Source organism: Rhinoraja longicauda, chromosome 7 (assembly GCF_053455715.1).
Source record: "Rhinoraja longicauda isolate Sanriku21f chromosome 7, sRhiLon1.1, whole genome shotgun sequence".
Lineage (NCBI taxonomy): Eukaryota > Metazoa > Chordata > Chondrichthyes > Rajiformes > Arhynchobatidae > Rhinoraja > Rhinoraja longicauda.
This window is the reverse complement of record NC_135959.1, coordinates 76,330,014-76,474,192: the sequence shown is the minus strand read 5'-3', so window position 1 is coordinate 76,474,192 and position 144,179 is coordinate 76,330,014.

Below are 144,179 nucleotides of genomic sequence, written 5' to 3'. Positions count from 1 at the left end.
GGCCTACAGCGCGTCCCCCCCCCGGGTCTAATATGGGACAAGGGCGGTCCCGAAAGGAACAAACCAATTTAGCCCAAAATATGGGATGTCCCGGCTAATTTTTTTTTTAGAGATACAGCGCGGAAACAGGCCCTTCGGCCCACTGGGTCCGCACCGCCCAACGATCCCCGCACATTAACACTATCCTACACCCACTAGAGACAATTTTTTTAAATTTTACATTTGCCCAGCCAATTAACCTACATACCTGTACATCTTTGGAGTGTGGGAGGAAACCGAAGATCTCGGAGAAAACCCACGCAGGTCACGGGGAGAACGTATAAACTCCGTACAGATGGCGCCCGTAGTCAGGATTGAACCTGAGTCTCCGGCGCTGCATTCGCTGTAAGGCGGCAACTCTACCGCTGCACCACTAATATGGGACAGTTGGCAACCCTAACCTCATTCCACTTCATTTGACATCTACAGCTCACACGAGCACGTCATAACACCAAAATTCTCACGAAACAGAAATAAATAAAAAAAGTCACACCATCAGTTTATATAGTTAACTTTTTCTCCCTGATTTCTTAGACCTATGGGGCTTTTCCTCCTTTCTTTAAATAACCTACAAATTTCTCAGACATATGATGTCACAAAATACCTTCGAGTCAATGATGATTTTTTGAAATGCTGTTGCCATAATGAAGTGTTTCTTTGTGTATGCTCATGGAAAGATAGCATTTAATGCACTTCAAATACTGTCGTTTTAACTGATTGTTAATATTCACCTGAGAGGAGACAGAGAATCCTGATTTAATGGGTATATCTATATGGAAGTAAGAATTTCATTGTTCTATCTGGGACATATGACTATATATATATATACACACAAACACACACACACACACACACACACACACACACACACACACACACACACACACACACACACACACACACACACACACACACACACACACACACACACACACACACACACACATATATATATATATATATATATATAAATATATATATATGTATATATACATACACACACACACACACACACATATATATATATTGTCATATGTCCTCGATAGAACTGAAATTCTTACTTGCAGCAGCACAACACAAAATGTAAACATAGTACAGTGTAAACAATATAATAAACGAGAGAAAAAAAGTTCAGTGTCATATACACATACTCACATATACATATATATAAGTATATGTGGGTAGGAAAAAAACTGCAGATGCTGGTAAAAATCGAAGGTAGATACAAAATGCTGGAGTATCTCAGCGGGTCAGGCAGCATCTCTGGAGAGAAGGTCAAGACTCTTCTTCAGACTGTATGTGTGTATATATACACACACTGAACTGTTTTTTCTTGTGATATTGTTTACAGTGTACTATGTTAACATGTTCTGTTGTGCTTCTGTAAGTAAAAATGTCATTGTTCTATCTGGGACCTATGACAATAAAGCACTCTTGACTCTTGACTCTTGCACTATTTTCTTCAGGTAGGTCAGTAAATTCTTACTGATGTAATGGAACCCACCTCCTTGGATGCTCAAATCATTGTCAGCATGCTTGAATTAATACCTGATTGAGAGTTGACAGTCCTTCAAATGAGGCAATCCAGGCAATTAAAAATACAACAATGCATCCTCCAGATCATCATAGATCACAAATGCAAATAAATACTATAGAGGCATCAGACAGAGTCACGGAGTCATAGAGTGATACAGTGTGGAGACAGGCCCTTTGGCCCAACGCCCACACCGGCCAACAATGTCCCAGCTACACTGGTCCCACTTGCCTGCACTTGGTCCATATCCCTCCAAACCTGTCCTATCCATGTACCTGTCTAACTGTTTCTTAAACGTTGGGATAGTCCCAGCCTCAACTACCTCCTCTGGCAGCTTGTTCCATGCACCCACCACCCTTTGTGTGAAAGAGTTACCCCTCAGATTCCTATTAAATCTTTTCCCCTTCACCTTGAACCTATGTCCTCTGATCCTCGATTCCCCTACTCTGGGCAAGAGGCTCTGTGCATCTACCCGATCTATTCCTCTCATGATCTTATACACCTCTATAAGATCACCCCTCATCCTCCTGCGCTCCATGTTGTAGAGACCCAGCCTGCTCAACCTCTCCCTTTAGCTCACACCCTCTAGTCCTGGCAACATCCTCGTAAAAAAAGGATGTTGGCAGATGAAGTAGGTGGTTCCATTGCATGCAGTAAAAGACTGAGAGACGAGGACTAGTGATTACTGGCATGTAATAATGCTGCAGCTAACAGAATGTAGGGGGGAGAGGGGGGAGGGAGGGGGGGTGTGGTGCTGCATGGGTGCAGGTCAAATATACTTTAGACTTTACACTTGAGAGTTACAGCGTGGAAACTGGCTCATCGACCACTTAAGGCCGCACCAACTAGCAATCATCTCGACATTAACACTATCCTACACACGAGTAACACATTTTTTACAAGTTACCAAAACCAATCAACCTACGTCTTTCAAGTGTCGGATCAAACCTGGTGAAAACCCACATGAACACGGGGAGAATGTACAAACTCCGTACAGGCAGCAGCTGTAGTCAGGATTCAACCTGGGTCGCTGGAGCTTCAAGCAAGCCACTCTACCACTGCACCACTCTACCACTATGTATCTAGATACATAGATAACATGGAAAATAGGTGCAGGAGGAGGCCATTTGGCCCTTCGAGCCAGCACCGCCATTCAATGTGATCATGACTGATCATCCACAATCAGTAACCCGTGCCTGCCTTCTCCCCATACCCCTTGATTCCACTGGCCTCGAGAGCTCCTACTAACTCTCATTTTAAATTCATCCAGTGAATTGGCCTCCACTGCCCTCTGTGGCAGAGAATTCCATAAATTCACAACTCTCTGGGTGAAAAAGTTTTTTCTCACCTCAGTTTTAAATGGACTCCCCTTTATTCTAAGACTGTGTCCCCTGGTTCTGGACTCCCCCAACATTGGGAACATTTTTCCTGCATCTAGCTTGTCCAGTCCTTTTTAAATTTTATATGTCTCTATGAGGCCCCCTCTCATCCTTCTAAACTCCAGAGAATATAAACCCAATCTTTCCAATCTTTCCTCATATGGCAGTCCCGCCATCCTGGGAATTAACCTCGTGAACCTACGCTGCACTGCCTCAATAGCAATGATGTCCTTCCTCAAATCAGGAGACCAAAACTGCTCACAATACTCCAGATGTGGTCTCACCAGGGCCCTGTACAACTGCAGAAGGACCTCTTTACTCCTATACTCAACTCCTCTCGTTATGAAGGCTCCTGAACTCAGGAACTCTGGAACTCTGCTCCTGAATGAACCAGTAATGTATATAATATTTCTGTATTTTAATTGATTGCTAGATTGCTATTCATGTTTGAAACTGCTATTAATGAAATATAGTCTAATATGTTCTCTTCCATTTTTTAGTCAATCATTTGATGCAATCTGGAAGCTTTGCAACTACCACTGCTTACCCCCTTACCAATATAAGTGCATATTTAGATATGATAATCATCGTATTGACAACCCTAACCATCGTATTGCCCATGATCTGCAATGTTTGTACGCTGCCTGTCGTGGACACGGACTGAATGCATATGTCTATAGACAATAGACAATAGATAATCGAGCCAGCACCGCCATTCAATGTGATCATGGCTGATCATTCTCAATCAGTACCCCGTTCCTGCCTTCTCCCCATACCCCCTGACTCCGCTATCCTTAAGAGTTCTACCTAGCTCTCTCTTGAATGCATTCAGAGAATTGGCCTCCACTGCCTTCTGAAGCAGAGAATTCCACAGATTTACAACTCATTGAGTGAAAACGTTTTTCCTCATCTCCGTTCTAAATGGCCCACCCCTTATTCTTAAACTGTGGCCCCTTGTTCTGGACTCCCCCAACATTGGGAACATGTTTCCTGCCTCTAACGTGTCCAACCCTTTAATAATCTTATATGTTTTGATAAGATCCCCTCTCATCCTTCTAAATTCCAAAGTATACAAGCCTAGTTGCTCCAGTCTTTCAACATACGACAGTCCTGCCATTCCGGGAATTAACCTAGTAAACCTACGCTGCACGCCCTCAATAGCATGAATATCCTTCCTCAAATTTGTAGACCAAAACTGCACACAGTACTCCAGGTGCGGTCTCACTATGGCCCTGTACAACTGCAGTACAACGGTAGTCCATAGAGCTCAGAGGACCATCGGAACACAGCTACCAGCCTTGGAGGGCATCTACAACACACGATGCCCCAGAAAAGCCACCAGCATCCACAAAGACTCCACACACCCCTGCAACAGTCTGTTCGAACTTCTACCATCGGGCAGACGATACAAAGCCTTCTACGACCGCACCTCCAGAATCAGCAACAGCTTCATCCCCAGGGCCATAGCTGCTATGAACCGGTCCTGCTGAGCCAGATGGTCACATCGCACAGTGATCCGGCACAGATCTACTTGCACTTTATTCTGTTTTAAAATTCGGTTTTAAAACTGTTCTAATCTGTTTCATTGGGTTGTTTAAATTAATACTGACTAGCTAATTAATTTATTGCATCGTATGGGAGGTGCATTCCCAATCTTGTTGTACCCCTGTACAATGACAATAAAGATATATTGTATTGTATTGTAGAAGGACCTCTTTGCTCCTATACTCAACTCCTCTTGTTATGAAGGCCAACATTCCATTGGCTTTCTTCACTGCCTGCTGTACCTGCATGCTTCCTTTCAGTGACTGATGCACTAAGATACCCAGATCTCGTTGTACATCCCCTTTTCCTAACTTGACACCATTCAGATAATAATCTGCCTTCCTATCCTTACCACCAAAGTGGATAACCTCACACTTATCCACATTAAACTGCATCTGCCATGCATCCGCCCACTCACACAACCTGTCCAAGTCACCCTGCAACCTCATAGCATCTTCCTCACAGTTCACACTACCACACAGCTTTGTATCATCTGCAAATTTGCTAATGGTACTTTTAATCCCTTCATCCAAGTCATTAACGTATATTGTGTAAATAGCTGTGGTCCCAGCACCGAGCCTTGCGGTACCCCACTAGTTACTGCCTGCAATTCTGAAAGGGACCCATTTATCCCCACTCTTTGCTTTCTGTCTGTCAACCAATTTTCTATCCATGTCAGTACCCTACCCCCAATACCATGTGCTCTAATTTTTTCCACTAATCTCCTATGTGGGACCTTGTCGAAGGCTTTCTGAAAGTCGAGGCACACCACATCCACCGGCTCTCCCCTGTCAATTTTCCAAGTTACATCCTCAAAATATTCCAGAAGATTAGTCAAGCATGATTTCCCCTTCGTAAATCCATGCTGACTCGGAATGATCCTGTTACTGCTATCCAAATGCTCCGCAATTTCGTCTTTTATAATTGACTCCAGCATCTTCCCCATCACTGATGTCAGACTAACTGGTCTATAATTTCCTGTTTTCTCTCTCCCTCCTTTCTTAAAAAGTGGGATAACATTAGCTACCCTCCAATCCACAGGAACTGATCCTGAATCTATAGAACATTGGAATATGATCACCAATGCGTCCACAATTTCTAGAGCCACCTCCTTAAGTACCCTGGGATGCAGACCATCAGGCCCTGGGGATTTATCAGCCTTCAGTTCAATCAGTCAACACCATTTCCTGCCTAATGTGGATTTCCTTCAGTTCCTCCGTCATCCTAGGATCTCTGGCCACTAAAACATCTGGGAGATTGTTTGTATCTTCCTTAGTGAAGACAGATCCAAAGTACCGGTTCAACTCGTCTGCCATTTCCTAGTACCCCAGAATAAATTCCCCCGCTTCTGTTTTCAAGGGACCCACATTTGCCTTGACTATTTTTTTCCTCTTTACATACCTAAAAAAGCTTTTACTATCCTCCTTTATATTATTGGCTAGCTTACCCTCTCACCTAATCTTTTCTCCCTGTATTGCCTTTTTAGTCATCTTCTGTTGCTCTTTAAAAGAGTCCCAATCCTCTGGCTTCCCACTCTTCTTTGCTATGTTGTACCTCTTCTCTTTTATTTTTATGATGTCCTTGACTTCCTTTGTCAGCCACGGGTGCCTCTTACTCCCCTTGGAATCTTTCCTCCTCTTTGGGATAAATTGATCCTGCAACTTCTGCATTATTCCCAGGAATACCTGCCATTGCTGTTCCACCGTTTTCCCTGCTAGTGTACTATGTGTCTGCCACCTACTGTAAAAAATAAAATGAAAATGACGAACAAGATAAATAAAGCATGTTTTATTGTGTGTACATGGGTGAGCCACATTGAGAAATAGTCGTTTGAGAAAAATCGTCTTACATTTATTGAGAGGTCAAAAAAATAAATAGAGAACTGCTTCTGAGTTGACATTGACTCTGAGCTCCTATCTTGTCCACTGAGATTTTCTGCCTTCACCTTCGAATCTTTGCTGGTTTCAAACCAGAGTTACCCTATCTGTTGCTGTGACCCTAATTCATGCCTTGGTAACCTCAAGAACTCACTTTATATTCTCCTGGTGAGAGAGTCAAGAATGTTTTATTGTCATATGTTCCAGATAGAACGATGAATTTCTTACTTGCAGCAGCACAGGACTAGGGCGGCACGGTGGGGCAGCGGTAGAGTTGCTGCCTTACAGCGATTGCAGCACTGGAGACTCGGGTTCCATCCCGACTGTCTGTACGGAGTTTGTACGTTCTCCCCGTGACCTGCGTGGGTTTTCTCCGAGATCTTCGGTTTCCTCCCACACTCCAAAGACGTACAGATATGTAGGTTAATTGGCTGGGCAAATGTAAAAATTGTCCCGAGTGGGTGTAGGATTGTGTTAATGTGCGGGGATCGCTGGTCGGCGCGGACCCGGTGGGCCGAAGGGCCTGTTTCCGCGCTGTATCTCTAAACTAAAAGTAAATAGTACAATGTGAACAATATAATAAACGAGAGAGAAAAAATGGTCAGTGTGTATATATATATATATATACACACACGCACAAATACATACACACAGAAACAAACAATAATACTGCAATAATAACAATAATAATCTATTGTAGTTCACAGCCTATTTGAGGTTGTGGTGTTTAACAGCCTGATGGCTGTAGGGAAGAAGTTGTTCCTGAACCTGGACGTTACAGTTTTCAGACTCCTGTACCTTCTTCCCGATGGCAGGGGTGAGGTGAGTGTGTGGCCAGGGTGGTGTGGGTCAGTGAGAGTGTGGCCAGGGTGGTGTGGGTCAGTGAGAGTGTGGCCAGGGTGGTGTGGGTCAGTGAGAGTGTGGCCAGGGTGGTGTGGGTCAGTGAGAGTGTGGCCAGGGTGGTGTGGGTCAGTGAGTGTGTGGCCAGGGTGGTGTGGGTCAGTGAGAGTGTGGCCAGGGTGGTGTGGGTCAGTGAGAGTGTGGCCAGGGTGGTGTGGGTCAGTGAGAGTGTGGCCAGGGTGGTGTGGGTCAGTGAGAGTGTGGCCAGGGTGGTGTGGGTCAGTGAGAGTGTGGCCAGGGTGGTGTGGGTCAGTGAGTGTGTGGCCAGGGTGGTGTGGGTCAGTGAGAGTGTGGCCAGGGTGGTGTGGGTCAGTGAGAGTGTGGCCCAGGGTGGTGTGGGTCAGTGAGTGTGTGGCCAGGGTGGTGTGGGTCAGTGAGTGTGTGGCCAGGGTGGTGTGGGTCAGTGAGAGTGTGGCCAGGGTGGTGTGGGTCAGTGAGTGTGTGGCCAGGGTGGTGTGGGTCAGTGAGAGTGTGGCCAGGGTGGTGTGGGTCAGTGAGAGTGTGGCCAGGGTGGTGTGGGTCAGTGAGTGTGTGGCCAGGGTGGTGTGGGTCAGTGAGAGTGTGGCCAGGGTGGTGTGGGTCAGTGAGTGTGTGGGTCAGTGAGACTGTGGCCAGGGTGGTGTGGGTCAGTGAGTGTGTGGCCAGGGTGGTGTGGGTCAGTGAGTGTGTGGCCAGGGTGGTGTGGGTCAGTGAGAGTGTGGCCAGGGTGGTGTGGGTCAGTGAGAGTGTGGCCAGGGTGGTGTGGGTCAGTGAGTGTGTGGGTCAGTGAGAGTGTGGCCAGGGTGGTGTGGGTCAGTGAGAGTGTGGCCAGGGTGGTGTGGGTCAGTGAGTGTGTGGGTCAGTGAGAGTGTGGCCAGGGTGGTGTGGGTCAGTGAGTGTGTGGGTCAGTGAGAGTGTGGCCAGGGTGGTGTGGGTCAGTGAGTGTGTGACCAGGGTGGTGTGGGTCTCTGATGATGCCGGCTGCCTTTTTGAGGCAGTGATTCCGGTAAATCCCTTCGATGGTGGGGAGGTCACTGCCGGTGATGGATCAACCTCCCACCTTGCAGCCTGCTGGAACTTATAGGTGCTTATAATGTGACGGTCCATATCACTGCAAGCATCACACCACATCATCCAATACTTCCTTGATTATTCACTTGGACTCGTTTCCAGTCTCTAAGAGCCAGGTTAAAACTGCTCATGTTTGTGTTTAATTACTTCCTTAACCTCCTCCAGTGCTACAATCCTCTGTTTACTCTAACAACAGGCCCTTACCCATTATCAGCCATACGTTTAGCTCCTTTGGGGCATCACTGTAGAATTAACTTGTCCACCTTTGTATCTTCTGCTCCCTCCTTCATAAGTTCATAAGGTCATAACTGTTAGGAGCAGAATTAGGCCATTCGGCCCATCAAGTCTACTCCGCCATTCAATCATGGCTGATCTATCTCTCCCTCCTAACCCCATTCTCCTGCCTTCTCCCCATAACCTCTGACACCCGCACTAATCAAGGATCTATCCATCTCTGCCTTAAAAATATCCACTGACTTGGCCTCCACAGCCTTCTGTGACAAAGAATACCACAGATTCACCACCCTCTGACTAAAGAAATTCCTCCTCATCTCCTTCCTAAAGGAACATCCTTTAATTCTGAGGCTATGACCTCTGGTCCTAGACTCTCCCACTAGTGGAAACATCCGCTCCACATCCACTCTATCCAGGCCCTAATGTGCTTCCTTAAGACTCAGCTTTTATCAAGTCTTCAGTCACGTGCACAGACACTACCTTATTTGGCTCATGATCAATTTATTCTGATTATGCCTCTGCAAAGTAATGTGGGATGTGTCACTTTCTTAAGGTTGTCAAATGATGTTGATCATCATTGTTGGAAGGCATGAACAAGTGGTGAATGCAGTGCCATAACTTACTGAAGCTTTGCTATTCAACAACATTGTGGCATGGTGGTCTAGCGATATAGCTACTGCCTTACAGTGCCGGAGATCCGGGTTCGATCCTGACTACGGGTGCTGTCTGTACGGAGTTTGTACGTTCTCCCCGTGACCTGCGTGGGTTTTCTCTGAGATCTTCGGTTTCCTCCCACACTCCAAAGACGTACAGGTTTGTAGGTAAATTGGCTTGTTATAAATGTAAATTGTCCCTAGTGCGTGTAGATTTAGAGATACAGCATGGAAACAGGCCCTTCAGCTCACTGAGTCAATGCCGACCAGCGATCCCCGCACACTAACACTATCCTACACCCACTAGGGACAATTTTTACATTTACCAAGCCAATTAACCAACAAACCTGTACGTCTTTGGAATCTGGGAGGAAACTGAAGATCTCGAAGAAAACCAATGCAGGTCACGGGGAGAATGTACAAACTCCGTACAGACAGCAGCCGTAGTTGGGATGGAACCCGGGTCTCCGGCGCTGCATTCGCTGTAAGGCAGCAACTCTACCGCTGCGCCACCGTGCTGCCCTAAGTTAGTGTTAATGTGCGGGGATCACTGGTCGGTGTGGACTCGGTGGGCCGAAAGGCCTGTTTCAGTTGTGTATCTCTGAAACTAAAACTAAAAACTAAACATGTAGATACAGTGTTAAAACTGTAAGAACATATAAAGACATGAGGCATGAGACTTTTGGATTTGGTGCCAAATAAAGGCTTGTGTACCCTACACTCCAGTCAGGAGGAATAAATGTATTTTCGAAACTGCAACTGACAACTTACCAGTTTCCTTTCTGCTACCGCTGTTAAGTGCTGTGGCTGCCATAAGCACCAGAAAGTCTTTTGACAACATCCATCAAGAGAATCATTACGGACAGCATTCCATTAAGCATTAATGGCAGAGATTGTACTGATACAAACTGTGTAGAGCCAGCACAGTTCTTCCTAATCAAGTTTAGTTTAGTTTAGTTTAGTTTAGTTTAGTGATAACATGTGGAAATATGTCCTTTGGCCCACCGAGTGCACCGACCAGCGATCCCCACACACTAACGCTATTCTACACACACCAGGGACAATTTACACTCATACCAACCCAATTAACCTACAAACCTGCACGTCTTTGGAGTGTGGGAGGAAACCGAAAAGCTCGGAGAAAACCCACGCAGGTCACGGGGAGAACGTACAATCTCCATAAAGCCAGCACCCATAGTCGGGATGGAACCCGGGTCTCTGGCGCTGTAAGGCAGTAGGTCTACCGCCTCGCCACCATGCCGCACAAATGATGCAATTGGATCCTGCAATATATGTAGGATGTTCATTTGTATAACCTCCCACCTGAAAATTGCTTTAGATGGTCAAACAGGGAGAAAATTTCTTTTTTTTTTCATTTAGAGATACAGCGTGGAAACAGGCCCTTTCGGCCCACCGGGTCCGCACCGACCAGCGATCCCCGCACATTAACACTATCCTATACCCACTAGGGACAATTTTTACATTTACCAAGCCAATTAACCTACAAACATGTACGTCTTTGGAGTGTGGGAGGAAACCGAAGATCTCGGAGAAAACCCATGCAGGTCATGGGGAGAACGTACAAACTCCGTACAGACAGCACCCGTAGTCAGGATGGACCCCGGGTCTCCAGCGCTGTATTCGCTGTAAGGCAGCAACTCTACCGCTGCGCCACCGTGACCGCCCCTGCGTGCGTATTTCTCCACTATACATTCAGCGACCAGGCGTCCATTTCTCTTGTACGAAAGCAGTCCGGGGCAGTTGTACATCTCCTCTTAACCATACGATACCACACAATAGAACTTTATTCATCCTCGGATGGAAAGTTTATCAATTTAAATTTATTTTGTCGCACTAATACTGTATTCAGATGCACTTCCTTCTTCTCAATGCAGCATGAACCCTCTAATTTAATCACTGAATGAACTCAGCAGGCTTGAGGTCTACTGAGAGATGGATCCCACGGTGAAGGCTTTCTCATTTCCACACCTTGCTGGTTTTAATGATGGAGCGGATGTGTGTGCAGGTGATTGATATGATGGATGATAGCTTTAGCTATCTGAACAATTTGATATTTTCGTAACCAGGACCCATGTGCATTGCCCCGCAAAGGCTTAAACAGTCAACCAGTCTTGAGTTTCAGCAATTCTATCGCACCATCACCTGCAATCCAATACATGCCTTTGACATCACTGTCACTTCAGCTTCCAAAGTGCATCGTCCAGCACTTATTCTGTTGTTCTTACATTGCCAAATATGTTAGCAATGTATGCTTCATTGCATTCTCTCGGAATTCTTCAGTCATAGCCAAGCATCATGTTCGACTCGATACCAAATTAGTCAGAAAGCTGCATGCCAGCTCCTAACAGGGGCACTTTCAGAAGATAGGAATGCTTTCTACCGCACTGCTACGTTTTCACCCCTGAAAACGATTTTCCGCACACATCACATGTCATGCTGATTTTATGTTTCATTAAACGCTGAAAGTGGTCTGAATGACATTTCCTCTCCTCCACCTGAGTAACTGGCAGCTCACATTAGCTGATGTGCATCTGCTTACAAGCACACAACTCAAATCTAAGGCATGTGAAGCAAAGCTAAAGAAAACTATACCTGCTAGTACAGGGCGGCACGGTAGCGCAGCGGTAGAGTTGCTGCTTTACAGCGAATGCAGCGCCGGAGACTCAGGTTCGATCCTGACTACGGGTGCTGCACTGTAAGGAGTTTGTACGTCCTCCCCGTGACCTGCGTGGGTTTTCTCCGAGATCTTCGGTTTCCTCCCACACTCCAAAGACGTACAGGTATGTAGGTTAATTGGCTGGGTAAAATGTAAAAATTGTCCCTAGTGGGTGTAGGATAGTGTTAATGTACGGGGATCGCTGGGCGGCACGGACTTGGAGGGCCGAAAAGGCCTGTTTCCGGCTGTATATATATATATATATATATGATAGTTGACATTTTGCTCAGGCAGCTTACAACTCAACGGTATGAATATTGATTTCCCTAACTTCGAGTGACCCTTGCTTTCCCTCTCTCTCCGTCCCTCCCCCACCCTAGTTCTCCGACTAGTGTCACCATCCTCCTGACTGATTTTACTATTTGTTTGCTTCGTTGTCATCTTCCCCTCAGCCCACAATGAACCATTCTAAGACAGACACAAAATGCTGGAGTAACTCAGCAGCATCTCTGGAGAGAAGGAATGGGTGACGTTTCGGGTCATAGAAACATAGAAACATAGAAAATGCAGTAGGGACGCCAGCCCTTCGGCCCAACATGCCCATGCTAACCAAGGTCCCCCCCTGTGCTAGTCCCACCTGCCTGCGTTTGTCCCATGTCTTCCGAAGCCTTTCCCACACATATACCTGTCCAAATCTCTTTTCTACTTTCCTATCTACACCGTTCAGCCAAAACATTATGACCACTGACAGGCGAAGCGAATAACATTGATTATCTTGTTACAATGGCACCTGTCAAGGGGTGGGATATATTAGGCAGCAAGTGAACAGTCAGTTCTTGAAGTTGATGTGTTGGATGCAGGAGAAATGGGCAGGAGTAAAGACCTGAGCGACTTTGACAAGGGCCAAATTGTTATGGCCAGACGACTGGGTCAGAGCATCTCTGAAACGGCAAGGCTTGTGGGGTGCTCCCGGTCAGCAGTGGTGAGTACCTACCGACAGTGGTCCGAGGAGGGACAAACCACAAACCGGCGACAGGGTGTTGGGCACCCAAGGTTCATCGATGCGCGAGGGCAACGAAGGCTATCCCGTCTGGTCCGAACCGACAGAAGGTCGACTGTGGCACAAGTCACAGAAAATGTTAATGGTGTTCAAGGGAGGAATGTGTCACAATAATAATAATAATAATAATATATTTATTTTATATAGCACCTTAACACATGCACAAAGCGCTTTACAAATACAATTAACATAGAAACAAACAGACAAACAGACAAACTATCCTGACGGAAAAGCGGCGAATACACAACGCCAGCGTCCTCTCACGTCAGGGTCCAGCAGTAGACATTAAAGAACACAAGACACACAGATACAATTTTTTACACAAAACAGCCATCACAGTGATTGCTCTAGGCATACCCTCACTGTGATGGAAGGCAAAGTCTTATCTCCTCCTCGTTCTTCTCCCGTGGCGCCACGAGGCGATCGAGGCTCCCAACCCCTTGAAGCCCCCACCGGGCGATGGAAAGTCCCAGGGCCGAGCCGAGCAGGCCGATGAAAGTTCTGAGCCCCCACCGGGCGATGGAAAATGCCGCGGCCGAGCCAAGCAGGGCGATGAGAGTCCTGAGCCCCCACCGGGCGATGTAAAGTGCCGCGGCCAGGCCACGCAGGGTGATGAAGGGCCTGCGGGCGGGTTGATCGTGCCTCGTGCTTCGGGGCGGTCGAAGCTGCTGCGGCTGGAGCTCCCAAAAGCCGGTCGCCAGCCAGGGACCTGCGAACTCCCGATGTTGCGGTCTGCAGGGCCCACGGCCGAAGCCTCCGAGATGGTAAGTCCAGGCCCTGCGACCGGAGTCTTCGAGGTCGATCCCAGCTGGAGGCCGCCGACTCCACGATGTTAGGCCGTAGCGCGAACGGAGATACGACACGGTAAAGGTCGCATCTCCGTTGAGGAGGAGATTTAAAAAAAGGTTTCCCCCAACCCTCCCACCACCCCCCTACATACACAGAATTAAAAATAAAACAAAACGTACGTTTAACATCAACAATGACAAAAAAACACACAAAAAAAACGGAGAGACTGCCGGTGAGCCGCAGCTGCAGAACACAGCCACGCCCCACAGCCACGCCCCACAGCCACGCCCCACAGCCACAATACACAGTGCATCGCACCCTGCTGCGTATGGGGCTGCATACGGAGGACCAACAGCATATTAGGCAGTTGGGCATAATGTTTTGGCTCATCAGGTCATAATGTTTTGGCTGATCGGTGTATGTATCTAACCAAACGCCTTTTAATTGTTGTTGGAGTATCTACCTCAACTACCTCCTCTTAAACCATGTATCCTCAAACCTACAGCAAGTTGACAAAAATAGTGACAATCAGTTAGCGAAGCTTAAAGCAATCTCTTATATTTTTAAATGATTATTTTATACACACAATAAACAAATAACATTCGCCAGAAAGCATAACAGGATATAATTTCCATGGTCTATCATGCTATGTTTAGCAAAAGCTTGTCACCAACCATGTAGAACGAATCTAAATGGTGATAGAAATTGCAGGTGAAATTATAATGTACCAGGTGCCTATTATACAATTTGTATGTGCAGAATACATCTTTGGAAAAATATAGTGCGAAACAGTTGAAAATATGTTTAAGCCAGAATAGAACAACATTGTCAGGGGTCACAGGAATAACAGGGGTCACAGGAGATGGGTAGTTGAGAAATTTAACCCATGAAATTTTGGTGGGATTTACAGCTATTTGTTTGGGCAACTTTTATTTTGTCACTAAATTAACCTAAAATATCTCATCTTTAGTGCAACAGATAAACTCATTGATCATATAATATTCAACATGAATATTAATCTGAAACATTCTTATTTACCCAGAGAACTGTCTGTTTTTACCAAGCCTAGTTCCCTGAAGTAATGCTACTTAAAAGGTCAACAATCAAATTGCATTCTTTATTCTCAATAAGACCTGCGGCCTCCTGCAGTCTCAAACGTAGGCTGACAAATGTGCTTGGACTGCTTTGATCACGGAGGCCAGAGCATTAACCACTGTTAGCCTCCTGGCCCCAGGAACATTCCAGGCTGTTGCCACAGATCTATCTTGCAACTGGATAAGGAAGGAATGCAACCGAAGGTAGACACAGAAATCTGGAGTAACTCAGCGGGTCAGACAGCATGGAAACAGGCCCTTCAGCCCACTTAGTCCATGCCAACCAGCGATTCCCCAACACTAACACTATTCTACACACAACAGGGACAATTTACATTTATACTCGGCCAATTCACCTACAAACCTGTAGGAAAAAAACTGCAGATGCTGGTTTCAATCGAATGTAGTCACAAAATGCTGGAGTAACTCAGCGGGTCAGGCAGCATCTCGGGAGGGAAGGAATGGGTGACGTTTCGGGTCAAGATACTACTTCAGACTGATGTCAGGGGAGGGGGTGGGAAAAAGATAGGATGTAGTCGGAGACAGGAAGACTAGTGGGAGAACTGGGAAGGGGTGGGGATAGAGAGGGAAAGCAAGGACTATCTGAAGTTAGAGAAGTCAATGTTCATACCGCTGGGGTGTAAACCGGAGCACTCGGAGAAAACCCACGCAGGTCACGGGAAGAATGTACAAACTCCGTACAGACAGCACCCGTAGTCGGGATCGAACCCAGGTCTCCGGCATTGTAAGCCGGTTGCTCTAGCACCGCCCCTTATCACTTGGAAATCAGCCTTTGATCTCTGTGTCTCCGTGGATCTAGGATTAGTGAAGTGTTTGTTAGGTGTCAGGAGCAGCCTCTTCATTACTATCAGCAATCATTTGACAGAATGGGAAATCAAAATCGGAATATTTTAAAGTGCAGTTGGAACATGCGCATTACTGGAGTAACTCAGCGGGACAGGCAGCATCTCTGGAGAGAAGGAATGGGTGACGTTTCGGGTCGAGACCCTTCTTAGACAATAGACAATAGACAATAGGTGCAGGAGGAGGCCATTCGGCCCTTCGAGCCAGCACCACCATTCAATGTGATCATGGCTGATCATTCTCAATCAATACCCCGTTCCTGCCTTCTCCCCATACCCCCTGACTCTGCTATCCTTAAAAGCTCTATCTAGCTCTCTCTTGAATGCATTCAGAGAATTGGCCTCCACTGCCTTCTGAGGCAGAGAATTCCACAGATTCACAACTCTCTGACTGAAAAAGTTTTTCCTCATCTCAGTTCTAAATGGCCTACCCCTTATTCTTAAACTGCGGCCCCTTGTTCTGGAGTCCCCCAACATTGGGAACATGTTTCCTGCCTCTAACGTGTCCAACCCCTTAATAATCTTATACGTTTCGATAAGATCTCCTCTCATCCTTCTAAATTCCAGTGTATACAAGCCTAGTCGCTCCAGTCTTTCAACATATGATAGTCCCGCCATTCCGGGAAGATGATAGCCACTGTTATGGCTTCAAAACAAGTATCTCAACTTTTTTTTCTTTGCAAAATAATCTGTAGGTTGAAATGTCTGTGACCAATAGAGTTGCCAACCTTCTCACTCCCAAATAAGGGACAAAAGGTGACATCACCGCCCACACCCCACGTGACCTCACCCAGCCAGCGGCCACGTGCTCCTGCTCCACCAATGGTGGCCGCCCGGGCCTACAGTATCCGGGCCTACAGTGTCCGGGCCTACAGTGTCCGGGCCTTCAGTGTCCGGGCCTACAGTGTCCGGGCCTACAGTGTCCGGGCCTACAGTGTCCGGGCCTACAGTGTCCGGGCCTACAGTGTCCGGGCCTACAGTGTCCGGGCCTACAGTGTCCGGGCCTACAGTGTCCGGGCCTACAGTGTCCGGGCCTACAGTGTCCGGGCCTACAGTGTCCGGGCCTACAGTGTCCGAGCCTACAACGCCCCCCCAGGCCTAATATGGGACAAGAGCGGTCCTGTACGGGACTAACCAATTTAGCCCAATATACGGGGCAGTTGGCAACCCTAGTGGCCAATTTGCAGTCATGTGGACAATTAGGAAAGGCAATGACATCATTAGATCTCTGATTCTCTCACAGTAAGGTTTTTGTATACAAACTTGATAAAGTCTTCTCATCACATATCATTATAAAGAGGAAATACTTTCACTGTTTACATTTTTATTTTGCATAAAATAAGAAAGTCTATGAGTATATTCACATCAATTACAATCAGCTTAGTTTCAAGGAGTTTAATTATAAACTCATTTAGATTCAAATCATTTAACGCAAATGCAATCAAACATGAATTTGTGGAATTTAAGTCAATCAATTGTATTGTATACACTTGCGCGGAAACGGCTCATGTTTGAATTGATGAAAAGATTTTACATAATTGTATCTCATTGCTGATATTTTACATAAGCTATTTCTTGTTTGTCAGCGTGGTAGATTCAAGCTGACTGGAGCAGTGAAACAGTTAATGGTGACAAGAGTTTCAGACTCTGAGCAGCCTGTAAGTACCTCATTAAGGGTCTGAGCAACACAGTAGCAATCTGTAAATGCCTTGTTAAAAGGGAATGCAATTCATGGAGATTACAGCTGCCCTCAAAATGCCTCATTAAGGTCACGATACAAATACTATCGAGATTGAATTCACTCTCAGTTACTTGAAAGAGGACAAGTCAAGAGTGTTTATTGTCGTGTCCCAGACAGAACAATTAAAGTTTGCTTGCTGCAGCACAACAGAATATGTAAACATTGCGCACTGTAAACAAAATCATCATTGAGAAAATTCAGTTTACTTTGACTCACCTTGTTAAGAATGACTATTTGCCTATGATTTGTGTTTATGCACAGAAACATTCAGTTAGAGTAGTTATGCACAATTAACAGATGTTTAGGACATGTCCGAGATCTAGATCTAAGGCCCCCCTCGGTCATGGCTGACCATGGGTGCTGCATCCTAGTTGGCTGCTTGCTCCACACCTCAGCGAGAGCATCGTCGGGCGGGAGTGACAGTCTGTGGCAAAGGTCACATTTGTGTGTGGTCTCTGGTCTGTTGAAGTTGCTGCGCTCCTCTCTGCGTGCCCACTTGTCTGCCGCTGCGTTCATCAGTTTCTCTTCCCCTGTTTTGAGATGTTGGCTCAGGATACCTCTCCACCTCGTGTGGTCAGCTGCAAGGCTCTCCGAGGACTCCACATCGATGTCGAGCGCCTTCAAATCTCTCTTGCAGACATCCTTGTAACGTAGCTGGGGGGATAACTGGACCAATATTCACATCTATACTTCTCGTTTCCTTACGGTGACAGAAATACAAGCTCCATCTCCGGCAGCATGTCCATAAATTTATTGCACTCCTAACTATTGCCTTCTCCTTCATTATATGGTGGAAGTGACCTTTCTTAAAACTGCAACAAGGAAGGAATCTTGTGAATGAACAATTGCAACTGAATGTCTAAAAATGGCTTCATGAAATAATGTGGGAAATAAGGCTTGAAGTTACTCAGTTCATTAAGGAGCTGATCCCTGAGAAAAGCCTAGTGTCGCTCTGTTTCTGAAGAATCATAAAGGAAATTAGTAACTAGAGGCCTATTATCTTTCCATCTGTAACAGATAAAATGCCTGAGAGATTTTTAAATGAAAACGCATGCGGAAAAATCAAAACCAGAGACATCCAACTCCACTTTTGTAAAATATTTTGTCCAAAATCATTAATAGGTTAAAGTAACTTTGGAAGACATAGTTATTTTATATTCACAGAAAGCTTCACCGAAGGCACTGCTAAGAATTAGTAATCGGTATTTGTGATGCATTGTTGTGCCAGAAATTGATTGATACTTCAGTTAAATCCTTGTGGAGAATAATTCCTGATAATGTTTTGTATAAGTTGATGTGAAGACCTTGAGAACAAAGAATAGTGTAACAAAGGAACAGGCTCCTTGGTCCACGGCGTCCATGTTGAACATGATGCCAAATTAAACTAATGACTTCTGCCTGCATGTGATCTACCACCGATCAGCCAAATCATTATGACCACTGACAGGCGAAGTGAATAACATTGATTATCTTGTTACAATGGCACCTGTCAAGGGGTGGGATATATTAGGCAGCAAGTGAACAGTCAGTTCTTGATGTTGATGTGTTGGATGCAGGAGAAATGGGCAGGAGTAAAGACCTGAGCGACTTTGACAAGGGCCAAATTGTTATGGCCAGACGACTGGGTCAGAGCATCTCTGAAACGGCAAGGCTTGTGGGGTGCTCCCGGTCAGCAGTGGTGAGTACCTACCGACAGTGGAGGGACAAACCACAAACCGGCGACAGACAGGGTGTTGGGCGCCCAAGGCTCATCCATGCGCAAGGGCAACGAAGGCTATCCCATCTGGTCCGAACCGACAGAAGGTCGACTGTGGCACAAGTCACAGAAAATGTTAATGGTGGTCACGGGAGGAATGTCGTACAGAGCAGAAGGAACGTGCGGATGGAACGACCCGTGACGGGACGTGGGCACTGGCGCCAGCTTGCCACCGTCTGCCGGAGGCGTTGCAGGGCGGCCAAAGGCCCTGGGCCGGTGGGATGAACTCCCCGGGCACCGTTAACGGGGGCCCATACACCAACTCAGAGGAGGAGGAGGCCAAGTCCTCTCTTTGGGCGCGGTGTGGTTCCACAGCAAACCCACGGCAGGGCATCCACCCAGTCCTGGCCAGTGAGCCGTGCATCAGGGCTGCCTTGAGTTGGCGGTAGAAGCGCTCTACTAGGCCACTCGCCTGAGGATGACACGCCGTGGAGTGGTGTAGGTGCACTCCCAGGAGTCCTGCCATGGCCGACCACAGTTCCGACGTCAACTGAGGCCCCCGGTCGGATGTTATGTCCAGCGGCACCCCGAACCGGGCAATCCAGTGCGCTGCCGAATGGCCTGGTAGAACGCTTCCACTGCCACACTAGACGTATTTTAGTGGGCGGCACGGTGGCGCAGCGGTAGAGTTGCTGCCTTACAGCGAATACAGCGCCAGAGACTCAGGCTCGATCCCGACTACGGGCGCGGTCTGGACGGAGTTTTTACGTTCTCCCCGTGACCTGCGTGGGTTTTCTCCGAGATCTTCGGTTTCCTCCCACACTCCAAAGATGTGCACGTATGTAGGTTAATTGACTGGGTAAATGTAAAAATTGTCCCTAGTGTGTGTAGGATAGTGTTAATGTGCGGGGATCGCTGGGCGGCGCGGACTCGGTGGGCTGAAGGGCCTGATTCCGCGCTGTATCTCTAAATCTAAAAAAATCATTTTCCAAATGTCCACATTGTATGTTGTAAACCACTACAAACCAAACTGAACCATGTATAAGAACTTCATTTTGAATACAACCCAGTTTAGGCCACCTCAGGTAAGGCTTTGGAAAGTGCACAGCCTATCAAGAGTCTGAAGCAGGGTTTCGACCCGAAACATCACCCATTCCTTCTCTCTAGTGATGCTGCCTGTCCCAATAAGTTACTCCAGCATTTTATGATGCCTTCGATTTGTACCAGCAGCTGCAGTACTTTCCCAACACTAACAAGAGTACCTCCCTGTTAAGAACCCTTAATTACCCAGAAAGGTTCAGAAATCTGCTTCTCCATGCCTTAGAAGCATGATCCTTAATGTGATCAATGTCTCACAAATAATGAAAGCATTGTGTTTCTCTGGATTAATTATTTCAACTCAGCAGCCTGGAAAAGATCAACAAATGTGTTTATAAGCTATGTGTGGGAAGGAACTGCACATGCTGGTTTAGCAAATGCTGGTAGACACAAAATGCTGGGTAACTGCAGGACTGGCAACATCTCTGGAGAGAAGGAATGAGAGGCGTTTCGGGACGAGACCCTTCTTCTGAAGAAGGGTCTCGACCCAAAACGTCGGCCATTCCTTCACTCCTGAGAGGCTGCTTGTCCTGTTGAAAAGCAATGTTCCCTCAAATAAAATGTTAGATACCTCCTCTTTTCCAAAATGAGTCAGAAGGTCTCACCAAATGTTAGATACTTCCTCTTCACCAGAAGGTCCATGGAATGCTGACTCCTCATTCTTTCAAGCAAATACTAGACTTTTCCCAAGATGGGCCATAGCTTTTTTATAACTGGCAAGAAGTCACCAGCCTCTGTTTTCTCCAGAGATGTTGCCTAATCTACTGAATATTTTGTGCATTTTATGTTTGTGTATGTTATAAAAACCGATTCAGCATGTCGAAATGCTGGCCAAAGTGCTTGGTATCTTTTCACTAAGATACACCTGGCTCCATCAAAGAAAAGGTTTGGAGCCAAAATATCTTGTGTGAGCAGCATTAGTGAGATGCACAACATTATTTGAGCACTCCAGTTTTAGAGCAAATTAACCTCTCAGATCCCACCTGTATATTCCAATGGCTCTGCCATTATTTGTGCTGTTAGTTGTTGCTTAGTTTAGTTTAGTTTAGTTTAGAGATACAGCGCGGAAACAGGCCCTTTCGGCCCACCGGGTCCGCACCGACCAGCGATCCCCGCACATTAACACTATCCTACACCCACTAGGGACAATTTATACATTTTCCAAGCCAATTAACCTACAAACCTGCACGTCTTTGGAGTGTGGGAGGAAACCGAAGATCTCGGAGAAAACCCACGCGAGGTACACTGAAGATGCGGCAGACTGTGAGTGTGGACAGGGCCTCCAGACTGTGGAACATCTCCTGAGTTGTGACGTGCTGCATGACACACGCACTGTAAAGGACTTGCAGAGGCCAACAATGTGGCACTAAAATGTGCTCGCTGTTGGCAAACAGCTGTATGATGACACAAATAAATAAATCGAAAAGAAATTGGAGATAAAGAGGGTGACAAATGGAGAGAGAAAAAAAAGTATCTGCATTGTGGCAATGAACGTGTTTCTGAGTTTGGGTCTGAGACATGTTGTTGCATCTATCGATGTTGTGTATGACTTTTGGATGCCTGATGGCAATTGAGGTGGTCCTTGAGATGGAACTTGTTCTCTTCCATCCCTCTCACCTTTGTCAACTCCATGAACATAAATATTAATAAAGAAATCCCAGAGATCCAACAATGCTATGGGAACAATGCAGCATTTATTTGTCCATTCATTGCTTGCAAAATGCTTTTACTGCAACATCGTAATTCTTGTGCATCTGGTACATGCAGAGGTGATTGGACATGTGCAGTGACAGCAATAATCGTGGAATGCACAATAAATTCTCCTGTACAAATGATTACAGTAACTGGACTCAGACTGGAGTATGAGTCTTGTTAAGCTTCCGAAATATGAAATTATGACGTATAAAATTATGAAAGGACTGGACAAGCTAGAGGCAGGAAAAGTGTTCCCAATGTTGGGGGAGCCCAGAACCAGGGGCCACACAGTCTAAGAATAAAGGGGAGGCCATTTAAAACTGAGATGAGAAGAACCTTTTTCACCCAGAGAGTTGTGAATTTGTGGAATTCTCTGCCACAGAGGGCAGTGGAGACCAATTCACTGGATGAATTTAAAAGAGAGTTAGATAGAGCTCTAGGTGCTAGTGGAATCAGGGTGTATGGGGAGAAGGCAGGCACGGGTTATTGATTGTGGATGATCAGCCATGATCACAATGAATGGCGGTGCTAGCTCGAAGGGTCAAATGGCCTCCTCCTGCACCTATTTTCTATGTTTCTATGTTTCTATGAAGCAAAGATACTAGAGGAACAAGATGGACCACTCCGTCGAAATGGCCTATACTGAAGTGTAGTACGCAAAGGAGCGTAACGTCCGCCATTTTAGTAAGCAAAACCCACCGTTCGCTTTGCCTCTCGCAGTGTAATCAGTGTTTTGGGGGAACAGTATGTGTGATGATACCATTAAAATGCAGAATATATCTCATCTATCAATTCACAGATTTTTGTTATTTTTCTTTAAAAATGTTTCTGCAAGTTTTTGCCGACTAAAATGGTGCCGTGACATACTACGGTTTTTAGGGTCGAGTGGTCTATCTTGTTCCTCTAGTATCCTTGGTATGAAGCCCTGTTCTGGTGTTATTTGAGAATAATGCCTGACCCTTATCTGGATTGCTGCCAGGAAACCCAGTGCAGGAGTTTCAAGTGGGATGTGTTTTTCTCTCTCAAGCTCATGCTCTCTCAAGATCATCAGAGTCTTTGCACTTGATTGGCCCAACCCGTGACTGGACTCCACTTTTTTCTTAGATCCTCAAATATTTTCCACCCATCATCCATCTCCTTCCTTCCCTCTACTCCAGCAATCATGCCCCTGCTCCCCAACCATTGTGTCCTCTCCAGTGCCTCCAATCTTCTCCTCACCCTTAATGTCCTCCTTGATTCCCCCCGTGATGATTTCAGTCTCTTCCTGATCTCTACTTTACCTCCGTGATCATCTCTGCTTCACTGAATCCCTGCCTTGGATTCGCCTGTCTTCACAGTGTGCGCTGTGATTTGTTTCTGGACCACGCTGGTCCTCAACATACAAGCACACTTAAACGTGCACGCACCCACACACACACACACACACACACACACACACACACACACACACACACACACACACACACACACACACACACACACACACACACACACACACACACATACACGCATATAAACACCTATGTATGCATGAACATTCATGTTGCCTGTGTAATACCTTATAAATGGATCACCCTTTATATCTTAATTTTCTCCACCTAACATCTCAGTACGGTTTAGTTTAAAGATACAGCGTAGATTCAGGCCACTTTGGCCCACTGGGTCCGCACCGACCAGCGATCCCCGCACATTAACACTATCCTACACACACACACACACACTAGGAACAATTTTTTTTTACATTTACCAAACCAATTAACCTACAAACCTGCACGTCTTTGGAGTGTGGGAGGATACCGAAGATCTCGGAGAAAACCCACGCAGGTCACGGGGAGAACGTACAAACTCCGTACAGACGGCGCCCGTAGTCGGGATGGAACCCGGGTCTCCGGCGCTGCATTCGCTGTAAGGCAGCAACTCTACCGCTGCGCCACCGTGCCGCCTGCCGTGGTCTTCAACATACAAGCACATATAAGCATGCACGCACGTACGTACGTACATACACACACACACATATGCATGCACGCATATACACACGTATGTACACATGTTGTCCGTATAATACCCTATACATGGATCACCCTTTATATCTTCATTTTCTCCATCTCACATCTCAGTATGGTTGTAAAAGAAATGGAAGGAGCCGGATATCTTGAGTTAATTTCATTGTGCCGGGAAGCAAGGTTTTGGTGAGGAATGAAGAAAGACACAGATGAGACATAGGCCAGTCTCAAGAAGGGTCTCGACCCAAAACATCACCCATCCCTTCTCTCCAACAATGCTGCCTGTCCCGCTGAGTTACTCCAGCATTTTGTGTCTACCTTCAAGACAAAGATGACTGCTGACTTCTTTGTTTTGAAATCTTAGACAGCTCCACAATGATTCATTGTTGTGAAGTGCAATAATTCATAAAAATTATAATAATCCAAAGGTCGGCACAGTGGCACAGCGGTAGAGTTGCTGCCTCACAGCGCCAGACCCAGTTTTAATCCCGACTACGGGTGCTGTTTGTACGGAGTTTGTATGTTCTTCCCGTGACCAGCGTGGTTTTCCTCCGAGAACTTCGGTTTGTTCCCACATCCCAAAACGTACAGGTTTGTAGGCTAATTGGCTTTGGTAAAATTGTAAATTGTCCCTAGTGTGTGTAGGATAGTGTTAGTACGTGGGGATCGCTGGTCGGCACGGACTCGGTGGGCCGAAGGGCCTGTTTCTGAGCTGTATCTCTAAACTAAACTAAACGAAATCTTCTCTACCTTTGAATACTTCAGGTATGCTAAATCCCTGCCGCCTAATTTGATGTAAATTGAATGTTAATCAGATGGTTGTTATAACATTAGCGTCACGCAGAAAGGAGCGCAGCAACTTCAACAGACCAGAGACCACACACAAATGTGACCTTTGCCACAGAGACTGTCACTCCCACATTGGTCTCTTCAGCCACAAGCGACGCTGCTCTATCTGAGGTGTGGAGCAAGCAGCCAACTAGGATGCATCACCCATGGTCAGCCATGGCCGAGGGGGGCCTATGAAGCATCATCCAAGCTACACACAAGGACATAGCACAGCTCATCGACTTTTGAAGTCTCAAAATAGTTCCATTTTACGATGGCAATGGGAGATGAATATATAAATCAGAGCAGCGTTTTATATTCTTTAATACATATTTTCTTCTGCAATGCGCTCTGAGAGTGAAGTGTGTCATGTCAACGAGCTATTACTGTAAAGGTGACGCGTTACAAAGCACAGGCCAGTGGCGGTACTAGACTTGAAAGCAGCAACGCATTGTTAAACGTGATGTTTGTCGAAGCTAAAACTGCCCGGCCTTGAGCTCACAGAATATGATGTAGGTGTAAGTACAATTCACAACTGGGGGACTGTTCATGGGGAACGATATCTTCAGTCTCCATTTGCAAGTTTATTTCAGCTTGTTTAAATCAAGCTGTTCAACGTCAGCGAACCCTGGCAGTCTTTACACAATCGCATTTATTTCGAGTGTCACGGTGGCGCAGCGGTAGAGTTGCTGCCTTGCAGCGAATGCAGCGCCGGAGACCCGGGTTCCATCCCGACTACGGGCGCCGTCTGTACGGAGTTTGTACGTTCTCCCCGTCACCTGCGTGGGTTTTCTCCGAGATCTTTGGTTTCCCCCCACACTCCAAAGACGTACAGGTATGTAGGTTAATTGACTGGGTAAATGTAAAGGACTAGAATACCAAAAACAGGGATGTAATTCTGAGGTGCTGGCCAAGGCACATTTGGGGCATTATGAGCAATTTTGAGCCCCAAATCTGAGGAAGCATATGCTGGCTCTGGAGAAGGGTCTCGACCCTTAGTCTGAAGAAGGGTCTCGACCGGAAACGTCGCCCATTCCTTCTCTCCTGAGATGTTGCCTGACCTGCTGAGTTACTCCAGCATTTTGTGAATAAATACCTTCGATTTGTACCAGCATCTGCAGTTATTTTCATACACTATGCTGGCTCTGGAGAGGGTCCAGAGGAAGTTTACGAGAACGATCCCAGGAATGAGTGAGTTAACATACGATGAGCGTTTGTTGGCACTGGGCCTGTACTCGCTGGAGTTTAGAAGCATGAGGAGGGACCTCATTGAAACGTACAGAATAGTGAAAGGCTTGGATAGAGTAGATGTGGAGAGAATGTTTCCACTAGGTGGAGAGTCTAGGACCAGAGGTCACAGCCTCAGAATTAAAGGACATTCCTTTAGGATGAGGAGGAATTTCTTTAGTCAGAGGGTGGTAAATCTGTGGAATTCTTTGCCACAGAAGGCTGTGGTGGCCAAGTCAGTGAATATTTTTAAGGCACAGATAGATAGACAATAGACAATAGACAATAGGTGCAGGAGGAGGCCATTTGGCCCTTCGAGCCAGCACCGCCATTCAATGTGATCATGGCTGATCATTCTCAATCAGTACCCCGTTCCTGCCTTCTCCCCATACCCCCTGACTCCGCTATCCTTAAGAGCTCTATCCAGGTCTCTCTTGAATGCATTCAGAGAATTGGCCTCCACTGCCTTCTGAGGCAGAGAATTCCACAGATTCACAATTCTCTGACTGAAAAAGTTTTTCCTCATCTCAGTTCTAAATGGCCTACCCCTTATTCTTAAACTGTGGCCCCTTGTTCTGGACTCCCCCAACATTGGGAACATGTTTCCTGCCTCTAACGTGTCCAACCCCTTAATAATCTTATATGTTTCGATAAGATCTCCTCTCATCCTTCTAAATTCCAGTGTATACAAGCCTAGTCGCTCCAGTCTTTCAACATAGGACAGTCCCGCCATTCCGGGAATTAACATAGTAAAGCTACGCTGCACGCCCTCAATAGCAAGAATATCCTTCCTCAAATTTGGAGACCAAAACTGCACACAGTACTCCAGGTGCGGTCTCACTAGGGCCCTGTACAACTGCAGAAGGACCTCTTTGCTCCTATACTCAACTCCTCTTGTTATGAAGGCCAACATTCCATTGGCTTTCTACACTGCCTGCTGTACCTGCATGCTTCCTTTCAGTGACTAATGCACTAGGACACCCAGATCTCGTTGTCCGTCCCCTTTTCCTAACTTGACAGCATTCAGATAATAATCTGCCTTCCTATTCTTACCACCAAAGTGGATAACCTCACACTTATCCACATTAAACTGCATCTGCCATGCATCCGCCCACTCACACAACCTGTCCAAGTCACATTCTTGATTCGTACAGGTGTCAGGGATTATGGTGAGAAGGCAGGAGAATGGGGTTAGCAGGAGAATGGGGTTAGGAGGAAGAGGTGGATCAATTTGATTGGAGTAGACTTGATGGGCCGAATGGCTAATTATGGTCCCATCACATGACCTTATGACCTGCAGAGGCACCAAAATAGACCGCTGCAGGTAGCACCACAACATGGTGCCATCTAAAAATGCAACAGATCCTGAGTTCCAATAAACTAGCATGGATACAGAAAAGGCCCTCACAGAGTCAAAGAGTCATACAGTGTGGAAACAGGCCCTATGGCCCAACTCGCCCGCACCGGCCAACAATGTCCCAGCTACACTAGTCCCACTTGCCTGCGCTTGTTCCATATCCCTCCAAACCTGTCCTATCCATGTACCTGTCTAACTGTTTCTTAAATGATGGGATAGTCCCAGCCTCAACTACCTCCTCTGGCAGCTTGTTCCATGCACCCACCACCCTCTGTGTGAAAAAGTTACCCCTCAGATTCCTATTAAATCTTTTCCCCTTCACCTTGAACCTATGTCCTCTGGTCCTCGATTCCCCTACTCTGGGCAAGAGACACTGTGCATCTACCCGATCTATTCCTTTCATGATTTTATACACCTCTATAAGATCTCCCGTCATCCTCCTGCGCTCCATGGAATAGAGACACAGCCTACTCAACCACTCCCTGTAGCTCACACCCTCTAGTCCTGGCAACATCCTTCTATATACCTCGTTCACCTTTTTCACTAGTGTGAGCTTGCTAAAGGAAACAGGTATGTCCTGGGTTGGGGGGTGTACAGAGGTAGAAGGTGAGGTGAGGGGGCAGTTGTGGGGGAGGGGGCAGGTGTAGGGGGGCAGGTTTAGGGATGGGGGCAGGTGTAGGGGGAGGGGGCAGGTGTAGGGGGGAGGGGGCATGTGTAGGGGGGAGGGGGCAGGTGTGGGGGCAGGGGGCAGGTGTGGGGGGAGAGGACAAGTGTAGGGGGGGCAGGTTTAGGGAGGGGGCAGGTGTAGGGGAGGGGGCAGGTGTAGGGGGGAGGGGGCAGGTGTAGGGGAGGGGGCAGGTGTAGGGGGAGGGGGCAGGTGTAGGGGAGGGGGCAGGTGTAGGGGGAGGGGGCAGGTGTAGGGGAGGGGGCAGGTGTAGGGGGCAGATGTTGGGGAGGGGGCAGGTGTAGGGGGGAGGGGGCAGGTGTAGGGGAGGCGGGGGGCAGGTGTGGGGGCGGGGGGCAGGTGTGGGGGGAGAGGACAAGTGTAGGGGGGGCAGGTGTAGGGGAGGGGGCAGGTGTAGGGGGAATGGGGCAGGTGTAGGGGAGGGGGCAGGTGTGGGGGTGGGGGGCAGGTGTAGGGGGGAGGGGCAGGTGTAGGGGGGAGGGGGCAGGTGTAGGGGGAATGGGGCAGGTGCAGTGGAGGGGGCAGGTGTAGGGGAGAGGGCAGGTGTAGGGGAGGGGGGCTGGTGTAGTGGGGAGGGGGCAGGTGTAGGGGGGAGGGGGCAGGTGTAGGGGGAGGGGGCAGGTGTAGGGGGCAGATGTTGGGGGAGGGGGCAGGTGTAGGGGGGAGGGGGCAGGTGTAGTGGGCAGGGGGAGGTGGAGGGGGCAGGTGTGGGGGCGGGGGGCAGGTGTGGGGGGGAGAGGACAAGTGTAGGGGGGGCAGGTTTAGGGAGGGGGCAGGTGTAGGGGAGGGGGCAGGTGTGTGGGGGAGGGGGCAGGTGTGGGGGAGGGGGCAGGTGTAGGGAATAGGCAGATGTGGGGAGGGGGCAGGTGTAGGGGAGGGGGCAGGTGTAGGGGGGAGGGGGCAGGTGTAGGGGAGGGGGCAGGTGTAGGGAATAGGCAGCTGTGGGGGGAGGGGGCAGGTGTAGGGGGAGGGCAGGTGTAGGGGGAGGGGGCAGGTGTAGGGGGAGGGGGCAGGTGTAGGGGGAGGGGGCAGGTGTAGGGGGAGGGGGAAGGGGGGGGGCAGGTGTAGGGGAGGGCAGGTGTAGGGGGGAGGGGGCAGGTGGAGAGGGCAGGTGTGGGGGAGGGGGCAGGTGTGGGGGAGGATCAGGTGTAGGGAAGTGTGGAAATGATCTAAAGTGATGTTTGGGTGGTGGATGGTGATCAATGAGGCTTGTGAATGTAAGCTGGGTAGAGGGAGGAGGCTGGTGTATCAGTGTGTGGGTTGCCTGTGGTCTGGGAGTTAATCAAGTGCTCAGAAGATTGGATCTGGAATGGGTGGAGATTCCTTGATGCCTGGCAAGGATGAAGTGGACTATAGGACCTGTATATGTATTGATGATTTCATGACCTAAGAGACAATTTATGTTTTCTTTCCCTTTCTGGCCAGCGCTTCTGGCCCAACTTATTAGCTTTCCTTGTCTCTTTGTGCAAACCTCCGCCTCCACGCATAGCAATTGGCACACTTATATTACCCAGGATGGTGTTCTGCATGTTTCAGGCTTGGTGGTAAATGATGCCAGCAGCAGGTTCAGCAGGGCTGTCCAAGTTGACTTGTCCAAGTTAAAAATACTCAACAGTTGTGGGCTGCTTTGACGAATGCAGCCAAAACTAATGCACTAGTTGCTCTTGGCTAACTCAACACAGGTTTATTCAGAAGTAGACACAAAATGCTGGAGAAACTCAGCGGGTCAGGCAGCATCTCGGGAGAGAAGGAATCCTCCAGATTCAGGGACAGTTTCTTCCCAGCTGTTATCAGACAACTGAACCATCCTACCACAACCACAGAGCAGTGCTGAACTACTATCTACCTCTTTGATGACCCTCAGACTATCCCTGATCGGACTTTGCTGGCTTTGCCTTGCACTAAACGTTATTCCCTTTATCATGTATCTACACACTGTAAATGGCTCGATTATAATCATGACGTGTCTTTCCACTGACTGGATAGACAGTAACAAATGGAAATGGATGGAAACATTGCCATGCAAATGGATCACAATATCCAACAAAATGGATGTGTTTGAACAGTACAAATGGATCATTATTGTATCATTAAATCCATTATTTAGTTTAGAGATACAACGTGGAATCAGGCCCTTCGGCCCACCGAGTCCGCATCGACCAGCGATCCCCACACATTAGCACTACCCTACACACACTAGGGACAATTTACGCTTACACCAAACCAATTTACCATCGACCAGCGATCCCCACACATTAGCACTACCCTACACACACTAGGGACAATTTACGCTTACACCAAACCAATTTACCAACAGACCCGCATGTCTTTGGAGTGTGGGAGGAAACCGAAGATCTCAGAGAAAACCCTCGCAGGTCACGGGGAGAACGTACAAACTCCGTACGGACAGCACCCGTAGTCGGGATGGAACCCGGGTCTCTGGCGTTGCATTCGCTGTAAGGCAGCAACTCTACCGTTGTGCCCTATTATTTAGCTGTATCCACAGTCAAAACAACAATTGAAATATTCTGTTGGAGAAACCAAGCAGATTTATCGTACCACATTAACATGGATATTTAACACATCCATGCAGGTTGCTACAGTGGTTTTATTGAAAATCATTTCATCCAAAAATTAAAGTTTGATAATTCCATGTGAAGGTCAGTTTCATCAGTTTGCATAGCAGGTAAAATGTCCCCAGCTGTCTGTGCATAATGAATATTCTGGAGCATGGAGCATGTAATTTTCCAATGCATAAATATTACTTTGGGAATGATGCCCAAACTTCTGACATGTGCTGTGAGCTGGCAAGCCTCACAGATAGCAGTCCAGACTCAATAAAACCATCTCGCTGAGCTTCGCTTGACAGATAAGTTCTGTGACAACCCACCTACCTTTTAAGTCAGTGCACATCTTTTTTTGACAAAATGTAAACCCATGCAAAAAAGTACAGAAGGACATTTTTTTGATCAGATGATAAAGAATCAGTGACAATATGTCCCAAATCACATGGTGTATGAAATGAAGAGGACATTTTGAAGAGGTGTTCTTGTTCTTCCAACTGAAGGAGTGCGATGAAGTGTTCTTCAAGCAGTCTTGGTAAATACAAGCACTGTTGTTAAAACACAATGTGTTCACCTATTATGGAGAAGATAAATGTTTAATGTGACAGATGGTTGATCAAGTGCTTTCTTTGTGCTGATAGCACTGAACTCTTTCGAAAGGCAATTAGTCCCAGCCAGTCTTGAGGAGTGTAATTATGATCTCTCTCTCAATCTCTGTTAACTGCTAATTCCAGTTTAGTTTAGTTTAGTTCAGAGACGCAGTGAAGAAACAAGCCCCTTCGGCCCACCGGGTCCGCGCCGACCAGCGATCCCCGCACATTAACACTATCCGACACCCACTAGGGACAAATTTTACATTTATATCAAGCCAATTTACCTACAAACCTGGACATCTTTGGAGTGTGGGAGGAAACCAAAGATCTCGGAGAAAACCCACGCAGGTCACGGGGAGAACGTACAAACTCCGTACAGACAGCACCCGTAGTCAGGATGGAACCTGGGTCTCCGGCGCTGCATTCGCTGTAAGGCAGCAACTCTACCGCTGCGCCACCGCCCAGTTGGTTTCCTTTTATATGGGTTATTTATAAATGAAATATATGATGTGTAGTTACATATCTAGTTACAGGAGTGACTGTTAGGGGGGAAAAGAAACATTTTATTTAATGCTCACATTTCATCTTCCTGCTCCCAAAATGTATTACCTTTTTTGGCTTTGCACCTGCCATTTGTCTGCCATTCTCCTGCCCTTGAGTCTGAGCGGCACGGTGGCGCAGCGGTAGAGTTGCTGCCTTACAGCGAATGCAGCGCCGGAGACCCACGTTCCATCCCGACTACGGGTGCTGTCTGTATAGAGTTTGTACGTTCTCCCCGTGACCTCTGTGGGTTTCCTCTGAGATCTTCAGTTTCCTCCCACACTCCAAAGGCGTACAGGTTTGTAGGTTAATTGGCTTGGTAAATGTAAAAAAGAATTGTCCCTAGTGGGTGTAGGATAGTGTTAATGTGCGGGGATCGCTGGTCGGCGCGGACCCGGTGGGCCGAAGGGCCTTTTTCTGCGCTGTATCTCTAAACTATAATCTCCAGATCGATAGTCTGGAACTCTGTACCTGAATGGCAGAATAGAAATAAAAATAATTGGAGGAAGATCTACACACATAGTTCAAGAAAACAACTCTTCTGTCTTGTGTAGGAAGGAATTACAGATGCTGCTTTAAACTGAAGATAGACACAAAAAGCTGAAGTAACAGTGGGTCAGACAACACCTCTGGAGAAAAGGAATAAGCTGAAGATAGACACACAACGCTGGATTAGCTCAATAGGACGGGCAGCATCTCTGGGGAGAAGGAATGGGTGACGTTTTGGATCGAGACCCTTCTTCAGAACCTATGTCCTCCTTTCATTCCAGCAGCCATCCACTCTCTCCAAAACCCTGATCACCGCTAGTCATCTTCCTCAGATTTCCGTATCTCTGATATCAGCTACGCACATTCAACTGGTCGTATTTTATGTGTAGCAAGGAACTGCCGATGCTGGTTTACACAAAATGCTGGAGTAACTCAGCGGGACAGGCAGCATGTCTGGAGAGAAGGAATGGGTGACGTTTTGGGTCGAGATCCTTCTTCAGACTGAGAGTCAGGGCAGACATATGGAAGGGTAAGGTGTGAAAAAGACAGATTAAAGCAGACGATGCATTACAGCGAATGCAGCACCAGAGACCCAGGTTCCATCCCGACTATGAGCGCTGTCCGTACGGAGTTTGTACGTTCTCCCCGTGACCTGCGTGGGTTTTTCCCGAGATCTTCGGTTTCCTCGCACACTCAAAAGACGTACAGGTTTGTAGGTTAATTGGCTTGGTAAATGTAAAAATTGTTCCTAGTGAGTGTAGGATAGTGTTAATGTGCGGGGATCGCTGGTCGGCGCGGACCCAGTGGGCCGAAAGGCTTGTTTCCGCGCTGTATCTCTAAACTAAACTAAACTAAAGTAAAAAATATAATAGCATGGACAGTATCCTCAGAGGCCACATGCCTCTGCAAAGAATGAGGAGGAAGTCAAATGTGCGTACTTCTCTTACTAGTGAGGCCCACCGGAAATTGGAGGAACAGCACCTCATATTTCGCTTGGGCTGCTTGCAGCCCAGCGGTATGAACATTGACTTCTCCAACTTTAGATAGTTCCTCTGTCCCTCTCTTCCCCTCCTCCTTCCCAGTTCTCCCTCTATCTTCCTGTCCCCACCTATATCCTTCCTTTGTCCCGCCCCCCTGACATCAGTCTGAAGAAGGGTCTCGACCTGAAACGTCACCCATTCATTCTCTCCTGAGATGCTGCCCGACCCGCTGAGTTACTCCAGCATTTTGTGAATAAATACTTCTCTTACTGACTCTGCCCTTCAGGGCAGGCTCACCTCAATTGGTGATGATGCTACTGAGCCACCAAGCGATGGCCTGAACAGTCTCTGCCCTCGAGCTTTTACCTGTGCTTCTCTGTAGGAAGGAACAGCAGATGCTGGCTTACACTGAAGATTGACTCCAATTTTGGAGTTCAGCAGTTCTGTATAGACGGAATGGGTGATGTTTCAGGTCAGGATTCAGGATTCAGGATTCAGGATATCTTTATTTGTCCTCGAAGGTCGAGACCCTTCTGAATTTCTGAATGTCTTCAATGTCTGAAGAAGGGTCTCGACCCGAAACGTCACCCATTCCTTCTCTCCAGAGATGGACCTATCTAATCTCCTGGTTGCCAAACACTTTAATTCCCCTTCCCATTCCCACACTGACCTTTCTGTCCTGGGCCTCCTACATTGTCAGAGTGAGGCTAAATGCAAATTGGAGGAACAGCACCTCATATTTCACTTGGGCTGCTTACACCCCAGTGGTATGAATATTGAGTTGTCTAACTTCAAGGAACCCCTGCATCCCCTCTCTCTCCATCCCTCCCCCACCCAAGCCGTACCAGCTTCAAAGACGTCTTGCTGAGTCTCATTGTCTGTAACTCGTTCTCACCTAGACCACAGTTAACAATGTCCCGTCTCCTTTATCATCGTTATATTTTTGCATATCTTTCATTCATTTGTTCTATATCTTTCTACATCACCGTCAAAATCTCATGTTCCCCTTTCCCCCGACTCTCAGTCTGAACAAGGGTCTTGACCCAAAACGTCACCTATTCCTTTTCTCTAGAGATGCTGCCTGACCCGCTGAGTTACTCCAGCTTTCTGTCTGTCTTCTGTGCTTCTCATATGTGTTGGGCAACAACTGACTCATCAGGCAATGGAGGTTATATATTAGATTGTGCTTTATTTTGCTCATTCCTCATATTGCCCATGTCTAAATTCTCACAATTACATTTCTGTCATTTTACCAAATTGGAAGAAGCAGTCAATTCTGCCACTTTCATTCATTTTTATAACAAACATAAAAAGCTGTGTCGATGCACGGTAAAATCAGAAGTTTAAAATTCCTTAGGTTATCTTTAACTTACTGCTTGACTTCATATGTTTTTAACCTTGGTTTTCTGCTCATTCAAGTTCACCCAAACTAATAAACATTGAACGTTGAACATTGAATAAGTTTATTAGCCAAGTATGTGCACATACCAGGAATGTGCCTTGGTGCTCCGCTCACAAGTAACAACACGAACATACAGTAAACAATTAAGAATAAAGCATAAAACATTAAAATATTGAGAATACAACATTATAGTTTAAACTTGTGAGTGAAATAAACCAGAGCAAAACGAGACTACAGACTTTGGTTGTTGAGTAGAGCTACAGCTCGTGGAAAAAAAGCTGTTTTTATGTCTGGCTGTGGCTGCTTTGACAGTCCGGAGTCGCCTTCCAGAGGGAAGTGCTTCAAAGAGTTTGTGGCCAGGGTGAGAGGGGTCAGAGATGATTTTGCCCGCACGCTTCCTGGCCCTTGCAAAGGGATTGAGGTATCAGAAGACTGGGGAATAATTAATGGTGTGTCTTTATTTAAGAAGGGCTTCAAGGACAAGTTTTCAAGGAAGGACATCCTTGTAATAGGAAGGACATTTTTGTAAAAAGGAAGGACATCCTTGTAATTGAGCCAGTGCAGCGTAGGTTCACGAGATTGATCCCTGGGATGGTGGGACTGTCATATGAGGAACGATTGAAAAGACTAGACTTGTATTCACTGGAGTTTAGAAGGATAGGGGATCTTATATAAAATTATAAAAGGACTGGACAAGCTAGATACAGGAAACATTTTCCCAATGTTGGGCGAGTCCAGAACCAGGGGACACAGTCTAAGAATAAAGGGGAGGCCATTTAAAACTGAGGAGAGAAAAAATGTTTTCACCCAGAGAGTTGTGAATTTGTGGAATTCTCTGCCACAGAGGGCAGTGGAGGCCAATTCACTGGATGGATTTAAGAGAGTTAGATAGAGCTCGAGGGGCTAGCGGAATTAAAGGATATGGGGAGAAGCCAGGCATGGGTTATTAATTGGGGACGATCAGCCATGATCACAATGAATGGCGGTGCTGGCTCGAAGGGCCGAATGGCCTCCTCCTGCACCTATTTTCTATGTTTCTAAGTTAAGGAACTGTAGGCTGTTGAGCCTAATATCAGTGGTAGAAAATTGTTGGAAGTGATTCCAGGAAACAGGATCCACATAGTCAGAAGGCTGGGGTCTGATTAGGGATTAGTATGGTTGTCAGTGGTTATGGGGAGAAGGCAGGAGAACAAGGGTTAAGAGGAAAGATAGATCAGTCATGATTGAATGGTGGAGTAGACTTGATGAGCCGAATGGTCTAATTCTGTTCCTATTACTTCTAAACCTATGATAGTCAACTTAACATTGTGCATGGTAAATTGTGTCTGATAGAGGTTTATAAAATCTCGAGGGGCATTGATACGATGGATTGTCAGTCTTTTTTACAGGGTAAGAAAGCTTAAAACTGAAGGAAGATCAGAGGGAAAAGATTTAGAGGTGACTTGAGGACAAGTTGTACATGCTGAGATGGTGCATATATGGAATGGAAAGCTTTAGATTGACACACGCCAAATGCAGGCAAATAACTCAGGAAACCAATATATTCATTGATTTGAGAAAAAAACATTTTCACCCAGAGATTTGTGAATTTGTGGAATTCTCTGCCACAGAAGGCAGTGGGGGTCAATTCACTGGATGAATTTAAAAGAGAGAGTTAGATAGAGCTCTAGGGGATAGTGGAATCAAGGGAGAAGGCAGGAACGGGTTACTGATTGTGGATGATCAGCCATGATCACAATGTATGGCGGTGTTGGCTCGAAGGGCCAAATGGCCTTCTCCTGCACCTATTTTCTATGTTCAGCATGGCAAGTTGGACCGATAGATCTAAAGTCAGCTCCAAATTATTTATGGTTTCAGTTCCAGTGTAGAGAGAGAGAGTGATACAGCACGGAAACAAACCCTTCGGCCCAACTTGCCCACACCGGCAAACATGTCCCAGCTACACTACTCCCACCTGCCCGCATTTGGTCCTTTTCCTTCAAAACCTGTCCTATTCATTTATCTGTCTATCTGTTTCTTAAATGTTGGGATGTCCCAGCCTCAACTACCTCCTCTGGCAGCTTGTTCCATACACCCACCACCCTCTGTGTTAAAAAATTAACCCTTTGATTCCTATTAAATCTCTTCCCCTTCACCTTAAACCTATGTCCTCCGGTCAAGAGACTTATGTGCATTTGTGCATCTGTGTATTTTAAATAAAAATAGAAATAGAAATAGGGTGGTCACAGTGGCGCAGCGGTAGAGTTGCTGCCTTACAGCGAATGCAGCGCCGGAGACCCGGGTTCCATCCCGACTATGGGTGCCGTCTGTATGGAGTTTGTACGTTCTCCCCGTGACCTGCGTGGGTTTTCTCCGAGATCTTCGGTTTCCTCCGAGATCTTCGGTTTCCTCCCACACTCCAAAGACGTACAGGTTTGAAGGTTAATTGGCTTGGTAAATGTAAAAATTGTCCCTAGTGTGTGTAGGATAGTGTTAATGTGCAGGGATCGCTGGTCGGTGCGGACCCGGCGGGCCGAAGGGCCTGTTTTCGCGCTGTATCTCTAAACTAAACTAAACTCAAATTGAAAGTAACAAAGCTAACTGAAAGTTCCTGAGCGTTCAGGTGTCTTGTCTTCATTGGAATGCTGTTCACATATATATTTTCCGACATTTGCTTTGCAATGGGTGTGCACCTGTACTTTGTACAGCGGGAGGCTCAGTGATGTTGATAATTAGACCGAGTGCAAGTACATCAGATTTGACAGTGACAATCCCCAGGTGTTGGGTGTGAGCTGATTGTCAGATGTCACCATCTGACCAGTAGTTCCTTGATGGAGATAATACTGATCCTGCCATTGCAGACATGTTTACTTTAATGATAACGAGCTCTCAGTTGCATCCAAGGGTGTAGCAATCTGCAACGCATATCTGTCTAATGAGGGGGAAAAGTGAGGAGCTGGTGTTTGCTAGTGCCCAAAGGAGCATGTTTTCAGCTATTCAGATTCTTCTTCCCCTTTTTGAAATAACTGTGTCAATAGACAATAGGTGCAGGAGGAGGCCATTCGGCCCTTCGAGCCAGCACCACCATTCAATGTGATCATGGCTGATCATTCTCAATCAGTACCCCGTTCCTGCCTTCTCCCCATACCCCCTGACTCCGCTATCCTTAAGAGCTCTATCTAGCTCTCTCTTGAATGCATTCAGAGAATTGGCCTCCACTGCCTTCTGAGGCAGAGAATTCTACAGATTCACAACTCTCTGACTGAAAAAGTTTTTCCTCATCTCCGTTCTAAATGGCCTACCCCTTATTCTTAAACTGTGGCCCCTTGTTCTGGACTCCCCCAACATTGGGAACATGTTTCCTGCCTCTAACGTGTCCAACCCCTTAATAATCTTATACGTTTCGATATTTGTCCTTCTTCCATCTGAAAATAGACACAAAATGCTGGAGTAACTCAGCGGGACAGGCTCCATCTCTGGAGAGAAGGAATGGGTGACGTTTCGGGTCAAGACCCTTCTTCAGACTGAAGATACGGTTTGTAGTGATCAATCAATCTGCTTCCTCCAGGCTCATTCTCGGCTGTCATTTCTTCTTTTGTTCCTCCATTTGTTTAAAAAACAAATCAATGCCTTGCAGACGGAAATCTCCTTCATGTTTCAAGGACTTGTTTAAAAGTGTACCATGTAAAGTGGTGCTTTGGTTGATAAATTAATCATTGATTTGAGATTTTAAATGATAAAATATCTGTCTTTAAAATCAAGTACAGTACAGATTCAATCTGCACGGACGTCCTTGCTATTGAGGCAGTGCAGCGTAGGTTCACAAGGACTTAAGGTCACAGGGGACACAGTCTAAGAATAAAGGGGAGGCCATTTAAAACTGAGGTGAGGTAAAACTTTTTCACCCAGAGAGTTGTGTATTTGTGGAATTCTCTGCCACAGAGGGCAGTGGAGGCCAATTCACTGGATGGATTTAAAAGAAACATAGAAAACTTAGAAACATAGAAAATAGGTGCAGGAGGAGGCCATTCGGCCCTTCGAGCCAGCACCGCCATTCATTGTGATCATGGTTGATCATCTACAATCAGTACCCCGTGCCTGCCTTCTCCCCATATCCCTTGATTCCACTAGCCCCTAGAGCTCTATCTAACTCACTCTTAAATTCATTCAGTGATTTGGCCTCCACTGCCCTCTGTGGCAGAGAATTCCACACATTCACAACTCTCTGGGTGGAAAAGTTCCTTCTCACCTCAGTTTTAAATGGCCTCCCCTTTATTCTAAGACTGTGGCCCCTGGTTCTGGACTTCCCCAACGTTGGGAACATTTTTCCTGCATCTAGCTTGTCCAGTCCTTTTATAATTTTATATTTTTCTATAGATCCCCTCTCATCCTTCTAAACTCCAGTGAATACAAGCCTAGACTTTTCAATCTTTCCTCATATCACAGTCCCGCCATCCCAGGGATCAATCTCGTGAACCTACGCTGCACTGCCTTAATTACAAGGATGTCCTTCCTCAAATTAGGAGACCAAAACTGTACACAATACTCCAGATGTGGTCTCACCAGGGCCCTATACAATTGCAGAAGAACCTCTTTACTCATATACTGAAATCCTCTCGTTATGAAGGCCAACATTCCATTAGCTTTCCTCACTGCCTGCTGTACCTGCACGCCAACTTTCAGTGACTGGTGTACAAGAACACCCAGGTCACGCTGCACCTCCACCTTACCTAACCTAACTCCATTGAGATAATAATTTGCCTCCTTGTTTTTGCCGCCAAAGTGGATAACCTCACATTTATCTATATTATACTGCATCTGCCACGCATCTGCCCACTCACTCAACCTGTCCAGGTCACCCTGCAAGCTCCTGACTTCCTCTTCGCAGTTCACACTGCCACCCAGCTTTGTGGCATCTGCAAACTTGCTAGTGTTGCTTCTAATTCCCCCTTCCAAATCATTAATATATATGGTAAACAGTTGCGGCCCCAACACCGAGCCCTGCGGCACTCCACTCGCCACTGCCTGCCATTTTGAAAAGGACACGTTTACTCCTACTCTTTGCTTCCTGTCTGCCAACCAATTCTCTATTCATGTCAACACCCTACCCCCAATACCATGTGCTCTAATTTTTTTATTTTTTTAAACTTTATTTTTATTATTATTTTTTTTACATACATACAAACACAAACTAAACAAACATAGGAGATGCATATTGAATGTAAATACCCTTACTTTAAGTTCCCAAAAACGGAAGAGACTCGAGTCCCGGCATTGCCTGTATTAATAATGACCATCTTTTATCAAACATGTCTGTTGTCAACTGTAACCTTGCTGTGATTTTTTCCATTATATACACATTTTTTACCCTATCTCTCCATTGCATTATGCTTGGAGGCTGTGGTTTCAACCACGAAGTTGTTATCGTCTTCTTTGCTATCAGCAGCAGGATTGTCAGTAAATGTTTCGAACTCTTATCTGTCATACTGTCAGGAATTATACCCAAAATGTAAAGTGCTGGTTCCAGAGGGAAGTTTAGTCACCAATCTCCCATGTGGAACCTTATCAAAGGCTTTCTGAAAGTCTAGATACACTACATCCACTGGCTCCCCTTCATCCATTTTACTTGTCACATCCTCAAAGAATTCCAAAAGATTAGTCAAGCATGATTTCCCTTTCATAAATCCATGCTGACTTGGACTCATCCTTTTACCGCTATCCAAATGCACCGTTATTACCTCTTTAATAATTGACTCCAGCATCTTTCCCACCACCGAAGTCAGGCTAACTGGTCTGTAATTCCCCGTTTTCTCTCTCGCTCCTTTCTTGAAAAGTGGGATAACATTAGCTATCCTCCAATCCACAGGAACTGATCCTGAATCTATTGAACATTGAAAAATGATCACCAATGCGTCCACTATTTCTAGAGCCACCTCCCTGAGGACCTTGGGATGCAGACCATCAGGCCCAGGGGATTTATCATCCTTCAGTCCCATCAGTCTACCCAATGCTATTTCTTTCCTAATGCAAATTTCTTTCAGTTCCTCTATCCCGCTAGAGGTTAGATAGAGCTTAGATTTAGATTTAGAGATACAGCGCGGAAACAGGCCCTTCGGCCCACCGAGTCCGCGCCGCCCAGCAATCCCCGCACATTAACACTATCCTACACACACTAGGGACAATTTTTACATTTACCCAGTCAATTAATCTACACACCTGTACTTCTTTGGAGTGTGGGAGGAAACCGAAGATCTTGGAGAAAACCCACGCAGGTCACGGGGAGAAGGTACAAACTCCATACAGATGGCGCCCGTAGTCAGGATCGAACCTGAGATTCCAGCGCTGCATTCGCTGAAAGGCAGCAACTCTACCGCTGCGCCACCGTGCCACCCAGCTCTAGGGGCTAGTGGAATCAAGGGATATGGGGAGAAGGCAGGCACAGGTTACTGATTGTGGATGATCAGCCATGATCACAATCGAAGGGCCAAATGGCCTCCTCCTGCACCTATTTTCTATGTTTCTATGTTTCTATGAAATGCTGGCTCCAACAGGTTTATGGAAGCAAAGTTTTTACTTTTGTTTTGGCCTATGTCACAGGAAATGGTAAGTGCTTAAATGCATTAATTAGCCTCTTTTGCAAGACTCATTTACCTGACAGCGTTGGTTCCGGGGGGAATACTGCATGGATTTAATTTTAGAATAAACCCTTGCACCTGCGCCTAACAATTTAAAACCTAATCCTCGTGACATCAGCACACCACGGTCTCTCAGCAGCTCCAGCAGCTGGGATCTCAGGCCTGGCTTCTGTGGTGCTGCAAACTCCATTACCTGAAGGGAATTAGACTAGCCATTCAAGCTACAAATGTAAATAAACCTAAATGCCCTCTAACCATTTAACAATGGTCTGAAGAAGTGTCTCGACCCAAAACGTCACCAATTCCTTCTATCCAGAGATGCTGCCTGTCCCGCTGAGTTACTCCAGCACTCTGTGTCCATCTTCTGTGCTTCTCATACAGTAAGTGTTATGCAATATGGAGGAACACTGATTCATCAGGCAATGGAGGTTATACACTGATCAACCAAAACATTATGACCACTGACAGGTGAAGTGAATAACATTGATTATCTTGTTGCATTGGCACCTGTCAAGGGGTGGGATATATTAGGCAGCAAGTGAACAGTTAGTTCGTGAGGTTGACATGTTGGATGAAGGAGAAATGGGCAGGAGTAAAGACCTGAGCGACTTTGACAAGGGCCAAATTGTTATGGCCAGACGACTGGGTCAGAGCATCTCTGAAACGGCAAGGCTTGTGGGGTGCTCCCGGTCAGCAGTGGTGAGTACCTACCGACAGTGGTCCGAGGAGGGACAAACCACAAACCGGCGACAGACAGGGTGTTGGGCGCCCAAGGCTCATCGATGCGCGAGGGCAACGAAGGCTATCCTGTCTGGTCCGAACCGACAGAAGGTCGACTGTGGTACAAGTCACAGAAAATGTTAATGGTGGTCACAGGAGGAATGTGTCACAATACACAGTGCATCGCACCCTGCTGCGTATGGGGCTGCACACGGAGGACCAACAGCATATTAGGTAGGTAGGCATAATGTTTTGGCTGATCTGTGTATATTAGATTGTGCTATCTTCGGTTTAAACCAGCATCTGCAGTTCCTTCATACACATTTTGCCGCTCCACTGTGAAATCTCCTCAAGGTATGTCTAGGTTGAAGAAGTTGTCCTCCTCTCTCCGACGAGAGTTTGGCAACATCCTCTCTCGCTGCTCCCCCTCTGTGATTCCTCCGGCTCTCCAACTCTATGAACACGTTTGAACAAAATTGAGAGAGTCTGAAGAAGGGTCTAGACCTGAAACATCACCCATTCTTTCTCTCCAGAGATGCTGCCTGTCCCATTGAGTTACTCCAGCATTTTGTGTCTATCTTTGTTTTAAACCAGCATCTGCAGTTCCTTCCTACACATTGCCAGTTCCACTTCAGTGACTAAATATCCCTGGCCATTACACATTGCATATATGTTCCACTTCAGGGACACATCAGGTCATTGGTGAATACAATAGACAATAGACAATAGACAATAAGTGCAGGAGGAGGCCATTTGGCCCTTCGAGTCAGCACCGCCATTCAATGTATTGTCCGCAGTTCGGACAAAATGCTACCTACTTGTGATGTAGCTTCTGTGTTGAGTCTTGCTGGCATATCAATGATCTATATGAAGGGGAATGGCAGAGTTACTTGAATTCATTTTAAAATTGTGTCACCTAGAAAAGATAATAGTAAATGTGCAGGAAGGAACTGCAGATGCTGGTTTACAGCGTAGATAGACACAAAATGCTGGAGTAACTCAGCGGGTCAGGCAGCATCTCTGGAGAGAAGGAATGGGTGACGTTTCAGGCTGAAGAAGGGTCACGACCCAAAACGTCACCCATTCCTTCTCTCCAGAGATGCTGCCTGTCACACTGAGTTACTCCAGCATTTTATGTCTACGTTCAAGATACCAGTAAAGTGTTTTTATTGGGAGATACTAAAGGAATATTACCAAGATTAATTTTAGATAAATATCAGGAAAGATTTCTCAAAATAGCAATAGCAATAGCAAAATAATGTGTAGCGGTCACTTGGAAAGATCATAAGGAAACAAGAATTGAAAGATGGTATATAAAAATGCGTAGTTGTATCCCATTAGAAAAAGCTACTTATAATCTGAGAAATAGGTATGATTTCTTTTTGAAACTTTGGAACCCATTCACTTTAAAACTAGGATTAAGAATTGGAAATATTTAATTTCAGGATTGTTTTGATACCCTTAAAAAGAATTTAATAAGAAATCAGCCGGAAGTGTTTCCTTCTTGTCTCCAGGTTTCCTTCTTTCTTTCTTTCTTTCTTTTTTTTCTTTTTTTTCTTTTTTTCTTTCTTTCTTCTCCTTTTTCCTTTTTTTTCTAACTGGGGGGTGGGGGGGAGGGGGGTTGTGGGTGGGGAGATAATACAGAACAATACAGGTATAATCGAATTTATAATGTATAATCGAATTTATAATGTAGGTATCATTGGGTACGACAAGCTGTAACATGTATGTGTTTTGTTAAAATTTAAATAAAATTAATTTTTACAAAAAGATACCAGTAAAGTTTTTTCGCATGGATATTATGTTATTCCCAGCTCCAAGAAAACATGGAAATTTTGAATTTTTACTAGTACGATTTACATTAGTGTTCCCTTTCTTGATCAGACAGCATTGAAACCATTTGGTTTCCATGTCCAATAATATAATTACAAACTATGGAGAACCTGACTCAGTTCTGTATTAAAAACGGAAAATTTGAAAAAAATGTGACTATAGAAGGAAATAATTCTGACTGAATGATATCATGAAGTGTGAGATTACACATTGAGTGCAAGGTATTGGGAAAGATAATGTATACATTGTGATACAGCGGCAAAAACTGATAAAAAGCAGAGAGTAATGTAATTCAACTTTGTACAAGGTAGTAAAAATTTATCCAACATATACAGAATCATTTTATTTCTAACAAAGGTTTAATGATATTTAAATGTATCACGTATTGATCCAAGCTCGAAGCAAATAGAAATCCGGAAGACAGACACAAAATGCTGGAGTAACTCAGCGGGACAGGCAGCATCTCTGGATAGTTTAGATTTAGAGATACAGCACGGAAACAGGCCCTTCGGCCCACCGGTTCCGCGCCGACCAGCCATCCCCGCACATTAACACTATCCTACACCCACTAGGGACAAATTTTACATTTACCAAGCCGATCAACCTACAAACCTGTACATCTTTGGAGTGTGGGAGGAAACCGAAGATCTCGGAGAAAACCCACACAGGTCACGGGGAGAACGTACAAACTCCGTACAGACAGCACCTGTAGTCGGGATGGAACCCGGGTCTCTGGCGCTGCATTCGCTGTAAGGCAGCAACTCTACCGCTGTGCCACCGTGACCCATAGAGGGAATGGGTGACATTCCGGGTGGAGACCCTTCTTTAGGCCATCCCAGTTTCCTCTCATGGAGAGCATCGTTAGTGCCTGGAGCTAATTAAATTGTGTTCTCCACCTTTGTAGAATTTATGGATAATTTATGTATGCTTTTTATTTCACAAAATGCCAGAGTAACTCAGTGGGACAGGACAGGCAGCATCTCTGGATAAAAGGAATGGGTGATGTTTCGGGTCGAGCCCGCGGACCGGACTCACCATCTGCGGAGCTGGCTGCCTTCGGATGCTGCGGGAGCGGCTGCGACTCGTCTCCGGAGGCTTCGGCCGCGGGCCGCGTGGACGTCGGGAGCTCGCAGCCCCCTGGGTGGGAGCCGACATCGGGAGCTCCGGCAGCAGCGGCGTCTTCGCCCGCCCCGGATCGCGGTGCTTGGGTCGGCCCGCCGCGGACCTTTCACCGTCCGGCACGGCCTGGAACGTGGCAACTTCAACAGCCTGACTGCGGGAGAAGACGGCAGGGGAAGAGAAAAGACATTCTGACCTTCCATCACAGTGAGGAGGGGACTGGAGGAGACTCACTGTGATGGATGTTTCTTTTTGTTTTGTGTTGGTTTGTGATTGTGTGTGTTATTGCTTATTTTATTGCTCTTATTGTTGGACCGTGGGTGACGGAATCTCGTCCAAAAGACTTGTTTTTTTGGATGGCAATAAAGGCGATTCTGATTCTGATTCTGATTCTGATTCTTCGGATCCAGAGATGGGGTAAGAGTGAATGACCTTGTTATTAGGATAGCAGTTGACAGAGAGAAGCACCATGGATTCCTGGTGAATCTGAGTCAATGGACCATTCATTGTCTTGAATCATAACATATACAAAATCGATGGTCCCAGATTGGAGACCTGTCTCATAGAAACATAGAAACATAGAAAATAGGTGCAGGAGGAGGCCATTTGGCCCTTCGAGCCAGCACCACCATTCATTGTGATCCTGGCTGATCATCCACAATCAGTAACCCGTGCCTGCCTTCTCCCCATACCCCTTGATTCCACTAGCCCCTAGAGCTCTATCTAACTCTCTTTTAAACCCATCCAGTGAATTGGCCTCCACTGCCCTCTGTAGCAGAGAATTCCACAAATTCACAACTCTCTGGGTGAAAAAGTTACTTCTCACCTCAGTTTTAAATGGCCTCCCCTTTGTTCTTAGACTGTGGCCCCTGTTTCTGGACTCGCCCAACACTGGGAACATTTTTCCTGCATCTAGCTTGTCCAGTCCTTTTATAATTCTATAGGTTTCTATAAGATCCCCTCTCATCTTTCTAAACTCCAGCGAATACAAGCCCAGTCTTTCCAATCTTTCCTCATATGACAGTCTCCTTTGATTAATTTATCTTGTGCAAGATGGTGCCAGAGAGGAGGTGACATTTTGCAGGCATTAGGCAGGAGAGCACTTGTGTTCTCACGTTTTTATCTGTTAAAGCTGAAATCTGGAGCCAGTACTACAGCGTAGTTAATGGGGCTTAATCTATTTTAATGCATTAGTGATCTCATGATCGGCCGTCAGGCTCGGCAGACCCAACCCTTCTGGAATGCAACCACAGCACCTGGAAACTTCAGGGAGACCTGCATTATGCTGGAGAACATGAATGCCAGCAGGGTCTTCAGGTAAGACTTAAGCACCTGTGCATGTGTCTACTCCCATCCCCCCACCACCTCACCCAAGCACCCTTCTGACCCATATACACTTCTCATATTTCGCTTGGGCAGCTTACAGCCCAGTGGTGTGAATATTGATTTCCCTCGCTTCAGGTAGCCCTGGCATTCCCTCTCTCTCTATCCCACACCCACCCAAGTCACACCAGCTTCTCATTTTTACCCAACGATCAGCTAACAATGGCCTGTTCTCTTTATCATGCATATCTTTCATTCATTGTTCTTTATCTCTCTACATCATCATCTATATCCCTTGTTTTCCTTATCCCTAACCAGTCTGAAGAAGGATCTCGACCCGAAATGTCACCCATTCCTTTTCTCCAGGGATGCTGCCTGTCCCGCTGAATTACTCCAGCTTTTTGTGTCTATCTACAGTTTTAGTTTAGTTTAGTTTAGTTTAGTTTAGTGTAGTTTAGTTTAGTTTAGTTTAGTTTAGTGTCATGTGTTCCGAGGTACAGTGAAATGCCAAACTTCCTAAACCTTCTAAGGAGGTGAAGGCATTGTTGTACTTTCAATATGGGTGGTCCAGGAGAAGTTGTTGGTGATATCAAGTTGATGGAGAACAAGGGAGACGTCCTAAGAGATGACTGCTATATCAGAGAGACACAAGGTACTACTGAGTACTCCTTTTCACAGAAACACGACTCATCTCCAAGTTTCAAGACACAGGGCTGCAGCCCAAAGGTTTTTCCATCTGCCGTATGGACCGGATGGTGATGTCAGGAAAAGCATTTTATCGGGATGCATCACAGCTTGGTTTGGGGACAGCTCCATCCAAGACCGCAAGGAATTGCAGCGAATTGTGGACGCAGCCCAGACCATCACACAAACCAACCTCCCTCCATTTATACCTCACTCTGCCTCGGCAAGGCCAGCAGCATAATCAAGGATGAGTCGCTCCCTGGCCACTCCCTCTTCTCCCCTCTCCCATCGGGCAAAAGGTACAGCAGTGTGGAAACGCACACCTCCAGATTCAGGGACAGTTTCTTCCCAGCTGTTATCAGGCAACTGGACCATCCTACCACAACCAGAGAGCAGTGCTGAACTACTATCTACCTCACAGGTGACCCTCGGACTATCCTTGATTGGACTTTTTTGACTTTACCCTAACCCTAAACATTATTCCCTTATCATGTATCTGTACACTGTAATCGGCTCGATTGTAATCATGTATTGTCTTTCTGCTGGCTGGATAGCACGCACCAAAAGCTTATCACTGTACCTCGCTCGCTACATGTGACAATAAACTAAACTGAGCTGAACTGAACTGAATGGAAGAGATGGTGCTGTGTGCTTCATGATAAACTCGTCATTGTTCATGAACATGGCAATCTTGCTCCCCCGCCCTGGATCATCTGGCAGCTAAGTGTTGGCTATTCCAAGTACCAAGAGGGGACTCTGCCATCATCCTGACTGCAGTTTACAATACATCTCAGGCTGAGGTCCAGCTAGCAGTTGAAGAAACAAGTGCTGCGATCAACAAGCAGGAAACAGCGTATCCTGATTCCTTCCATACCATTGCAGGAGACTTAAACCAGGCTAGCTTGAATAAACATCTGCCAAACTATCATTAACATCCACCTTCAACATCAGAGGATGCAATGCACTCGACCACTGCTACACCACCATCAGGGACTTTTCCCTGCTGACACTCGTCAGAACATTGGGAACTCTCACCACCAGGCCCTGTTTCTACTTCTTACTTTAGAGATACAGATAAAGCGCGGGAACAGGCCCTTTTGGCCCACGGGGTCGGCGTCGACCAGCGATCCCTACATATTAACACTATCCTACACACACTAGGGACAATTTTTACATTTACCAGGCCAATTTACAAACCTGTACGTCTTTAGAGTGTGGGAGGAAACCGAAGATCTCGGAGAAAACCCACACAGGTCACTGGGAGAACGTACAAACTCCGTACAGACAGCACCCGTAGTCGGGATGGAACCCGGGTCTCCGGCGCTGCATTCGCTGTAAGGCAGCAACTCTACCATTGCGCCCTTGATTTAATGGAATATCACGCCCTCTATCACGTGGCGGCGCCTAACGGCAGCGGCTGACTAGCAGTCTGTCCGTTTTTTTTTTTCCTTTTTTTGTTGTGTGTCGGTGTTGGGATGGTTTTTATATATTTTTTTTTGGTTGTGTATGTGTGGGAGGGGGTGGTGGTGTGGGTGGGTGGGGGTGGGGGGGAACTTTTCTCTTCCTCACGGCGCAGGGTGCGGCTCGGCTGCGGGGCCTAACATCGCCCGCTGCGGCTCGGCCGCTGGACTTTACATCACCCGGTGCGGCTTGGCCGCTGGACTTAACAGTGCCCGGTGCAGCTCGGCTGCGGGGCTTAACATCGCCCGGTGCAGCTCGGCTGCGGGGCTTAACATCGCCCGGTGCAGCTCGGCTGCGGGACTTTTCACCGCTGGTGCGGCTCGGCTGCGGACTTGACATCGCCCGGTGCGGCTCGACCACGGGACTTAGCTGCGCAAGGCTTGGTCGCGGGCCTTTCATCGCCCGGTTCGGCCGCGAGACGTTTCAGCGCCCGGTGCGGGGACTGTGCGGGTCGGTCGGGGACGAGCTGTCTGTCCGTGGGCGTGGGGAAGAGAGTGGAAGTTTTGTTGCCTCCATCACAGTGAGGGGGTGTTTGGAGTCACTGTGATGGACGTTTGTGTTGGGGTCATGTGTCTTGTATTCTTTTTTTTTTTTTCTATGACTGCTATGTAGTTTCGTTTGGTACTTCGGTACCGAACGACAAATAAAGCTCTGTTATACCTGTTATACCTGTTATACCACTTATCTTCAAACTTAGCTTCCCTCTTTAAAAAAATCTTAAACGAGTCCTGCAAATGCATGGAAATCAGTCACATCAGTGATTTAGGTATTTAAGTCAGTTTTTCATTTGTGATGAGGAAATGTGCTTTGATAATCCATTCACTTCTACTTTCCACATATTAGTATTTAAGTAATTTAGACGTGCAGCTTTGTGGGTGATGTTGGAGGAGTGGTGATTATCACAGTGGGAAGAGGGGTGGAGGGGAAGTGGATGTTTGGGGGGTGGGTATGTACAGTTACAATTTGATGCATGTTTACACAACACATCTGATTTTGACATTTTCTTTTTCAAGACTGATTTTTGTTGATCTTATTATACAAAAACATGTAACCAATTAAGACTTAGGCCTGGGGCAAGTCACATGTTAATTATTTTAGAACCATCTTCAGATTAATTGAAATGTTACATTATCCATTGCATTTTATGTAAAGCTCAGGTTATCTCCCCAATTGCCAAAAGAGGATTCAGATAAGAGGGCATTGAAACCCATAAACTACAACCCAACCTGATAGAGTCATAAAGTCATAGAGTGATACAGCGTGGAAACAGGCCCTTCGGCCCAACTTGCCCACACCGCCCAACATGTCCCAGCTGCACTAGTCCCACTTGCCTGCTCTTGGTCCATATCCCTCCAAACCTGTCCTATCCATGTACCTGTCCTATCCATGTACTGTTTCTTAAATGTTGGGATAGTCCCAGCCTCAACTACCTCCTCTGGCAGCTTGTTCCATACACCCACCACCCTTCTGCATGAAAAAGATACCCCCCGGATTCCTATTAAATCTTTTTCCCTTCACCTTAAACCTATGTCCTCTGGTCCTCGATTCACATACTCTGGGAAAGAGACTCTGTGCATCAAATGAACTAAGCAAGCACAAACCAAACTGTTCTAATATTCTGCTTGACAAAATAGCAAACTCACCTCGATTAAAGTGGATGTGGAGAGGAAGTTTCCACCAGTGGGAGAGTTTAGGACCAGAGGTCATAGCCTCAGAATTAAAGGACGTGTTTAGGAAGATGAGGAGGAATTTCTTAAGTTAGAGGGTGGTGAATCTGTGGAATTCTTTGACACAAAATGCTGTGGAGGCCAAGTCAATGGATATATTTTTAAGGCAGAGATAGATAGATTCTTGATTAGTGCAGGTGTCAGGGGTTATGGGGAGAAGGCAGGAGAATGGGGTTGAGATAGGGAAAGATAGATCAACCATGATTGTTTAGTTTCGTTTAGTTTAGAGATACAGCACGAATACAGGCCCTTTCGGCCCACCGGGTCCGCGCCGACCAGCGATTCCCGCACATTAACACTATCCTACACCCACTAGGGACAATTTTTCCATTTACCAAGCCAATTAACCTACAAACCTGTACGTCTTCGGAGTGTGGGAGGAAACTGAAGATCTTGGAGAAAACCCACGCAGGTCACGGGGAGAACGTACAAACTCTGTACAGACAGCGCCCGTAGTCGGGATCGAACCCGGGTCTCCAGCGCTGCATTCGCTGTAAGGCAGCAACTCTACCGCTGCGCCACCGTGACCGCCCTATTGAATGGCGGAGTAGACTTGATGGGGCGAATGGCCTAATTCTGTTCCTATCACTTATGACCTTATGAACCAAACATTATGACCTTACAATGTACTCTATTTTGCAGATTGCAAAGAAGACATTCGGAAGATCTTTTCAAAAGATCTTTTCCACATCCTGGACCACATATAATCTTCTAATCAAGAATCTAAACAAGCATCAAAACTCATTTAGTCGCAATTTCAAACTTCTTTTATCATTCAAATTTAATTTAACTTAAATTTTATAAATATAGAGCAAAATGTTGCATGCCTTGCGAGCTTCAATCTATATGCGTTTGCATAAACAACAACAGTACAGCTTAGCTCAGAGTATTCAACAATGTTTAATGTAGATGAAGAACTCTACCTGCTAAATAAAACGGTAAACATAATTTGTGCAAAGTAACTGTGGAGGAATCAATCTGTTCTTTCGAGCACTTTTCTGTGAAGCTGCAGAAATATTAACCAAAGATTATAGAAGTTGGGAGGTCATGTTGCAGTTGTATAAGACGTTGGTGAGACCACATTTAGAGTTTTGTGTTCAGTTCTGGGCACCATGTGATAGGAAAGATGTTGTCAAGCTGGAAAGGCAGAGAAGTTTTACGAGGATGTTGCCAGGACTAGAGGGTGTGAGCTACAGGGAGAGGTTGAGCAGGCTGGGACTCTGTTCCTTGGAGCGCAGGAGGATGAGGGGTGATCTAATAGAGGTGTATAAAACCGAGGAATAGATCGGGTAGATGCACAGAGTCTCTTGCCCAGAGTAGAGGAATCGAGGACCAGAGGACATAGGTTCAAGGTGAAGGGGAAAAGATTTAATCGGAATCTGAGGGCTAACGTTTTCACACAAAGGGTGGTGGGTGTATGGAACAAGCTGCCAGAGGAGGTAGTTGAGGCTGGGACTATCCCAACATTTAAGAAACAGTTAGACAAGTACATGGATAGGACAGGTTTAGAGGGATATGGACCAAGCGCAGGCAGGTGGGACTAATGTAGCTGGGACATGTTGGCTGCTGTGGGCAAGTTGCATCAAAGAGCCTCTTTCCACACTGTATCACTCTATGACTATGACTCTATTACACATTTCTGAAGAATGGTATCGACCCGAAACATCACCTGTTCCCTTTCTCCAGAGATGCTGTCTGACCCGCCGAGTTGTGTCTGTGTCTATCTTCAGTTGAGACCAGCATCTGCAGTTCCTTCCCACACATTACACATTTCACGTCGTTTATTTATCAATAGAATAAAACTCTCGTTTGTTTGTTTGTTTGTTCCTGAACTACAGCCAAAACGGTGCACGATGGCCCACCTTACTCACCGTCGTCCCTTTGGTGCTAATGGAAGAAGTTTCATTGAAATCAGTGTTATATTTTTAAAGTTATTTACATTTCAAAATTTAAATCTATCTCCTAGGGAGGGAGGGGGAGGGAGGATAAGAGGGATTGAGGGGGATGGAGTGTGGGAGAGCAGAAGGGGGAGGGGAAGTGGAGGGAGAGGGGGGTGGTACGGGGGAGGGGGCAGAGGGAAAGGGGGAGGGAGTGGAGGGGGGAGGGAGGGGGAGGGAGAGTGGATGGGGGGAGGGAAGGGGAGGGAAGGGAGGGGGAGGGGGAGGGTGGAGGTGAGGGGGAGGGTGGAGGGTGGAGAGGGAGAGGGAGGGGGAGAGGGAGAGGGAGGGGGGAGGGGGAGGGTGAGAGGGGGAGGGGGAGGGAGGAGGGAGGAGGGGGGAGGGATGACTGGAGGTGGGAGTGGTGCGGAGAGCGGGGTGGGAGGAGGGGAGAGGAAGGAGAGGGGATGGGTTGGGGGAGGGTAGGGGGGAAGGAAGAGGGAAGGTGGGGATGGGGTAGGGGGGAGGGGGAAGAGGGGAGTGGGTAGAGGGTGCTGAACCAATGCAGGAGTGGTTTGGGCCTAACGGGTCCACTTGGTCTAGTAACAAATAAAATTGGTGCAACATAACTTTGGCATGGCTTGTGATTCTGACCAACAGTTTTCTATTTGGTTAAGGAGAAATGATAGCTGTGAAATTGTGTGATTTTCCTTTGTTGACATCTGTCTACATAACACCATGTGTCCTGTGCAATCTCACCAGCATGCTGCCATGTTTTATGTGATTCATTTCATCTGTCTCCAACTGCAGTATCATTCGATGAAATTTCACATCGCAGTTTGGTTTGACTGAAAAGGAAATTACTGATAAATTTAATTTAAAAACACTTAAACAATACTCAGTTTGAAAAAAACATCCCAAGTCATTTGGCCAAATGCAGCTCATGGTTTTAATATTCTGTCTGTTACTTCCTGACCACCCTTTGCTTCCTCAGCACTTGAAATCACACAGAAGTTTCCTCTCTCCTGTCCATCCCCTGGACTGCAGTGCATCGTCCAGAAGGCTCAAACTCTGGGAAGAGAGACGAGAGAAATCTCCGGAAGACACTCACATGGCAATCGATCCCTCTGAGAAACTCCCACCAGGTTCCGACCAACTGTAGATAACCTGGCACAGTCTCAACAGACTGTGGACAGGCGTGGGGAGGAGCAAATCGAACGTACTGAGGTGGGGATACACTGAAGATGCGGCAAACTGCGAGTGTGGACGGGACCTCCAGACCCGGTCCTGCCCCCTCCCCTCCCCTGCCATCAGTCTGAAGAAGGGTCTCGACCCAAAACGTCACCCATTCCCTCTCTCCTGAGATGCTGCCTGACCTGCTGAATTACTGTATTAATTCAGACACTGCAGGCCTGGACACTGCAGGCCCGGGCACTGTAGGCCTGAATTACCAGCATCTGCAGTTATTTTCTTACACTCCTGAGAACTTTCTCAGATCAACAACAAGTTGCTACCAAGCGACATTAATGCCTGAGATAACTTGGCAGTGAAATGTGCAAAGCACTGCAAAATCATCCAAGGAATCCAGGCCAGCAAAATCAGAGCTGTGAAATCTTTATAAGGACACCTGCAACTAACATGCACCATGGGGGTGAGACTGCAGGTGACTGAATTGATCAGCTGCAGCCTTAGTATTTGCAAGAGATCTGGTTTTGTACCTCTCCTGAATACCTTGCCCATCCAGCCTTTGCAGATCAGTTACCTAGGGTATCATTAGGGTTGCCAACTGTCCCGTATTAGCTGGGGCATCCCGTATTTTGGGCTAAATTGGTTTGTCCCATACGGGACCGCCCTTGTCCCGGACGGCGCTGTAGGCCCGGACACTAGGCCCGGACACTGTAGACCCGAATACTGTAGCCCCGGACACTGGAGGCCTGGACGCTGCAGGCCCAAACACTGTAGGCCCGGACGCTGCAGGCCCAGACACTGCAGGCCCCGACATTTCAGGCCCGGACACTGCAGGCCTGGACACTGCAGGCCTGGACACTGCAGCCCCAGACACTGTAGGCCCGGACACTGTAGGCCCGGACACTGCAGGCCCAGACACTGTAGACCTGGACACTGTAGCCCGGGGGCCACTGTAGGCCCGGACACTGTAGGCCCATAGGCCCGGGCGCCGCCGAACGGAGGTTGCATAGCAACCTGCATCCCGGCCCGGGTGGTCCTCAGCTCCCGAAAGGGTTCCGTTCCGAGAAACCCATTGGAAACCAAAAGTATCGTAAGTCAAAATGTATTGTAATGCGCGCAATCACGTGGCCGGTAGCGAGCGGCAGTTCGCAACGGGTCGCTGCCGTTTGCACCATTGCAAAGTCCTACTATCGCAGGTCAAACCATTGTAAGCTGGGGAGCACCTTTCCTGCGCTGAGTGTCGAACCTTACCCCAGCACCATTAATACAAGCACCAGCTTCCATTCCATGCGAATGCAGGGTCATCCAACAAGCTGATCTGACTTACACCGTCCTGTCCATCTGAACGTCTGTGCTTGCTGACCTACACTTAACTCCCGACTTAAGAGTCGCCTGCCAAAACAGCTTCTGTATGGAGAACTGTGTCAGGGCAAGCGCTCAGTAGGAGGACAGAAGAAATGGTTTAAGGACTGCCTCAAAGTGTCCCTCAAAGACTTGGACATCAACCTCAGCACTTGGGAGTCTCTTGCTCTGGACCGTCCAACCTGGCGTGGCAAGCTCACCACAGGAGCCCGTGCAGCAGAGAACAGACGCACTGCAGAGGCCCAGAGGAAACGCACTGCGCGCAAGGTCCGGGCTACCTCCACTTCCACTGCAGCACCCATCCACTTGTGTCCTACGTGTGGGCCTGCCTCCGGTCCCGGATTGGCCTCACCAGTCACTTCCGGACCCACAGTCACCAATCCTCCAACTGAAAGTGAAGCCATGGTCATTTTCCAACCTGAAGGAAGAACAACAACAACAACAACACTTAACTCCCAGTCAAGTACATTACACTGTTCCTCCTTGTATACAAATCCCGCCCCACTGTCTCTCCTCTCCCGTAATGTTGTCATTTCTTCGATGCTTGTGTGAAGGCATCTGCAATCCTCTTATTTAGAAACATAGAAAATAGGTGCAGGAGAAGGCCATTCGGCCCTTCGAGCCTGCACAGCCATTCATTCTTGAACAACACCAAATGCAATTGCTCCACCACGTTTGAATTTCCCTCTTCCACCTCCAAGTCACTTTGTAAAAAAAACTGGCTTTGACAAGATCTCTGTCTACTACCCTTTTAATGTAGTTTAGTGCCTTGGTCCGAACATCTATACACTAAAACTCTCGTCTTTTTGTTTGTTTGTTCCTGAACTACAGCCAAACAGTACACGATAGCACGACAATTGTAGGCCCACCTTACTCACCACCGTCTCTTTGGTGCTAATGGAAGACGTTTCATTGAAATCGGTGTTATATTTTTTGTTATTCATATTTTAAAGTTTAACTCTATCTCATAGTGAGGGAGGGGGATGGAGGGAGGGGGAGGGAGGGGGTGGAGGGAGTGGAGGGAGGGAGGGGGGGGAAGGGAGGGAGGGGGAGGATAAGGGGGTTGTGGGGGATGGAGTGGGGGGTGGAGAAGGGGGGAGGCAAAGGGGAGGGGAAGGGGAGGGGGAGGGGGAGAGGGGGAGGGGAGGGGGGGAGAAGAGGGGGCTGCACCAACGCAGGAGAGGTTTGGGCCCAACGGGTCCACTTGGTCTAGTTTCACCTGATAATGCCCAGTGAGATGTTAAGAAGGTTTTTGGCTGCATTAAGGATCTGCAAAGAAAGTTGTGGAGAAGTTTCTCTTACATAGAAACATAGAAAGTAGGTGCAGGAGGAGGCCATTTGGCCCTTTGAGCCAGCACCGGCATGCATTGTGATCATGGTGATCATCCACAATCAGTAACCCGTGCCTGCCTTCTCCCCATATCCCTTGATTCCGCTAGCCCCTAGACCTCTATCTAAATCTCTTTTATATTCATCCAGAGAATTGGCCTCCACTGCCTTCTGTGGCAGAGAATTCCACAAATTCACAACTCTCTGGGTGACAAAGTTGTTTTTAGTGCTCCATTGCCTGTGTAAGAGGATTGCACGTGCCTCTCAATGAGCCGCACATTGATTTTCCTGAAAAATAAAGAGTTGAAAGACTGGAACTGCTTACACTTTAGATGGAGCAACCCAACATTTCAACTAAGAGGTGAAGTTTGAGGCAATTTGCAACTGCATTTGTGTTTTGGTCTTGGGCCACATGCTTCTCCTGAAGCTCTGGCTTTAATAATAATAATAATAATGCATTACATTTATATAGCGCTTTTCAAACACTCAAAGACGCTTTACAAGGATTACTAGAACATAGAGAAGAAAATAAATAGATACCACACAGAGTTTCAATCTGTTTAAATGATCTGATCCCTGAAGTCTGAACGCAATTGCTTCCTGAGTAAGCAAATGGATGAATCGGAACTGCAAGGTGTGCAGTTTCAAGCATACTGAAATTGATGGGCATTAGGTTTCAGCTCTCTGGGACTAATTCATTTGTTTGCTGACGTAGGTCTGTGTGAACTCTTTGCAAGCACCCGAAGGTAGCCACAAAATGTTGGAGTAACTCAGCGGGTCAGGCAACATCTCTGGAGAGAAGGAATGGGTGGCGTTTCAGGTCGAGGCTCTTCTTCAGACTGATGTCAGGGGAGGGGGCGGGACAGAGATATGATGTAGTCAGAGACAGGAAGACTAGTGGGAGAACTGGGAAGAGAGTTTGCAAGCACCCGATTAGATCATTATCGTAACAGGCTATATTTTGTACAAGATGAGCAAGAGGCATGGTTATTGTTTCAGAAACAACACTCACTCTGACAGTGGAATAAAAAGATATGCACAACTGAAGAATCTGGCACTTCTAATTGCCCAACTAAATCCACAGGAGCTGATGCAGAGAACGTTATTAACTCACATCTGTAATACTTCGATGGTATGCATGTGTTTCTGTCAGACAGACACTCCTTGTCTCTTTCTTCTTTCAAGTCTGCCAATGCATGTCGTGCACAAACAGATGGGATGATGGTATCACTGACCTCTGACCCTTCATTCTGATCATACAACTTTATAAATGGATATACACAGTGTGTTAGCTAAGGTCAAGTAACCAACCCACTACCAGATACCATGGTCTGTAGCGATTGGTCTATGAGATTAAACTGTTTGGGCACCTTTCAATGAAAGATTTTTATAATAGTGGAATGACTCCTTCAACACATTAAACAATAAACAATCCCCACAAAGCGCCTATAAATGGCCTTATAGCCATTTATAACCATATACATGGATATTTACACCGATCAGCAATAACATTATGACCACTGACAGGCGAAGTGAATAACATTGGATTATCTTGTTACAATGGCACCTGTCAAAGGGTGGGATATATTAGGCAGCAAGTGAACAGTTAGTTCTTGAAGTTGATGTGTTGGATGCAGGAGAAATGGGCAGGAGTAAAGACCTGAGTGACTTTGACAAGGGCCAAATTGTTATGGCCAGACGACTGGGTCAGAGCATCTGTGAAATGGCAAGGCTTGTGGGGTGCTCCCGGTCAGCAGTGGTGAGTACCTACCGACAGTGGTCCGAGGAGGGACAAACCACAAACCGGCGACAGGCAGGGTGTTGGGCGCCCAAGGCTCATCGATACGCGAGGGCAACGAAGGCTATCCCGTCTGGTCCGAACCGACTGTGGGAAGACGACAAGCCGGTAGAGGGAGTGTGATGCTCTGGGCAATGTTCTGCTGGGAAACCCTGGGTCCGGCCAATCATGTGGACGTCAATTTGACAGGTGTCACCCACCTAAACATCGTTGCAGACCAGTTACAACCCTTCAGCGCATCCCACAGGTTTCCTCCCACACTCCAAAGACGTCCAGGTTTGTACGCTAATTGGCTTGATAAAATTATAAATTGTCCCTAGTGTGTGTAGGTTAGCATTGGTGTGTGGGGCTCACTAGTCGATACGGACAAGGTGGGACGAAGGACCTGCGTATCTCTAAACTAAGCTGAGGTGAACATTTTGAAACAGACAGCCAATCCAATCAAGAAGGTGTAGTTTAGTTTAGTGTAGTTTAGTTTAGAGATACAGCGCGGAAACAGGCCCTTTCGGCCCGCTAAGTCCGCGCCGACCCGTGATCCCCACACATTAACACTATTCGACACCTGCACGTCTTTGGAGTATGGGAGGAAACCGAAGATCTCGGAGAAAACCCACGCAGGTCACGGGGAGAACGTACAAACTCCGTACAGACAGCACCCGTAGTCGGGATGGAACCCGGGTCTCCGGCGCTGCATTCGCTGTAAGGCAGCAACTCTACCGCTGCGCCACCGTGCCGCCAGTTTGCTACAGCTGAATTTTTTAAATAGAGGGTTTCTCGCAGAAATGCAGAAGATCCAATTGAGTCTTGTCCACCACGGGGTATGGATTCTGATTACCGAGTTATATTTATAGCTCCATATACAGTTCCCACGGACAGATTTTTCTTTTGCTTCATTAGTACCTGCAAAGCTGAAAGTGTAGCAGAACATCGTCGATATACACAGTGCAATCGGTGGTATTCTTGCACTGATAATGACCGTGATAACAGATGCTGTTAATAATACTGCAATCACCGCTATCCTCCTGTAAATTATCCACACTGCTTCAAGCATTCGTCAATCAGTCTCCACTAATACAGAAGGATAAGAATTACAAGGTGGAGTTTAAAAAGGACAGACATTTACAGTCGATCTGTCTTTGAAGGTATACCTGGCTAATGTTGCAGAGAAATTAATGTTGACTTAAATGAGACCATCGGCTCAAATCTGTACCAATAAAGGCAGGAACCAAATTCTCTGCATGAGCTCAGATAATGTCAGTTTCAGCTGAACTCACCTAATGCTGGTGGAAGTTCTTCTCTGTGATTAGACTTCAGATTACCCTTTAAAGGGGCGCTGCATTTATGAAGAAAATCTGTTAACTCTGTTACGGAAGCTAAGTTTCTTTTATCTCACATACTGAAGTTTGTCAGCCTGATGGGCCGAAGGGCCTATTTCAGTTCAGTTTAGCAAGTCATGTGGAGCGAGATACAGTGAAAAGCTTTTGTTGCGTGCCACTCAGCAAAAAGACAATACGTGATTACAATCGATCCATTTATAATGTATACATGATAAGGGAATAACGTTTAGTGCAAGGTAGAGCCAGCAAAGTCCGATCAAGGATAGTCCGAGGGTCACCAATGAGGTAGATAGTAGTTCAGCACTGCTCTCTGGTTGTGGTAGGATGATTCAGTTGTCTGATAACAGCTGGGAAGAAACTGTCCCTGAATCTGGAGGTGTGCGTTTTCACACTTCTATACCTTTTGCCTGATGGGAGAGGGGAGAAGAGGGAGTGGCCAGGGTGTGACTGGTCCTTGATTATGCTGCTGGCCTTGCCGAGGCAGCGTGAGGTGCAAATGGAGTCAATGGAAGGGAGGTTGGTTTGTGTGATGGTCTGGGCTGCGTCCACAATTTGCTGCAATTTCTTGCGGTCTTGGATGGAGCTGTTATCAGGCAATAGAAAGGAAAATAGAATCCGTTAAGTAGAATAAGGAGCATTTGCTGAGATAAGTCCAAACATGCAACTTTGAAACACAAACAGCTTACATAGAAATATAGAAACATAGAAAATAGGTGCAGGAGGAGGCCATTCGGCCCTTCGAGCCAGCACCACCATTCATTGTGATCATGGCTGATCATCCCCAATCAATACCCCGTGCCTGCCTGCTCCCCATGTCCCTTGATTCCGCTAGCCCCTAGAGCCCTATCTAACTCTCTCTTAAATCCATCCAGTGATTTGGCTTCCACTGCCCTCTGTGGCAGAGAATTCCACAAATTCACAACTCTCTGGGTGAAAAAGTTTTTTCTCACCTCAGTTTTAAATGGCCTCCCCTTTATTCTAAGACTGTGGCCCCTGGTTCTGGACTCCCCCAACATTGGGAACATTTTTCCTGCATCTAGCTTGTCCAGTCCTTTTATAATTTTATATGTTTCTATAGATCTCCTCTCATCCTTCTAAACTCCAGTGAATACAAGCCTAGTCTTTTCAATCTTTCCTCATATGACAGTCCCGCCATCCCAGGGATCAATCTCGTGAACCTACGCTGCACTGCCTCAATTACAAGGATGTCCTTCCTCAAATTAGGAGACCAAAACTGTACACAATGGTCAGCACTGGGAGAGACATTCAAAGAAAAAAACATTTTCTCTTGTTGGTCTTACTTACCACCCCAAACATAAGGCTAAGTAACAACCCAAAGACTTTGACCCTCCTGGTTCTGACCTACTTGTCTCTTTCTAGATGATGTCCAAATTCTACTTCTCAAACTCACCACTAAAGCCGTTTAATGTTCATGCGTTTAATGCAAAGTTTGTGAGAGGAAAATGCTGAGTAGTTAGAGTCATAGAGTGATACCAGCATGGAAACAGGCCCTTTGGGCCAACTCACCCACACCCAACATGTCCCACCTGTCCGTGCTTGGTTCAAATCCCTCCAAATTCCTGGGCTAAACTCAGACCAGGCCCCTCTGTGCAATGTTTGTCTTAGCATGAAGCATAGCCCCCACCTATCTGCTGGATAGGGAGGGGTATATGGCATTCATTTTCCCTTCGTACTTGCAAGAACCTGGTGTGATGTTTGATGGACTGTGTGGGGTGGGAGGACCCGTTGCTCCTCCCGTGCAGCAGGTGGCGCTGCACAGGACAAAGGGAGATGTTTTGTACATAGGTATCTTGGCTGTACACAGTGTGTGAGTGTGCAGTCAGATCGTGGGGTTGCAGCCATTTTAGTTGTCGCTGCCAGCATTGAGTTACAGTAAAAAATTCTTCTGTTGTACCTTGAAGACTCGTAAAGTTTCATACAGGCATAGAACAAGAACACAAAACGAGGCCCATCACTTGAATTCCCATCCTGATCCCTTATCATGTATCTATCCACTGCAAATGGATTGATTATAATCATGTATTGTCTTCCTGCTGCCTGGTTGGCATGCAACAAAAGGCTTTTCACTGTACCTCGGTACATGTGACAATGAACTAAACTGAAGCTGATCCTATTGCAAATCTACAGTGGTAGATTTGGTAAATTTGGTTATCACAAGTAAGTTTCTGTGCATTATCAAATGTTTTTCTACAATGTTTTCACCGTATAAGATGTCTGGCTTCCAATATTGGACGGTCATCTCCTTTCTCCTTGGCTGGTCACAGCTTTCTGGATGTATAACCTTCACACAGTCTTTGTCTGAAGGTAGCTATTATTGCTTCTGCAGCTTTCATTCAACACTGACTCATTTTATTACTTGGGCAACATCCCAACATTGCTTTATTGCTGGATATGTTCACCCAGTATACAATATTGGACAAACATATTCATCACATGAAGCGACATTGGGGATGTGCACAGGTTTCAATGTGGATGGGGATTTGTTGACAATGTTGCATCCGGCACCAATTTTACTTTTCTTCTCATCAATGTGTCTCTTGAAAGAAAGCTCGTAATCCAGGGTTACTCGGTGGTGAACTGGCGTTGTGCCTGAGTGAGATGGCACTCTTCCACCCGATCTTATAAGCTTTCATTCAAATAGCTGCAATAAAATGATAGCTGTTATCTCAGTTTCCATCTCTGGGCTGACTGTGACTCATTATCCTATATTTGAATTCGAATAGGTTTTTATTGGCCACGTATGTACACATACAAGGAATGTGCCTTGGTGCTCGGCTCGCAAGTAACAACACGAACATACAGTAAACAATTAAGAATAAAGCATAAAACATTCAAACGTTAAGAATAAAACATTATAGTTTAAACATGTGAATGAAATAAACCAGAGCAAAAGGAGGCTACAGACTTTGGTTATTGAGTAGAACTTCACTCGTGGAAAAAAGTTGTTTTTATGTCTGGCTGTGGCTGCTTTGACAGTCCGGAGTCGCCTTCCAGAGGGAAGTGCTTCGAAGAGTTTGTGGCCAGGGTGAGAGGGGTCAGATATGATCTTGCCCGCTCGCTTCCTGGCCCTTGCAGTGTACAGTTCATCAATGGGGGGAAGGTTGCAGCCAACAACCTTTTCAGCTGTGCGAACGATCCGTTGCAGCCTCCGGATGTCGTGCTTGGTGGCTGAGCCAAACCAGACCATGATGGAGAAGGTGAGGACGGACTCAATGATAGCAGTATAGAATTGGACCATCATTGCCTGTGGCAGATTGTGTTTCTTCAGTTGCAGCAGGAAGTACATCCTCTGTTGGGCCTTTTTGACTGTGGAGTCGATGGTGGCCCCCCATTTAAGGTCCCTGGAGATGATGGTTCCAAGGAACCTAAATGACTCCACATATCTAACTGTGGTGTTGTTAGCTAAATGCTGCACACACAAATTTTCTGATGTAGAATCTCTTGCCCCGAATAGGTGAATCGAGGACCATAGGTTTAAGGTGAAGGGGAAAAGATTTAATAGGAATCCGAGGGGTAACTTTTTCATACAAAGGGGGGTGGGTGTATGGAACAAGCTGCCAGAGGAGGTTGTTGAGGCTGGGACTATCCCAACATTTAAGAAACAGTTAGACAGGTTTGGAGGAATATGGACCAAATGCAGGCAATATAAGAAAATAACTGCAGATGCTGGTACAAATCGATTTATTCACAAAATGCTGGAGTAACTCAGCAGGTCAGGCAGCATCTCGGGAGAGAAGGAATGGGTGACGTTTCGGGTCGAGACCCTTCTTCAGACTTTTGGGACTAGTGTAGCTGGGATATGTTGGCTGGTGTGGGAAGTTGGGCTGAAGGGCTTGTTTCCACGCTGTTTCACTTTATGACTATAGCAGGAATTTTCCTTAATTTATTCCTCACTGTAGGAAGAATGCGAAGCACTGTCCATATGAGTCGGATATTCCTCATCACGAAACGTGTTATTATTAGTATGCAGCTGACAGTAAATAATAACATAGATTTGGCAACGGCAGTAATGATGATAATTGGACCCATCTTTTTTAGTTTTTTCATCATTTGCTGTTGAGTGTATTTTAATGCCAGAGGCGTTTTCTTTAAGATTATAGGCTTCCTTTGCAATTTTCATGGTTGCATCTACTTCTCAGCAAAGGAACCATTTCTTTGACCCACGAGTGGACATAACACCTCACTGATAAAGCATCCTCCTGACTGCTGCATATGGACTCTGGCAGCAGAAGTCAGGCCACAAAAGATTCTTTGTTGCTAACAATCTCCCAAGGCTCATCCATTACTTCATTACTCAGATGGGAAAGCCTTGTCAGTACAAATATAAATGAACACCATTCATAAGCGTGGTGTATTGATCAGCGTCACAACGGCTGGGAAGGCGGATGGATGAAGGCCGCAGTGGGCAGGTGGTACACACGGGAAGATATACGCTCCCACCCCAACGAGTCTCGGGCAGATGAGGCTGGTCAGCCTGGGAAGGCAGTCCATCTAGGAGAGGGACAACTCTGATCTAAAACCTCTACTGCCTTGTGGCCATATCCAGTCACGGAAAAGGCTCCAGGAGTAAACCTCAAGACAAATCCGGAGTCGGAGTCCCTCAGGCAGTCGGTCGTTGTCCACAACCTGGTTCTGGCAGCTCCCGCGACGGGCGCTGGTGCCACACAATCTAGCTCCCTCACACTGAACATAGGATCCCCCCAGGGTTGCGTCTTTAGCCCCCTACTGTACTCCCTGTACACACATGACTGTGGGGCCAGGTTCAGCTCAAACTCCATCATCAAGTTTGCTGATGACACTGTGGTGGTGGGCCGGATCTCCAACAACGATGAGAAGGCCTACCGGGAGGAGGTGGCTGATCTGGCACTCTGGTGTCAGGACAATAGCCTCCTCTTGAATGGCACTAAAACTAAGGAGCTGATTGTGGACTTTAGAAGGGCTCAACATCCAAGGACGTACACGCCACTGGAGATAAATGGGTCTATTGTGGATAGGGTGAGCAGCTTTAAATACCTGGGAGTCCACATCACAGAGGATCTGACGTGGGCAATGCACATTGCCGCACTGGTGGGTAAGGCAAAGCAGCGCCTTTACCACATTAGACAACTGAGGAAATTCAGAGTGTCTCTGAGGATCCTTCATTGCTTCTACTCTGGGGCTGTAGAGAGCATCCTGTCCGGCAACATTACAGTCTGGTTTGGGAACAGCTCTGCCCAGGACAGGAAGGCCCTGCAGAGAGTAATGCATTCGGCAGCCCAGCAACGGACTGTTCCAGATGCTACGATCAGGCAAACGCCTCCGCTGTCACGCTGTGAAAACGGAGAGGATGAGACGGAGTTTCTTCCCACAGGCCATCAGGACTGTTAACTTTTATAACTCCAGGGACTAAATTTTGTCTTTTCTATATTAACTTTATTAACTTTATTTATATGCTGTAACTGTAATTCTTTTTTGTGCACAATCCACAGGCATTGCCACTTTCATTTCACTGCACATCGTGTATGTGTATGTGACAAATAAACTTGATTTGACTTGAAACTTAACTTGTGGCCCCTGATTCTGGACTTGCCTCACATTGGGAACATTTTTCCTGCATCGAGCTTGTCCAGTCCTTTTATAATTTTATACATCTCTATAAGATCCCCTCTCATCCTTCTAAACTCCAGTGAATCTAAGCCCAGTGAATACACTATCCAAGCTGGCAACCATCTCTGACTCAAACGTTGTCCATTGTTCGTGTGCAGTTACCTAGCAAACTCTGATTCCATTCCAGATCTGTTTTCATCCCATTGAAATGGACACTCCTGCAATTGCCCATTTTTTACCTTGGAGTAGTCCAAATCCTTTTCTATGGCTGTAGGATGCTGATTTCAATAGAGACAGAAACAAAATGCTGGAGTAACTCAGCAGGACAGGCAGCATCTCTGGAGAGAAGGAATGGGTGACATTTTGGGTCGAGGCCCTTCTTCAGACGTCTGAAGAAAGTTCACGATCCAAAAAGTCACCCATTCCTTCTCTCCAGAGATGCTGCCTGTCCCGCTGAGTTACTCCAGCTTTTTGTGTCAATCGTCCTTTACTAGGATTGTGCTAAATGCTGTGACTGCTGTTCTCTCAGTGCTACCAATACATGAATGTGTCATTTTTCTCCTCTTCCTGACTGTACCCAACTATAATCATTCAATCTGGCTGATGCATTTGGTCTGTTCACCATCCATCCTGAAAACCTCCAATTTCCACAGAATACTTTCACATTAAATACAGCTGTGATCACACTGTGGAACTATGCATCATACTGACTGCACAGCTAGAAAGCTCAGATCACCTCGTCCAAATTAATTAGTATAGTTGAGTTGAGATTTCAGTGCAAACCTACTCAGAAGACATATGGGTTTCCCCCATGAAATCCCTTTACGTGACCTTGTGCCTGGGGAGGCACGGTGGCGCAGCGGTAGAGTTGCTGCCTTACAGCGAATGTAGCGCCGGAGACTCAGGTTCGATCCTGACTACAGGTGCCGTCTGTACGGAGTTTGTACGTTCTCCCCGTGACCTGCGTGGGTTTTCTCCAAGATCTTCGGTTTCCTCCCACACTCCAAAGACGTACAGGTTTGTAGGTTAATTGGTTTGGTAAATGTGAAAATTGTCCCTCGTGTGTGTAGGATAGTGTTAATGTGCGGGGATCGCTGGTCGGCGCGGACCCGGTGGGCCGAAGGGCCTGTTTCCGCGCTGTGTCTCTAAACTAAAAAAATCTAAAAAAATAATATAAAGATCATTCAACAAGTTTCAGGTTCATTATAAACACTTCATATAATAGATTGGTCTGGATCAGTCTATCTGTTAATTCAAAAGATAGACACAAAATTCTGGAGTAATTCAGCGGGACAGGCAGCATCATAGGTGCAGGAGTAGGCCATTTGGCCCTTCGAGCCACTGCCTCCACTGCCTTCTGTAGCAGAAAATTCCACAAATTCACAACTCTCTGGGTGAAAAAAATGTTCTCACCCCAGTTTTAAATGGCCTCCCCTTTATTCTTAGACTGTGGCCCCTTGTTCTGGACTCCCCCAACATTGGGAACATTCTTCCTGCATCTAGCTTGTCCAGTCCTTCTATAATTTTATATGTTTCTATAAGATCCCCTCTCATCCTTCCAAATTCCAGAATTTGGGGAGAAAATGGATAGAAGATATTTTGGGTCTTGACCTTTCTTCAGACTGATTGGAATAAGGGGGAGAAAGCTGAAAAGGGAGCTGGGAGAGGGGACAAAGCATGTAAATGAGAGGTGGATACAGGTGAGTGGGGTTTGACTGGTAGATGGCTGGAATAAATGACAAAGGCTAGAGGTGAGATGGAGACAAAAGGTCTCCATGTGAGGTTATCCACTTTGGTGGAAAGAGCAGGAAGGCAGATTGTTATCTGAAAGGTGTCAAGTTAGGAAAAGGGGACGTACAACGAGATCTGGGTGTCCTAGTGCATCAGTCACTGAAAGGAAGCATGCAGGTACAGCAGGCAGTGAAGAAAGCCAATGGCATGTTGGCCTTCATAACAAGAGGAGTTGAGTATAGGAGCAAAGAGGTCCTTCTGCAGTTGTACCGGGCCCTGGTGAGAGCACACTTGGAGTACTGTGTGCAGTTTTGGTCTCCAAATTTGAGGAAGGACATTCTTGCTATTGAGGTTCACTAGGTTAATTCCCGGAATGGCGGGACTGTCGTATGTTATAATAATAATAATAATAAGCATTTATTTTATATAGCGCTTTACCAGGTGCTCAAAGCGCTTTACAAAAACAGTCATAACATAAAAACAAACAGACAAACTATCCTGACGGAGAAACGGCGAACAAACAGCGCCAGCGTCCTCTCACGTCAGGGTCCGGCAGTAGACAACAAAAAGCACAGGACACACAGATACAATTTTAACACAAACAGCCATCACAGTGATTGCTCCAGGCACACACTCACTGTGATGGAAGGCAAAGAAAAGTCATTATCTCCTCCTCATTCTTCTCCCGTGGTGCCACGAGGTGATCGAGGCTCCCGACTTTTGAAGCCCCCACCGGGCAATGGAAAGTCCGAGGGCCGAGCCGAGCCGAGCAGGCCGATGAAGGACCTGAGCCCCCACCGGGCGATGGAAAGTGCCGTGGCCAGGCCACGCAGGGCGATGAGGGGCCTGCGAGCGGGTCGATCGTACCTCGCGCTCCGGGGCGGTCGAAGCTGCTACGGTTGGAGCTCCTGAAAGCCGGTCGCCAGCCAGGGACCTGCGAACTCCCGATGTTGCGGTCTGCAGGGCCCACGGCCGAAGCCTCCGAGATGGTAAGTCCAGGCCCTGCGACCGGAGTCTTCAAGGTCGATCCCAGCTGGAGGCCGCCGACTCCACGGTGTTAGGCCGTAGCGCGAACGGAGATACGACACGGTAAAGGTCGCATCTCCGTTGAGGAGGAGATTTGAAAGAAGGTTTCCCCCACCCCCCCACCATCCCCCCACATATACAGAGTTAAAAATAGAACAAAACGTACATTAAACGATGACAATAGACCAAAAACAAAAAAAAGACAGAGAGACTGCCGGTGAGCCGCAGCTGCAGAACACAGCCACGCCCCAACATATAAGATTATTAAGGGGTTGGACACGTTAGAGGCAGGAAACATGTTCCCAATGTTGGGGGAGTCCAGAACAAGGGGCCACAGTTTAAGAATAAGGGGTAGGCCACTTAGAACGGAGATGAGGAAAACCTTTTTCACTCAGTTGTAAATCTGTGGAATTCTCTGCCTCAGAAGGCAGTGGAGGCCAATTCTCTGGATGCATTCAAGAGAGAGCTAGATAGAGCTCTTAAGGATAGCGGAGTCAGGGGGTATGGGGAGAAGGCAGGAACGGGGTACTGATTGAGAATGATCAGCCATGATCACAATGAATGGCGGTGCTGGCTTGAAGGGCTGAACGGCCTCCTCCTGCACCTATTATCTATTGTCTAAAAACGTGTCAGATAAGGAGAGTCAAGAACGAGTGAAATGTAAAGGTGGAGGGAGGGGTGCAGGTAGAAGGGGAAGTGAGTCGGGGGTAAGAGGGGAGCGGGGAATGATATGGAGACCATAGGATTGGAGATGAGTGCACAAAGGAAGGGAAGAGTGCAGGATGATGGGAGAGTTGGAAGATGGTAAGAGAAATGGAAGTGCACCGAGGTTTAGTTTAGTTTAAAGATGACAGACACAAAATGCTGGAGTAACTCAGCCGGACAGGCAGCATCTCTGGAGAGAAGGAATAGGTGACATTTTGGGTGAATAGACAATAGACAATAGGTGCAGGAGGAGGTCATTCGGCCCTTCGAGCCTGCACCACCATTCAATGTGATCATGGCTGATCATTCTCAATCAGTACCCCGTTCCTGCCTTCTCCCCATACCCCCTGACTCCGCTATCCTTAAGTGCTCAATCTAACTCTCTCTTGAATGCATTCAGAGAATTGGCCTCCACTGCCCTCTGAGGCAGAGAATTCCTCATCTCCGTTCTAAATGGCCTACCCCTTATTCTTAAACTGTGGCCCCTGGTTCTTGACTCCCCCAACATTGGGAACATGTTTCCTGCCTCTAATGTGTCCACTCCCTTAATAGGGACACTTCTTCAGACTACAGCGGGACTGGGAAAGTGCCGAATGCTGGTCCGAGTCCACTCGAAGCCTCGACGGTTGACGGGACTGGGAACCCACCTGAAGGCATGTTAGTCAGTGGGATCGGGAACCCTCACGTCGGCTGAGCAGATGGTGTTACCGGGAGGGAGCTGGAGAAGCTGGGCTCGAGGAGCAGGGGCCGGTAGGAGGGTGAACCGGGGTAATGCCTCCCGTGCCTTCAGGTAAGCTGCAGCAGGCAGCCCTGGGACACAAAGATGGAAAAGTTTTTCCTCATCTCACGAGGAGAACGTACAAACTCCATACAGTCGGAATTTAGAAGATTGAGGGGGTTCATAGAAACTTACAAAATTCTTAAGGGGTTGGACAGGCTAGATGCAGGAAGATTGTTCCCGATGTTGGAGGAAGTCCAGAACTAGTGGTCACAGTTTAAGGATAAGGGGGAAGTCTTTTAGGACCGAGATGAGAACGTTTTTAATTCACACAGAGAGAGGTGAATCTGTGGAATTCTCTGCCACAGAAGGTAGTTGAGGCCAGTTCATTGGCTATATTTAAGAGGGAGTTAGATGTGGCCCTTGTGGCTAAAGGGATCAGGGGGTATGGAGAAAAGGCAGGTACGGGATACTGAGTTGGATGATCAGCCATGATCATATTGAATGGCGGTGCAGGCTCGAAGGACCGAATGGCACCTATTTTCTATGTTACTATGTTTCTATGTTTCTATGGCCGGGCGAGGAGAGGAGAGGAGAGGGATGTTGGTTCACGGGAACTGCTCCAGCACATCGAGCAGCAGGCCGATCGGACTTTGGACTTTGAATAATGCCGCCAAAGATGGCGGCGCCCACATGTGTAATAAATGCAAAATGAATTATGCTGTGCAATTGCACAGCTGACAATTAAAGCACTCTTGGACTATTGAATGATTGAACATTGTGCTGCTCTCTAGGCTGGGTGTTATGCACAGCACAGTGGGCAAGGCACATTTTATATAGTGAAAGACATTTCCTTCACACCATTTGCCATGTTCTAGAGAGGTGAGAGGCACTGGTGTGTTTGACCAGGTGGAGGAGAGGCAGGGATGTGAGCTGGTGGGCAGCAAAGTGGAGTCAGGAGGGAAGGTAGACACAAAATGCTGGAGTTACTCCAGACATCAATGGGGACGATGGTCAAGGAAATGTAGAATAGATTGTTGTTAGCTAGGAGAAGGTGACAACGAAGCAAACAGAGATTAAAGTTAGTCAGGGGGACAGTCAGACTGGTGGGAGAACTAGGAAGGGGAGGGATGGAGAGAGAGGGTTACTTGAAGTTAGAGAAGTCAATATTCATACCGCTGGGGTGTAAGCTGCCCAAGCAAAATATGAGTTGCTGTTCCTTCAATTTGTGCTGGGCCTCACTCTCGTTTTGAGTCTATCTTCGGTTTAAACCAGCATCTGCAGTTCCTTCCTACACATGGAGTGAGAAGGTATATGAGTTCAGATCTCAAAGTCCAATTTCAATCATCAGTGGTGGTGTTGATTAGGCATTGGGGGCAAGCATCAGATTCATGACAGTGTTAACTCTGTTTCTCTCTCCGCAGATACCGCCTGACCTGCAGAGAATTTTTCTTAAATTTCAGATTTCCAACATCTGCAGACGTTTTGAATTTTCAGGTTTGTAATCAATTAGTTGAGAAGATCAGGCCATTCGTAATGGAGCAAGCTAAACTCTCCATGGGCCTCCTCCAGTGCCATAGTGAGGCCCACCGGAAATTGGAGGAACAGCACCTCATATTTCGCCTGACCCTCTCTTCCCCTCCTCCTTCCCAGATCTCCCACTGTCTTCCTGTCTCCACCTATATCCTTCCTGTGTCCCGCCCCCCTGACATCAGTCTGAAGAAGGGTCTCGACCCGAAACGTCACCCATTCCTTCTCTCTTGAGATGTTGCCTGACCTGCTGAGTTACTCCACATTTTTTGAATAAAGGCCATTCGTAAGGTGTGGCACAGTTTAGATTTGATATATGGGGGTGGGAATTTCAACTGGGGTGGATAGACCCAGGTTCCATCCTGACTGTGGGTGCTGTGGTGTTTGTATGTTTGTATGTTCTCCCTGTGACCATGTGGGTTTTCTCCAGGTGCTCCGGTTTCCTCCACACTCCAAAGACGCGCAGGCTTGTAGGTTCATTGGCTTCAGCTAAATTGTAAATTGTCCCCTGTGTGTAGGATAGTGCTAGTGCACAAAGTGATCACTGGTCGGCACGGATTCAGTGAGCTGAAGGGCAAGTTTCTGAGCTATATCTCTAAAGTCTAACATCTAAACATGTGCAAAGCAGATCTTTCATACATTCTGACAAAAGCACAGAGAAAATAATAACGCCCGACAGTAATTCAGAGTCTGATGAATTCTTCTGACTAGTGATGCATTTCTTACATAAATAACTATGGGTGCAACTGAGATTACTGTGGATAGAGTGAGCAGCTTTAAATACCTGGGAGTCCACACCACAGAGGATCTGACATGGACAACGCACATTGTCGCACTGGTGGGTAAGGCAAGGCAGCGCCTTTACCACCTCAGACAGCGGAGGAAATTCAGAGTGTCTCTGAGGATCCTTCAGTGCTTCTACTCTGGGGCTGTAGAGAACATCCTGTTCGGAAACATCACAGTCTGGTTTGGGAACAGCTCTGCCCAGGACAGGATGGCCCTGCAGAGAGTAGTGCATTCGGCAGAACGCACCATGGGAACTACACTCGTCCCCCTGCAGGACCTATACATCAGGAGGTGCAGATCCAGAGCCAGCAACATCATGGGGGACCCCTACCACCCCAGCAACGGACTGTTCCAGATGCTACGGTCAGGCAAACGCCTCCGCTGTCACGCTGTGAAAACGGAGAGGATGAGACGGAGTTTCTTCCCACAGGCCAAAAGACTGTTAACTCTCATATCACCAGGGACTAATTTAATTTACTGTATTAATTTATGTTTTGTGTTAAAAAAAATAAATTCTATTGTGTTTTGTAGTTTAGCACAATCCGCAGGTGTTGCCACTTTCATTTCACTGCACATCTTGTATATGTATGTGACAAATAAACTTGACTTGACTTGACTTGAAAAATATTGTCACTTTATTTAGAAACTGAAAATAGGAACCGTTTCAATCAACAGTATTTATTGTCAAGAAAAGACACAAAAGACTGCCAATGCTCACATCAAGAGTAAGGCATCAACATGAAATGTTGGCCATCCCTTTGCTGGCATAATTGTGGCCTGACCCGCTAAGTTATCCTAGCGGGTATTCTTTGATTTATGTTCAAGGTAAACTGTGTTAACTAGAAACATCTCCTCGTTTCCAAGTTTTGAAATTTATGCTCCAAAAGAAATTGAAGAAATTGCCAAAACAGGTTCTATGAAATATTTCCAATGGCTGTTGTGGTGTTTGCTCCCTGTGACCTGTGTGGGTTTTAGTTTCGTTTAATTAGTTTTTTTAGTTTAGAGATACAGCGCGGAATCAGGCCCTTTCGGCCCACCGGGTCCGCGCCGACCAGCGATCCCCGCATATTAACACTATCCTACACCTACTAGGCCCAATGTTTACATTTACCAAGCCAATTAACCTACAACCCTGCACGTCTTTGGAGTGTGGGAGGAAACTGAAGATCTCGGAGAAAACCCACGCAGGTCACGGGGAGAACATACAAACTCCGTACAGACAGCGCCCGAAGTCGGGATGGAACCCGGGTCTCCAGGATTATCATTGTGTTCACCAGAATATAATAGGCAAATTAAGAATACATTCTTCAATCCTTCAAATTTTTAGATTACCACAAGGCCTAAAATAAAAGCAAAAGCAACAACCTTTTTTAATTAAGACAAGGCTTTCTAATCCAAATTATTTTAGCTTCTTTATCAAGGGATAGATTAACAACTCACTGTAATGACATTTAAATAATGTATGTGCACACACATACCTGCCATTAATTGAGCTAAGCATCGGTAATTAGACCAGAGGTTACATCAAAACCTTTACGGAAAAACCCTAAGGAAAATCTAATGCCTTCATTAATCAACATGAATCATCCTTACTCCCAAGGAATTATCCAACATGTTTGATTTTTGATACACCTGAGAAATATATTACCTGCATAAGTATTTTGCTTTAGAAATCATCTCAGTTACGGGGCTGCACGGTGGTGCACGGTAGAGTTGCTGCCTTACAGCGCTTGCAGCACCGGAGACCCGGGTCCCACCCTGACTACGGGTGCTGTCTGTACGGAGTTTATACGTTCTCCCCGTGACCTGCATGGGTTTTCTCCGAGATCTTCGGTTTACTCCCACACTCCAAAGATTTACAAGTTTGTAGGTGAATTGGCTTGGGTTTGTATGTAAATTGTCCCTAGTGTGTGTCGGGTAGTGTTAATGTGTGGGGATTGCTGGTCGGAGCAGATTCAATGGGCCGAAGAGCCTGTTTCCGTGCTGTATCTCCAAATCAAACCAAACAAAACTTAGGAAGGCCTGGGTTTGATTGTTAAGATAATTATTGCAGGCCTCACAACAGGTTGAAGAGACTTTGCACAGCAGGGGAAATAGCCGCCGATTTTCCTGATACATGTTTTCCCTCAGATTAGTGAAACCCACAAAATCATGGGAGCAGATTGCAAACCAGTCGACTGGGTGAGAGGTGATCATGAGAACATTTCTGCCAGTGTGGAAACTAGTTCAGGAAAACAGATTCACAGAGTAACAGATTACACATAATCCCATACTGAAAACAAAATGATTTCAACCAAAACAGGAGGAAAAGCAACCTTTTAACATCTACCGACAACCAACCAACTCCTATTATTTTTTAGTTTAGTTTCGTTTAGAGATACAGCACAGAAACAGGTCCCTCGGCCCACCGAGTCCGCGCCGACCAGCGATCCCCGCACATTAACACTATCCTACACACACTAGGGACAATTTACACACAAACCAAGCCAATTAACCTACAAACCTGTACGTCTTTGGAGTGTGGGAGGAAACCGAATATCTCGGAGAAAACCCACGTGGGTCACGGGGAGAACGTACAAACTCCGTACAGACAGCACCCGTAGTTGGGATGGAACCCGGGTCTCCGGTGCTGCAAGCGTTGTAAGGCAGCAACTCTACCGCTGCACCACCGTGGCCACCCATCTGTAGGAAGGAACTGCAGATGCTGATTTAAACCAAAGATAGTCTCAAAAAGCTGGAGTAACAGTGGGACAGGCAGCATCTCTGGAGAAAAGAGATGGGTGACATTTCAGGACCCTACTTCCAACTTCAGACTGAGCTACTCTGGATTTTTGTGTCAACCTTTTCTTATTATCTGTCCAGGACATTCGTTCTGGCAAAGGATAGAGATCTATATTCCACTCTGTTTAGTTTAGTTTATTATTTATTGTCTAGTTTAGTCTAGTTTAGAGATACAGCGCGGAAACAGGCCCTTCGGCCCACCGGGTCCACGCCGCCCAGCGATCCCCGCACATTAACACTATCCTACACCCACTAGGGACAATTTTTACATTCACCAAACCAATTAACCTACAAACCTGCACGTCTTTGGAGTGTGGGAGGAAACCAAAGATCTTGGAGAAAATCCACGCAGGTCACGGGGAGAACGTGTAAACTCCGTACAGACAGCACCTGTAGCCGGCGCTGCATTCACTGCAAGGCAGCAACTCTACCGCTGCGCCACCGTGCTGCCCAAATTGTCATGTGTCGCGAAGTACAGTGAAAAGCTTAGGAGAAGTTTAGCACAAAATGGCATAACTAAGAAACTGCTCTCAGTGAAGAAGGATGAATCTTGATCCATGAAGCCTGTTTGTATTTGAGCTTAGTTGCCGAGTTTCATTTACTGTTGTGAGTCATTTTCTGGGTAAAATTACTCCTATGATTTTGTTAATGGAGTTTGCCATTCACTGTTGTATCTGGGTATACCATAGTTCACCATTACCAGCCTTTGTTCACATATAATTCCCCATGCTTTAGTCTTTGGGCTTTAGAGATGCAGTGCGGAAACAGGCTCTTCGGCCCACCGGGTCTGCACCGACTAGCGATCAACCCTACACTTACACTATCCTATAAATTAGGGATAATGTACAATTATATTAAAGCCAATTAACCTACAAACCTGGACGTCTTTGCAAAATGGGAGGAAACCGGAGCACCCGGAAAAAACCCCATGTAGTAACAGGGAGAACATACAAACTCGGTTTGCGGTAGCGCAGCAGTAGAGTTGCTGCTTTACAGCGAATGCAGCGCCGGAGACTCAGGTTCGATCCTGACTATGGGTGCTGCACTGTACGGAGTTTGTACGTTCTCCCCGTGACCTGCGTGGGTTTTCTCCGAGATCTTCGGTTTCCTCCCACACTCCAAAGACGTACAGGTATGTAGGTTAATTGGCTGGGTAAATGTAAAAATTGTCCCTAGTGGGTGTAGGATAGTGTTAATGTATGGGGATCACTGGGCGGCACGGACTTGGTGGGCCGAAAAGGCCTGTTTCCGGCTGTATATATATGATATGATATGATATATGATATGATACAGACACCACCCATGGTCGGGATCATATCCGGGTCTCTGGCGCTGTAAGGCAGCAACTCTACTGCTGCTTAAAGGTTGAGATTTTTGCTGCATTTTGTCTTTTGCACATTAACTTGCAATTAAAGTCAGATAGTCTGAGTTTCCTTTCCCGTTTCAATTTGCTTAAACTGTCTCCTATGTTGAAGGGGCAGACATGACAGTATTATCATTGATTCGATGAACTCTTCTATCTGCCACTGCCTCTCCAATGGGACAATGAGATTGATGCCTGCAATGATATGGGAAATCATGTTGTATTCACGTCTGCCAATTGCCCCAAAGACCGGCAGACATTTCTTTCACATCTTCTGTCTCCGCTGTGACATTTGAGTTTGACAGTTCTTTGGTTTACTGATGGTTTGCTTCATCGCTGTGGCATATCTGCAGATATTCATTTGCTGACAATCTCTGTGCCTGCCTTCCTGAGAACAAGGCAGGCAATGTGAGCGCAAGAAGTCTCCAGCAACCACAATGCAGTGTGAAAAATCTCCGAGTCAAAGATGAAGCCGGAAACAGTTTCAATCCTCCGCTTCCAATTATTTTGTCGCACTGCATAGAATACTGCAAAATACCCTTCAATTAAACCATGGGATGATAGAAATTCTCATTAAAAATAGTCCAGCTTCCACGAAAAATATTTGAACAAGTACTTGCGGAATTCTGTACAACGTTAATTTGATTATCATAATGCACACCTTGAAATTAACAAAAAACTTTAGGTGCTAGAAATCTGAAATTAAAAACCAAAAGTGCCTGAAATATTCAGTAGGTAACTCAGCATCGTGTGGGGAGAGAAACCGTGTATTTTTTTCAGATCAATCCTGTGTACATCCAATGATACAGTTGTGAGAAAAAAAAACACTTCCAGAACTTTTGTGTTATTTTACACAAAATGAACAGTTCCCTAATTTAAAAAAAACAAAGTGCTGGAGATAGTCTGTGGGTCTGTCCGTGCTTTGAGAGAAGAGATACCAATGTAACTTTTAGTTTAGTTTAGAGATAGTTTAGAAACTGGCCCTTTCGGCCCACCGGGTCCGCGCCGACCAGCGATCCCCGCACATTAACACTATCCTACACCCACTAGGGACAATTTTTTCATTTACCAAGCCAATTAACCTACAAACCTGTACGGCTTTGGAGTGTGGGAGGAAACCGAAGATCTCGGAGAAAACCCACACAGGTCACGTGGAGAACGTACAAACTCCGTACAGACAGCACCCGTAGTCGGGATGGAACCCGGGTCTCTGGTGCTGCATTCGCTGTAAGGCAGCAACTCTACCGCTGCGCCACCATGACCGACTGCCCGTAACTATACAAACAAGATATCACCTGAACTGTAGTTAGACACAAAATGCTGGAGTAACTCAGCGGGTCAGGCAGTATCGCTGGAGAGAAGGAATGGGTGATGTTTTGGGTCGAGACCCTTCTTCAGACGTATGTCAGGGTATGTCTCAAGGGTATACCTCAAGTTATGTCTACTTCGAAGAAGTTAGACACAAAATGCTGGAGTAACTCAGTGGGACGGGCAGCATCTCTGGAGGGAAGGAATGGGTGACGTTTCGGGTCGAGACCGTTCAGTCTGAAGAATGGTCTCAACCCGAAATGTCTAGCATTCCATCCCTCCAGAGATGCTGTCTGTCTTACTGAGTTACTCCAGCATTTTCTGTCTAACCAGATTAAATCAGCATCTGCTTCACAAAATGCTGGAGTAACTCAGCAGGTCAGGCAGCATCTCAGGAAAGAAGGAATGGGTGACGTTTCGGGTCGACACACTTCTTCAGACTGAAGAATGGTCTCGACCCGAAACGTTACCATTCCTTCTCTCCTGAGATGCTGCCTGACCTGCTGAGTTACTCCAGCATTTTGAGAAATAAATACCTTCGATTTGTACCAGCATCTGCAGTTACTTTCTTACACAAACCAGCATCTGCAGTTCCTTCCTCTACTTTGATGAAGTTTTTCTCTCTCCTCAAGGTTATGTCTACTTTGAAGAAGTTTAGTTTAGTTTAGTTTAGAGATACAGCGCGGAAACAGACACTTTCGGCCCACCGGGTCCGCGTCGACCAGCGATCCCCACACACTAACACTATCCTACACACACTGGGGACAATTTTACATTTACCAAGCCAATTAACCTACATACCTGTACGTATTTGGAGTATGGGAGGAAACCGAAGATCTCAGAGAAAACCCACGCAGGGAGAACGTACAAACTCCGTACAGACAGCACCCGTAGTCGGGATGGAACCCGGGTCTCCGGCGCTGCATTCGCTGTAAGGCAGCAACTCTACCGCTGCGCCACCATGCTGTGCTCGAGTTCTCCTCCCACTGCGATATCACCTGAACTGCCTTGGTCTTCACCTTCTCATATATAATCCTTTTGTTCTCCCCGCCCACCACACTCTCAGCAGCTTGAAACACACTCTGTTTCTCTCAACCCAGAATACTGCTTCATCTGAAGAGTATTTTCAACAATCTCGGGATGGATAATGCTAATTAAGTGATACAGCGTGGAAACAGGCCCTTCGGCCCAACTTGCCCACACCGGCCAACATGCCCCGGCTACACTAGTCCCACCTGCCTGCGTTTGGTCCATATCCCTCCAAACCTGTCCTATCCATGTACCTGTCTAACCGTTTCTTAAATGATGGGATAGTCCCAGCCTCAACTACCTCCATTGGCAGCTTGTTCCATACACCCACCACCCTTCGTGTGAAAAAGTTACCTCTCAGATTCCTATTAAATCTTTTTCCCTTCACCTTAAACCTATGTCCTCTAGTCCTCGATTCACCTACTCTGGGCAAGAGACTCTGTGCATCTACCCGATCTATTCCTCTTACGATTTTATGACTCTTTCAGGTCTTAAAACTAAAACAAGAAACTTTTTCACCCAGAGAGTTGTGAAATTGTGGAATTCTCTGCCAAAGAATGCAGTAGAGGCCAATTCACTGGATGAATTTTAAAGCGAGTTAGATAGAGCTCTAGGGGCTAGCGGAATCAAGGGATATGGGGAGAAGGCAGGCACGGGTTACTGATTGTGGATGATCAGCCATGATCACAATGAATGGCGGTGCTGGCTCAAAGGGCCAAATGGCCTCCTCCTGCAACTATTTTCTGTGTTGTTATGTTTCTATGTTTTTAATTCTATATAAAACAGCACACAGTTTAAGAATAAGGGGCGTGCAGCGTAGGTTTACTAGGTTAATTCCCAGAATGGCAGGACTGTCATATGTTGAAAGACTGGAGAGACTAGGGTTGTATGCACTGGAATTTAGAAGGATGAGAGGAGATCTTATCGAAACGTATAAGATTATTAAGGGGTTGGACACGTTAGAGGCAGGAAACATGTTCCCAATGTTGGGGGAGTCCAGAACCAGGGGCCACAGTTTAAGAATAAGGGGTAGGCCATTTAGAACTGAGATGAGGAAAAACTTTTTCAGTCACGGAGTTGTGAATCTGTGGAATTCTCTGCCTCAGAAGGCAGTGGAGGCCAATTCTCTGAATGCATTCAAGAGAGAGCTAGATAGGGCTCTTAAGGATAGCGGAGTCAGGGGGTATGGGGAGAAGGCAGGAACGGGGTACTGATTGAGAATGATCAGCCATGATCACATTGAATGGCGGTGCTGGCTCGAAGGGCCGAATGGCCTTCTCCTGCACCTATTGTTTATTGTCTATTGTCTATCTATAGCACAGATATTATTTAAGCGATCAGGATTCTTCAGAGCACATCTTAAGATGGATAATACACTTATGTGAAAATGGGGTTAATTTTCCAGTGTTCAGTTGACTAATAATATTAATTAAGCACAACACACAAGAGGAATGAACATCATTGGAAATGTTTGTTCGACTTGCATTTTTGCTGGCGATAACCCAAGCTGTCTGTAGCGCGTTGAAATCCAGGGAGTGTGTTCAACTAATCATTCCCTGGGGCAAGTGTCATGAAAATTGTCCATTTGAGCTCTGATAAAACAACTGCCATGTTCTATCAGAAACAAAGATAGGCAGATCAAAGGGTTGGAACATGAAAAATTCACAACTCATTGAGTCCCTCCAGAGGTGCCATATTTTCTGAAAACACGTGTCATACAATATGCTTTGTAAAAAAGATCAGTCTGAAGAAGGGTCTCGACCAGAAACGTCGCCTATTCCTTTTCCCCAGAATGTTCTAAATGGAGAGAGAATCCAGAAATCGGAGGCGCAAAGGGGATTTGAAGGTGCTGTTGCAGGACTCCCAAAACCTTAATTTGCTACTCGAATTTGGTAAAAAAGGAAGGCCATTTTAATGCTAGCATTTATATCAAGAGGATTGGAATACACAATTGGAGATGTAATGCTGAGGCTCCATAAGGCGCTGGTCAGGCCGCATTTGGAGCACTGTGAGCAAATGTGGCCCCCATATCTGAGGAAGGATGTGCTGGCTCTGGAGAGGTCCAGAGGAGGTTTGCAAGAATGATTCCAGGATTGAGCGTTTGACAGCACTGGCCTCTCCTCGCTGGAGTTTAGGTTGAAGGGGGAACGTCACTGAAACTTACAGAATAATGAAAGGCATAGAGTGGATGTGGAGAGGATGTTTCTACTGGTGGGAGAGTCACGGACCAGAGGTCACAGCCTCAGAATCAAAGGGAGCTCTTTTAGAAAGGGGTGAGGAGGAACTTATTTTGCCAGTGGCTAGAAAATGGGATTAGGAGGCAGAGTGAACTCAATGGGCTGAATGGCCTGATTCTACTGCTATAATTTGTGAACTTGTTTTCTGACCCTTTGAGTTACTCCAACCTTTTGTGTCGTAGATGACAGAACTCCTGAGTCTGGGAACTACACACGTTTGGGAAGATATTCTTTGGATTTATGCAATCAAATGGGTGGGAAGGTACGGTGGTGGAAGGGAGAAATAAAAATGGGGATGAGAAGGATTTGCTGATATAATGAACTGAATTTAATTTGTTTCCTGCTATCTGAACTAGATTTTCAATTAAAGTGTTTCGGCAATGGTAAGTTCAGCAGCATTTCTTGGGGGTAATCTGGGAATCGAGTATTTAACGTATCAATTAGCATGTGTGCAGATTGTGGTCATTTTCAAGCAAGTCAGCTCATTGCCAGTGGAATAATTTAGCTCTGGTAGTATTGACTCCACCGCTGAAGATTGTATTTAGAAGACAGTAGAATCTATCTTACTGTTTCCCATCCATCCATCCCACATGCACAGCAGGTACATTTGATCGAAGGTATCACAAAATGCTGGAGTAACTCAGCGGGTTAGGCAGCATCTCGGGAGAGAAGGAATGGGTGACTTTTCGGGTCGAGTCCCTTGAAGGGTCTCGACCCCCAACGTCACCCATCCCTTCCCTCCTGAGATGCTGCCTGACCCGCTGAGTAGGGTCTCGACCCAAAACGTCACTGTCGTATGTTGAAAGACTGGAGCGACTAGGCTTGTATACACTGGAATTTAGAAGGATGAGAGGAGATCTTATCGAAACATATAAGATTATTAAGGGGTTGGACAAGTTAGAGGCAGGAAACATGTTCCCAATGTTGGGGGAGTCCAGAACAAGGGGCTACAGTTTAAGAATAAGGGGTAGGCCATTTAGAACTGAGATGAGGAAAAACATTTTCAGTCAGAGAGTTGTAAATCTGTGGAATTCTCTGCCTCAGAAGGCAGTGGAGGCCAATTCTCTGAATGCATTCAAGAGAGAGCTAGATAGAGCTTTTAAGGATAGGGGGTATGGGGAGAAGGCAGGAGCGGGGTACTGATTGAGAATGATCAGCCATAATCACATTGAATGGCGGTGCTGACTCGAAGGGCCGAATGGCCTCATCCTGCACCTATTGTCTATTGTCTATTGTCTTTTGTCACCCATTCCTTCTCTCCTGAGATGCTGCCTGACCCACTGAGTTACTCCAGCATTTTGTGATACCTTCGATTTGAACCAGCATCTGCAGTTATTTTCCTACAGATACATTTGATCCATCGTTTGGCTGATTTGGTAAAGTTGGCTTCTCAGACACCCACATGATTTCTCAAGGAGCTAATATCAAACTGGAATAGTCCACAGGATTCCTTGCAACTTAAAGTGCAGATCAGTAGATGTCTCACTGGAGAAACAACAGAGGTAGCTGGCAAGACTATTTATTTTAGAGATACACCATGGAAGCATGTCCTTTTGCCAATCGAGTCCACGCTAACCATTATAATCCTTGCTAATTTATCCTTGCTGTTGAGGCAGTGCAGCGTAGGTTCACGAGGTTAATCCCCGGGATGGCGGGACTGTCATATGAGGAAAGGTTGGAAAGACTGGGCTTGTATTCATTGGAGTTTAGAAGGATGAGAGGGGATCTTATAGAAAAGTATACAATTATAAAAGGACTGGACAAGCTAGATGCAGGAAAAATGTTCCCAATGTTGGGGGAGTCCAGAACCAGGGGCCCCAGTCTAAGAATAAAAGGGAGGCCATTTAAAACTGAGGTGAGAAAAAACGTTTTCAGCCAGAGAGTTGTGAATTTGTGGAATTCTCTGCCACAGAGGGCAGTGGAGGCCAATTCACTGGATGAATTTAAGAGAGAGTTAGACAATAGACAATAGACAATAGGTGCAGGCGGAGGCCATTCGGCCCTTCGAGCCAGCACCGCCATTCAATGTGATCATGGCTGATCATTCTTAATCAGTACCCCGTTCCTGCCTTCTCCCCATACCCCCTGACTCCGCTATCCTTAAGAGCTCCATCTAGCTCTCTCTTGAATGCATTCAGAGAATTGGCCTCCACTGCCTTCTGAGGCAGAGAATTCCACAGATTCACAACTCTCTGACTGAAAAAGTTTTTCCTCATCTCAGTTCTAAATGGCCTACCCCTTATTCTTAATCTGTTCCCCCTTGTTCTGGATTCCCCCAACATTGGGAACATGTTTCCTGCCTCTAACGTGTCCAACCCCTTAATAATCTTATACGTTTCGATAAGATCTCCTCTCATCCATCTAAATTCCAGTGTATACAAGCCTAGTCGCTCCAGTCTTTCAACATATGACAGTCCCGCCATTCCGGGAATTAACCTAGTAAACCTACGCTGCACGCCCTCAATAGCAAGAATATCCTTCCTCAAATTTGGAAACCAAAACTGCACACAGTACTCCAGGTGCGGTCTCACTAGGGCCCTGTACAACTGCAGAAGGACCTCTTTGCTCCTACACTCAACTCCCTTTGTTATGAAGGCCAACATTCCATTGGCTTTCTTCACTGCCTGCTGTACCTGCATGCTTCTTTTCAGTGACTGATGCACTAGGACACTAGGATAACCTCACACTTATCCACATTAAACTGCATCTGCCATGCATCCGCCCACTCACACAACCTGTCCAAGTCACCCTGCAACCTCATAGCATCTTCCTCACAGTTCACACTACCCCCCGGCTTTGTATCATCTGCAAATTTGCTAATGGTACTTTTAATCCCTTCATCCAAGTCATTAATGTCGGGATTAAAAGTACCATTAGTAAATTTGGATAGAGCTCTAGGGGCTAGTGGAATCAAGGAATATGGGGAGAAGGCAGGCACGGGTTACTGATTGTGGATGATCAGCCATGATCACAATGAATGGCGGTGCTGGCACGAAGGGCCAAATGGCCTCCTCCTGCACCTATTTTCTATGTTTCCATGTTTCTATTCACCCATGTATACTAGTCCTATGTTATGCCATTTTCACCTCTGCTTCCACTTTCTCATCCACCAGGGGGAATTTCACAGAGGCCAATTAATTACAAAAGCCTCCATGTCTTTGGGTCGTTGGAGGAAACTGGAGCACCTGGAGGAAACCAATGCGGTCACAGGGAAATTGTGCAAACCCCACACTGACAGCACTCAAGGTCAGGATTGAACTCAGATCACTGGATCTCTGGTGAGACAGCGGGTCTACCACTGTGTCACCCATTTCCACTGGAGTTTTGGCCGATCGTACACTGAGACGTAACATGAAACCTGGTGAATCACTCCTTCTACAAGTCAGTGTAGGAAAAAAACTGCAGATGCTGGTTAAAATTGAAGGTAGACTCAAAATGCTGGAGTAACTCAGCGGGACAGGCAGCATCTCTGGAGAGAAGGAATGGGTGACGTTTCAGGTCGAGCGAGACCCTTCTTCAGAATATTGAAGGCTACATTTGAATAATCCTATGAAGCTTTAGTTCGGCTTAGTTTTTAGTTTAATTTAGAGATACAGCACGGAAACAGGCCCTTCGGCCCACCAGGTCCGTGCCGACCAGCGATCCCCGCACTTTAACACTATCCTACACCCACTGTGGGCAAGTCCTAAATGGGACTTGTACGGGAGTTGGACTACCCCCGCTATCCCCCACGATGTCTCCACTGTCTTGTGTGCACGCCACATGTACAGTCGGCAAGTCGTTGGTTCCAGCGGCTTTAGGCCTTGTCTACCTAGCACGTGAAGCCTGGGGTTGGCAGATTGCGCGGAGGAAACCACCAGAAGGTTCAACGGGCAGAAAGACGATCCCAGCACAGCGCCGTGGAGCGCAAACAGGGCAGAGTGAGATACGTGGGGCACTTCTGACCATCCACTGCATCCTGACCTGTCCCCAGCCGGCCCCACTATGTCTTGCTGCTGGAACCCGATAGGCCGGGACGAGAGAGTGAGGCCGACGATCTGTGCTACTCCCCCTCACTTAAACCCAAGTCAAGCGCAAGTCGTGACTTCAACCCCATACCGTGCAACCTCAAGTCCTGTGGCGATGGGAGTGTGGCGAAGCAGCAGGTGTGGATACACTGGGAGCTGTAGTCACCAACCTGCACACAGGCGGCCCAGGGCATAGGGTCGCCCTCTACAGGACTGAAGCAGCAGTGGAATTCGGCAGCCCCCCCCCCCCCCGGGTGTCTGAGCAGCCCTCTTTAGGATTCGCTCTGCTCACCTCCATAGAGGAAGGGGCTAGAAAAGGTGCCTCAAACATAGCCTGCTTCACGTCACCTTGGCCAGTATACCGCGGCTGGTGGCGATCCCAGTCAGCGGTCGGAATAATAAGAAAAACAAGGTGAAGGTGCTCAACCCTGCTGGATAATATCAAGGCAGACAGACGCACTGCAGAGGCCCAGAGGAAACGCACCGCGGGCAAGGCCCGGGCTACCTCCACTTCCACTGCAGCACCCATCCACTTGTGTCCTACGTGTGGGCGTGCCTTCCGGGCCCGGATTGGCCTCACCAGTCACTTCCGAACCCACAGTCACCAATCCTCCAACTGAAAGTGAAATCATGGTCATCTTCGAACCCGAAGGACGAACAACAACAACAACAACAACACCCACTACGGACAATTTGTACATTTACCAAGCCAATTTATCAACAGACCTGCACGTCTTTGGAGTGTGGGAGGAAACCGAAGATCCCGGAGAAAACCCTCGCAGGTCACGGGGAGAACGTACAAACTCCGTACAGACAGCACCCGTAGTGGGGATGGAACCCGGGTCTCCGGCGCTGCATTCACTGTAAGGCAGCAACTCTACCGCTGCGCCACCGTGACCGCCCTAGAAGCTTTTTCTTCTAGTTCTGTAGTTCACGATGCATTCAGATATTGCCGTTGATTAAAGTAGTTGAACAATGATTCCAGACTCCATAATTGGACATGATTGCTCAAAACCAGTATAAGCCTAATAATATATCCAGAAAAGAATAATGGCTCTTTTGTTTCAATGAAGGTCCTGTTTAAACATAATGCAACGTGCAAGTGCCAAGTATGTTCAATAAATCAATCTGCGACCATTTCCACAGCACTGTGCAAGCACTTTGATGTTTAACTAAAAGCAATGAATCTCAACATTTCTGCTGGAGTTTCTCTGCACTATTCAATTCAATAAGATTACTGTAATATTCAGTAATTAACGTCACTACCTATGACAGTTTCTGGAACAAACAAAAGCCTGCAGGCTTTGCCGGATTGTATATCTACTGAGCGTATTTATTAATAGACCTGGTATCTCCAATTGCATTTGAGGCATTGTCATTGATTAATATTGCAAGTGTTTTTTCTTCTGCTTTGAGTCTCACTGCAACATCTTGAGCATCACAGAGTTATACAGCACTTTCAATCCAACTCATCGTTGCTCTCATTTGCCTGTGTTTGGCCCATATCCAACCCTATCCTTTTGCATATAGAGTAAAATATATTACCCTATATATTATATTATAGGGTTAAATGTATAATCTTATAATTATATATAAGGTATTATATATATAAACCTATAGGGGTTATATGTTTTTTAAATGTTTTTGTTTTGTAAACAGGATAGGACAGGCTTGGAGGGATATGGACCAAACACAGGCAGGTGGGACTAGTGTACATAGATGCATAGATACACAGACAATAGGTGCAGGAGGAGGCCATTCGGCCCTTCGAGCCAGCACCGCCATTCAATGTGATCATTCACAATCAGTACCCCGTTCCTGCCTTCTCCCCATATCCCCGATTCCGCTAGCCCTAAGAGCTCTATCTAACTTTCTTTTGAATGCATCCAGTGAATCGGCCTCCACTGCCTTCAGTGGCAGATAATTCCACAAATTTACAACTCTCTGTGTGAAAAGGTTTTTTGTCATCTCAGTTCTAAATGGCCTACTCCTTATTCTTAAACTGTGGCCCCTAGTTCTGGACTCCCCCAACATCAAGAACATGTTTCCTGCATCTAGCCTGTCCAAACCCTGAATAATTTTATACGTTTCTATAAGATCCCATCTCAACCTTCTAAATTCCAGTGAATACAAGCCCAGTCGCTCCATTCTTTCATCATATGTCAGTCCAGCTATCCCGGGGATTAACCTCGTGAACCTACACTGCACTCCCTCAATAGCAAGGACGTCATTCCTCAAATTAGGTAGCTGGGACATGTTGGCTGGTGTGGGCGACTTGGGCCAATGGGTCTGTATCACTCTATGACTCTAAATGTTGTAGGTGTACAAGTGTACTCTACCTAATCCTCTGATAGCTGGTTTCATATACCCATCTCGTGGCATGTAGAAAAACTTAGCTATCAGGCCCCCTTTAAATCTTTCCTCCCTCATGTTAAATCTATATCCTCTAGTTTTAGACACCCGTACAATAGCATGTACCTTCTTCACCATCTCTTTACCCCTGTCACCATTTTCAATATTTTCTTCCTTAAACCCTCGATCTCTGTGTTCTACAACAATCCCAAGAACCTTGCCATTCACTGGGTATATCCTGCCCTGATGTAACTTTTCAACATACACCACTTTGCACGTGTCCCAATTAAACTACATCTACTCTTCAGTGGCCCACTATCCCAATTCATCCAATTCCGTTGTATCCATCGATGGTCTTCTTCGTTGTCCACCACACTGCCAATTAGTTTAGTTTAGTTTCGAGATTTAGGAAACAGGCCCCATCAGCCCATAGCTGCTATGAACCGGTCCTGCTGAGCCGGATGGTCACATCGCACAGTGAACCGGCACAGATCTACTTGCACTTTATTCTGTTTTAAAACTGTTACAATTTGTTTCATTGGGTTGTTTAAATTAATACTGACTAGCTAATTCATTTATTGCATCGTATGGGAGGCGCATTCCCAATCTCGTTGTACCCCTGTACAATGACAATAAAGATATATTGTATTGTATTGTATTGTTAAGGTGAGAGGGGAAAGGGTTAAGGTGAGAGGGGCAAGGGTTAAGGTGGGAGGGGCAAGGGTTAAGGTGAGAGGGGAAAGGGTTAAAGTGGGAGGGGCAAGGGTTAAGGTGGGAGGGGCACGGGTTAAGGTGGGAGGGGCAAGGATTAAGGTGGGAGGGGCAAGTGTTAAGGTGAGAGGGGCAAGTGTTAAGGTGAGAGGGGCAAGGGTTAAGGTGGGAGGGGCAAGGGTTAAGTTGAGAGGGGCAAGGGTTAAGGGAAATCTGCAGGGCAAGAGTTTACACAGAGGGTGGGAAGTGCCTGGGACGTGCTGCTGGGTTGGTGGTTGAGGCAGATGCGATGGTGGTATCTAAGAGACGTTGTACAGGCACATGGAGATAGCAGGGAATGGAGACATATGGACCTTATGAACCTACCTGATCTCCCGGTTGCTCAGCACTTTAACTCCCCCTCCCATTCCCACACTGACCTTTCCGTCCTGGGCCTCCTCCATTGTCAGAGTGAGGCCCAGCGCAAATTGGAGGAACAGCACCTCATAATTCACTTGGGCAGCTTACACCCCAGCGGTATGAACATTGACTTCTCTAACTTCAAGTAGCCATTGCTTTCCCTCTCTCTCCATCCCCTCCCCTTCCCATTTCTCCAATGAGTCTTACTGTTTCCAACTACATTTTATCTCTGTTTGCTTTGTTGTTACCTTCTCCCAACTAACAATGATCTTTTCTACATTGTTCTCGATGTCCATTCCCATTGTCCTGTTTTCAACCTTGCACTTCCTTATCTATGTACGGTCCACTCCCCTGACATCAGTCTGATGAAGGGTCCCGGCCCCAAACGTCACCCATTCCTTCTCTCCAGAGATGCTGCCTGACCCGCTGAGTTACTCCAGCATTTTGTGTCTATCTTTGGAGTCATATGGATTGTGTGGAGGCAGATCTTGGCATCATGTTCAGCACAGACACTGTGTGCCAAAGGACCTGCTCTTGTGCTGTACTCTTCTCTTACTGCTTAGTTGTTGCACCATCCAGTATATCTCTCTTGTGAAATACAACGTTTGCACACTAAAGTTTTTGAACAAGGAGAGTTGCCAGCTTAGAGTGCAGCGCAACTATTCAAATGATCAGTGGCACAGAATGATTAGCAGTCAGGGATGCACAATCCACAATCCACTGCCCTCCCTAACTTCACTGATGTTTCTCCCACCATTTCTGAAATATAAAATACATTTTAAATGTTTAAAACAAATGCATCCAAAAGTCACGATGGCACAGCGGTAGAATTCCTGCCTTACAGCGCCAGTGACCTGTGTTCAACCCTGACTACGGGTGCTGCCTGTATAGAGTTTACACGTTCTTCCTGTGATCGTGTGGGTTTTCTCCGGGTGCTCTGGTTTCATCCCACACTGCAAAGCTTGTATGTTAACTGACTAGAGTAAAATTAGTAAATTGTCCCTAGTATGTGTAGGACAGTGTTAGTGTGCAGGGATCGGTGGTCGGTGCGGACACGGTGGGCCGAAGGGCCTGTTTCCGCGCTGTATCTCTAAACTAAACTAATCCAAAACTAAACTAAACTAAACTAAACTAAACTAAACTAAACTAACTAGCTTATCACAGAGTCACAGATTCATTCAGCATGGGAACAGGCACATTGTCTCAAGTTGTCCATGTCAACCAAGATACCACATCTAAGCAAGTCCCATTTGTCCAATAAACCCTCAAAATCTTTCCTATCCATGCAACTGTTCAAATCATTTAAACAAATCTACTTTAACAATCATTTGCCTTATCCTTCTAGGCAGTTCAGGCAGTTCTGATGAAAGGTCGTTGACCCTAACACTCCAATGATCTACGAGTTTGTCTGTGAGTGTGCTATGCTGTCTGAAAGTCCCAGGTGTGAACATCCACTACGTACAAGTGATGGCAAATTTTATGTTGCCCACAAGTTCATCTCACTGCGTATCTCCAGTGGCATCCAGGGACATCGAGTCATAGAGTGATAGAGCTGGGAAACAGGCCCTTCGGAGCAACTCACCCACACCGGCCAACATGCCCCAGCCACACTAGTCCCACCTGCCTGCATTTGGTCCATATCCCTCCACACCTGTCCTATCCATGTACCTGTCTAACAGCTTCTTAAACACTGGGGTAGTCCCAGCCTCAACTACCTCCTCCGTCCGTTTGTTCCATACACCCACCACCCTTTGAGTGTAAAAGTTACCCCTATTTCTATTAAATCTTTTCCCCTTCACCTTAAACCTATGTCCTCTGGTCCTCGATTCACCTACTCTGGGCAGGAGATTGTGTGCATCTACCCGATCTATTCCTCTCATGATTTTATACACCTCCATGAGATCGCTAATGTTTTCAATGATTTTAATTAATTAATTAAATGCATGAGATCACCCCTCATCCTCCTGCGCTCCAAAGAATAGAGTCCCAGCCTCTTCAACCTCTCCCTATAGCTCAGACCCTCGTTTCTGGGCAACATCCTCGGAAATCTTCTCTGTACCTTTTCCAGCTTGACAACATCTTTCCTATAACACAATGCCCAGAACTGAACACAATGTTCTAAATGCGGTCTCACCAACATCTTATACAACTGCAACATGACCTACCGATGTCTATACTCAATACTCTGACTGATGAAGGCCAATGTGCCAAAAGCCTTTTTGACCACCCAATCTACCTGCGACTCCATCTTTAATGAGTGTATTTGAACGATAGATCAGAACCAACTTTATAAACTGTTCACCCTCGACACCAGGAACATGAATGTCTTTTGCATTAAATTTGTTTGCACAGTGCACAAAAATACAGCATGAAAGGATTTCAAGCAAGAAGCCTCGCTCATCAAGGTACACAGACTAAACGCAGGGGCTGGAGGGCTTCTTTCGATATTGCAGGAGAATATTATTAACACAATACCATTTCCCAGATTATCCCATAATTAAATTTCTACTATTCTGCATGTGCTAATTTGATTGAAATTCTTGGACCAATATGATGGCCAGCTGTTCCGATATTGCCTCGAATCATCAGAGCAGTAAATCTTCATCAAATTGACCTGCAGAAGGTATCACAGAATGCTGGAGTAACTCAGCAGGCCAGGCTTCGATTTGTACCAGCATCTGCAGTTGTTTTCCAACATCAAATTGACCTACAACTTTGTAATGTTTGAGAATCTTTTTAAATTCTGTAGTAGGCTTTAGGATTTGTAAGAAAGCCACTCTAAGTTTAATTCAATGTTTCCTTGAGCTTGTGTGGTCTAAATCCAAGTTTATTAATCTGAGACCAGAGTACAATAAACCTTGGTGGTTATTTTGTGGACATTTCTCTGTCCATCACAGTTATTGACGTTTTGTAAACCAGCATCTGCAGTTCCTTGTTTTACAGTTACTGACTCTCCCAACTCAGGAAGGCAGAAAATGTCATCAAAGACCAGTGTTATGCTCTCATTAGTTCAGTTTAGTTTAGTTTAGTTTAGAGACACAGCACAGAAACAGGCCTTTCGACCCACCGGGACCGCGCCGACCAGCGATCCCCGCACATTGACACTATCCTACACCCACTAGGGACAATTTTTACATTTACCAAGCCAATTAACCTACAAACCTGCACGTCTTTGGAGTGTGGGAGGAAACCAAAGATCTTGGAGAAAACCCACACAGGTCACGAGGAGAACGTACAAACTCCATACAGACAGCACCCTCAGTCGGGATGGAACGCGGGTCTCCGGCGCTGCATTTGCTGTAAGGCAGCAACTCTACTGCTGCGCCACCGTGACCACCATAGGTTTACAAGCTTCAGTATCTTCACCGAGAAGGTCGGGGAGAAACGCAAATGGCCATGGAGGCAGACATTTTTGATGATACGTCCAGCCTTCCAGATGGAAAATCAACTGGATGTAAGGGAGGGAGAAGGCTGTGATGGACTGGGCTGTGTTCACCAACGCCTGCAGGTTGTCGTGTTCAAGACTCGAGCAGTTGCCATTGCACGCTGAGACAACTTGACTTCATGGGTGTTGAACTCTTCTGTGAGAACACGGTGGTGCAGCGGTAGAGTTGCTGCCTTACAGCAAATGCAGCGCCGGAGACCCGGGTTCCATCCCGACTACGGGTGCTGTCTGTACGGAGTTTGTACGTTCTCCCCATGACCTGCGTGGGTTTTCTCCGAGATCTTCGGTTTCCTCCCACACTCCAAAGACGTGCAGGTTTGTAGGTTAATTGGCTTGGAAAATGTAAAAATTGTTCCTAGTGGGTGTAGTATAGTGTTACTGTGCGGGGATCGCTGGGCGGCGTGGACCCGGTGGGCCGAAAGGGCCTGTTTCCGCGCTGTATCTCTGAACTAAACTAAACTAAATCCCTATTTATTCCACTCAAACCATACCAAACGATGCTCAGAATGTGCAGTGAAAGAAAATTTATCATAAACAAACCCGTGCCTTTGATTTAATGTACTATGTTACATTATCAAGGAACATGAGAAATGTTAAGTCCCCCTAGTTATTCAAGAAGGAGTAAAGAAGGCAGATTTCCTTCCATGAAGGATATTTGCGAAACAAATGGCTATTTCCACCTCTTAAGTGCATGTTCCTCCATTCTTTTAATTCATCATGTTGTCAAGCTGGAAAGGGTTCAGAGAAGATTTACGAGGATGTTGCCAGGACTAGAGGGTGTGAGCTACAGGGAGAGGTTGAGCAGGCTGGGTCTCTATTCCATGGAGAGCAGGAGGATGAGGGGTGATCTAAGAGGAGCTTATAATCATGAGAGGAATAGATCGGGTAGATGCACAGAGTCTCTTGCCCAGAGTAGGGGAATCGAGGACCAGAGGACATAGGTTTAAGGTGAAGGAGAAAAGATTTAATAGGAATCTGAGGGGTAACTTTTTCACACAGAGGGTGGTGGGTGTATGGAACAAGCTGCCAGAGGAGGTAGTTGAGGCAGGGACTACCCCAACATTTAAGAAACAGTTGGACAGGTACATGGATAGGACAGGTTTGGAGGGATATGGACCAAACGCGGGCAGGTGGAACGAGTGTAGCTGGGATATTTTGGCCGGTGCGGGCGAGTTGGGCCGAAGGGCCTGTTTCCACGCTGTATCACTCTATGACTCTATCATGTGCCTGCTGGCTACTCTCATCAGCAGCAAATCCCTTACATAGGGTGACATCTAACAGCACGGCTCTCTTGCAACTTGCAGGCCCTGGTGGAACGGGAAGCCAATGAAGGCTCATTGAGAAAGCATTGAAAATAATAGCGGAGGAAAGAAAGGCCTGGGTGAAGCTTTCAGCACCAATTATGCTGAGTGGACAAGCAGTGTTATGAAGGTGGAAATAAACTGTCTTGGTGAAGGTATGGAGATGTAATCGAGTTAAATAAAACAACAGTGTGGCAGATAGTCAATTGATTTGTGCGAACATTCCATCGTTAAGCAGTGACTAATGTTTAAATACCCTTTTAAATGGAAGATCCTGAGGTGGTGAAGTTACCATTTGTCTTTTAAGTGACCGTTAAGTCGGCAGGCATTGGTTCTTTTCATTAATGCTGCAAAATAAAATAAAAATTGAGTCGTTTTGTTCCTCCCTGAAATACATTCATGTTAAGCGAAATATCCTCGTAAAATATATCAAATTAATAACCAAGTCCAGCGACAAATGAGCACAAATTGAATCCAATCCCCCATTGATCTCTGTAATTATTTCGCTACACTGCTGACAATAACATCTCACCCATAAAGTCCGAATGAGAAGACAAGTTCTCACTGTTACTCAGCAAGCTGTGAGCGTTCATCTGAATGGAATGAGAAGAATTGCTCAAGGCTCCTCAGTGATTTCTGACCCCACATTGACCACAGCCATTCTGGCATAAAACTAGAAGACGCAGAGGAGGTTTGGCCCTTTAGGTCTGGTATTTACTAGGTTAATTCCCGGAATGGCGTGACTGTCATATGTTGAAAGATTGGAGCGACTAGGCTTGTATACACTGGAATTTAGAAGGATGAGAGGAGATTTTATTGAAACCTATAAGATTATTAAGGGGTTGGACACGTTAGAGGCAAGAAACATGTTCCCAATGTTGGGGGAGTCCAGAACAAGGGGCCACAGTTTAAGAATAATGGATACGCCATTTAGAACGGAGATGAGGAAAAATCTTTTCAGTCAGAGATTTGTAAATCTGTGGAATTCTCTGCCTCAGAAGGCAGTGGAGGCCAATTCTCTGAATGCTTTCAAGAGAGAGCTAGATAGAGCTCTTAAGGATAGCGGAGTCAGGGGGTATGGGGAGAAGGCAGGAACGGGGTACTGATTGAGAATGATCAGCCATGATCACATTGATTGGTGCTGGCTCGAAGGGCTGAATGGCCACCTCCTGCACCTATTGTCTATTGTCTATTGTCTATCAATTTTGTGCAGTGTTTGTGGTTGTGATGTGTGTGTTCCACCTTCCATCTATCAAGTTTATTTCTGTGTCCACCCCACTTCTTGTTGCATGAACTTGTGATGTTTAGAGATACAGTACAGCACGGAAATGGACCCTTCGGCCCAGTGAGTCCATGCGGACATTAGCACACCAGGGACAATTTTACATTTATACCAAGTCAATTGACCTGCAAACTTGTATGTCCATGTTAGAGTTTGACTTCGCACAAAGGTAGATAATTGTAGTATAAGAAGATAACTGCAGATGCTGGTACAAATCGAAGGTTTTTATTCACAAAATGCTGGAGTAACTCAGCAGGTCAGGCAGCATCTCGGGAGAGAAGGAATGGGTGAGGTTTCGGGTCGAGAAGGATCTCGAAGAAGGGTCTGAAGAAGGGTCTCGACCCAAATCATCACCCATTCCTTCTCTCCCGAGATGCTGCCTGACCTGCTGAGTTACTCCAGCATTTTGTAGATAATTGTAGTGTTGTAGTTATGATAGGCCAGTCAATCTAGTCCCATAACTACAACACTACAATTATCTACCTTTGTGCGAGGTCAAACACTATCATGGATTGTTTCCCTTTGATCCGACTAACTGAACACTGGCCAGCCCATCACGTGTTCCGACCTCCCCACCAGCGAAGGGATTTACCGGAGTCACTGCCTCAAAACGGCAGCCAGCATTGTCAGAGACCCACACCACCCTGGCCACACACTCATCTCACCCTTGTGTGTGTCTGTGTCCATATATAGAAACATAGAAACATAGAAAATAGGCCCTTCGAGCCAGCACCGCCATTCATTGTGATCATGGCTGATCATCCCCAATCAGTAACCCGTGCCTGCCTTCTCCCCATATCCCTTGATTCCACTAGCCCCTAGAGCTCTATCTAACTCTCTTTTACATTCATCCAGTGAATTGGCCTCAATATAAAATATAGAAAATGAAATATACCAAATATAGGCCTTCCAAATTTTAGTATTGTGCACCACATATTTGTGGTGTTGGGGATGACAATATGAATAAGGTTGTGAATATGCTATCATTATATTTTGATACCAAAGAAAAGCTAACCAGCCCCCAAAGATCTGCATAAGAAAATAACTGCAGATGCTGGTACAAATCGAAGGTATTTATTCACAAAATGCTGGAGTAACTCAGCAGGTCAGGCAGCATCTCAGGAGAGAAGGAATGGGTGACGTTTCGTGTCGAGACCCTTCTTCAGCCCCCAAAGATCTGCTTCAGACTGCCTTTATCCTAATTCATGCAGTTTGGGTCTGACAAGATGCAAGTCCACAAAACCAAATTCACTTTCATTTGAGTATTAGTGATTTTCCGAGATTGTAATTTTTTCTTTAATGGTGTGTTTGAGATCTAAATCACATAACAAGATTAAGTCATTGCTGCTGAATATTAAGAGACTTGGGATGGTTGTTGACTTTCAGATGACTTACAGTGAGCAAGCTGGATGTCAGGCTGCGATTCCCCAAGACGAGAGAGGCCATTTTGAGGCCTGGATCTCAAACCAACATGGCCACTACTGTAAAGGGATCACATTGATCAAGTGGCAATGGCTGCCTCGCCAACAGTCTGTCTGTCCTTTCTACTGTTTTTATTATTTTAAGTTTGTGTTAAATTATGTTTTAGTGTTCCTTGGTTTGTTTTATGTGGGGGGTGGGGTGGGGGGGGGGGGAATTGGGGGAAACCTTTTTTCAAGCTCTTACCTCGACGGAGATGTGATTTGTCTCCGTGTCGTATCTCCGTCCCCACTGCGGCCTAACATCGAGGAGTTGGCGGCCTTTCCTGGAGACCGGCCCGGCGCTTCATGCCGCGGGCGCGGACTTTAACATCGTGGAGCTGTGATCCTTTGCCGAGGATCGACTGTGGAGAGCTCCAACCACGGGGCCTGTGGACTTTAACACCGTGAAGCCCGCGGTCTCTGGTAAGAAGAGGCCGACTTGGGAGCTCCATGCCGCGGAGAGAGTTTCAACCGTCCCGACGCGGGGAGTTTCGATCATCCCGACGCGAGGGCCTCGGACATCGGACAGTCGGCAGCGGCGACTGCGGACGGTTCAACAGCCCCGACCGCGGGTGAACAAAGCGGAAGATGGTTGATCTTTATTACCTTCCATCACAGTGAGGAATGTGGAATCCGCTGTGGTGGATGTTTATGTTAAATGTTACTTTATGTGGCTGTGTGTCTTGTTGCTTTTCACTTAGTATGACTGTCTGGTAACTCAAATTTCACTGCACCTTAATTGGTACATGTGGCAATAAATTGATCTTGAAATCGTGAAATCTTGAAATCTTCTCTTGATAAAATAAAATACAAAGCGACCTGCAATCTGAATGAACCAGGCATAGAGAAGATGAAAACCATGCTGATGGAATGGGAGGGATGGAAATGGTGGGTGGAACATATGTGAAGACATCTATATACTAAAACTCTCGTTTGTTTGTTTGTTTGTTTGTGATTGAACTTCAGCCAAAACAGTACATGATAGTGCGACAATTTTAGGCCTACCTTACTCACCGTCATCACTTTAATGGTGAAAATTGTAATTTTATTGAAATTGGTGTTATATCTTTAAAGTTATTCACATTTTAATGTTTTCAAAAACCCGCGCATGCGCAGTCGGGGAGGGGCGGTCCTTACGTAAGATGGCCACCAGACCAGCGGCCACACTTGCGTAAGATGGCCGCCGGGTGACTGCGCGTGTGCAGTTGGGGGAGGGTCGGCATTTTGTGTTCAGCTCCCACTTCCCGTCAGACGCCCGTTTGTTTCCACGGCCCAAGTGGGGGAGCATCACCGGCGCCTCTCCAAACCCCGGGCGTCTCCATCATAGCCGCCGCTCCCGCTGCCACCACTCTAAACCCTGGGCGTCTCCATCGCTGCCGCCTCGCTGAGACCCGGAGCCCCCTGCCATCACAGGCACTGCTGCCACAACTCCAAACCCCGGGCGTCTCCTTCACGACAGGGCCCCAGAGTTCCCGCTGAGCCATCGCCGCTGCCGGCGCTGCTCCAAACTCCGGGCATCTCCATTATGCCCGCCGGTCTGCCCCGGAGCCCCGCCCTGCCATCACCGCAGCCGCCGCACCTGCTACAAAGTCCGGGCCGTCTCCATAATGGCCGCCGCTCTGCTCAGCCCCCCGAGCTCCTGCTGAACCATTGCGTCGGCGCCGCCACCGCTGCTTCCTCTTCCCGCTCTAAATCCCGGGCATCTCCATCGCAGCATTCGTCGACAGCTCTCGCTCAGCGCCGCTGCTCCTGCTGCCGCACTCAGCCACGATGTCTCCTTCACCGCTGGCAGCCGCCACCGCCACCGCCGCCGCCGCCGGGCAGTTAAAGGTCAGCCTGATTAGACCAAGAGGACCCGCTGGGCCCAAACCCCTCCCGCATTTGCACAGTGCTCGACCGCCCTCCCCCCTCCTCCCTCCTCTCTCTCTCTCTCCCACTCCTCTCCCCACCTCTCCCCAACCCCCCACATTATTCCTCTCCTGGCACTACCTGATGAACTGATGAGATTGTACACAAGTGACACACCACAAGCAAACGAGTTCAGAAAGAATATTAGACAATACAGCTGCCTCTTTCAAATGACGTCATTCGTTGCCAAGGGAGTGGTGCCACCAAGGCCTGGATGGGGTCCCTCAGTCATCATTCAAGGGCAGATTCACCTTGGTCCATTGATGGCTGACCAAGACCAACCGAGTCAATTCTTGCAGATCTATTTCATGGACCCCCAAGATAGCATTCAATTGTGAATGGGTATACTACGAGATGCTGGTATTCAAAGGGAAATTGTTGAGATGCTTGAAAACTTGATAAGACGAAACAATCCTTACATTTCTTCTCTTCAAATGGCAATGGAAAGAATGAGAGGTTGACCAGAGGCATCAATCGTCATTGATCCTGATCGCCGGCCAGCTTTTGAACATGAAAGGCGGTTTAACGCATAAATTGCCGACGAAGTTGCCTTCATAATACCAAACAATGATGAACCCAAGGCGAGATCACGGCACGTTGTCTTGAACGAAAGAGGAGGCCTGTGGATCATTTCAGAGTCTCATAGGTCGTGTGATAGTTTTCAATACATCCTTTTCTTTCCGCATGGAGATGATGGATGGCATCACCAACTCCAAATGAGTAACAGCAAGAAATTGGCAGCAAGGCAATATTATGCCTGTAGGATCATGAAACGTGATAATGAATTAAACCGCCTTTTGAGAGGAGGACGACTCTTTCAACAATATGTTGTTGATATGACAGCTAAGATTGATAGTGATTGGCTCAATTATATTCGCATGAATCAAGCATCGTTGAGATTGACAACTTACAGAGGCCTGACGGACGCATTAAATGATAATAATGATTTGGAAAACGTCGGGAAGTGCATCATCCTCTCCTCGACAGTTGTCGGTGGACTGAGATACATGATGGAACCATGCCAGGATGCCAGGATGTACATTTGGAAGTACAGCAATGCTTCGTTCTTCATTACGATGACATGCAATCCCAAGTGGGGCGAGATTCACCTCTTTTATGAATCATCAGCCATGTGATAGACCAGACTTGATTGCGAGAGTATTAGATTGGAAAAGAAAACTATTCATCAAGTACCTCACTGGACCAGATGATCTCTTTGGAAACTATATAGCTATTGTCTTGACTGTGGAATATCAGAAGAGAGGACTGCCTCATTTGTACTGTCTGCTGTGGCTTGACGAAGTGACTAAGCCACGGCCACGAGATGTTGACAGATTTGTGCAAGCTGAAATACCAGACCCACAGTTAGATCCCGAGCTGCATGGATTGGTACTGAAGCACATGATTCATGGACCGTACTGCAACCACACCTCTCCATGTTGGAAGAATGGAAGATGCAGAAAGAGATTCCCAAAGCCGTTTATCTTGAGCACAAGGTGTGGAGATGAGTCACATTCTCTGTACAGGAGACGATCTCCGGATATGGGAGGATTTCAGGGACATCAAGAAGGACACCAGGATCGATCTATTACTGCTGAATGGGTGGTGCCCTGTAATGCTCAACTCTTGAAGTTGTTCAAATGTCACATCAACGTTGAGATAGGCTCCTCTGTAAAGTTGGTCAAATACGTGTTCAAGTACACCTTGAAGGGGAGTGAGCAAGCAGTTTCTGGGGTTAACAGGGATGATTAAATTACACAGTGCTTTACTGGCAGATACATTGGTCCATCGGAAGCAGTGGGATCAATCCTTGGATTTCCAACTCATGAGAGATGCCCCGCTGTCATTCGACTCCAGGTACATCTACCACAAGAACAATGAGTTGTCATCAGAGTCGATGCTGGTTGGCAGGTGAGAAATGAGGATATCACGAGAACAACTTTAACTGAATTCATGGAATTGTGTTCTCGAGATCAATTTGCAAGAACACTGTACTACGCTGATGTACCCCGATTTTACACATGGAACAATACGAAATGGCAAAGAAGGAAGGTTGGGAAGATAGTGGAAGATCTTCCAGGTATTTTTGAAGCCAACGTTCTGGGACGAGTGTATACCATTTCTCCAAGATGTGACCTCTACTACTTGAGACTGCTTCTCCATCACGTAAAAGGGCCAGTATACTTCGATTCATCGAGGACACATGATGGATATATTCTTCCTTCCTTCAAAGGGCGGCACGGTAGCGCAGCGGTAGAGTTGTTGCTTTACAGCGAATGCAGCGTCGGAGACTCAGGTTCGATCCTGACTACGGGTGCTGCACTGTAAGGAGTTTGTACGTTCTCCCCGTGACCTGCGTGGGTTTTCTCCGAGATCTTCGGTTTCCTCCCACACTCCAAAGACGTACAGGTATGTAGGTTAATTGGCTGGGTAAATGTTTAAAAAAAAAAAAAAAAATTAAATTTAAAACAAATTGTCCCTAGTGGGTGTAGGATAGTGTTAATGTGTGGGGATCACTGGGCGGCACGGACTTGGAGGGCCGAAAAGGCATGCTTCCGGTTGTATATATATGATATGATATATGATATGATAAAGTCGTCTGCAGAGAAAAAGGTTTGTTGCAAACTGACGACCATTGGCAACAGACGATGGAAGATACTGAACGGACAAGAATCACCGCTGCTGCTGGTGCTCTCAGCCACAGGTGTCTCCTTCACCGCTCAGCCCCAGAGCCCCCACCGAGCAGTTAAAGGTCAGATTAATTAGACCAAGTGGACCCTCTGGGCCCAAACCCCTCCCGCATTCGCGCAGCGCCCGACCCCCCGACCCCCTCCACTCCTCCCCCCCTCCTCTCCCCCCTCCTCTCACCGCTCTCCTCTCTCCCCCCTCCTCTCTCCCCCCTCTTCTCTCCCCCTCCTCTCTCCCCTTCCTCTCTCCCCCCCTCCTCTCTCCCCACCTCCTCTCTCCCTCCCTCCTCTCTCCCCCCTCCTCTCTCCCCCCTCCTCTCCCCCTCCTCTCCCGCTTCCCTCCCTCCTCTCCCCCTCCCTCCCTCCTCTCCCCCTCCCCCTCCCCCTCCCTCCTCTCCCCCTCCCTCCTCTCCCCCCCTCCCTCCTCTCCCCCTCCCTCCACTCCCCCCCTCTTCCACCCCTCCCCCTCCCTCCTCTCCCCGCCTCCCTCCTCCCCCCTCCCTCCTCTCCCCCCCCTCTTCCACCCCTCTCCCCTCCCTAGGAGATTTAAACTTTAAAATGTGAATAACTTAAAAAAATATAACACCTATTTCAATGAAACTGACAACCATTGGCAACAGAAGATGGAAGATGCTGAGCGGACAAGACTCCCCGATGCAATATTTGTTTGTTTTGCTGACGATTGCTGAGATCAACACTTCTCGACAATTATGGGATCGCTTCAAGAATTCAATGTCTGAAGATTACCTTCAAAGAGAACGGAGAACAATCGATGATCCAAATATCATGATTGATGAGAGGCATCATGATCAGGCTCTGTTGTATATTCAAGACAAGCTTGTGAATTACAACAAGACACTGGGATACTTTCATGTGCCACTACCAAGACATGGAAGAATGAACCTTGATGGTGACAATCCAGAATTGCTGAGTGAATTACAGTACAATCGACCTGAACAACAGTGATTTGTTGAAGAGAAGGAGCCTCTGCTGAATGCTGAGCAAAGAGCAGTGTATGACCATGTGTGCAGCTGCTTGGAAAGGAATGTTCCTTCAATGTTTTTCATTGATACACCAGCAGGAATGGGCAAAACAATTCTCACCAATTTGATCCTCTCCAAAGTTCGAGGTCAAGGTGATATTGCTTTTGCTGTAGCATCCTCTGGTATAGCAGCTACATTGATGCCTGGTGGAAGAACTGCACATTCTCGATTCAAGATACCCATCGAAGTGACCGATAATACAATGTGCAACATTGAGAAGAACTCCAACATGGTTCATTTGATCAGGAGTGTGAGACTGATTGTTTGGGATGAGTGCCCGATGATTGGAAGGGAGAGCTTTGAAGCGGTGGACAGAACTCTTTGAGATCTATGCAAAAAGACCGAAGAGCCTTTTGGCGGCATTCTTACCATTTGTTGTGGCGATTTTCGACAACTCCTTCCTGTTGTGAAAAGGGGAAATGATGCTGATGTTGAAAATTCATGCATCAAGAAATCCTACTTGTGAAGAACTTTCACCAAGTTTCAATTGAAGAGGAATATGCGATTGAGAGTCGGAGAAGACAGGATTTCAAAAAATGATGATGATGACATTGAAATCGCAGAAGACATGGTTCTATCAGAAAGATCACTGGAGGATTGCATTGATTTTATATATCCCACCTTCCACAATCCTGCCGAATTATTCTCCGACAATTGTATCTTGGTTCCGCTCAACGATATTATGAGGAGCATCAATTCTATATGTATCAGATGCTTCCCTGGGATCATGAAGGAGTACTTATCTTTCAATGCTGTGACCGAGGGCACTAATGCTACTCACTTCCCGATAGAATTCCTCGATTCAGTCGAGATCTCTGGATTACCACCACAGAAACTGGAGTTGAAAAAAGGATCTCCGATCATTTTAATGAGAAACTTGGAACCCCCAAGGCTGTGCAATGGAACGTGGATGATCGAGGAACAGCTACACGATAATCTGATCGTTGCAAAATTCAGCATTGGAGCCTTCAAAGATGACATTGTTATGATTCCTAGGATAATGCTCACTTTGACAGAAGGCGAAGACATTCCCCTTAAACGGAGACAATTCCCGATTCAGTCAAATTTTGCTATGACGATCCATAAAGCGCAAGGACAAACCATGAAGAATGTGTTGATATACCTCGAGAAACCGGTATTTCAGCATGGACAACTGAATGTGGCTCGTAGCCGAGGAAAGGTTAAGGAAAATGTCAAAGTATTCCTGAAGGATGGGAAATCGACCAAGAATGTTGTCATTAGAAGCGTGCTTTGTTGAGCTATGACTCCTGAGGTAAATGCTCACATTTTCTTCATGTTAAATCAATAATATCTCTATATTAAAATTGTGTGTCTTTTTTATCATCAACAGCAAAGAGACATTGAGAGGCGGTGATGAGTAGAAGGGAACAAGAGAAGTAACGAGAAATAACTGAACGTTGGGGATCGACGAGAAAACAAACTCAAAAGTTACTAAAGTAAATCTCATCTTTAACGTTCAAATTGTTGTTACTTTGATATTCACATTTTAAACTTTAATAAATCCCTTTTCCACTTGCTGTGCCCGTCAGCCGCCCATGCGCAGTAATACCTCCATGTTCCACGTCACCATGGAAACCCGACCAGCGGGAATGGCGGCGCCGCTGGAGAGCCCCTAAGAATGGAGGGGGGTATAAGGGGGGATGGAGTGGGTGACTGGGGGGTGGGAGGGGAAGGGGGGAGGGTGCTAGACCAATATAGAAAAAAACGGTATTTTAAAGAAAGATTGTGATTTCCATTGAGATTTTGTTTTTAAGCCATTTATTTTAATGAAAAACTATGATTTTCCCGCATTACAATGGCAACCCAATGAGTTGTGGGCCCAATGGGTCCACTTGGTCTAGTCTATATACTAAAACTCTTGTTTGTTTGTTTGTTTGTTCCTGAACTACAGCCAAATAGGTACAGGATAGCGCGACAATTTTAGGCCCACCTTATTCACCGTCTAATTAGCACTGTGGTGCTAATGGAAGAAATATCATTGAAATCGGTGTTAAATTTTTTAAGTTATTCACATTTTAAAGTTTAAATCTATCTCCCAGGGAGGGTGGGGGTGGTGGGAGGGAGGGAGGTGAGGGAGGTTGAGGAGAATGGAATGGGGAGAGGGAAAGGGGGAGGGGAAGTGGAGGGGGAGAGGGGATGGGAGGGGGAGGGGCAAGGGGGAAGGGAGGTGGGAAGGGGAGGGAGGGGGAGGGGGGAGATGGGGGTAGGGGGGAGGTGGGGGAGGGGAGAGGGAGGAGAAGGGAGGGGGGAGGAGAGGGTGCTGCACCAATGCAGGAGAGGTTTGGGCCCAACGAGTCCACTTGGTCTAGTAAGGACATTATTCCTGTGGGGAATAATGAGCGTACACTCCATGGAGATAACATTAGGCAGACGTTTCGGGTCGAGACCCTTCTTCAGACAAAGAAGGGTCTCGACCCGAAACGTCACCCATTCCTTCTCTCCCGCGATGCTGCCTGACCTGCTGAGTTACTCCAGCATTTTGTGAATAAATCGATTTGTACCAGCATCTGCAGTTATTTTCTTATATAACATTAGGCAGAGCTTGATTGGACCACATTCCCTGGAGGGATAGGTTTTGCTGATTAAATTGTCCACTGGACGTACAGCCTGGAAACGGGTTTGTCAGCTCACTGAGTGCGTGTGGTAATGCACCTATTTACACTGAGCCTGCAGTAATCCCATTATATGATCCCGACATTCCCATCAATTCTACTACTCACCTGCACATTGTAGGCAACTCATGTCACCTACAAACCCATATATCTTTGGGATATGGAAGGAAACCAAAGCACCTTAAGGGGAACTCATGCAGAGGAGAATATGTAGCCTCCAGCTCTGAGACGAGGTTGGAGCTATGAGGCAACAACTCTACCATCTGTGTCACTGTGCCATGCCTAATCAACCTTCTGAATGATAAGTTGTTCCTATATATTTTTTAGTTTAGTTTAGTTTAGAGATACAGAGCCGGTAACAGCTAACCGGCCCACTGAGTCCGCACTGACCAGCGATCCTCGCACATTAACACTATCCTACACCCACTAGGGACAAATTACACTTACATCAAGCCCATTAACCTACAAACCTGTGCGTCTCCGAAACTGAAGATCTCAGAGAAAATCCACGCGGGAGAACATACAAACTCTGTAAAGACAGCACCCGTAGTCAGGATCGAACTTGGGATGGAACCCGGGTCTCCGGCGCTGCATTCGCTGTAAGGCAGCAACTCTAACGCTGTGCCACCGTTCCATGCCATGCCTAATCAACCTTCTGAGTGAGGTTGTTCCTATATATATATATAGTATAAGAAAATAACTGCAAATGCTGGTACAAATCGATTTATTCACAAAATGCTGGAGTAACTCAGCAGGTCAGGCAGCATCTCGGGAGAGAAGGAATGGGTGACGTTTCGGGTCGAGACCCTTCTTCAGACTGATGTCAGAGGGCGGGACAAAGGAAGGATATAGGTGGAGACAGAAAGATAGAGAGAGATCTGGGAAGGAGGAGGGGAAGAGAGGGACAGAGGAACTATCTAAAGTTGGAGAAGTCGATGTTCATACCACTGGGCTGCAAACTGCCCAGGCGAAATATGAGGTGCTGTTCCTCCAATTTCCGGTGGGCCTCAATATGGCACTGGAGGAGGCCCATGACAGAAAGGTCAGACTGGGAATGGGAGGGGGAGTTGAAGTGCTCGGCCACCGGGAGATCAGTTTGGTTAATGCGGACCGAGCGCAGGTGTTGAGCGAAGCGATCGCCGAGCCTGCGCTTGGTTTCACCGATGTAAATAAGTTGGCATTTAGAGCAGCGGATGCAATAGATGAGGTTGGAGGAGGTGCAGGTGAACCTTTGTCTCACCTGGAAAGACTGTTTGGGTCCTTGGATGGAGTTGAGAGGGGAGGTAAAGGGACAGGTGTTGCATCTCGTGCGGTTGCAGGGGAAAGTGCCCGGGGTTGGGGTGGTTTGGGTAGGAAGGGACGAGTGGACCAGGGAGTTACGGAGGGAACCGTCTCTGCGGAATGCAGAGAGGGGAGGGGATGAGAAGATATGGCCAGTGGTGGGGTCCCGTTGTAGGTGACGGAAATGTTGGTGGATGATTTGTTGGATCCGCTGGCTGGTGGGGTGGAAGGTGAGAACGAGGGGGATTCTGTCCTTGTTGCGAGTGGGGGGAGGGGGAGCAAGAGCGGAGCTGCGGGATGTAGAAGAGACCCTAGTGAGAGCCTCATCTATAATGGAGGAGGGGAAGCCCCATTTCCTGAAGAACGAGGACATCTCTGAAGCCCTAGTGTGAAACACCTCATCCCGGGCGCAGATGCGGCGTAGACGGAGGAATTGGGAGTAGGGGATAGACTTTTTGCAGGGGACCGGGTGGGAATAAGTGTAGTCCAGATAGCTGTGCGAGTCAGTGGGTTTATAGTAAATGTCCGTCACTAGTCTGTCTCCTGTGATGGAGATGGTGAGACCCAGAAACGGGAGGGAGATGTCAGAGATAGTCCAGGTATATTTAAGGGCAGGATGGAAATTGGAGGTGAAGTGTATGAAGTCAGTGAGTTCTGCATGGGTGCAAGAGGTAGCACCAATGCAGTCGTCGATGTAGCGGAGGTAGAGTTCGGGGATGGGGCCTGTGTACGTCTGGAACAGGGATTGTTCGACGTACCCGACAAAGAAGCAGGCGTAGCTAGGGCCCATGCGAGTGCCCATAGCTACGCCTCTGGTTTGGAGGAAGTGGGAGGAGTCAAAGGAGAAGTTCCTATATATGTCAGATTTCCCAGGTTCCATTGATTAATTAGCCCGCGGACTGATTGCATCTGAATTCCTCAAAGTCACCAGTTGAAGAACTGAATGAGGGTGATAGTGTGCTTTGGTAGCCTCTCGAGTTTTCAGTTTTCTGCTCACCTGAAGACAGGTTTAAGAGGGCAGGGTTAAGATCACCGCCCTGATATCAAACTATAATGTAGTGATTTATTAATAGATCTTTTGTATTCCTTCGGTGCTCATCTATTACACTAAATTGTGAATAATATATTTTCATGAAAGTGCATAAACTAATAAAATATGCTACAGCTTTTAAAAATAACAAAGGAATAAACCTTACCCCAAATTTTGGATCCCAATGAACCGTGTTATGAAGATAGCCAATGAGAGTGAAATCTAGTTCCTGACAAACAGGAAAGATTGCGAATTTGCGGGGAGCACAGTGGCGTATCAGTAGCGCTTCTGCCTTACAGCGCCAGAAACACGGGTTCCATCCCAACTATTGATGATGCGTGTATGGAGTTTGTACGTTCTCCCCGTGACCTGTTTTCTCTGAGATCTCTGGTTTCCTCCCACACTCCAAAGACGTACAGGTTTGTAGGTTAATTGGCTTGGAATGAGTGTAAATTGTCCCTAGTGTGTGTATAGGATAGTTTTGACGTGCGGGGAGTGCAGGTCAGTGTGGACTGGGTGGACCGAAGGGCCTGTTTCCACGCTGTATCTCTAAATTAAACTAAAAAAAAACCTACATTCTAGCATAATGCAGGAATAAATGATTCACACTGAGAACGAGAATGCATTTATAAAAAAAACAAGATTGTTACTCATTCCATGATTGCAATTTATATCTGCAATTGATGTTGATGGAAAAAGTTGTTACCAAGCACTATTCTGCAACTCCAATCAGTTCTTTGGTTTGCGTAAGCATCATTGAAATGTGTAAATCTAATTTGCATTGGACTGACTTTGCTTTTATGTTTTGCTTAGATAAATCTTTAGGCTCTGGAGAAGACGTGACTTCCCCAGAAGCTGTGATTTGTTTTTTTATTATTCATGGATGGGACATTGGTATTACTGGGAAGGTCAAAATATCTTTTCCACTCCAAATCGCCCTTGAGATGTCGAGGATCAGAAAACAGGCCCTTTGGCCCACCGAGTCCGCGCCGACCAGCGATCCCCACACACTAGCACTATCCTACACACTAGGGACAATTTACGGTTTATTTTACCAAAGCCAATTCACCAACAAACCTGTGTGTCTTTGGAGTGTCGGAGGAAACTGGAGCACCCAGAGAAAACTGGAATTTAGAAGGATGAGAGGAAATCTTATCGAAACGTATAAGATTATTAAGGGGTTGGACACGTTAGAGGCAGGAAACATGTTCCCAATGTTGGGGGAGTCCAGAACAAGGGGCCACAGTTTAAGAATAAGGGTTAGACCATTTAGAACTGAGATGAGGAAAAACTTTTTCAGTCAGAGAGTTGTGAATCTGTGGTATTCTCTACCTCAAAAGGCAGTGGAGGCCAATTCTCTGAATGCATTCAAGAGAGAGCTAGATAGAGCTCTTAAGGATAGCGGAGTCAGGAGGTATGGGGAGAAGGCAGGAACGGGGTACTGATTGAGAATGATCAGCCATGATCACATTGAATGGCGGTGCTGGCTCGAAGGGCCGAATGGCCTCCTCCTGCACCTATTGTCTATTGTCTAAAACCCACACAGATCACAGGGAGAACTTGCAAACTCTGTACAGACAGAAACCGAGGTCAGGATGGAACCTGAGTGCCTGGCACTGGAAGGCTCTAACACTGTGTCACTGTGTCACTGTGCCACCCTGTAAATTGAACAACTACCAAATTACTCAAGTTCTAAAGTACCAACCCATGCAGATATCTGTTTTGATCCCTTACAGACCCAATTTTCTTTAGCCTTAGAGTCTGAAGAAACGACCTGAAACATCACCTGTTCCTTTTCTCCAGAGATGCTGTCTGGCCCGCAGAGCTATTCCAGTTATTTGTGTCTATCTTCTTTAACCATATTTGTGGTGTTTGTTTTTTTATAATTGGACACCACCACCACCCATAAAATCACCATTCATATGGTGATGTGCCTTGAATACCAGCATTCAACAACACAAATATCATTAGAATATTACAATATACATCGCGGAGCTGGCAGTCTCGGGTAGAGACCGATGTCGGGAAGCTCCAAAGCCGCACGACGGTCGACAAGCCCTGACCCGGGGTAGATCGCCCGGAGTGGAGGAGCTGAGATTCCCCCCCTCGATGCAGGAGCTTGATCGCCCCGACGAGGAAGGCCCACCGCCGGCTACGGGAGTCAAGATTGTCCCGTCAACGGAAGGTTAGAGACCCCCGACCGCTGGAGGACAAAGAAGGGAGAGATTGAACTTTTTTTCGCCTTCCATCACAGTGAGGGATGTGGAGGAGTCACTGTGGTGGATGTTCATGTTTAAATGTATTTTGTGTGTCCTGGTGCTTTTTATTGTTATGGCTGTACGGCAAATGAAATTCCTCGTATGTTGCTAATAAAGTATGATTGTGATTGTGATTGTTTACAATATTACGAAAAGAATTCATGAAAGGACATCTAAAAGTAAGATTCTTGCCTGGTCAAAGATAGTGATAAAGGTATTAAAAAAACAGGCAAGAAACAAATGTTTCTTGGTGGGGAGTCAATATATCTTATGAACGGATGGGGAGTCGATGGTGGGGACAGAAAGAAGGTATTTATTCCCAAAATTCTGGAGTAACTCAGCAGGTCAGGCAGCATCTCAGGAGAGAAGGAATGGGTGACGTTTCGGTTTGAGACCCTTCATCAGGGGGGCGGGACAAAGGAAGGATATAGTTGGAGACAGGAAGATAGAGGGAGAACTGGGAAGGGGGAGGGGAAGAGAGGGACAGAGGAACTATCTAAATTTGGAGAAGTCAATGTTCATACCACTGGGCTGTAAGCTGCCCAAGCGAAATATGAGGCGCTGTTCCTCCAATTTCCGGTGGGCCTCACTATGGCACTGGAGGAGGCCCATGACAGAAAGGTCAGACTGGGAGTGGGAGGGGGAGTTGAAGTGCTCAGCCACTGGGAGATCAGGTTTGGTTAAGGTGGACTGAGCGAAGGTGTTGAGCCAGCGTTTGGTTTCGCCGATGTAAATAAGTTGACATCTAGAGCAGCGGATGCAACAGATGGAGTTGTATTGTATATGTGGGAACAGAAATGTGGGCCAGGGCTTTACTGAAGGGGATGACACTATTGATGAAAATGGAAAGTTAGGTGAAATGTGTTACTTAGTGGAGCAGACGAAATGTGTAGGAAGGAACTGCAGGTGCTGGTCTAAACCAAAGATAGACACAAACTGCTGGAGTAACTCAGCGGGTCAGGTAGCATCTCTGGAGAGAAGGAGTGGATGATGCTTGGGGTTTGAAGAAGAGTCTCAACCCGAAACGTCGCCCATTCCTTCTCTCCAGAGATGCTGCCTGACCCAGCTGAGTTACTCCAGCATTCTGTACATATCTTCTTAGAGGAGCTGATGGAAATTGTAAACAATGATGAATTGAATGAGGATATTGCAGGAATGAAATGAGAGGACTATGGATCTTATAGAAACGTACAAAATTCTTAAGTGGTTGGACAGGCTAGATGCAGGAAGATTGTTCCCGATGTTGGGGAAGTCCAGAACAAGGGGTCAAAGTTTAAGGATAAGGCGGAAGTCTTTTAGGACCGAGATGAGAAAGTTTTTTTTCACACAGAGTGGTGAATCTGTGGAATTCTCTGCCACAGAGGGTAGTTGAGGCCAGTTCATTGGCTATATTTAAGAGGGAGTTAGATGTGGCCCTTGTGGCTAAAGGGATCAGGGGGTATGGAGAGAAGGCAGGTACAGGATACTGACTTGGATGATCAGTCATGATCATATTGAATGGCGGTGCAGGCTCGAAGGGCCAAATGGCCTACTCCTGCACCTATTTTCTATGTTTCTATGTTTCTATGACTAACGGAGGAGTAGGGATGAGAGCAGAGGTGGGGGGGGGGAAATCGAGATATGGTCAACTGCTCTGTCACAATATTGGAAAGGAAGCCATGGCTCTGGAAGAAGGGAAACATTTCAGAGACACCTGTGCAAAAGGTTTCATCATCCAAACAAATTCAGTGGAGATAGAGGAGCCAGGAGATTGGAAATGGAGTCCTCAGAGAAGCTGGATTGAAGGAAGTACAGTTGAGATAGTTTTAGGAGTCTGTGGGATAGAATGGATTTCAGCGGAAGGATGAATCTTACATTCTCCAACATTACCGAACTCACTTTATTTGCCTTTGTCACTATCTGCTGTTTCTGCAGTTATCCACATATGACATTGGGTAAGTTAGTCTCTCTTCAGCCTGTCCTGCTAATCTACTAGACCTGCCCCACTGCCTAGCTTTTAGTTTAGTTTAGTTTAGTTTAGTTTAGTTTAGTTTAGTTTAGTTTAGTTTAGTTTAGTTTAGTTTAGTTTAGTTTAGTTTAGTTTAGAGTCATAGAGTCCTACAGCACAGAAAGAGGCCCTTCGGCCCATCGTGTCCGTGCCGCCCGTTACCAAACACAGTCTAATTTTAATCCCATTTTCCCGCATTTGGACCGTAGCCCTGAATGTTGTAGCATTTCAAGTGCCCATCCAAATGCCTCTTAAACGTTGTGAGTGTTCCCGCCTCCACCACCACCCCAGGCAATGAGTTCCAGACTCCAACCACCCTCTGGGTGAAAAAGTTCTTTCTCACATCCCCCCGAAACCTCCCTCCCCTTACCCTGTATCTATGTCCCCTCGTTGTTGAACCTTCCACCAGTGGAAGAAGTTCCCCGCCATCTACCTTATCTATGCCCCTCATGATCTTGTACACCTCGATCATGTCCCCTCTCAGCCTTCTCTGCTCCAGGGAAAACAACCCCAGTCTGCTCAGTCTCTCCTCATAGCCGAGGCCCTTCATCCCTGGCAGCATCCTGGTGAATCTCCTCTGCACCCTCTCCAAAGCTATCACATCCTTTCTATAATGTGGTGACCAGAACTGTACACAATACTCCAGCTGTGGCCTCACCAGTGTTCTGTACAATTCCATCATTACCCCCCTACTTTTATATTCGATGCCCCGGCTAATGAAGGCCAGTAACCCATATGCCTTTTTGACCATCCTGTCCACCTGTCCTGCTGCCTTCAAGGACTTGTGTACCTGTACTCCAAGGTCCCTCTGTACCCCTGTCTTCCCTAGGGTCCTTCCATTCATGGTGTACTCCCTCTCCAAGTTATTCCTGCCAAAGTGCATCACCTCGCACTTTTCAGGATTAAATTCCATCTGCCACTGCTCCGCCCATCTAACCATCTCATCAATATCTTCCTGCAGCTTGCAGATCCCTTCCTCGCTATTCACCACCCCCCCTAACTTTGTGTCATCTGCAAACTTGCTGATCATGCCCTGTACGTTAACATCCAGATCATTTATGTAGATTACAAACAGTAAGGGACCCAACACCGATCCCTGCGGCACCCCACTTTAGTTTAGTTTAGTTTAGTTTAGTTTAGTTTAGTTTAGTTTAGTTTAGTTTAGTTTAGTTTAGTTTAGTTTAGTTTAGTTTAGTTTAGTTTAGTTTAGTTTAGTTTAGTTTAGTTTAGTTTAGTTTAGTTTGGTTTAGTTTAGTTTGGTTTGGTTTGGTTTAGTTTAGTTTGGTTTAGTTTAGTTTAGTTTAGTTTAGTTTAGTTTAGTTTAGTTTAGTTTAGTTTAGTTTAGTTTAGTTTAGTTTAGTTTAGTTTAGTTTAGTTTAGTTTAGTTTAGTTTAGTTTGGTTTGGTTTAGTTTAGTTTAGTTTGGTTTATTTTAGTTTAGTTTAGTTTAGTTTAGTTTAGTTTAGTTTAGTTTAGTTTAGTTTAGTTTAGTTTAGTTTAGTTTAGTTTAGTTTGGTTTGGTTTGGTTTGGTTTGGTTTAGTTTAGTTTAGTTTAGTTTGGTTTAGTTTAGTTTAGTTTAGTTTAGTTTAGTTTAGTTTAGTTTAGTTTAGTTTAGTTTAGTTTAGTTTAGTTTAGTTTAGTTTAGTTTAGTTTAGTTTGGTTTAGTTTAGTTTGGTTTGGTTTGGTTTGGTTTAGTTTGGTTTAGTTTAGTTTAGTTTAGTTTAGTTTAGTTTAGTTTAGTTTAGTTTAGTTTAGTTTAGTTTAGTTTAGTTTAGTTTGGTTTAGTTTAGTTTAGTTTAGTTTGGTTTAGTTTAGTTTAGTTTAGTTTAGTTTAGTTTGGTTTGGTTTGGTTTAGTTTAGTTTAGTTTAGTTTAGTTTAGTTTAGTTTAGTTTAGTTTAGTTTAGTTTAGTTTAGTTTAGTTTAGTTTGGTTTAGTTTAGTTTGGTTTAGTTTAGGTTAGTTTAGTTTAGTTTGGTTTAGTTTAGTTTAGTTTAGTTTAGTTTAGTTTAGTTTAGTTTAGTTTAGTTTAGTTTAGTTTAGTTTAGTTTAGTTTAGTTTAGTTTAGTTTAGTTTAGTTTAGTTTAGTTTTGTTTATTGTCACTGAGGTACAGTGAAAAGCCTTTGTTGCGTGCTCGTTGTCATCGTGGCGATCCCTCGAGGTCGAGGATGATAGTCTACATTCCGTTGTGTTTATGAACTCTCAGGCGGCCTATCAGTCCAATCCTGGCTTTGAAAGTTCTTTGGCGTCCAGGGCAGGTAATTCCAGATGTCAGATCGGGCTTTGGTTGTTGCTACCTCTCTTTCCGTTTACTTCTCTTTCCTTCTAATTCTGCACATCTGTTGGCTTCGAAGGTCGCTGGTCCTTTTTGGATGACGGTGCCAGAGTTTCCTGTCCGTGGCACTGGTTTCCCAGTTGTCCATGTCCATTTCACATTTCTTCACGCTGGCTTTTAAGGCGTCTTTGAATCTCTTCTTTTGTCCGCCTCTTTTACGTTTGCCTTCTTTAAACTGGGAGTAGAGGCTTGCTCTGGTAGACGCTCGTCTTCCATCCGAACAACATGACCGCTCCATCTTAGTTGGTTCTTGATGACGAAGGTTTTGATGCTTGATGTTTTTGCTTCATTCAGCACACTGACGTTGGTTCTTCTGTCTTCCCAGCTGATATTCAAGCTGCTTCGAAGACATCTTTGATGGAACTTTTCAAGTGTTTTCAGATGGCGTTCGGTTGTCCAGGTTTATGATGCATACAAGAGTTGCGTGCTAACCAGTCAGTGGAAAGAATTTACATGATTACAATCGATCCATTCACAGTGAACAGATACATGATAAGGGAATAAGCATTTAGTGCAAGGTAAAGCCAGTAAAGTCTGATCAAAGATAGTCCGTGGGTCACCACCAAATGAGGAGGATGATAATTCAGGCCAGCTCTCTAGTTGTGGAAGGATGGTACAGTGCCTAATATGCAGAACATAAAGACTTGCCCTGGTCTCAGCCTCTGTCATAGAAACATAGAAAATAGGTGCAGGAGTAGGCCATTCGGCCCTTCGAGCCTGCACCGCCATTCAATATGATCATGGCTGATCATCCAGCTCAGTAACCTGTACCTGCCTTCTCTCCATACCCCCTGATCCCTTTAGCCACAAGGGCCACATCTAACTCCCTCTTAAATATAGCCAATGAACTGACTACCTTCTGTGGCAGAGAATTCCACAGACTCACCACTCTCTGTGTGAAGAAATGTTTTCTCATCTCGGTCCTAAAAGACATCCCCCTTATCCTTAAGCTGTGACCCCTAGTTCTGGACTTCCCCAACATCGGGAACAATCTTCCCGCATCTAGCCTCTCCAACCCCTTAAGAATTTTATATGTCACACACTGCCTTTGTCCATTCATCGTCTTACCTTCCCTTCAACTTAAAACAACCTTTTATGTCGCTCTTGCCCAGTTCTGATGAATGGACTTGCACATGAAATGTTAACTCTGTGAACTCTGTTACACTTTCACAAGTGCTGCCTGACCTGCTGAGCGTTCCGGCATGTTCTTTTTGTGGTTTAGATGTGGTAACATCTGTAGGGGTATAGGGGAGGGCAGGCAGCCAGCAGGTGTGAAGCAGCTGAGAAATGGAAATGAAATTAGTCTCAAGGGGAAGTGACTGAAATAGGGGTGCGGGTGTGCAAAACAACTTTGGTGGAAGTCTGTGGTCTTTCTGTTGCTACCTTCAATCTGAACACCTTCGCTCAGTCCGTCTGGACCTACCCGATCTCCCGGTTGCTGGACACTTTAATTCTCCTTCCCATTCCCACACTGACCTTTCTGTCCTAGGTCTCCTCCATTGTCAGAGTGAGGACAAATGCAAATTGGAGGAACAGCACCTCATATTTCGCTTGGGCAGCTTACAGCCCAGTGGTGTCAATATTGATTTCTCTCACTTCAGGTAGCCCTGGCATTCCCTCTCTCTCTATGCCTCCCCCACCCAAGTCGCACCAGCTTCTCATTTTCACCGACAAACAGTTTACAATGGCCTGTTTCCTTTATCATCGTTGCATATCTTTCCTTCATTGTTCTTTATCCCTCTACATCATCGTCTACATATCCCTAACTAGTCTGAAGAAGGGTCTCAACCCTAAACGTCACCCATTCCTTCTCTCCAGCGATGCTGCCTGACCCGATAAGTTACTCCAGCTTTTTGTGTCTACCTTTGGAACCACAATCCCAGTTTGATATTAAATTAATGTATCATTGCTTCAGGAATATTTTCTAAATCACTTACTCCTTTTTTACTAAACCTTAGCACCATCATAACAAACGGGAAAGAGCAGGCATGCTCCACACAATGCAATAAAACCAATGTTCCATGCATCATCACCCACACAAATTGTTTTATTTAGTTGAAAAAATATATTTTCAGAAGAGAATATATAATTAGCCCTTTATTTAATGTAGCATTGAAACTGATTTGGCAATACTTCATACGATTGCCTACTGTGAAGTAAGAAATCTTTTTTTTTCTTTTCTTCTCATTCAAGTGAATGCAAACTTTCACTCCATTGAGCAATGAAACAGTTAGACTCTCAAAGAAAAAATCCAGATATTTATTACACTCCAAGTGCAATCGTGGTATTATTGTTTCTTTAATCTATTGCTCTAGATAGAGCTCTTAAGGATAGCGGAGTCAGGGGGTATGGGGAGAAGGCAGGAACGGGGTACTGATTGAGAATGATCAGCCATGATTACATTGAATGGCGGTGCTGGCTCGAAGGGCCGAATGGCCTCCTCCTGCACCTATTGTCTAATGCTGCATAATGGGTATTCCATGACTGAATATTTTTACACAGTGTGACCATTGATGGCCCCACAGCAGAAGCATTCACGTGGCGGGGCTGGAAACTGGAAGTGTCCTGAGCTAATTCTGCTACCACCATCATCTTCTATATACTAAAACTCCCGTTTGTTTGTTTGTTTGTTCCTGAACTACAGCCAAAACGGTACACGATAGCGCGACAATTTTAGGCCCACCTTACTCACCGTCGTCCCTTTGGTGCTAATGGAAGAAGTTTCATTGAAATCGGTGTTATATTTTTTAAGTTATTCACATTTTAAAGTCTAAATATATCTCCAAGGGAGGGAGGGGGGGAGGGGGATGGAGGGAGGGGAGGGAGGGGGAGGAGGGAGGATAAGGGGAATTGAGAGGGATGGAGTGGGGGAGGGGGTTGGGGGGTGGAGGGAGGGAAGGGGAGTGGGGGTGGAGGGAGAGGGGGAGGGGAGGAGGAGGATGGGGGAGAGGGAAGGGGAGGGGAGGAGGAGGAGGGTGAGGGCGGGAGGGGGGAGTAAGGGAGGGGGGGAGGAGGAGGAGAGGGAGGGGGGAGGGGGGGAGCAGAGGGTGCTGCATCAATGCAGGAGAGGTTTGGGTCCAACGGGTCCACTTGGTCTAGTCTATTGTACAAGTGATGGCTCCCACTGATTGTCGCCAGGAAGCTTGTGCCCTTTTCAGGACGGACGATGACAGCGATGTAACATTTGAAACATGGATGATGGACACGGAAGAAGAGGAAGACCGTCGATGAAAGAACACAATGGCAAGAACCAGCAAAGGCATATAAAGTAGCCCCAAACCCAGCCATCACTGTATCTTTGACTGCTCTGCTAATATCTGGTCCACACAGGAGATTTTGGAGGGGGAGCTCAAGTGAGGATCATAAGCTAGCAGCTGAAGCAGAGGCATGGGAAAACATTAAAGAGATCAATCATAATAATCATCATAATCCCAATCATACTTTATTAGCCAAGTGTGTTTTGCAACATACGAGGAATTTCATTTGCCGTACAGTCACACCAATAAAAAGCAACAGGACACGCAAAATACATTTTAACATGAACATTCCCCACAGTGACTCCTCCACATTCCTCACTGTGATGGAAGGCGAAAATTTTTTTCAATCTCTCCCCTTCTTTGTCCTCCAGCGGTCGGGTGCCTCGAACCTTCTGTTGACGGGACGATCTTGGTCATGGGCCTCCTCCAGTGCCATAGTGAGGCCTACTGGAAATTGGAGGAACAGCACCTCATATTTCGCCTGGGCAGCTTGCAGCCCAGTGGTATGAACATCGACTTCTCCAACTTTAGATAGTTCCCTGTCCCTCTCTTCCCCTCCCCCTTCCCAGATCTCCCTCTATCTTCCTGTCTCCACCTATATCCTTCCTTTGTCCCGCCCCCCTGACATCAGTCTGAAGAAGGGTCTCGACCCGAAATGTCGCCCATTCCTTCTCTCCCGAGATGCTGCCTGACCTGCTGAGTTACTCCAGCATTTTGTGAATAAATACCTTCGATTTGTACCAGCACCTGCAGTTATTTTCTTATACTATTGGTTCCGGTAGATTATCCATTCGACTATTATTTCTGGCATTAGCGTGGCTCCTGTTCAGGGAAGCCCTCTTTGTAACTCATACAATCAGGCTTCACAGCTACATTGCAAGGATTTTTATTTCATGAGCTCCTGGAAGTAACACCCTGGTGTGCACTGGGGAGTAATTGGATGTGTAATGCTCTTAACAGCATCCAAATCAATAGTGAATACCTTTTTAATCAGATGGTCCCTTGTTCTACTTTCTCTCTACCCATGACTCTGGAGCCAGAAGATAAAGACAAAATGCCAGAGTAACTCAGCGGGACAGGCAGCATCTCTGGATGGAAGGAATGGATGACGTCTCGGGTCGAGACCCTTCTTCAGACTGAGTCAGGGACGAGGGAGACATTGAAACATAGAAACATAGAAAATAGGTGCAGGAGTAGGCCATTTGGCCCTTCGAGCCTGCACTGCCATTCAATATGATCATGGCTGATCATCCAACTCAGTATCCCGTACCTGCCTTCTCTCCATACCCCCTGATCCCTTTAGCCACAAGGGCCACATCTAACTCCCTCTTAAATATAGCCAATGAACTGGCCTCAACTACCTTCTGTGGCAGAGAATTCCACAGATTCACCACTCTCTGTGTGAAAAAAAACTTTCTCATCTCGGTCCTAAAGGACTTCCCCCTTATCCTTAAACTGTGACCCCTTGTTCTCGACTTACCCAACATCGGGAACAATCTTCCTGCATCTAGCCTGTCCAACCCCTTAAGAATTTTGTAAGTTTCTATAAGATCCCCCCTCAATCTTCTAAATTCCAGCGAGTACAAGCCGAGTCTATCCAATCTTTCTTCATATGAAAGTCCTGCCATCCCAGGAATCAATCTGGTGAACCTTCTCTGTACTCCCTCTATGGCAAGAATGTCTTTCCTCAGATTAGGAGACCAAAACTGTACGCACAGAGACACAGAGATAAGGAAGGGGAAAGTGTGTGAAAACGAGACATCAAAAGAGATGACTATCAAGGAAAATGTAGAATAGATCATTGTTAGCTAGGAGAAGGTGACAGCCAAGCAAACAGTTATTGCCTACCCTTGACCAAATCAGAAATGCATCAATTAATAGAGCTGAGAATCATAACCATACATCATAAAACATCTACGTTTGTTTGCATCCTGCATCATTGAACTCCAATCAGAGACACACATTCATCCCCCTGTTTACCATGGGCTTGTTGCTTCCCCTAGCTTCCCCTTGTTCCAGCTTTTCCCTAATTCATATTATTCGGTGTGCTTCTTTCTCATTTCAGGGCTTTCTGTATGCTTTACGATGGTGAGCTTCTATTCCTTCCATTTCCTCCCCGCCTAACTTCTAATCAACTAATTCATAACCAAAGCAAAACACAAAGTGGTGGAGTAATTCAGCATCTGTGGAGGGAGTGGACAGGCAGTGTTCTGGTTAGGACTCTTCTTCAGATTTATATCCACTTTATTACCAATCTTCTAGCATGTGCCTTTGATAATTATTATTTTTGCAGGGAGTGCAGGTCAGTGTGGACTGGGTGGGCCGAAGGGCCTGTTTCCACGCTGTATCACTAAATTAAACTAAAAAAAACCTACATTCTAGCATAATGCAGGAATAAATTATTCAAACTGAGAATGAGAATGCATGTATAAAAAAACAAGATAGTTACTCATTCCATGATTGCAATTTATATCTGCAATTGATGTTGATGGAAAATGTTGATATCAAACATTATTCAGCAACTCCAATCAGTTCTTTGGTTTGTGTAAATCTAATTTGCACTGGGCTCACTTTGCTTTTATGTGTTGCTCAGATAAATCTCTCTTTATGCTCTGGAGAAGACATGACTTCCCCAGAAGCTGTGATTAGTTTCTTTATTATTCATGGATGGGACATTGGTATTACTGGGAAGGTCAAAATATCTTGTCCACTCCAAATCGCCCTTGAGATGTCGGGGATCAGATTTTATCATAGATGTTCGAGATACAGCACGGAAACAGGCCCTTCGGCCCACCGAGTCCAAGCCGACCAGCGATCCCTGCACGCTAGCACTATCCTACACACACTAGGGACAATCTATGGAGGGAATGGACAGGAAGTGTCCTGGTTAGGACCCTTCTTCAGATTTATATCCACTATATTACCAATCTTCATGCGTGTGCTTTTTATAATAATTATTTTTGCAATCACCACCTCCTTTTTAGATGCATCAGAATGTTCCCTCTCTCAATATTAACTCTAATCTGTCCTTCCTTGCATGACCATGACATATCTAATCTTCCATCCACTCCTGTCCAAAGTTATTAGATGTATTTTTGCTTCATGGCTCTGCACATCTCCCCCTAATGTGTTTTTATTTTTGCCTGAATCTCTTTTGTCTATATCCATTCAGCTGATAGCATCACGGAAGATAATCACATATTACTGGACTAACAATGCTTGTTCAGGCAGGATATCTTCTGTTTAACAATCTTTATTTTTTATGGTAGTAAAATGGAAGTGGGTCATCTCTTATGTTTTAATTTTCACACACTGCCACTGAGTACCATGAAAAGTTAAAGGCTGTCCAAGCATGAATCCCCTCTACAATTTCCTTCACTTTGCACTTGGCTGTTCAATGGACCTTAAAGAGGGAATTGAGTGGAGAATGATTCATAGACGTGTCAGTCTTAGTTGTGTGGCATCGAGTGGTTGCTCAGTAAAATTCAGTGTCACTGCCACACCCACAGATTAGTTTCTATTTGCGGAGATTTGCCAAGTTCATGGATTTGCAGACAGTAAATGGAGCAAGTAATGTACTCCTCATGGCTTTGGAATTAAAACTATTGGTAAGTTATCACTTTCCAACTTCTTCACAGACTGCTTCACGCTCAAAAAAAGACTCTTCTCGTACGACAAAAATGACATCAGCTCACTTGAACTGTCAGCTTCTGCACGGGACTGCAATGCAACACAACAACAACAATTTGAAGGCTTGATACGATCTTTAACTTTAGATAGTTCCTCTGTCCCTCTCTTCCCCTCCTCCTTCCCAGATCTCCCCCTATCTTCCTGTCTCCACCTATATCCTTCCTTTGTCCCGCCCCCCTGACATCAGTCTGAAGAAGGGTCTCGACCCGAAACGTCACCCATTCCTTCTCTCCTGAGATGCTGCCTGACCTGCTGAGTTACTCCAGCATTTTGTGAATAAATACCTTCGATTTGTACCAGCATCTGCAGTTATTTTCTTATACAATCTCAGTGTTCGGTTTAATAATTTTGGCTTCACTCCCCATGATCGATTCCCCCTGTTCGATAACTAGGTTGAGGTTGAGTTCAGTTCAGAAATATAACACGGAAACAGGCCTTTTCGGCCCACCGTGTCCGCCGTGTACACTGTCCGGGCCTACAGCGGCCCCCAGGGCCACAGTGTCCGGGCCTACAGTGTCCGGGCCTACAGTGTCCGGGACTACAGTGTCCGGGCCTACAATGTCCGGGACTACAGTGTCCGGGCCTACAGCGGCCCCCAGGGCTACAATAGACAATAGACAATAGACAATAGGTGCAGGAGTAGGCCATTCAGCCCTTCGAGCCAGCACCACCATTCAATGCGATCATGGCTGATCACTCTCAATCAGTACCCCGTTCCTGCCTTCTCCCCATACCCCCTCACTCCGCTATCCTTAAGAGCTCTATCCAGCTCTCTCTTGAAAGCATCCAACGAACTGGCCTCCACTGCCTTCTGAGGCAGAGAATTCCACAGATTCACAACTCTCTGACTGAAAAAGTTCTTCCTCATCTCCGTTCTAAATGGCCTACCCCATATTCTAAAACTGTGGCCCCTTGTTCTGGACTCCCCCAACATTGGGAACATGTTTCCTGCCTCTAATGTGTCCAATCCCCTAATTATAACAATAATAATAATAATGCATTACATTTATATAGCGCTTTTCAAACACTCAAAGACGCTTTACAGGGATTTCTAGAACATAGAGAAGTGAATAAATAGATAAATAAGTAAACGAACAGAGAAAGGAGACAGAAGGTGAGGTGATCTTCAGTGGTTTCAATAAGATCCCCCCTCATCCTTCTAAATTCCAGTGTATACAAGCCTAATTGCCCCAGCCTTTCAACATATGACAGTCCCGCCATTCCGGGAATTAACCTAGTGAACCTACGCTGCACGCCCTCAATAGCAAGAATATCCTTCCTCAAATTTGGAGACCAAAACTGCACACAGTACTCCAGGTGCGGTCTCACCAGGGCCCGGTACAACTGTAGAAGGACCTCTTTGCTCCTATACTCAACTCCTCTTGTTATGAAGGCCAACATTCCATTGGCTTTCTTCACTGCCTGCTGTACCTGCATTCTTCCTTTCAGTGACTGATGCACTAGGACACCCAGATCTCGTTGAACATCCCCTCTTCCTAACTTGACACCATTCAGATAATAATCTGCCTTTCTATTCTTACTTCCAAAGTGAATAACCTCACACTTATCTACATTAAACTGCATCTGCCATGTATCCGCCCACTCACACAACCTGTCCAAGTCACCCTGCAGCCTTATTGCATCTTCCTCACAATTCACACTACCCCCCAGCTTAGTATCATCTGCAAATTTGCTACAGTGTCCGGGCCTACAGTGTCCGGGACTACAGCGGCCCCTGGGCCTACAGTGTCCGGGCCAACAATGTCCGGGACTACAGTGTCCGGGACTACAGCGGCCCCTGGGCCTACAGTGTCCGGGCCTACAGAGTCCGGGACTACAGTGTCCGGGACTACAGTGGCCCCTGGGTCTACAGTGTCCGGGCCTACAGTGTCCATGCATACAGTGTCGGGGCCGACAGTGTCTGGGCCTATAGTGCCTTCCGGGCCTAATACGGGACAAGTGCGGTCCCGTATGGAACAAACCAATTTAGCCCAAAATACGGGATGTCCCGGCTAATTGATTCCTGGGATGGCAGGACTTTCATATGAAGAAAGATTGGATAGACTCGGCTTGTACTCGCTGGAATTTAGAAGATTGAGGGGGGATCTTATAGAAACTTACAAAATTCTTAAGGGGTTGGACAGGCTAGATGCAGGAAGATTGTTCCCGATGTTGGGTAAGTCGAGAACAAGGGGTCACAGTTTAAGGATAAGGGGTCACAATGAATGGTGCTAGCTCAAAGGGCCGAATGGCCTCCTCCTGCACCTATTTTCTATGTTTCTTTGTTTCTAATTACATTCCACTCAGTTTCCTAGTCATGCTCCACTGAATGAACAACAGCAAAGTGACAAACAACGTTCAAGATAGTTCGAACTTGGAATCCAGATTTTTACAGGCCTTTATCACAGGACCAAACTATATGGAAATGAATGCAGTAAAGGGGGCACTTGCATATACATCCCATAAAAATATAGGCAAGTGAATTGACATGGGACAGCATGAAGGCGCAGTGATAGAGCTACTTCCTTAAAGCACGAGAGAGACCCGGGTTCCATCCCGACCACGGGTGCCGTCTGTATGGAGTTTGTACGTTCTCCTCGTGACCTGCATGGGTTTTCTCCGAGATCTTTGGTTTCCTCCCACACTCCAAAGATGTACAGGTTGGTTAATTGGCTTGGTAAATGTAAATTGTCCTTAAGGAGTGTCAGCATAAGGGAATCGCTGGTCGGCGTGGACACGTTGGGCTGAAGGGCCTGTTTCCACGCTGTATCTCTAAGCTAAACTAACTGTGTTGGTTGCTTTCACCACTGACAGCTAAGCAGACACTGAAGGAACAGAGGCAAACTGATGATGGTCATTATCATGTGTAGGGAAGAAATGGAGACGCTGGTTAAAATCGAAGACAGACACAAAATGCTGGAGTAACTCAGCGGGACAGGCAGCATCTCTGGAGAGATGGAATGGGTGATGTTTGGGGTCGAAGAAGGGTCTCGACCCGAAACGTCACCCATTCCTTCTCTCCAGGGATGTGCCTAAGCTCAGTATTATAGCTGATTTCACATTTACTTGTGGGCCAAGGTTTGCTTACAGAACATTTCCTCAGAAGATATTTGAAACATTTAGAAAGCTTCTGCACCACTTTCCAAACATTGAGGTCTTATTTGTATTTTAAAGATCTAATCTTCAGTCAGGGATGGATGTAGGTCATCGATGTTGCACAGTGGACCATGGATGGAGACCAAATTAATCAGAATATCTGCATCAGTCAACCAGCCATAATCTTCCAGCTGCACAGAAGACAGACCAAGTGCAGTGGGGTGGTTTTAGAAGGCCATATTCAGCCTGAAATCTGGCCAACAGATGATTTACTTCCTCCAACCTCATCCATTTTACAAGGTGTGGACTCAAGGCGAGACCAAACGTAGACTGGGCAATCATTTCGCTGAACACCTTCGCTCAGTCCGCCTGGACTTACCTGATCTTCCGGTTGCCAAACATATAACTCCCCTTCCCATTCCCACACTGACCTTTCTGTCCTAGGTCTCCTCCATTGTCAGAGTGAGGCCAAATGCGAATTGGATGAACAGCAGCTCATATTTTGCTTTGGCAGCTTACACCCCAGCGGTATGAATATTGATTATCTGAACATTTGAAGAAAGGTCTCGTCCCGAGAAGTCACCCATTCCTTCTCTCCAGAGATGCTGCCTGACCCGTTGAGTTACTACAGCATTTTGTGTCTATCTTCAGTGTGAATATTGATTCCACTCTTCAAGTAACCCTTGCATCTCTTCTCTCTCCATCCCTCACCCACCCAAGTCGTTGAACTAGCTTCAATGTTGTCTTGTCTAGTATCATTGTCTCAAACTCATTTTCACCTAGACCACAGCTATCAATGGCCTCTCTCCTTCATTATTGCTATTTTTCTGCATATCTTTCATTCATTTGTTCGATATCTCTCTGCTCAACCATCGATAACTCTTGTTTCCCTTTCCCCTGACTCTCAGTCTGATAAAAGTTCTCAACCCGAAAAACGTCACCTATTCCTTCTCTCCAGAGATGCTGCCTGACCTGCTGAGTTACTCAAGCTTTTTGTGTCTACATTTGATTTAGTTCCTTGATTACCTGAACTCACAGTACCACAGAAGGTTTCAGCAGAGAAGTAGATCGCTTGGCCTATCAATGTGTCAGTGTGATGTGGCCCTTCTCTCTTGGTTTATGTTTCACCATGTAGGTTTTACACTGGAGGCCCAGGCAGTCACACTAAGTGACGAGGGACATTTGCAGCCTTCTGCAGCACTCCGGTTGCCAACTCAATTTAGTTACAATTTTACACTGAAAATCAAATAAAAACCTATTATTTCTGAACATTTCAAAATAAATACAGAAAATCTTTGGAAACACTTAACACCGTGGGTTTTCTCCGAGATCTTCGGTTTCCTCCCACACTCCAAAGATGTGCAGGTTTGTAGGTTAATTGGCTTGGTAAATGTAAAAATTGTCCCTAGTGGGTATAGCATAGTGTTAATGTGTGGGGATTGCTGGTCAGTCCTATCTACTGTTTTTATTATTTTAAGTTTGTGTTAAAGTATGTTTTAGTGTTCCTTGGTTTCTTTTATGTGGGGGGTGGGGGGGGGGGGGGGGAATTGGGGGATTTTTTTTTTCCAACCTCTTACCTCGATGAAAATGTGATTTTTCTAAACTAAACTAAAAACGAAGAAAGTTCAGAACACAATGAGAGCATGAAAATTGAAATTAAAAATGTAATCTGTATTTTCGAGTTTCTGTGGAATCCTATTCCACTGAAATGCCAACACTAAGATTTAATTTGTCTTTTTTATTTTCCTTTTCTCCATCTGTTATGAATTCGGTACTAAAATATACAGAGTTTTTAAATATAATTTACTTCATCCATCGAAATAATGAAAACTAGTATGGAAGATTGACACAAAATGCTGGAGTAACTCAGTGGGACAGGCAGCATCTCTGGAGAGAAGGAATGGGTGACGTTTCTGACTGGTCTGAGGAAGGTCTCGACCCGACCCATTCCTTCTCTCCAGAGATGCTGCCTGTCCCGCTGAGTTACTCCAGCATTTTGTGTCTATCTTCAGGGTAAACCAGCTTCTGCAGTTCCTTCTGACACAAATGGAGCTTTGTATTTGGTACTTTCTGTAGTTCTGACTGCTCTGCATTGTCACAAACTTGTGGCATTTGTGGGTTTTAATCTCTTATATCTATTCGGGTTAAAGAAGGTTACAACATTCTTTTACTGTTTACTTAAGTTTGATGAATGTCGACAAACCGATGGCACATTCAGTCTGGAATTCCAAGTGAAGTTTATTATTCATTCTGCCAAGGCTGCATTTTAAAGAAAAATAATTTAGTTTCAGTTGCTTTAAGTGTCTATTTTTAAAACAATTACTCATGGAGGATCTGCACAATGGCACCTCATCCTGAAGAAGGGTCTCGACCCGAAACGTCACCTATTCCTTCTCTCCAGAGATGTTGCCTGACCCGTTGAGTTACTCCAGCTTTTTGTGTCTATCTTCGCCGCCTGCCTCCAATCCTTCCTCTCTCCAGCTTGGAATACATGAGGCTAATTAAAAAAAAATGTGGAACCAAATATCTAAGGTGAAGTTGAAGGGGTTTAGAAGAATGAGGGGAGACTTCATTGAAACATACCGAATGGTGAAAGGCCTGGATAGAGTGGATGTGGAGAGGGTGTTTCCACTATAGACAATAGACAATAGGTGCAGGAGGAGGCCATTCGGCTCTTCGAGCCAGCACCACCATTCAATGGCTGATCATCCACAATCAGTACCCCGTTCCTGCCCTCTCCCCATACCCCCTGACTCCGCTATCCTTAAGAGCTCTATCTAGCTCTCTCTTGAATGCATTCAGAGAATTGGCCTCCACTGCCTTCTGAGGCAGAGAATTCCACAGATTCACAACTCTCTGACTGAAAAAGCTTTTCCTCATCTCCGTTCTAAATGGCCTACCCCTTATTCTTAAACTGTGGCCCCCGGTTCTGGACTCCCCCAACATTGGGAACATGTTTCCTGCCTCTAACGTGTCCAACCCCTTAATAATCTTATATTAAGATGGGAGAGTCTAGGACTAGAGGTCATAGCCTCAGAATTAAAGGACATTCCTTTGGGAAGGAGATGAGGAGGAATTTCTTTAGTCAGGGGTTGGTGAATCTGTGGAATTCTTTACATCAGAAGGCTGTGAAGGCCAAGTCAGTGGGTATTTCTTAAGGCACAGATAGATACATTTTTTATTGGTACAGGTGTCAGAGGTGATGGGGAGAAAGCAGGAGAATGAGGTTGGGAGGGAGAGATAGATAAGCCATGATTGAATGGCGAAGTAGACTTGATGGGCTGAATGGCCTAATTCTACTCCTATCACCTTTGTCCTTATGACCTTATGAGAAATTCCGGCACAGAACTTCAAAGTAAAGTCAAATGTTTTGGGGAAAATACCAAATAGGTGGGTGCACTATGGCACAGCTGATAGACCTGCTGTCTCACTGCACCAGGGAACGGGATTTGAATCTGACCTTGGGTGCTGTCTGTGCAGTTTCCAATTCTCTGTGTGACCGCGTGGGTTTCCTACTGGTGCTCCGGTTTCCTCCCACATCCCAAAAAGATGTGCATAGGTTAATTGGCCCAAAGATGTAGCTTAATCGGCCTCTGTAAATTGACCCTTGTGTTTTGAGATGCAGCGTGGAAACAGGCCCTTCGGCCCACCGGGTCCACGCCAACCAGCGATCCCCGCACATTAACACTATCCTACACACACCAGGGTTAATTTACACACACACCAAGCCAATTAACCTACAATCCTGTACGTCTTTGGAGTGTGGGAGGAAACCAAAGATCTCAGTGAAAACCCACGCAGGTCACGGGGAGAAAGTACAAACTCCGTACACACGGCACCCGCAGTCGGGATGGAACCCGGGTCTCCGGCGCTGCATTCGCTGTAAGGCAGCAACTCTACCGCTGCGCCACCAAGTCAAGGGAGCTGGGAGTGGATGAGAAAGCGAGATAATATAGAACTAATGTGAATGGGTTATCAATGATCAGTGTGGACTCAGTGGGCCGAAGGGCATGTTTCCATGCTGTATATGTAAATTAAACTAATCCCAAAGCTTATGGATAACGATTCAAATTATGGTTACCTTCTTAAAGTTCTGGAAGTACAATGAAAAGATAATTTTTAAAAGGTTAAATGTAATTCAAGTAAAGAATGTTAATACAAAAGCAAAACACTTCAAACAGTGAAAAGATAGTGTTGAAGGTATGGTTAAAATTCCATGCAATAAAGGAATGTTAGTTGAGGGAAATGTGGTCATGTTAATAAGCACATTGCAATGTGCACATTGTCATGATGAATGAGGGGTCATGAATCATGAAACTGCTAATGACAAGCAATGCCATGACAAATGGGTGATGGGAAGATTTTAAATGAATTCGTCAATCTAATGGAAGAAAATGACTTAATCCCTTCTCAGATAAATTCATGGATTTTGAAAGAGTCAAGGAAGGAGATGTGAGTTGTAATGAGGTCTCTATTTCAGCTTGCCTGGCAGTGGGAAGTGTGGAGAGCACTACTGGCCTTTAAAGCACACCCAGGATTCTTGCTGGAAATGCAGGGACATTCTGCTGCAATAAAGTGAATGTTATTAGCAGGAAGGCTGCCTTTCCAAGTGGGTAGAGAGGCACACAATAAAACAAGCTGCAGCTGATTATATCATTGGCAATTGAAGGTAGACACAAAATGCTGGAGTAACTCAGCGGGTCAGGCAGCATCTCTGGAGAGAAGGAATGCGTGACATTTCGGGTCGAGAGCCTTCTACTGAAGAAGAAGGGTCTCGACCCGAAACGTCACCCATTCCTTCTCTCCTGAGATGCCGCCTGACCCGCTGAGGTACTCCAGCATTTTGTGACTGCCTTCAATTTGAACCAGCATCTGCAGCATCATTGGCAATGAAATACAGCACAGATAACAAGTTGACTGGGCCCTGACTGGTAGATCACACATATCAATATTTTATAAAAAGATTTGATTCTTGCTGCAAGGCTTTGTTTATCTTTGATTTATTATCTCAGTGGAGAGTTACAACAATGGCTCCTTCATGTGTAGATGGGGAGACAGGTGGGCCTGGACAAGATTGGCCATGACTCGATTCTATGACCATTACTTGATTCTATGACCATTACCAGCACAAGATGTTGACTTTGTTGACTGCTGTTTGGAGGAATGTTCATTGGAAGGGCAGGTGTGGATGTCTGAAGAAGGGTCTCGACCCGAAACGTCACCCATTCCTTCTCTCCACAGATGCTGCCTGTCCCGCTGTGTTAATCCAGCATATTGTGTCTTACCTGTAGAAATGATGATGTTCTGCCAAAGCACAATGCATGAGTGGACGAATATACATAAGGTCAGAAGGTCATAAGTGATAGGAGAAGAATTAGGCCATTCGGCCCATCAAGTCTACTCTGCCATTCAATCCTGGCTGATCTATCTCTCCCTCCTAATCCCATTCTCCTGCCTTCTCCCCATAACCCCTGACACCCGTACTAATCAAGAATCTACCTATCCCTGCCTTAAAAATATCCATTGACTTGGCCTCCACAGCCTTCTATGGCAAAGAATTCCACAGATTCACCACTTTCTGACTAAAGAAATTCCTCCTCATCTCCTTCCTAAAGGAACGTCCTTTAACTCTAAGGCTATGACCTCTGGTCCTAGACTCTCCCACTAGTGGAAACATCATTTCCAATATTATTGTGGATGGAAGGAGTGAATATAGTTAGGAGTGAGACAAAACCAAAACAAGATGACAATACTTTGAAGGAATAAACAATGATTAGTATTTAAGGGTGGTGGTTGGAAGGGGATTTTGAAATCCTTTCCCCTCTGTTTCTTTCACCTCTTGGTTTACAAATATTATTTGAAATAATGTTTTGACGGTAGCCCTGAAATTATTCATTGATAATCCATAAAAAATTAAAAATTTACAATAGTTTAGCTTTGTATCATAAATGTAAAAATTAACTGCATCCATTAAACAACTCATAACCATGTCACTCGTGGACTGACATAAGGCAATTGCTTCATTAATATTCATGCATTTTATGTGTGAATATTAAATAGACAACGCTGGTTTGGTGCCAGCACTGCTTTTCTTCCGACTGAAGTCGTCTGAAGAAGGGTCTCGACCTGAAACGCCACCCATTCCTTCTCTCCAGAGATGCTGCCTGTCCCGCTGAGTTACTCCAGCATTCTGTGTCTATCTTTGGTGTAAACCAGCATCTGCAGTTCCTTCCTACACTGCCTTATCTTTGCCGGTTTGCGTGCAGCGTAGGTTTACTAGGTTAATTCCCGGAATGGCGGGACTGTCGTATGTTGAAAGACTGGAGCGACTAGGCTTGTATACACTGGAATTTAGAAGGATGAGAGGGGATCTTATCGAAACATATAAGATTATTAAGGGGTTGGACACGTTAGAGGCAGGAAACATGTTCCCAATGTTGGGGGAGTCCTGAACAGGGGGCCACAGTTTAAGAATAAAGGGTAGGCCATTTAGAACAGAGATGAGGAAAAACCTTTTTCAGTCAGAGAGTTGTGAATCTGTGGAATTCTCTGCCTCAGAAGGCAGTGGAGGCCAATTCTCTGAATGCATTCAAGAGAGAGCTGGATAGAGCTCTTAAGGATAGTGGAGTCAGGGGATATGGGGAGAAGGCAGGCACGGGTTACTGATTGAGAATGATCAGCCATGATCACATTGAATGGTGCTGCTGGCTCGAAGGGCCAAATGGCCTCCTCCTGCACCTATTGTCTATTGTCTATTGTCTATTGTCTATTGTCTATAACAACGAGAACGTTGGTGCTTCCACAAGTCTCGACATGTATCCTCTACTCATTCTTTCTCTTGAAAAGTTGTTCCATTTTCACTGTGGACTTCCCAGGAGAGAGAGAGAGAGAGCTGCTCTTGGAGGTTTGCATGGAGACTAGATGATGAGTTTTGTGCTGGTGGGTCCTGGCATATTTCAATGGCAAGATAATTCATCCATCACCATATATCATTCCTGAGTTGTTGGGAGTGATGCGGTCTTTTGTAATCATATTTGCTGCCGTAAAGGACAACAAATTGAACCGTTAACTCACTAATATACTGACTGCAATTTTAGTAGATGGTAACAACAGCATGAATATTTCACTCAGCTTTTCAGTTATTAAAGGAGGCGGCCAATGACAATATTTGAAGATTTGGTCGGAGCTGATCGGATAGGGGAGGGTTGCTGGAATCTGACATTGTTTTATATGTCTTGACAGTGAAATCGCTTGCAAATGCTGCAGGAAGGTATCTGACAATGCTAAGCTGCTCCTGGCAGTGTCTGTTGATGTAATGCAGGAGTTGGAGCTGGTCTAACTGCTATCTATCTGTATCCTTTCACCAGATGCCCACAAATAATTCAACAGCCCCAAATGCAGGCAGCAGAGATGCAGAATTGGGGCATTCAGCTGTTTGAACCTGTGCCGTCTATTAATCTGATCCTGCTGGCATTCGTCTCATCTTCGGTTATTCCCCTTGATCTGTTTCTTTGAAAGTTTTATGGGACAATCTCATTCTTGAAAGTTTTGAATGAACCGCTTTTTCGCTGGTAAAGCAAGTCAAATTTGGCCTTTATAATAAATGAGGCCTGCATCCCACGTGACAAACCTGTTTGTGCATTTGGCCCAAAAGAAACCCTCACTGACACAAGTTGTGGTGGAATGCTATGATGAGTTATCAAATCTGTTCTAAGTTTGATAGAAGGGTTGCTGCCTTGGAGCGAATGCAGCGCCGGACACCCGGGTTCCATCCCGACTACGGGTGCCGTCTGTACGGAGTTTGTACGTTCTCCCCGTGACCTGCGTGGGTTTTCTCCAAGATCTTCGATTTCCTCCCACACTCCAATGACATACAGGTTTGTAGGTTAATTGGCTTGGTAAATGTCCCTAGTGTGTGTAGGATAGTGTTAGTGTGCGGGGATCGCTGGTCAGCATGGACCCGGTGGGCTGAAGAGCCTGTTTCCGTGCTGTATCTCTAAACTAAACTCTAAACTAAATTAAACAAAGGATTGTTATGTCGAGGCATCAAATATTTAGGAAGCTTCATGGAATGGCGGCTTTTATTGCAAGGTGTGTTAAATATTAAAGCCACAAGGTTTAGTGCAACTTTACAAGGTATACTGAGACACACCCAAAGTACAGTATGCACAGTTGCTCATCTTAATTATGGAATGATACACTGTCATTGGAGACAGTATAGAGAAAATTCACCAGGTCGATATACACTGAAGAGCCAAAACATTCTGCCCACCTGCCTAATATGCTGTTGGTCCTCCGTGTGCATCCCCATATGCAGCAGGGTGCGATGCACTGTGTATTGTGACACATTCCTCCCGTGACCACCATTAACATTTTCTGTTACTTGTGCCACAGTCGACCTTCTGTCCGTTTGGACCAGGCGGGATAGCCTTCGTTGCCCTCGCGCATCGATGAGCCTTGTGCGCTCAACACCGTGTCTGTCGCCGGTTTGTGGTTTGTCCCTCCTCGGACCACTGTCGGTAGGTACTCACCACTGCTGACCGGGAGCACCCTACAAGCCTTGCCTTTTCAGAGATGCTCTGACCCAGTCGTCTGGCCATAACAATTTGACCCTTGTCAGCCGAGCCGCCTTCTGAAGAAGGGTCTTGACCCGAAACAGCACCCATTTCTCCAGAGATACTGCCTGTCCCGTTGAGTTACTCCAGCATTTTGTGTCGATCTTCGGTGTAAACCAGCATCTGCCATTCCCTCCTGCACTTTAGAACAATCACAGATAATCTTACTGAAGCATAAGATTCAAATGTTCCCAATGTTGGGGGAGTCCAGAACCAGGGGCCACAGTCTAAGAATAAAGGGGAGGCCATTTAAAACTGAGATGAGAAAAAACTTTTTCACCCAGAGATTTGTGAATTTGTGGAATTCTCTGCCACAGAAGGCAGTGGAGGCCAAATCACTGGATGAATTTAAAAGAGAGTTAGATAGAGCTCTTGGGGCTAGTGGAATCAAGGGATATGGGGAGAAGGCAGGCACGGGTTACTGATTGTGGATGATCAGCCATGATCACAATGAATGGCGGTGCTGGCTTGAAGGGCCAAATGGCCTCCTCCTGCACCTATTTTCCATGTTTCTATGTTTCTCAGTGGGATTGATGGGGTGGGTAGTGGGTGAATATTTCTTCTATTGGGGGCATGTGGAACTCGAGTATTCTTTCAGAACAAGCAGTGCCTCTTTTAAGCTGGGAATGAGGAGAATCGTCTATTCTCAGAGAGCTACAAATCTTTGCAGTACTCTACAACACAGATGTACGGAGTCATTGAACATAATTAAAGCAGAGACTGACAGATATTTGAACTACAAAGGGGTTGTGCTTTGGGGAGACAGTGGGGAAGAGGTATTGACATCAAGATTGAGTAGCTGTGGTCTTATTAAATGATTGAAACCACTGCTCCTGTTTCTGTTACAAGAGTGTTTGTGAAAAATGAAACCTCAGCAAGAAGAGGGATGGTAATGTCATTGAACTTGTGTGGCTTATCATTGGGAACATGGGTTGCATTTTAATAGAAAGGAAATCTGAATTTTACAAGTCGGTCACTATTGTAACTGTCTCAGATTGAAATAAATTATTTTCCTCTTAGTTCCAATACACATTCCCATCGCCAAATAATGCTGGTATATTTGACTTGTTATATTTGTTTACCCTGCGTGCCACTACTGGTTGATAGTGCAGACACAATAACAAGGCCCGGTTTCGATCCCGACTACGGGTCTGTCGCGGGTTCGCAGAGCCCGCGGCCCGGACTCACCACCTGCAGCGCTGGCTGCCTTCGGATGCTGCGGTAGCGGCTGCGACTCGTCTCCGGAGGCTCTGGTGCGGGCCGCCTGGATATCGGAAGCCCGCAGGCCCCTGGATGGGGGCCGACATCGGGAGCTCCGGCAGCGGCAGCGTCTTCGCCCGCCCCGAATCGCGGGGCTTGGGTCGGCCCGCCGCGGACCATTCACCGTCCGGCGGGAGCTTCAATGTCGGGAGCCCCGACCGCCCCGACGTGGCAACTTCAACAGCCTGACCGCGGGAGAAGACGGCAGGGGAAGAGAAAAGACATTCTGGCCTTCCATCACAGTGAGGAGGGACTGGAGGAGAGTCACTGTGATGGATGTTTCTTTTGTTTGGTGTTGGTTTATGATTGTGTGTGTTATTGCATTTTTATTGATTATTCTTATTGGTCTTATTGTTGAACTGCGGGTAATTTTTCATTTCACTGCACATTTATGTGTATGCGACAAATAAATTGACTGACTATTGACTATTGACTGTACGGAGTTTGTACGTTCTCCCCGTGACCTGCGTTGGTTTTCTCCGAGATCTTTGGTTTCCTCCCACACTCCAAAGACGGACAGGTTTGTCGGTTAATTGGCTTGGTAAATGTAAAATTGTCCCTAGTGGGTGTAGGATAGTGTTAATGTGTGGGGATCGCTGGTCGGCGTGGATCCGGTTTCCAAACTAAACTAAAATTGCCTTACAGTTGCTACTCTCTGTCGGTACTTAAGCAATACAATAAAGATCTTCAAGAAATACAGCAGGGTTTCACCTAAATTTAAAAAAAAATCTACCTTTACATTGAATGACACTCAGATGATCATTCTTCCAAAGCAACCTGAGAAAAAGCATGAAAAGCAAAAGCTCTATTGAACAGAAAATGTGTAAGGAATTTCAACAGAGTACCTAATTATCAGCATGGAAAAAAGGTGGAATGCAAAATTCACTGCAATGACCATGCAACTGTTTCACCTGTTATCATCATAACCCAATAAAGATTGAGTGATTTTGAATGTTTTTGCGCTGAAATTCTGTATTCTTTTTTAAATGACTTCAACCTGATCTCCCGGTGGCTCAGCACTTCAACTCCCCCTCTCGTTCCCACACTGACCTTCCTGTCCTGGGCCTCCTCCATTGTCAGAGTGAGGCCCAGTGCAAATTGGAGGAACAGCACCTCATGTTTCATTTGGGTAGTTTACACCCCAGCGGTATGAACATTGACTTCTCTAACTTCAGATAGTCCCTGTTTCCCCTCTCCATCCCCTCCCCCTTCCCAGTTCTCCCACTAGTCTTCCTGTCTCCGACTACATCCTATCTTTGTCCCGCCCCCTCCCCTGACATCAGTCTGAAGAAAAGTCTCGACCCGAAACGGCACCCATTCCTTCTCTCCAGGGATGCTGGCTGACCCGCTGAGTTACTCCAGCATTTTGTGTCTACCTTCGATTTAAACCAGCATCTGCAGATTATTCCTACTCAATATTCAAAAGTGAGTCAGCAGTCATTCTACCAGTTAAAAGGATGAAATTAAATTGTTCAAAACAATTCTGGTTAATGGTGGCACACGTAATCTATATACTAAAACTCTCGTTTCTTTGTTTGTTTGTGACCAATCTTCAGCCAAAATGGTACAAGATAGCGTGACAACGTTAGGCCCACCTTATTCACCGTCATCACTTTAATGGAAAAAAATGGTAGTTTTATTGAAATTGGTGTTATATTTTTAAAGTTATTCACATTTTAAAGTTTTTAAAAACCAGCGCATGTGCAGTTGGGGCCGGTCCTCACGTAAGATGGCCGCCAGACCAGCGGCTACACTCATGTAAGATGGCCGCCGGGTGACTGCGCGTGCGCAGTTGGGGGAGGGTCATCATTTTCGTTCAGCTTCCACTTCCCGCCAGACGCCCGTTTGGTTCCACGGCCCAAGTGGGGCGCACCGCCGCCACTCCAAACCCCGGGCGTATCCATCATGGTGCCGCTCCACCCCAGAGCCCCCGCCATCACCGCTGCCGACACTCCAAACCACGGGCGTCTCCATCATTGTCGCCGCTCCGCCCCGGAGTCCCCACTATCACCGCCGCCGCCGCTCCAAACCACGGGCGTCTCCATCATGGCCTCCGATCTGCCCCAGAGCCCCTGCCCCGCCCCGCCATCACCGCTGCCATCAATCCCAACCACGGGCGTCTCCATCACTGCTAGGCCCCAGAGCCCCACTGATCCATCGCGCCGCCGCCGCTGCTTCTCCTTCCTGCTCTAAACCCCGGGCATCTCCATCATGGCCGCCGCTGCTCCCGCTGCCGCTCTAAACCCCGGGCGTCTCCATCATGGCTGCCGCTCCGCTCTCCTGCTCCGCTGAGCCATCACACCACCGCCGCTGCTCCCGCTCTAAACCCGGGGCGTCTCCATCATGGCCGCCGCTGCTCCCGCTGCCGCTCTAAACCCCAGGCGTCCCAATCATGACCGCCGCTGTTCCCGCTGCCGCACTAAACCACGGGCGTGCCCATCATGGCCGCCGCTGCTCCCACTGCCACTCTGAACCCCGGGCGTCTCCATCGCTGCCGTCGCCAGTGAGCCCCGGAGCCCCCACCGAGCCATCACCGCGGCCGCCGCTGTCACTCTAAACCCTGGGCGTTTCCATCGCTGCCGTCGCCGACGAGCCTCCAGCTCCACTCAGCATCACCGCTGCTGCTGCCGCTCTCAGCCACAGGCGTCTCCTTCACCGTCAGCCCCGGATCCACCGCCGAGCAGTTAAAGGTCAGACGAATTAGACCAAGCGGACCAGCTGGGCCCAAACCCTTCCCACATTCACGCAGCGCCCGACCCCCCCTTCCCCCCTCCACTCCCCTCCCCCCTGGGCAAGACCTTTCTCACTAATCTGGTCCTCTCCAAAGTTCGAGGTCAAGTTGATGTTGCTTTTGCTGTAGCATCCTCTGGTATAGCAGCTACTTTGATCCCTGGTGGAAGAACTGCACATTCTCGATTCTAAATTCCAGTGTATACAAGCCTAGTCGCTCCAGTCTTTCAACATATGATAGTCCTGCCATTCCGGGAATTAACCTAGTAAACCTACGCTGCACTCCCTCAATAGCAAGAATATCCTTCCTCAAATTTGGAGACCAAAACTGCACACAGTACTCCAGGTGCAGTCTGACTAGGGCCCTGTACAACTGCAGAAGGACGTCTTTGCTCCTATACTCAATTCCTCTTGCTTATATTCACGAGCAATAGCGTAAATATGCAAACAAAAAAAAGTGATTTCCTTTCATCATTGATGAATGTTGCAATAAATTATGTGTAGTTCTGAGAGAGTTTGCTCTGCCAAGAAAAAACTGAATATCAGACAAAATCTTAAATTCAAATTATTGACTGCCTGTTGAGATGAGTGTAAGTTATCGGCTGGCAATATCTATCTTAGGAAGAAGGGGAGTTCATTCAGCGCACTGACCAACATTTTATCTTTCTTCCAACAGCATCAAAAACAGATTAGCTAGTCAGTAATCTTGCTGATTTCTGTGGAAGTTGGCTGCATGCCACTAACTCTTTTGGAGTTACATAGACGTACTTCACATCCATTTCATTCACATTAAACGCATTTAAACATGAAAGATAAAAGATATACGAGTTGTTTCAAATAACTCAATAACTTCAGGCTCAAAACTAATTTTGGTGTGACTTCCGCTCAGTCGGTCAATAAATAATTTAACTGTAGTCTAATCCCAACAATCCCTCAATTCTTGCTATTGAGGGCGTGCAGCGTAGGTTTACTAGGTTAATTCCCGGAATGGCAGGACTGTCATATGTTGAAAGACTGGAGCGACTAGGCTTGTATGCACTGGAATTTAGAAGGATGAGAGGAGATCTTATCGAAACGTATAAGATTATTAAGGGGTTGGACACGTTAGAGGCAGGAAACATGTTCCCAATGTTGGGGGAGTCCAGAGCAAGGGGCCACAGTTTAAGAATAAGGGGTAGGCCATTTAGAACTGAGATGAGGAAAAACATTTTCAGTCAGAGAGTTGTGAATCTGTGGAATTCACTGCCTCAGAAGGCAGTGGAGGTCAATTCTCTGAATGCATTCAAGAGAGAGCTAGATAGAGCTCTTAAGGATAGCGGAGTCAGGGGGTATGGGGAGAAGGCAGGAACGGGGTACTGATTGAGAATGATCAGCCATGATCACATTGAATGGCGGTGCTGGCTCGAAGGACCGAATGGCCTCCTCCTGCACCTATTGTCTATTGTCAAATCTCTGAAGTTTCCATAAATAATGACCTAGTTTGTCTCATGTGCAATGTCTCCGATACTCTTTGCTAACTGAGAAATGGATGCCAGGATGACAAACAGCCTTGTCAATCTCTTCTGTACCATCTTTAGCTCTATCCACTTTCAGGGAACTACTAAACCAAGTGGACCCGTTGGGCCCAAACCTCTCCTGCATTGCTCCAGCACCCTCTCCTCCCTCTCTCCCCCCCCCCCCCTCCCCTCCCCCCTCCCCCCTCCCCTCCCCCCTCCCCCCTCCCCCCTCCACCCTCCTCCCTCCCCCACCCCCTTCCCTCCCCCTCCCTCCCTCCTCCCTCCCTCCCTCCCTCCCACTTCCCCTTCCCCTCCCCTCCTCCCCATATCTCCACCCCTCCCCCTCCCTCCCTCAACCTCCCCTCACCCCTTCCCCTCCTCCCCTCCCCTCCTCCCTCCCCCTCCATCCCCTTCCCATCCCTCCTTCCCCTTCTTCCTCGCCTCCCTCCCCCTTTTCCTCCCCCCTCCCTCCCCCCCTCCTCCCTCCTCCCCTTCCTCCTCCCCTCCCCCCTTCCCCCCCCCTCCCTCAATCCTATCAATCCTATCTATCCTTATCAATCCTATCTATGCCTCAGTTGTGACCATATCCCTGTGAATTTCTTCAGCACCATCTTTAGCTTAGTGCACTTTTTGGGAACTATGTACATACATCTTTACATCTTGCAGCTCTTTAAAGTACCTTAGATCCCTGTCATTCACTGGATGTCATAAGTCATAAGGTCATAAGTGATAGGACTAGGATTAGGCCGTTCGGCCCATCAGTCCCGTCACCCAGCCCCAAACCGCCTGAAGTCGAGGAAGAGCTTCCTTCACACAGTCCAGCCCCTGTCACAGTCTCCTCAAGCAACCAGACTAGCCTTGTGTATTCCATCCTGGCAGTCACGGAAGGCATCAGTCAGCATGGCAGAGAAGACCATGCTCTCTAGTCTTTGATTTTATCACGTGGGTAATAGGTTCTGATTGTCAGGGGTATGGATTTATATACTTCTATCAGGTCTTCCATTAACCTTTGACTTTCCAGAGAAAACAATCCAACTTTGTTCACTGTCCTTAAAGTTGATACCTTTAATCCAAATAGCAATCTAGTAAACCTCTTATTCACCTTCCAACGTCTACACATTCTTCCCATCATCAATCAGAACTGCATGGACTGGTTTAACTTCACAAGCTGATTCACTTCATCTGAGTTAAATTGGACCTGCCATTCCTTTGCCCATTTTCCCATTTAATCAATATCCTGTTATAAACTCCTTTACACTTACTTCATTGTCCACTCTTCCACTTCTTCTCCGTGCGTTGTCACCTTGTGGTGGTGGAGAAGATCGTGTGGTCCTGAGAACAATGCTGCCTGGACGATCTAGCGGTGGCAAACGAGAAGGCAGGTTGTCCACTGTGCAAGAGCCTGGCCCAACATTTGAAACATAGATGATGGAGACGAAAAAAAGAAAGAGGCCATTCGGCCCATTAAGTCTACTCCGCCATTCAATCATGGCTGATCTGTCTCTCCCTCCTAAGTCCATTCTCCTGCCTTCTCCTCATAACCTTTGGCACCTGCACTAATCAAGATGATGTGAACCAACCTGAACATAGAACTGTGCAGGACAGGGATGGGCCATTTGGCCCACAATGTCCATGGTGAACATAAGGGGGAGTCCAGAACCAGGGGCCACAGTCTAAGAATAAAGGGGAGGCCACTTAAAACTAAGATGAGAAAAAACTTTTTCACGCAGAGAGTTGTGAATTTGTGGAACTCTCCGCCACAGAGGGCAGTGGAGGCCAAATCACTGGATGAATTTAAAAGAGAGTTATATAGAGCTCTAGAGTGGAATCAAGGGATATGGGGAGAAGGCAGGCACGGGTTACTGATTGTGGATGATCAGCCGTGATCACATTGAATGGCGGTGCTGGCTCAAAGGGGCAAATGGCCTCCTCCTGCACCTATTTTCTATGTTTCTATCTAATACCAAGTTTAACTAATCACCTCTGCCTGCACATAATTCCTATCCCACCATTCCCTGCACATCCAGCTACCTATTAAATGCCTCCATTGTGTCGATCACTAACACAACCCTTGGCATTCCAGGCACCCATCATTTTCTGTATAAAAACTTGCCCTGCGCATCTCCTTCAAAATTTCTCCCTTTCATCTTAAAACAATGCTCTCTAGTCTTTGATTTTATCACGTGGGTAATAGGTTCTGATTGTCCACCCTATCAGGGGTATGGATTTATATACTTCTATCAGGTCTTCCATTAACCTTTGACTTTCCAGAGAAAACAATCCAACTTTGTTCACTGTCCTTAATGTTGATACCTTTAATCCAAATAGCAATCTAGTAAACCTCTTATTCACCTTCCAACATCTACACATTCTTCCCATCATCAATCAGAACTGCATGGACTGGTTTAACTTCACAAGCTGATTCACTTCATCTGAGTTAAATTGGACCTGCCATTCCTTTGCCCATTTTCCCATTTAATCAATATCCTGTTATAAACTCCTTCACACTTACTTCATTGTCCACTCTTCCACTTCTTCTCCGTGGATTGTCACCTTGTAGTGGTGGAGGAGCTTGTGTGGTCCTGAGATCCTGAGAGCGATGCCGTCTGGAGCTACGCTCCTGGTAGGGTCACCCATGGCGGTAAGGTCGAGGGGGAGGTCCCTGACAAAGAGCGATCCAACCAAGACCTCAACGGTGGAACAGGCGGAGGGAGGATGATGGCTGACTTTAGTGGAGCGTCACAACGGCTGGGAAGGCGGATGGATGAAGGCTGCAGCAGAAAAGGGTCCCCGGTCGTCTTGGACTCCACGCCACTGGATCCTGACCCAGATCTGTCAAGGACCGTGTGGTGGCTGTTTGTGCACCAGTCTCCCCACGTTAAACAAAGTCACGCACAGGCGCCCGACCCTATGGAGAGAACAGTCACACTCGCTTCCAGTGACTGCCGATAATGATGATGATGATGACTATACCACTAAAATTGGTGTTGACTACAATTTACTATTTATGCCAGCTATATTCTCTTCCAAGTCATTCCTAGCAGGGAAGGCAGGGAAGGCAGCACCAATCGCTATGGCAGATCACTGGTAAATGCCTCCAATATGAATACAAATATTACCCTCTGGGTGTTATCACCAAGCAGATTGTGTATCCATTTGGCTATCTCTCCCTGGATCCCATATGTTCCAACTATCTGGACAAACCTGCCATGTGGGACCTCGGTGAAGATCTTGTTGAAGTCCATGTAGACAACATCTGTCACCAAGCCTACATCAATCTGCTTCGTCGCCTCCTCAGAAATTAAATCAAATCTATGAGACACGAGTTCCCATGGAGCAATGCAGGATGTTTTTTTTTTAGATTTTAGATTTAGAGATACAGCGCGGAAACAGGCCCTTCGGCCCACCGGGTCCGCGCCCAGCGATCCCCGCACACTAACACCATCCTACACACATTAGGGACATTTTTTACATTTACCCAGTCAATTAACCTACATACCTGCACGTCTTTGGAGTGTGGGAGGAAACCGAAGATCTCGGAGAAAATCAGCACCCGTGGTCAGGATCGAACCTGAGTCTTCGGCGCTGTAATCGCTGTAAGGCAGCAACTCTACCGCTGTGCCACCGTGACGCCTGTTACAGTGGTGCAGTGGTGGAGCTGCTGCCTTACAGAACCAGAGACCCCGATTCAATCCTGACTACGGGTACTGTCTGTCTGGAGTTTGTACGTTCCCCGGGTTCTCCGGTTTCCTCCCACACTCCAAAGACATACAGGTTTGTAGGTTAATTGGCTTTGGTAAATTGTCCCTAGCGTGTGGAATAGTGTTAGTATAGGAGGCTATCGCTGGTCAGCGCAGACCCAGTGGGCCAAAGTGCCCATTACCACGCTGTATCTCTAAAGTATAAAGTCTAAAGAAAGCCAAGGTGATTATCTTTGATTAACACTTGTCTTTCCAAATGCAAAGAAATCCTGTGTCGCAGAATCTCTTCCAGTAACTTTCCCACGAGGGGCAATTTAGAGTGGCCAATTAACGTAAAACACCAACGAATCTTCGGGATGTTGGAGGAAATTGGGACATCCAGGGAAACTCACACGATGTAGGGAAGAATCATCACAATCCCAATCAGATTCTATTAGCCAAGTGCGTTTTGCAACATACGAGGAATTTCATTTGCCGTACAGTCATACCAATAAAAAGCAACAGGACACACAATACTCCTCCACATTCCTCACTGTGATGGAAGGCGAAAACAAAGTTCAATCTTCTTCCCTTCTTTGTTCTCCCGCGGTCGGGGGTCCCGAGCCTTCCGTGGACGGGATGATCTTACTCCCGTAGCCGACAGTCAGACCCTCCGTGTCGGGTCGATCAAGCTCCTGCATCAGGGGGGATCTCAGCTCCCAGCGATCGGACACGGGTCGGGACTGGTCGAACCTTCTGTGATTTGGAGCTTCCCGACATCGGCTTCTACCCGGGACTGCGAGCTCCTCGATGTTGAAATCTGCAGGCTGTTGGAGCGTGGAACCCAAGCAAGGGATCGCAGGCTCCGATGGTAAGTCCACGGCCCTGCGGTGGGGCACAAAGTCAGTCCCGAGCAAGGCCTCCAGCTCCACGATGTTAGGCCGCAGATCGACCGGAGATACGATCTGGAAAACAATCGCATCTCTGGCAAGGTAAGAGATTGAAAAAAATTCCCCCCGACTCCCTCTCCCACCCCCCACATAAAACAAACCAGAGAACATTTACACAAACTTTTAAAACACACTAAAAATAACAAAAAAAGATAAAAAAGACAGGCAGACTGTTGGCGAGGCTGCCATTGCGGCACCACCTGATAGACACAAAATGCTGGAGTAACACAGGCGGCATCTCTGGAGAGAAGGAATGGATGGGGTTTCGTGTTGAGATCCTTCTTCAGACTCACATGGCCATGGGAAGAACATGGAACCCCCTCACTGACAGCACCAGGACCCAGGATTGAACCTGCCTCACTGAAGTGATAGGGCAGCAGCTCTGCCTGACTATGTCTCGGACCACACACACATAAAAACCCACACACACTGAAGATGGAAAACATCTGCAAATAAGCAGGTGTCCACATAAAATACTGAACGTTTAAAATACAATGAAAATCTTAAAATGATCTTAACCATGGCCATTGTTTTAAACCTATTGCGGAAGCGCAATTTAGTTTAGAGTTTAGAGATACAGCGCGGAAACAGGCCCTTCGGCCCACCGAGTCCGAGCCGACTAGTGATCGCTGCACATTAACACTATCCTACATACACTAGGGACAATTTACACATTATACCAAGTATACAAACCCAAGCCAATTAACCTACAAACCTGTACGTCTTTGGACATGCAGGTTTGTAGGTTAATTGGCTTGGGTTTTGTGATGTGCACAATTCTCTTGTGATGTGCACATTTTTACAGGGTTAACAGAACTTTATTTCAGTTTTGGCACTCAGCTTTGGTTCATTTGATACAGTCAGGAGGTTATCAGTTCAAGCTCCTCATTATATCTTTATATCTGCCAAGGTGAAACTTCATGCAGACCTGATTAAGTGTTGCCTTGTTAGGACTGCTCTGTTCCGACTGAGATTGATAATATGTCTATTTAATTCAGGGCCATGCAAAGCTCAGAGCACATTTATTCATGAAGAGTAAGTGGTGTCCCTCATATTTTGCCCTTAACGATGTAACATTTTACCTGGTATATTATTTGCTTATTGTGTGTGAACTCCAGGTGTGCATACTCCGATAAGCCAAAACATTATGCCTTGATGAGCCAAAACATTATGCCCACCTGCGTAATATGCTGTTGGTCCTCCGTGTGCAGCCCCATACGCAGCAGGGTGCGATGCACTGTGTATTGTGACACATTCCTCCCGTGACAACCATTAACATTTTCTGTGACTTGTGCCACAGTCGACCTTCTGTCGGTTCGGACCAGATGGGATAGCCTTCGTTGTCCTCGCACATCGATGAGCCTTGGGCGCCCAACACCCTGTCTGTCGCCGGTTTGTGGTTTGTCCCTCCTCGGACCACTGTCGGTAGGTACTCACCACTGCTGACTGGAAGCACCCCACAAGCCTTGCCGTTTCAGAGATGCTCTGACCCAGTCGTCCGGCCATAACAATTTGGCCCTTGTCAAAGTCGCTCAGGTCTTTACTCCTGCCCATTTCTCCTGCATCCAACACATCAACTTCAAGAACTGACTATTCACTTGCTGCCTAATATATCCCATCCCTTGACAGGTGCCATTGTAACAAGATAATCAATGTTATTCACTTCGCCTGTCAGTGGTCATAATGTTTTGGCTGATCGGTGTATATTGATTGCCCTGTTTGACTGTATAAAACCAAGGGATTCACCTCATGAAAACCAATTCTTAATGGAATATTTCATAGTGGGCCAGTAGAGTTGTTGCCTTACAGCACTGACAGCGCCGGAGACCCAGGTTTGATGCCGACTACAGGTGTAGGGAGTTTGTATGTTCTACCTGAGACCTGCGTGGGTTTTCTCCAAGATCATGTGGTTTCAATAGACAATATACAATAGGAGCAGGAGGAGGCCATTCGGCCGTTCGAGCCAGCACCACCATTCAATGTGATCATGGCTGATCATTCTCAATCAGTACCCCGTTCCTGCCTTCTCCACATACCCTCTGACTCCGCTATCCTTAAGAGCTCTATCCAGCTCTCTCTTGAATGCATTCAGAGAATTGGCCTCCACTGCCTTCTGAGGCAGAGAATTCCACAGATTCACAACTCTCTGACTGAAAAAGTTTTTCCTCATCTCAGTTCTAAATGGCCTACCCCTTATTCTTAAACTGTGGCCCTTTGTTCTGGACTCCCCCAACATTGGGAACATGTTTCCTGCCTCTAACGTGTCCAACCCCTTAATAATCTTGTACGTTTCGATAAGATCTCCTCTCATCCTTCTAAATTTCCACCACACTCCAAAGACATACAGGTTTGTAGGTTAATTGGCTTGGTATAAATGTAAATTGTCCCTAATGTGTGTGGGATAGTGTTAATGTGCGGGGATCGCCGGACGGTGCGGACACGTTGGGCCGAAGGGCCTGTTTCCGCGCTGTATCTCTAAACTAAACTAAACTACAAAGGGGTAAGCTATTGTAGTTTAAACTGCAGTTATTCCCAAATGCTCACTGTACATTGGCAAAAATTTAAATATTCAAAATTTCATTGTTCACAATGGAAAAGTGGTGAATGTTCCTTGAACATTACTTTTGAGACAACCCCAAGAGAACGGCTTCCGAAGAATATTTAATGTCTTCCACTCTTTCAACTTATGTTTGTGAGGCTAATTTATCCTTAGAATATGAAGGTCAATATGCTAATAGCTTAGGATGCTAATAGCAATATTTTCAAGTCAGGCTTCTTTATCTTCTTAAGCAGTCCCTAGGTATCGAGGATAGACTTAAAAGTTTGGAGTAACTCAGTGGGACAGGCTGCATCTCTGGATAGAAGGAGTGGGTGACGTTTATGGGTCGAGACCCTTCTTCAGACTGAGAGTCAGGGGAGAGGGAGACACAGGGATAAGGAAGTGCAGGTGTGAAAACGAGATATCAAAAGAAATGGAGCCCAAGTAAAATTTAGAATAGATCATTGTTAGCTAGGTGAAGGTGACAACAAAGCAAACAGAAATAAAAAAGTAATCAGGGGGACAGTCAGACTGATCGGAGATCTGGGAAGGGGAGGGATGGAGAGAGAGGGAAAGCAAAGGTTACTTGAAGTGAGAGAAATCAATATTCATAGAGCAGGGGTGCTGGGGATCGAGATTGACTTGCTTCTACTGTTGCTCTGTGGGTTCTGGGGTGTCCAATGACGCCGATGCAGGTTGTTGTTGTTCGTCCTTTGGGTTGGAAGATGACCATGACTTCACTTTCAGTTGGAGGATTGGTGACTGTGGGTCCGGAAGTGACTGGTGAGGCCAATCCGGGCCCGGAAGACACACCCACACGTAGGACACAAGTGGATGGGTGCTGCAGTGGAAGTGGAGGTAGCCCGGGCCTTGCGCGCAGTGCGTTTCCTCTGGGCCTCTGCAGTGCGTCTGTTCTCTGCTGCACGGGCTCCTGTGGTGAGCTTGCTACGCCAGGTTGGACGGT